Below are 144,179 nucleotides of genomic sequence, written 5' to 3'. Positions count from 1 at the left end.
CCGCGGCCCCGCGGCTTGTGGGCTCCCTGAGGCCCCTTTGCCCTAGGTTTTGCGCCTATATATTCCCTAAAAATCCCAAAAAATAAGGAGATCATCGAAAGTACTTTTTCGCCGCCACAAGCTTGTGTCTCCGCAAGATCCCATCTGGGGCACGTTCTGGTGCCCTGCCGGAGGGGGGATTCAGATATGGAGGGCTTCTTCATCAACACCATGACCTCTCCGATGATGCGTGAGTAGTTCACCATAGACCTACGGGTCCATAGCTAGTAACTAGATGGTTTCCTTTCTCTCTTGGATCTTCAATACAAAGTTCTCCATGATCTTCATGGAGATCTATCTGATGTAATCTTCTTTTGCAGTGTGTTTGTCGAGATCCGATGAATTGTGGATTTATGATCAGATTATCTATGAATCTTATTTGAGTTTATTTTGATCTCTCTTATGAATGATTTCATATCCTTGTAATTTTTTTCGAGTTTTGGGTTTTGTCTGGCCAACTAGATCTATGATTCTTGCAATGGGAGAACTGCTTGGTTTTGGGTTCATACCGTGCGGTGACCTCACCCAGTGACAGAAGGGGTAGCGAGGCACGCATCATGTTGTTGCCATCAAGGGTAAAAAGAAGGGGTTTTCATCATTGGTTTGAGATTATCCCTCTACATCATGTCATCTTGCTTAAGGCGTTACTCTGTTCGTCATGAACTCAATACACTAGATGCATGTTGGATAGCGGTCGTTGTGTGGAGTAATAGTTGTAGATGCAGAAAGTATCGGTCTACTTGTCTCGGACGTGATGCCTATATGTATGATCATTGCCTTAGATATCATCATGACTTTGCGCGGTTCTATCAATTGCTCGACAGTAATTTGTTCACCCACCGTAATACTTGCTATTTTGAGAGAAGCCTCTAGTGAACACTATGGCCCCCAGGGTCTACTCCACACCATATTTTCAGCCTTACACTTTTTACTTCCTTGCACTTTCCGCCTTCAAATCTCACTTTGCAATCAACCTTGAAGGGATTGACAACCCCTTTAAAGCGTTGGGTGCAAGCTCTTTTGTGTTTGCACAGGTACTCTGGACTTGACGAGATTCTCCTACTGGATTGATACCTTGGTTCTCAAACTGAGGGAAATACTTACTGCTCCTGTGCTACATCACCCTTTCCTCTTCAAGGGAAGAACCAACGCAAGCCCAAGAGACGACAGAAGGATCTATGGCACCACTGCCGGTGAAGAACTTTTGTTGCCGTAGCATCCAATAGCCTCATTAATGGCGAAAATAACGGAGGAACTCCTGCGTGTTCTTGGGTAGGCGGCAAGGGGGTGGCGATTCGACAACTATCGATCCATGCCGTCGTCTCGAATCTGCCGGCGTCAGTAGTTCTGAGCATGGAGTTCCCAGTAGACACCAATGTTTGCCAGCAGAATGATTCCAACGCGGACGAGAACGAGCTTCCGCATGTACGGACCATAATTTTGACTTGTTACATATGCTGGAGCGAATCGAAAGCACCCAGATAGCTGCGAGAGCACAACACGTGCAGATTTCCTCTGACATAAGGCTAGCAGAGGGCTTCCAGTCTTGCGAGAACGGCTGCATACTGCTCCTGCCACTTGTCAAAGCTACATTTTCCAACACAACACACAGTCGCACATCACACTCACCATTCCAATCGCAAAAAAATCCTTGTACCAAATGCAATTAGTTGATCCTGTCTGGGGCTATGTGCGCTGTTCAAACTTGATGATGCCGACGCCACAAGAGTCGAAGAAGATCTGATCAGCCACGGCGGGCAGGCCACCATGGACCATGACGCGACTTCGGCTGCTGCATAAGGGGAGGCCTGACTGCCAGCCCCAGTCATCAGCGTAGACATTTAGTTTTCAATGTTACCACAACAGATTGTATCCCCTAGTAGTTTTAGTAGTATATGTAGTTGGCTCCATTCCTGCTGCTCCATGAACGAGTATGGTTCCCTGCTAGCCTATGTAACCTGTGATGTTCTCCGTCGTCGGTGTTTAATGAAGGGTGTTCCATCCCAGTTTCCTCAACACTCGCATGTGCTCCTGAAGCGGCCTCAATCATCTCCTCGCGGGCATCGATCATATACCTCGTATGTGCTCCTCAATGGTTATACATGTGTCATGACCTTAGGTTTTTTACCTGCTACATGCAGCCTCGCCGCAGGAAGAATAACAGTTTCCAAATGATAGCTACAACGGTTAACTTCTTATGCTGGAATGTGAGAGGGTTGAATGACCCGGATAGACGCGCGACGGTGTGCGAGACGATCACCTCCACCTCATGCCACCTGGCCTATCTCTAAGAGACCAAGATGGAGAACATTTCCCAATATGTCGCCGCATACCTTGGCGGGAACAGATTTGGGGGTTTGCTCAACGGCCGACAGCTGGGTCAAGAGGGAGCATCCTAATGCTTTGGGATGACAATGTCGTTAGGATTTCCGATGTTCAGGCTAATGAGTTCTTCCTCTCAGCAACAGTAAAGGTCATCAACCTAGACTCCACTTTCAAAATCACCACAGTCTATGGTCCGACGGCCCCCATCAAAAAGGATGAATTCTTTAACGAGTTGATGTCTCAAAAGCCAAGCAGTGGTACCAAGTGGATTGCCATGGGAGATTTCAACCAAATTTATAGAGCTCGAGGTAAAAACAATAGGTCCATCAACCGCTCCCGCTTAAACCGCTTCCGTGCCACGCTCGACACTTGTGAGCTAAAGGAGATCCATCTGCAGAATAGGCGCTTCACCTTGAGCAATGAGCGCCAAAACCCAACTCTATGCAAGCTGGACTCGGTCTTCTGCAATGCCAAATAGGACATGCAGTTTGACTCTCACGTCCTGCACGCCGCCTCCTCTTCGCTCTCAGATCATTGCCCTCTCCTCCTAACTGATGCCAAGGGGCCAAAGCGACCGAGATGCTTCAAATTCGATAACTTCTGGCCCTGCCTCCCAGGATTCCTTGACACTGTATCGATGGCTTGGGAAGGACCATGCCCACACTTGAATCCCTGCCAGCGGCTATTCCATAAGTTGTGGGTGACGGGGTGGATGTTGTCTAAATGGAGTGAAAGGATCTTCTCTAAAGCAAAGCTACACCTCCATGTAGCCCTCCTAGTTATCCTTCGCCTTGACGTCGCCCAAGAGACGCACACCCTCTCCGTGGAGGAAAGGGACCTCCAAACTCGCCTTAAACGTCGGGTTATCAGCCTGGCCAGGATGGAGCGGGCGCGGAAGAAGCAATGCGCCAGCATTGCGAACATCAAGGAAGGTGACGCTAACACCAAATTCTTTCGCCTCAGAATCAATGCGAGGCGAAGAAAGAACCACATCCACACACTAAAAATGAGCTCTGGATGGACCATGGACCACCAACAAAAAGTAAACTCATCCATGAGCACTTTCAGAGCTCTCTGGGAGGGGGGCAGCCAAGACTGATAGACCTGAACTGGGATAATCTAAACTTGCGAATAGTTGATCTCACTGGTATTGATGGCAACATCACCGAAGATGAGGTTAAGGCTGCCATTGATCTTATGCCAGGTGACAAGGCCCCGAGGCCTGACGGATACACAGGAAGCTTCTTCAAGAAATGCTGGCATATTATCAAAGACATAATGAGACTTATTCACCAATTCAACTGCCTCCAAACGACGAACATACACTGGCTAAACTCGGCCCACATAGTGCTCATTCCGAAGAAGGATGGGGCGGAGGAGATCGGGGACTTTCGTCCCATTAGTCTCATTCATGCTATTGCTAAGATCATCTCCAAGGTGCTGACTAGCCGTCTTGGCCCCTACATGAACAACCTAGTCTCAAACGCGCAGAGAGCCTTCATCAAGACGCAGAGCATTCACGACAACTTTATGTATGTCAAAAGCCTAGCGAGACGCCTCCATAGGAACAAAACTCCGTCCCTCCTTTTCAAGTTGGACATTCGGAAGGCATTTGACTCCGTGCGATGGGAATACGTTCTCGACCTGCTAAGGAGGCTGAGCTTCCCGGATAGCTTTCGGGATTGGGTGGCTGCCCTACTCTGCACATCCTCTTTGCGTGTCGTCCTCAATGGCATTGCTGGGCCTACCATCTTCCACGGTCAAGGACTCAGACAAGGGGGTCCCATTTCCCCTCCTCTTTGTCATAGCTCACGCAATTGATCCCTTGCAACAACTCCTTGACGTGGCCACGAGTCAAAACCTCCTACACAAGATTCGAGGGCGCGGTTCTTCTGTCCGCACATCTCTGTATGCTGACGATGCGGCCATCTTCATCTCCCTGACGAAAGAAGATGTTACCAATCTGGCGACCATCCTGACTGCGTTTGGAGAGGTCACAGGGTTATCCACCAACTTCCAGAGAAGCTCAGTTGTCACAATTCGATGTGCTCACCTCAACCTTGATGACATCCTTCACAGCCTGCGTGCATCTCGTTCATATTTCTCATTGAAATACCTGGGACTTCCTCTTTCCATCTGGCAGTTGAAAAGGGCTGACTTCCAGCACCTTGAATATAAGGTCGCGGCGAAGCTCCCCCCATGGCAAGGGTAAGACATCACCATGGTTGGACGGGCAACCTTATCTAAATCGATCCTCACGTCGCAAATGGTTTACCACATCACTGCCCTCAATGTCCCCCCTGGAGTCCTGCACAACGTCAGAAAAATCGAGCATGCTTTCCTTTGGTCCGCTAAAAGCAGCACCTCGGGTGCCAAATGTAAAGTCAACTGGGAGACGGTATGCCGACCCACACAACTTGGTGGACTAGGAATCATGCACTTGGGAAAATTTGCAAGAGCCCTCAGGTTGCGATGGCCCTGGATGGAATGGAAGGATCCATCTAGATTGTGGGTGGGATTGGCAAATCCATGCTCAAAGGTGGATATGGATCTGTTCTACGCATCCACCCTCATCTCCATAGGGAATGGAGGGAAGACGCCCTTCTGGGAGGCGCCTTGGTTGAGGGGAAAAAACCAATGGATATCGCCCCCTAATCTTCGCGGCTTCAAAGCGGAAGAACTTGGTAGTTAGAGATGCTCTACGAGACAATGCATGGGTGCACAAGATCAACCATTCTGCAACCTCTCGATCAACCACATTGTGCAGTTTGTTGATCTTTGGGTTTGTCTCAAGCAAGTTCAACTTGTTCCGGACGTGGAGGACGATATCTCTTGGAAGTTCGAGGCCAAGGGGGAGTACTCTGCGGCATCCGCTTACAGGATACAATTCATGGGCTCCATGACAACCACCATGAACAAGACCATTTGGAAGGTTTGGGCACCTCCAAAGGTCAAGTTCTTCTCCTGGTTAGAGATCCAAAACAAGATTTGGACGGCAGATAGATTGGAGAAGCGAGGCTGGGACAACTGTGATCTATGCACCTTGTGTAGAAGGGAGCACGAAATGGCCGCACATCTATTCTATCGGTGTAGATTCATGCTGCGCATTTGGAGACTGGTAAAGAGTTGGCTTGGCCTTGTGCACTTGACACTCGCCAATGGTTGGCTGAGCGGAACATCAAGTACTGGTGGACAAGCATGTCGAAGCCAAACACGATGAACAGGAAGGCCATTGCCTCGCTGACTATGCTTGTCAGTTAGGGTACTCTTGAATGAGAGAAATGCTAGAGTCTTCAGGAAAAAATCAACGCCACCCATATACATCTTCAAGCTGATCCAAGATGAAGCAAAGCTTTGGGTCACGGCAGGAGCGAGGCACCAAAGCAACATCATGCCGTGAGAGTAGTTGACATTTTGCCGTGTGTTTTGGACGGGCTAGGATGTAAAGCCTTTTCCTACTCTGTAAAATGTTGGGTAACGTAGCATAAATTCAAAAAAATTCCTACGCATATTCAGATCTTCCTATGGAGAGACCAGCAACGAGAGAGGGGTGAGTGCATCTTCAAACCTTTGAAGATCGCTAAGCGGAGGTGTTACTAGAACGTGGTTGATCGAGTCGTACTCGCGGCGATTCAGATCGCGGTGTTATTCCGATCTAGTGTCGAACTACGGCACCTTCGCGTTCAACACACGTGCAGCCCGGTGACGTCTCTTGCACCTTGATCCAGCAAGGAGGAGGGAGAGGTTGGGGAATATATCCAGCAGCACAACAGCGTGATGTCGATGGAGAGACGAGGTCTCCCAGCAGGGCTTCGCCAAGCACCGACACAGAGGAGGAGAAAGAAGAGGAGGACTGCACCGAGGGAAAGGAAAAACTGTGTCTCCAAAAGCCCAAAAGTGCCCACTATATATAGGAGGAGGGGAGGGGGGTGCCACCCCTAGGGTTCCCACCCTAGGTGGTGCGGCAGCCCCCCCCAGATGGGAGGTGCGGAGGCCAGGGCAAGGGGGAGGGGTGGCGCATCCCTAGGTGGGCCTTAGGCCCACCAGCGCCTAGGGTTTCCCCCCTCTCCACCTCCTGCGCCTTGGGCTGAGTGTGGGGGGCGCACTAGCCCACCTAGGGGCTGGTTCCCTTCCGCACTTGGCCCATCTAGCCTCCCGGGGTCGTTGCCCCCTTCCGGTGAACCCCCGGGGCCACCTCTGGTGGTCCCGGTGGTCTCAGTACGTTACCGGTGATGCCCGAAACACTTCCGGTGTCCGAAACTATCCGTCCTATATATCAATCTTTACCTCCAGACCATTCCGGAGCTCCTCGTGACGTCCGGGAGCTCATCCGGGACTCCGAAAAACTTTCGATATCCTCGTATAACAATTCCCTATAACCCTAGCGTCATTGAACCTTAAGTGTGTAGACCCTACGGGTTCGGGAGACAGGTAGACATGACCGAGACACCTCTCCGGCCAATAACCATCAGCGGGCTCTAGATACCCATGGTGGCTCCCACTTGCTCCACGATGATCTCATCGGATGAACCACGATGTCAAGGATTCAATCAATCCCGTATACAATTCCCTTTGTCTGTCGGTATAGAACTTGCCCGAGATTCAATCATCGGTATACCTATACCTTGTTCAATCTCGTTACCGGTAAGTCTCTTTACTCGTTCCATAGCACGTCATCGTGTGACTAACTCCTTAGTCACATTGAGCTCATGATGATGTTCTACCGAGTGGGCCCAGAGATACCTCTCCGTCACACGGAGTGACAAATCCCGATCTCGATTCGTACCAACCCAACAGACACTTTCAGAGGTACCCGTAGTGCACCTTTATAGTCACCCAGTTACGTTGTGACATTTGATACACCCAAAGCACTCCTACGGTATCTGGGAGTTGCACAATCTCACGGTCGAAGGAAAAGACACTTGACATTAGAAAAGCTTTAGCATACGAACAATATGATCTAGTGCTACGCTTAGGATTGGGTCTTGTCCATCACATCATTCTCTCAATGATGTGATCCCGTTATCAATGACATCTAATGCCCATGACCAGGAAACCATGATCATCTATTGACTAACGAGCTAGCCAACTAGAGGCTTGCTAGGGACACATTGTGATCTATTTATTCACACATGTATTACTGTTTCCTGTTAATACAATTATAGCATGAACAATAGACGATTATCATGAACAAGGAAATATGATAATAACCATTTTATCATTGCCTCTAGGGCATATTTCCAACAGTCTCCCACTTGCACTAGAGTCAATAATCTAGTTACATTGTGATGTATCGAACACCCATAGCATTATGGTGTTGATCATGTTTTTCTCGTGGAAGAGGTTTAGTCAGCGGGTCTGCAACATTCAGATCTGTGTGTACTTTACAAATCTCTATTACTCCACTCTGGACATGGTCCTGGATGGAGTTGTAGCGGCATTTGATGTGCTTCGTCTTTCGGTGAAACCTGGGCTCCTTGGCTATGGCAGTGGCCCCAGTGTTATCACACAAGAGTGTCATTGGACCCGACGAGCTTGGAACCACTCCAAGGTCGGTGATGAGCTCCTTCATTCAAATTCCTTCATGAATTGCTTCTGAAGCAGCTATGTACTCCACTTCACATGTAGATGCTGCCACAACTTCTTGCTTGCTGCTGCACCAGCTCACTGCCCCACCATTCAAAACATATATGTATCCGGTCTGTGACTTAGAGTCATCCGGATCTGTCTCGAAGCTAGCGTCGACGTAACCCTTTACGACGAGCTCTTCATCACCTCCATAAACGAGAAACATTTCCTTAGTCCTTTTCAGGTACTTAAGGATATTCTTGATCGCTGTCCAGTGTTCCATACCGGGATCACTTTGGTACATCCCTACCAAACTTATGGCAATGTTTATATCAAGTCTGGTATACAGCATGGCATACATAAGAGAGCCTACGGCTGAAGCGTAGGGGACAGAACTCATCTTCTCTTTATCTGCTGCCGTGGTCGGCGACTAAGTCTTACTCAATCTCATACCTTCAATATCTTGTCAAGGTATGTACTTTGCGAAAGACCTACGAGACGTCTCGATCTATCTCTATAGATCTTGATGCCTAATATGTATGCAGCTTATCCAAGGTCCTTCATTGAAAAACTCTTGTTCAAATAGGCCTTTATGCTCTCCAACATCTCTATATTATTCCCCATGAATAATATGTCATCCACATACAGTATGAGGAAAGCTACAGAGCTCCCACTCGCTTTCTTTTACAGACAGGCTTCTCCGTAAACCTGTATGAACCTAAGCTTTAATCACCTCATTAAAACGAATGTTCCAACTCCGAGATGCTTGCACCACCCATAGATGGAGCGCTGGAGCTTGCACACTTTGTTAGCACCCTTAGGGTCGACAAAACCTTCTGGTTGCATCATATACAAATCTTCCTTAAGGTTCCCGTTAAGGAACACTGTTTTGACGTCCATTTGCCAAATTTCATAATCATAAAAGGCGACAATTGCTAACATGATTCAGACTGATTTCAGCTTCGCTACGGGAGAGAAAGTCTCTTCGTAGTCAATTCCTTGAATTTGTCGAAAACCCTTTGCGACAAGTCGAGCTTTATAAACGGTTACATTACCATTTGCATCAGTCTTCTTCTTGAAGATCCATTTATTTTCTATGGCTCGCCGGTCATCGGGCAAGTCCACCAAAGTCCATACTTTGTTCTCATACATGGATCCTATCTCGGATTTCATAGCTTCAAGCCATTTGTTGGAATCCGAGCCCGCCATCGCTTCTTCATAGTTCGAAGGTTCACCGTTGTCTAACAACATGATTTCCATTACAGGGTTGTCGTACCACTCTGGTGTGGAGCGTACCCTTGTGGACCTTCGAGGTTCAGTAGTAACTTGATCTGAAGCTTCATGATCATTATCATTAACTTCCTCTTCAGTTGGTGTAGGCTCCACAGGAACAACTTCTGACGCTGCGCTACTATCCTGTTCGAGAGGGGGTGTAATTACCTCATCAAGTTCTACCTTCCTCCCACTTACTTCTTTCGAGAGAAATCTTTCTCTAGAAAGGATCCGTTCTTGGCAACAAAGGTTTTACATTCGGATCTAAGATAGAAGGTATACCCAATAGTTTCCTTAGGGTATCCTATGAATATGCATTTCTCCGCTTTGGGTTCGAGCTTTTCTGGTCGAAGTTTCTTCACATAAGTGTCGCAGCCCCAAACTTTAAGAAACGACAACTTAGGTTTCTTGCCAAACCATAGTTCATACGGTGTCGTCTCAACGGATTTAGACGGTGCCGTATTTAAAGTGAATGATGCAGTTTCTAATGCGTATCCCCAAAATGACAGCGGTAAGTCGGTAAGAGACATCATAGATCGTACCATATCTAATAAAGTGCCATTACGACGTTCAGACACTCCGTTGCGTTGCGGTGTGCCAGGCGGCGTCAGTTGTGAAATGATTCCACACTTCCTTAGGTGTGTGCCAAACTCGTGACTCAAATATTCTCCTCCACGATCAGATCGTAGACATTTAATTTTTTGTCACGTTGATTCTCAACCTCACTCTAAAATTCCTTGAACTTTTCAAATGTCTCAGATTTGTGCTTCATCAAGTAGATATACCCATACCTACTCAAATCATCAGTGAGAGTGAGAACATAACGATAGCCACCGCGATCTTCAACGTTCATTGGACCACACACATCAGTATGTATTTTTTACAATAAGTCGGTTGCTCTCTCCATTATTCCTGAGAATGGAGTCTTAGTCATCTTGCCCATGAGGCATGGTTCGCATGTGTCAAATGATTCAAAGTCAAGAGACTCTAATAGTCCATCAATATGGAGCTTCTTCATGCGTTTAACACCGATATGACCAAGGCCGCAGTGCCACAAGTATGTGGGACTATCATTATCAACTTTACATATTTTGGTACTCACACTATGAATATGCGTAACATCACGATCGAGATTCATCAAGAATAAACCATTCACCAGCGGAGCATGACCATAAAACATATCACTCATATAAATAGAACAACCATTATTCTCTGACTTAAATGAGTAGCCGTCTCGCATTAAGAAAGACTCTGATACAATGTTCATGCTTAAAGCTGGTACTAAATAACAATTATTAAGGTTTAAAACTAATCCCGACGGTAGATGTAGAGGTAGCGTGCCGACAACGATCACATCGACCTTGGAGCCATTCCCGACGCGCATCGTCACCTCGTCCTTGGCCAGTCTCCGCTTATTCCGCAGCTCCTGCTTTGAGTTGCAAATGTGAGCAATAGCACCGGTATCAAATACCCAGGAGCTACTACGAGCGCTGGTAAGGTACACATCAATAACATGTATATCACATATACCTTTAACGTTGCCGGCCTTCTTGTCCGCTAAGTATTTGGGGCAGTTTCGCTTCCAGTGACCCTTTCCCTTGCAATAGAAGCACTCAGTCTCAGGCTTGGGTCCATTCTTTTTCTTCTTCCCGTCATCTGGCTTACCGAGCGTAGCAACGGCATTGCCGTCTTTCTTGAAGTTCTTCTTACCCTTGCCCTTCTTGAAACTAGTGGTCTTGTTGACCATCAACACTTGATGCTCTTTCTTGATTTCTACTTCTGTAGACTTGAGCATTGAGTACAACTCGGGAATGGTCTTCTCCATCCCTTGCATGTTGTAGTTCAGCACAAAACCCTTGTAGCTTGGTGGGAGAGACTGGAGGATTCTATCAATTATAGCATCATCCGGAAGTTCGACTCCAAGTGAAGTCACACGACCGTGTAACCCAGACATTTTGAGTATGTGCTCACTGACATAACTGTTCTCCTCCATCTTACAGCTAAAGAACTTGTCGGAGACTTCATATCTCTCGACACGGGCATGAGCTTGAAAAACTAGCTTCAGTTCTTGGAACATCTCATATGCACCGTGTTGCTCAAAATGCCTTTGGAGCCCCGTTTCTAAACTGTATAACATGCCACACCTAACCAGAGAGTAGTCATCACTCCGCGTTTGCCGGACGTTCAGAATGTCCTGGGCTGCTGCGGGAGCGGGAGGGTCACCTAGCGGCGCATCAAGGACATAAGCCTTTTTAGCTGCTTCAAGGATGAGCTTCAAGTTGCGAACCCAGTCCGCATAGTTGCTACCATCATCTTTCAGCTTGTTTTTCTCTAGGAATGCGTTGAAATTGAGGTTGACGTTGGCCATCTACAATATTTATAAAGACAACTTTTAGACTAAGTTCATGACAATTAAGTTCATTTAATCAAATCAAGTATGAACTCCCACTTAAATCGACATCCCTCTAGTCATCTAAGTGATACATGATCCATGTTGACTAACCCGTGTCCGATCATCACATGAGACGGACTAGTCACCATGGTGAGCAACTTCATGCTGATCGTATTCAACCATATGACTCATGTTCGACCTTTCGGTCTCTTGTATTCGAGGTCATGTCTGTACATGCTAAGCTCGTCGAGTCAACCTAGGTGTTTCGCGTGTGTAAATCTAGCTTACACCCGTTGTATGCGAACGTTAGAATCTATCAAACCCGATCATCACGTGGTGCTTCGAGACAACGATCCTTCGCAACGGTGCACACTTAGGGGAATACGTTCTCGAAATTTTAAGAGGGATCATCTTATTATGCTACCTCGTTCTAAGCAATAAGATGAAAAACATGATAAACATCACAATGCAATCATATAGCGACATGATATGGCCATTATCATCTTTGCTCTTTCGATCTCCATCTTCAGGCATCGCATGATCATCATCGTCACCTGCGTGACACCATGATCTCCATCATCGTGTCTCCGTGAAGTCGTCACGCCAACTACTACTATCACTACTACTATAGCTAACCGTTAGCAATGAAGTAAAAGTAGTAAGCACATGGCGTTGCATCTCATACAATAAATTAAGACAACTCCTATGGCTCCTGCCGGTTGTCATACTCATCGACATGCAAGTCGTGAAACCTATTACAATAACATGATCATCTCATACATCATACATGCAACATCACAACTTTGGCCATATCACATCACATGTCAAACCCTGCAGAAACAAGTTAGACGTCCTCTAATTGTTGTTGCAAGTTTTACGTGGCTGATTTGGGTTTCTAGCAAGAACGCCTTCTTACCTACGTGACAGCCACAACGATGATATGCCAAAGCTATTTACCCTATATAAGGACCCTTTTCATCAAATCCAATCCGACTAGAGTGGGAGAGACAGACACCCGCTAGCCACCTTTATGCACGGTGTGCATGTCTGTCAGTGGAACCAGTCTCACGTAAGCGTACATGTAAGGTCGGTCCGGGCCGCTTCATCCCACAATACCGCCGGAAAAGAATAAGACTAGTAGCGGCAAGCAATTGACAAATCATCGCCCATAACCTTTTGTGTTCTACTCGTGCATAGAATCTACGCATAGAAAACCTGGCTCGGATGCCACTGTTGGGTAACGTAGCATAAATTCAAAAAAAAATACTACACATATTCAGATCTTCCTATGGAGAGACCAGCAACGAGAGAGGGGTGAGTGCATCTTCATACCTTTGAAGATCGCTAAACGTAGGCGTTACTAGAACGTGGTTGATGGAGTCGTACTCGCGGCGATTCAGATTGCGGTGTGATTCTGATCTAGTGTCGAACTACGGCACCTCCGCGTTCAACACACGTGCAGCCCGGTGACGTCTCCTGCACCTTGATCCAGCAAGGAGGAGGGAGAGGTTGGGTAAGATCTCCAGCAGCACGACAACGTGGTGTCGATAGAGAGACGAGGTCTCCCAGCAGGGCTTCGCCAAGCACCGGCACAGAGGAGGAGAAAGAAGAGGAGGACTACACCGAGGGAGAGGGAAAACTGTGTCTCCAAAAGCCCAAAAGTGCCCACTATATATAGGAGGAGGGGAGGGGGTGCCACCCCTAGGGTTCCCACCCTAGGTGGTGCGGCAGCCCCCCCCCAGATGGGAGGTGCGGCGGCCAGGGCAAGGGGGAGGGGTGGCGCACCCCTAGGTGGGCCTTAGGCCCACCAGCGCCTAGGGTTTCCCCCCTCTCCACCTCCTACGCCTTGGGCTGAGTGTGGGGGGCGCACCAGCCCACCTAGGGGCTGGTTCCCTTCCGCACTTGGCCCATCTAGCCTCCCGGGGTCGTTGCCCCCTTCCGGTGGACCCCCGGGGCCACCTCCGGTGGTCCCGGTGGTCCCGGTACGTTACCGGTGATGCCCGAAACACTTCCGGTGTCCGAAACCATCCGTCCTATATATCAATCTTTACCTACGGACCATTCCGGAGCTCCTCATGACATCCGGGATCTCATCCGGGACTCCTAACAACTTTCGATATCCTCGTATAACAATTCCCTATAACCCTAGTGCCATCGAACCTTAAGTGTGTAGACCCTACGGGTTCGGGAGACAGGTAGACATGACCGAGACACCTCTCCGGCCAATAACCATCATCGGGGTCTGGATACCCATGGTGGTTCCCACTTGCTCCACGATGATCTCATCGGATGAACCACGATGTCAAGGATTCAATCAATCCCGTATACAATTCCCTTTGTCTGTCGGTATAGAACTTGTCCGAGATTCGATCGTCGGTATACCTATACCTTGTTCAATCTCGTTACCGGTAAGTCTCTTTACTTGTTCCGTAGCACGTCATCGTGTGACTAACTCCTTAGTCAAATTGAGCTCATGATGATGTTCTACCGAGTGGGCCCAGAGATACCTCTCCGTCACACGGAGTGACAAATCCCGATCTCGATTCGTACCAACCCAACAAACACTTTCAGAGGTACCCGTAGTGCACCTTTATAGTCACCCAGTTACGTTGTGACGTTTGATACACCCAAAGCACTCCTACGGTATCCGGGAGTTGCACAATCTCGCGGTCGAAGGAAAAGACACTTGACATTAGAAAATCTTTAGCATACGAACAATACGATCTAGTGCTACGCTTAGGATTGGGTCTTGTCCATCACATCATTCTCTCAATGATGTGATCCCGTTATCAATGACATCTAATGCCCATGACCAGGAAACCATGATCATCTATTGACTAACGAGCTAGCCAACTAGAGGCTTGCTAGGGATACATTGTGATCTATTTATTCACACATATATTACTGTTTCCTGTTAATACAATTATAGCATGAACAATAGACGATTATCATGAACAACGAAATATAATAATAACCATTTTATTATTACCTCTAGGTCATATTTTCAACATAAAACTCCCATCCTTTTTTAATATATGAGGCAAGTCTTTTGCCTATGTTCAAAAAAATAAAATACTTAACGCATGTACAATAATGGCATATGAATACAGATGCTTCATGTTAAAAGTAGCTTGAGGCATCTATATTGACTTTTTCTCTCCAATGTAAGCTACCATTAGGATGTCATATCGAAAAATAAAAAAAATAAAAACTCTAATGCACATGCATCTCTACTTTTCACTTTAACCTTTTTAGCTTTTTATATCGGACCACACTTCTTCTCTTCAAGCACCCGCCTTCTGCAAAGGATTTCGCTTCTTTACCCAAACCTACTTTTTATAACATTTGATCCTACATGACATACGGGACATCATCTTGAGTCTATGCATTGTACAGCGAAGGCGGCGCTTGTAGAATCGTTCTCCCGGCAGCGAACCACCATCACAACATACGAAACAGAGCATGGACATGGGATGAGAGGGAGGCACTCACTCATCCTTTAAGCATGAGTGGATGAGTCACCATTGTTGCCGAGCACTTCGAGCTTCTAGTGATGTATATCGCCACTTGAGCTGTTGGCTGGCGGGGGATTTATTGCCGGCCAGAACTGGCTTCCAAAGCAAGCCTCCACTGACGGGGTTTGGTTCACCTTTCCTCGCCTCCGTCTGCACAGACGGAAGTTTAACAACGGCGTTAGTTATAAATGCATCTGAAAGTGGGCCATTTCACCGTGCTGTCAATAGCTACTCTCTCAAAATACACCGAAATATACACCAGCACGTGCAAATCTCAGCGATTGTGTTCGGTCCTGATTTCAGGATCATCTGGCCCCTAGACCCGAAACGAATATCCGCATTCTACCAATCTTCAACAACTTGGTAAAAGCAAATCAGAATCACATGGTGAGGGAGGTCATGCAGTGGTCCAAACCTGTGAGTGATATGTTGAAATTAAATGTTGATGCGTCGCATCACGACGACGAAGGAGAGGGAGCTACAATGGCAGTCATCCCGGATGCAAATGGAAATTTCATTGCTGGTTAGGGAGCTACAACGGCAGTCATCCCGGATGCAAATGGAAATTTCATTGCTGGTTAGGGAGCTACAACGGCAGTCATCCCGGATGCAAATGGAAATTTCATTGCTGGTTTCGTTCTTTCATCTCTTGTGCATTAGACGCGACCATTAAGGAAGCTCTTGCTATTGCGACACGGAATTTTTCAGCTCGAGGTCAAATGAGCTTGAATGAACAGTAAAAAATATCAAACCAAATTTTAAAAATCCGACTTCTTTGTGACAAACATTTAAAAAAAATCTAAGAGCTTGAATTTTTTATCATGGAATTACATTCCTGAAAAGTGTGGCAAAATAATTAAATCGATACTCAGAAAATGCTATTTTCGGAAGCATTTTGGAGCACTTGTTTTGTTTCTTTTGCCACGATTTTCACAAATGTGATTTCATGATAAAATTTTGCAAGCTCTTAGAACATTTGTCAAAAAAAAAAACAATATTTTTCAAGATACTGTTCATTGCAAGCTCATTTGAGCTCGTGAGCAGAAGGTTACTTTCCTTGCTATTGGTCTTATTTTAGCAGCGAAGATCTTGCTATGAAACATGGTCTTATTTTAGCAGCATTGCATGGTATACATCAAATCATCGCAGAATCAGACTCTGTGGAAGTTGTTAATGCATGCACAGGAATACGCGGATTGTATGGATCTTGTTGCGGAGATTGGGGATGCCCATTTCAAGCATTGTTTACACGAAGAGAAGATTTAGTTTTGAGAGTAGATTTCTTGTAATTGGGTCGATGAGCCCCCTGATTTTCTCTCTATCGTAAACAATATACTTCCTCTATAAACTAATACTCCGTCCATCCGAAATTACTTATCGCAGAAATGGATAAAAAATAATTTATTTAAAACTATATACATCTAGATACATCTATTCCTTTAACAAATATTTCCGGACGAAGGAAATATAAGAGAAGTGATCTAAACAGTTTTATATTAGTTTACATAGGGAGTAAGTGTTATTTGAGTTCAATAAAGTAAGCCATGATGGTGTTCACCCCAAAAAGAACTTGAATACTTATGGTATCAATATAGTAAAATCACGGCTACCAGACGATACGCTAAAAATCTTTTGTGACAAGTAATTCCGGAGGGAGGGAGTACCAGTATGGTGTGCCGCACCTGTGTAGTACGTCAACAAAGCGGAGCATGAATGCCCTAGTGTCATACCAGCTCAATGCCTTGCATCGACATGCCAGTCATTTGCACTTACAAAAAAGATGCAGTGCATTTTCCATTCGAGGGGTTTGAAGCAAGGTTTATGTACATCAAAAGCAAATGCTGCAATCTAACACTACAACATAGCATCTGGTGCCGACCCAAGAGAAGTTAGATCTACATCTACAGTTCACTCACATGTAGCACTTGCAGCTGAGTAAGTCCGCATCATCAGAAAACCTGAACAAGTGGGAAGCCTTTATCAAGCCTCTGGGTGGCATAAGCTCCTCTCCACCTCCCATGTTGATCATCCAATACAGAAGAATACTCTGCTGAGCTACATGTTGCACATGCACAGCAGTGTTACAACTTCATGAGTGGAGACTCGACGAAAAAATATGAGCACGTCTTAGGTGGTACATGAGGAGGCTGCTGAAGCTTGGTATGCCATTACTGCAGTCAGCTAATCAGGTTATTAGGATGAGCATCTAGATGTAGCTGTCAACCCGTGTTACCACTGTTAACTCCAGCCCTCTATACCGATCAATCGGGCACCCGAGTGTAGTGTTCATGCCTCGGTATGTTTTAGCTTTTCCCTTCTCTTTCTAGCAGGCCCAAGGCACTCATAAGGATTTGCATAGAAGTAGTCTTCTTCCTTAGGCTGCCCAGCGATGACTTTTCTTCTCGTGGGCTGGCTCATTCGGCCCTCATGTAGCTCCTTGACAGCAGTACAGAATTCATTCCATGACAGCTCCTGGTCTTCAAAAAGATCTATAAGCTCAACCAGCTTCTTCCTATCAAGCTGTATGGTTCTGTGGAAGCCCATAAACCTGCATTGCAACATATACACCTCTCAGTTAACCTAGGGGCATTCATTTTGCTCTTGCCCACTATAGCCACGATTCTTCAAAGCAAACATCTGCATCGACACGATAGCTGTACACTAGACTTCCCACCCAGCTAATCATGTCATAATAACACATACACATGGTGGCAAGAAAAAGATATGCTCATATTAGGAAGGTCAGAAATAGACATGCCTGCGGTGTCCTTCGACAACTTTAGCCATGTTTCCATCATTACTGGGAATAAAAACATCACTAGCGACAGAAACAAGATAGTCCAGGGCTGCCATTTGAGTCGAGTGTTTTTGGAAGAGGTGTAGCTCATCTTCAGATAAAAGCATCTCCTTACGCACCTACAGTTTGAATATCAGATAAGCATCATTTTAATGTTAGCAAGAAATTCTGGGTGTTAAATTATGATCTGCTTACGATGTTAGGGAACTCTGCCTTCAATGCAGCTAATCTTTTTTCACCACCATAGATTTCACCTGAGGCAATATATATCCGGGTGTCCCTGGGGAAACCAAGAGCTTTGAGCACTAATGTTGTTTCCCCAGGTGTAAGCGGGCAGAGTCCCTCGAGCCTTTTCTTCTCAGAGTCTATTTCCTTTTCTTTCCACCAGGGATATGCATACCTGAGGTTCAAAGAACAGACAAAAACGAACATTCAATACAAAGGATGGGAGGAGAAAATATGGTTAACTGAAAAGCTGTATTGCCGAAGGAACCTCATTCTCGTGAGCTCTGCTGTTTCTTGACCAGAACATCCGTGTGTACAGCCAGAGAAGGCGAGCATATCCATCTCATATCTCAGATGAAGCACAACAAAATATCCAGTACTCCTGAGACTCGATATCATCTTGTTGCCTAGGGCCTCAATGGATGGTGTAAATCTTAATGCATTGTAGTTAACACGGCAGCGAAGCTTTTGGAGCTTTAGAGGAAGGCCATTGTTCGCAAGGCGAGAATCTGTCCTGCTAAAACGTATAACCTTGTGCTTTCGTACAAGAGGCAAGATCTGGAAGGAAGACAGCTCTGACAGTAAGAAACAAGCAGAGGATAGAACAGAAGTATAAATCTATCTCTTGAAGGAAGATTACTTCTAACCTGTCTCAAATAGTATTTCTCACTAGACCAGCTGACTGGTTGCATTGATAATGGAACTTTCCCATTAAACTTATGTGGGAGTTCTCTGATAACCTTCACCTCATCTCTTAAAGAATAGATGAAATGATTCACATCAAATATATCTCCAAAATCACTGCAAAGTACAAATACATCGAGTCAGCAATTGCAAGTTCTAACTGCATAATCAACCACTGAAAGGAAGTGTGAGAACCACATACCTAGGATCAGCCCAGAAGGATTGTTTATCAAGTTCAGGTACAACCATGGTCAGGTTCAAATAGCGTGCTACAGTTACCATGTCACATATCTGCACAGGAGAAGCTTTCATGGAGCATTAGCACAGGGTAGGTGGACGCTATAGCTGTACATGAAAGCTAACATTTCAGTAACACAAGACCAGAGAGTTCACATTCAGTACTAACCGCAGCTCGCATTTGGTTCAGGCCGCCATTGCATGAAATAAGAAGATAACCGTTACTTCTGTAAGATCCTACAGGAGAGAAAAGAAAGGTTTACTCCGCCTGAACTTATCCTTGTCCCAGCGTAGGTTCTGCTGTTATCAACATCACTACCAGTTGATGCTGCATATATGTCAAAATCAAACTACACAGCAGGCTCAGGTAAAGATGGGGAAACTGTATTCTTGAGCAATAAAATTTACTGCAAAGGGAGCTACAAACTGTTTCTGTTCGATGTATCACCAAGGCACCAGCATGGTGGTTAGAACCTCACTTTGCAAGAGGGAAAAACTTCCCCATTGCGGCATTGTCGAAACAGAAAGTTTTCCTTATAAAATACCAATCATCTCCATGTGTACAACAGATATTAGACCTAGCATTCCTATGCAAACGACACAAATGCACCTTGTCAATAAGCCAAAACACAAATTAAGACCCCACTTTTTGGCATAAAGACTCACATCACAGGACCAAAGCGACCCCAAGTCACCAACTAACTGGAAACAGCATAAGACAACACGAAAGAATCAATTATTCTCTAGCCAGTCTCCGTCACAAGAGGCCATCGAAATCCATTTTTGACTAATCCACCAAATCGGCATTTGAAAACTAAAAGAAGCAAGACATGCAGTAATTAAGAGAAATCATGCAACTATGAACTGACAAGTTCGGCAATCATGAATTTCCGAACATCCCAACGGGCACCAGATTTAACGATCTACACCAAGAATGGCTCAAATTGGCTGGTCTCGTTCGTTCAGTTCCCGGTAAACGATTCGATCCTATCTCACGAATGCTGTCAGCAACCACATTTGGACTGCCGCTACTGAGACAGCGAGCCCCTCAACGAAGGAGGACCAGATTCCAAGAACCCAACCCAGAACAAAGAATCGCCGAACGGCGAGATCAAGAAGACAAGAGCCACTTACTCCTGGTAGGTAGAGCTGGAGGCGCAAGGTCCCCTACATCGTCGGAGGCGACGGCGGTTACGGCGTAGGCGGTTGCAGAGATATTGCGGTTCCCTATGCAGGACGGCCGGGCGGCGCGGAGCGGCGGGAGGGGAAGACCGAAGAAGGTGGAGAGCTGGAGGACCGCCGTCCAGAGCAGTATGCTCGACGCGACCCGCACCGCCCAGCGCAACAACCCAACACCGCCTATGCGGCGGCGGATCACCGGAAGCGAGGCCTTTTGCTTGGCCATATGGGCTTCCGACTCCTATGGCCACTAACTAGTGGTCGTGGTCGTGTGTTGTGTGTACAAGCACAGGACGGCCAGGAGCTTTCCTTTCTGCCTCCGACTCGGCTTAACTGCAGGGTGGGTGAGGTACTAGTACTGTAGTAATTATCTTTTGTCGAGTAATCTCTACTGTTAAAGCAGGATCGAACGTCGTGATGGTTTAACCTAGCGATGGTTCAACCTCCCAGCTATCCCACCTCTCACGTAAAAAAAACCGGCTCGTTAGCTCCTCCCACCCACGTCCTCCGAGCGATTTTTTTTCAATCCTTCAATCCCTCCGAAAACCAGCCTCCTTCACGCAAAAAAACCATACAAAGAAACCGTCACATTCTCTGCCCCTCCACGACCGCTGCCTTCCGCCTCGATCGCTCCTTCTGGTGGCGCACACCCACGACCTCCGATCCATTCCTCCTCTGCACAGCCGCCCTCTTTCCTCTCCCCCACGCAAAGCTCCGCCCTCTCCCCCGCTGGCGCCGCCCTCCACTCACCTTCTTTCCTTAAAGCGGGGAGGCCCTAGATAGATTCGAGCAAGTCAGCAGGGCGGCGGCCATATCCGCCACGGCCACATCTCATTGAGATGGGCCACATCGGGAGAGGTAGATCGAGGGGTGGGCATCCGTGCAGGGTGGCCCAGGCCTGGCGTCACAGGTGGCGGTGTGATTCGATGGTCGGCAAGGCCTAGGACATGGCCGAGGCATCCGCTTGATCTCCATCTCCACTAGCCACCGCCGCCGTTTGAACCCACGGGCGTGAGAATATCCGATCCTACAATGTTTTTGGTGAGAATTGTTGTCTGTCTTCTTTTGATTATTTGGGAGCATTAAGGAGGGGGACAAACAGAGCCATCACTTGCGCTCTGTTTGGGGTTTGTGAGGAGGAGGAGAAAATTCATGCTGGGCCTTCGAGATTCTTCGTGGAACTGTAAGTTTTCTCTCCATCTATTGTTTTTATTCTATTTGATAGATTGCATCCGATCTATAATCAGTTTTTTGTCCAATTTCCTCATCTGATTTTTTTATCCATGGCTCTGTAAATATGAACGATCTAATTGCCTGCCACCACTGAAGATCGACGTTGCATCTGTGCCAACCATCGAGTCGTCAATATCTATGTCGGGAGGGTAACTGCCTCACCCTCGCTCTGTCCTTTCATCTACAATCCCCATGTAGCCATGCCAAAATACTATCGATCAACATACAGTATGCCAACCTTGGCCCTTGGTTCTTGGTTCTGTAGTTTGTTTTGATTTTTTTTTCTGCTTTGTCGAGTTAAACCAGAAGTGTCTCTATGTAATTAAGCACACACCATATTCTTCCCTAATATGTGTTTACTATCAATAAGTTTGCAGGTTGAAGCATGCTAATCACCCCACATGTACGCCCTATTGCCTTGATGTGATGGCCTATATAGCTTCACCTGGAGGTGTTCACGTCTCCACTTGCCCATTGGTAACCTTGATGAAGTGGTTAATTGGTTAGGAACCGAAATATTTGAATAATGTTGAGTCATCAGGCCATTTATTTATCCATTATTTGGTTTATAATTTTTCATTTGTACACATCGATGATTTTCTAGATTGAGACCAAGAATTAAGATTGATCCATATTTCTCTTTATTAGTTTGTTGCATTTATGAAGGCTGGTCGTCTTCCTAGAGGAATCAAACATTATGGGTTCCCATACAATTCTTACGTGTCATGCTGGTATATCCCCTCTCTTTTTACTTTTCGAGTTTACTTTTATTTCAGTTTCTAGGTGCACCTAAATTTTCTTCAAGGGTGACAAGCACATCCCTGGACATAACAGATAATTGTTTTTTAGCTATTGTAAACCTGAAGTGGTATCCCCATTATAATCTTTTGGATTATCTAACTGAATCTAGAATACATACCAAGTGCCATTGTTTGCTAATTATGATTTATAATTGCTGCTTTCTATGGAATAAATAAGATTATGTAGGTTTCATATCACACCCCCTTTGCAACTTTATTAAAGGTAAATAGCTTAGCCCTCTATTGATGATGTCTTTGGTTGTTCAAATCGTGTCATGTGGTTGCTCATGTCTCGCTGTCTTGATGACTAACTTTTTGATGTCTTTATCCTCTCATATAGTTTCTTATTATTAAATAATCATATGGACTATTGCTAGCACAAGAAAACATTTTCACGGTTTCTCTTAAATAAGCATTCATTCTTTTTAGGGGAAGTATGCACATTCATTTGTTGTTGTGAAAAAAGTGAGCTAAATGCCAAATAGCAGTGCTCCAGTTTACTTTCCATACCGCAAAATATGTGTTTCACTATAGTTTATTCTTGAACATAGTACTACATGTTTTATTTTTGCATTTTGAATTAGAAAACAACAACTCCAATTTCATATGGTCAATTTACTCTTTAATTTGCAGGGTTACAAGTGAATTTAAATGCCATTTCCTGGAAATCCGTGTAAGATAACATCACCCCTTATGAAGTTCAATTGTTTCAATGCTCTTAGAAGACAACCTGAGTACCAAGGACAGAAATACACGACTATGCCATGTTAGCGCCGAGTCCAAGTCGATACCATGTATCTATGTATCATTCAACATTTCAAAAGGAAATACCAACTTGGTTTCTTTTTGTTCCAATTACATCAATGTGTTTCTTTCAAGCTGGTTGCAAAAAAGTATAATTTAGAGGTCCCGCAGCAATGCGCCGCCGCCGATTGAACCCACGGGCGCGAGACTGGGAGACGTTTTTTACGGGCGTATGGGCCACCATCCTCGAGACAACGCCATGGACGGTACTGGCTGCAACAGCGGGACCTTACCCTGCTCTGGCCCATGGTCGGTGATGAGCTCTCTCTCTCTCTCTCTCTCTCTCTCTCTCTCTCCTTTGCCCTCACATTTTTTTGGTTTATCTTCCTGTTTATTCTCAGATCAAAGTCAATGGGACGTGATGTACCATAAGAATAAGATGTTTGCATGTTTTCAAATGATGAGTTGTTTCATAATTGTTAGAATAAGCTCGCCCTCGTTCTTTTCTGTTTGAATTAGATTTGCTTGTTCCGAATTTTGATCACATTGTCGTGTGATGTATTGATCTTGGTGTTGTTTTGTTTGCATAGACACCTAGCGATGTATCAAAATCTGTCCTGTGGAATAAAGGAGCGTTGAGGATGATGGTTTCCATGTTGGCTTGGATGTTGCTTGTTTGGTAGTGGCCTTTAATATGTCAGGTAAGATCTTGGGGTATCATATTCGCTGATTCTCCATTAGATTCCCCTGTTCATTGCATGATTTTTCCTGTTGTGTTCGGTTAGTTGTGATGCGTGTCGCCTGTAGGGATACGTTGTGGCCGCAAGCCATGCGTGTGCCGGTGACAAGCATGCTAGGTAATATTTGTGTTCATGAATGCAGGAGGAAAGTAACTTGATAGTTTGAAATAAAAATGGTTCCCAGAAGATTTGGTCATGGTGCAGTATTCTTAGGCTAACTTACTATTTCTTGTAGAAACTAGAAAGATATGTCTAGAGAATAAATGTACATGTAAATTTGGTATACATAGTTTCAATACATGTGCATTTCACTTTTAGTTATATGTAGGTTACTAGCATGATTTTATTCGAGGTATTTGCCAAGTGGTGTGTGGCTGAATTAAGTGGAAGTTCTTCCATCGGTTGTTGCTGGGCATATAGAGTTTACCTTTGATTTTATATATGGTGTACATGGGTCCAGTTTTCTTGAGAAAATTTGATGTAGTTTTCTGCAATAATTAGCCTGGTTTGTATCATTTGGTGACCTATGAAGTTGTATAGTCACATTCTATCTTGTAGAAGTAATCACTAATCTACCAAAAGTAGAGCCATGATAACTGCATTCAATCAAGACTATATTACAAGAATTTCCAGCCAATAATAAGACCATGGTTTTCAGTAGTGCTTGTACAATGAAAAGGGGCAGTCCCGAGATACAAATTTGTTCACCAGAGTGGCTTTTTGATTAGTTTTTGCTTTGTTTCAAGTGCCAATCGAGGAACCACGTCAAGTACAAGCTTTATGCTACCATGCTTTGATGCTTCACTTTGTCATCATGAGGGTAAATTCTGCATCACTTATTAAAATTTGCTATATATTGAAGATGCAAAAAATGGAATAGATGGTTCACAACATAGTAGTCGAGGGACCGTGAACAAAGGGTATATCTGCATGAAATGTATGGTACTTCCCTCCTGGAGGTGCTGTCTTGCCCCTGCAGACCTATCATCTTGCCTGGAGGTGCGGGTTGTGGAGACAAAATACCCAGTTCATTGTTTGTTTTGTGAAGTTTGTGATTTCTGCATCCCATCCATAATGATCTTTGTAGTTAGATGTTAGTCAGCGTTGCACTGATGCGTGAAAGGAAGGATATCTGATAATCAATTCATTTTTCACGTGTTAACAAAATCAGCTAAGCATATTTTTCATGTCTTAACAAAATATATATACGCATGTGTGTTTTCTCCTCCAGATTTTTATGGTCTGACTTCTTTTGTGAATAATAGTCTTGTTCAACCAGATTACCAGCTCCAAATATAGAAGCAGCTTGCTTTGGAATGGTTGAAGGAGGCATTGCTGCAGTGAAAACATTCAGTGGTCAACCAGAAAAGGAAACTATGGTCAAGAAAAAGGAGTTACACCCCCAGATACTCAAAGATGGGTTGAAACCGCAACAAGGATGTTTGGTTGCATGATACAATAATCGCAGGATAAAGAGCTTTATTATGGTATGTTTCCTCGTGCTCTGCACATTTTTAGTTAAGATGAGATGGTGTGTTGGAGATAAGAGATGGTCTCCTCCAGGCCACTATATCCTACGGCGACTTTGGAAAATGATGGCTTTGTTCTGAAAATTGTTAAGTTCTTCATTAGCCTAGAAATATTACGCGATAAGTGTTGGGCAACAAATGATGTGTTTATTTACATGCATGAACTACTGCATTGAGTTTTGAATTTTAACGGCGTTGTTGCCTAGATAAGACTTGCATGGAGTGTGTCTATAAAATAACATTTTTCCAGAGTCTTGAGTGGTATTTTTTACAATGAATCTTGTAATAAATCATTTGGGGATACTCTACTATGTTGTTGTTGACGTGTTCATATCATCTCAATTTGACTGAGCTTAATGGCTTTTGTGAATTTTGTTGTTGTGCACAAGCTCAAGTCTTACTTAGAGCCCTTTCTATAGGTCATCGCAATGATGTGCATGTCATTGTGTGCATCTCAGAAAGTGGCATAAAATGATTTTGATAGTTCGATCATGAGAAACAAGATCATAAAATGGCTAGCCTAGAGGACTTAAGTTAAGGTTATCCAGCATGATCGGTCAAATTAATTTGGTTTGTCGTTCCGTGGCAACACACGGGCATCGAGCTAGTTGCTTATTAAACCCGCACGCCGCAGCTGTGCTCTTTCATCGTCTCGAGCGCATGTTCTTGTTCCCTTTTCCCCCTCACGACGTCCCTAATGCATAGAAAAATTAAGATCAACCCAATCATGAGGCCTATAGAGAGAAATTAACGCGTAGGAAAAGCACACCGCGTCTAATTTGTGTTTTCAACTTTTCAAAAAGCAATAACTTTTAAACCAAGCATCAAAATCAAGATCTGTTTTCACCACTATATTCCCACCAACGAGCTTTTTAAAATAAGATCTCATATAAGTATGTTTCGGCTAACTTTTCTACGAGAAACTTTGGGTGCTATGAAAGCAACTTTAGTACTATAGACAAGCAACTTCTTGTTATTGTGCATAATATAACTACCTATCATCGCAACTACCTTCAAATTTGACTACCATGACTACCAAATTAACTAGCTTCACCTCTAATTTTTCCTATCATAACTAGCAAGTATTCTACCATAACTAGATTTGCCTCCAAGTTGATAATATTATAAGGAACTTAGTTTCAAGGTAGGCTTACATTATCATAAGTTGTCTCCTATGACTAGCGAGTAGCTTAAGATCATCTTTAGTTGCATACAATACTTCTCAGTATGGTAAACAAACTTAGTTTCATATATATGCAACTTAGCAACACCGATGTGCAACTTTTCAACGTATTGTAGGCACCTAGAATAGTAATGGCATGCAACTAAGCATCACTAGTAGGCAACATCAGAGTGTTATAGGCAACTTAGGAAAGCAGTGATAAGCAACTTTATAATATATGTAGGCAACTGATTTATAAAGTTAGGCAACTGAGCATCAATGGTAGGCAACTTCTTACCAATAGCACCCAACTAAACATCACCGATAGGCAACTTCATAGTGTTGTAGGCAACTTAGAAAAGCAATGATAAGAGCATCTGTAGTCGGACCCCTCAAATCCGGCCCCTCAAATGCCCGCGAACGTGCGCGGGCATGCCCGTCGGCGCATCCGGATGGTGTTGGGGAACGTTGCATGGGAAACAAAAAATTTCCTACGCACACGAAGACCTATCATGGTGATGTCCATCTACGAGAGGAGATTTGGATCTAAGTACCGTTGTAGATCGCACAGCAGGAAGCGTTAAGAAACGCGATTGATGTAGTGGAACGTCCTCACGTCCCTAAATCCGCCCCGCGAACCGTCCCACGAATCGTCCCGCGATCCGTCCCACGATCCGATCCGATCTAGTGCCGAACGGACGACACCTCCGCGTTCAGCACACGTACAGCTCGACGATGATCTCGGCCTTCTTGATCCAGCAAGCAAGACGGAGAAGTAGATGAGTTCTCCGGCAGCGTGACAGCGCTCCGACGGTGGTGACGATCTACTCCTGCAGGGCTCCGTCCAAGCTCCACAGAAATACGATCTAGAGGTAAAACTATGGTGTCTAGATCTGAGTTGCGTGTGATAAAAGTTGTCTCAAATCAGCCCTAAATCACCACTATATATAGGAGGGAGGGGGAGAAGGCTTGCCTTGAGGGCCAAGCCCTCAACGGTGCGCCGGCCAAGGGAGAGGAGGAGTCCTACTCCAATCCTACTCCAATTAGGATTGGAAAGTGGAGTCCTTCTCTTCCTTCGCATCTTTTTTTTCTTTGGTTTTCTTTCCTTGGCGCCAAGGCCCTCTTGGGCTGTCCCACCAGCCCACTAAGGGATGGTGCGCCACCCTAGGGCCATTGGGATTCTCCCGGGTGGGTTGCCCCCCTCCCGGTGAACTTCCGGAACCCATTCGTCACTCCCGGTACATTCCCGGTAATGCCCGAAAACCTTTCGGTAACCAAATGAAGCCATCCTATATATCAATCTTCGTTTCTGGACCATTCCGAAAACCCTCGTGACGTCCATGATCTCATCCGGGACTCCGAACAACATTCGGTAACCACACATATAACTCAACTATACTAAAACATCGTCGAACCTTAAGTGTCTAGACCCTGCGGGTTTGAGAACTATGTAGACATGCCCCGAGGTACTCCTTGGTCAATATCCAATAGTGGGACCTGGATGCCCATATTGGATCCTACATATTCTCCGAAGATCTTATCGGTTGAACCTCAGTGTCAAGGATTCATATAATCCTGTATGTTATTCCCTTTATGTGACGCCCTCGATTTAATCGTACGCTAATCATATACGCAAATGCGTACGATCAAACTCAAGGACTCACGGGAAGATATCACAACACAACTCTAGACACAAATAAAACAATACAAGCTTGATATTACAAGCCAGGGGCCTCGAGGGCTAGAATACAGAAGCTCGATAAACACACGAGTCAGTGGAAACAACAATATCTGAGTACATACATAAAACATGGGGTGCCTTAGAGAAGGCTAGCACAAAAGATACACGATCGAACGAGGCGAGGCCTCCTGCCTGGGAACCTCCTAACTACTCCTGGTCTTCAGCGACCTCCACGAAGAAGACACCATCGGGGGGCAGACGTCGGCAGGAAACTCCATCTCATGGGCTCCATCATCTGGTCGCAGCAACAGATCAAGGGAACAATGGGGGAGCAAAGAAACGGTGAGTAATCATCCAAAGTACTCGCAAGACTTACATCAGAACTATGCTAATTATGCAACAATATCAAAGAAGGGGGGTTTATATGTGGATTGACTGCAAGAATGCAAGAATAGAGAGAGAAGGCCTAGTCCTATCGAAGAGTAGCATCTTCAGGGTCTTGTACTAATAGACGAGAGTAGAACAGGTGTAACACAATTAATAGTCATATTGTTGCAGCAATATTAATATGAGGTCACGCCCAGAGATCCTCCCTCGACTCCCTGCGAGGAAGCAATCCCGGGGCAACTATATCCAGTTAAGTAACAGTTGTAGTTGTATAAGATCAGGGCACAACTCCAAGCGCCGTGTAACCGTGGACACGACTATTCGAATAGATAAGTTCTTCCCTCGAGGGGTGCACAACATATTCCCCAACGCGCTCGATAACACTCTAACCGGACACACTTTTCTGGGTCATGCCCGGCCTCGGAATATCGACACGTCACAGCCCCACCTAAGCTCAGCAGAGAGGCCAACCCGCCGGTCTAACTCCTAAGCACAGAGGGTTCGTGGGGCCACTTACCCTCCGCTCTCCTGCACGATGCGAGGGCGGCCGATGTTAGTCCTAGCACCCCTTAATCACAAGCGTGATGTATCTTGGGACCACTCGGGCGCGCGCCGCTACATCGCTGAGTCTGAAGAGCTTCGGCTGATACCGCGACGCCGAGTACCCATAATTCTTCCCACGCAGACGGTTAGTGCGTAATCAGGCCTTCCGACCAACCCAAATCAAATACCCAAATCCATTATCATTTTAATTAGGCCATCGACACAAACACGCGGGAATCCACCCGCCTAACAACTAAACACCAATGATCCCAGTAACATGGTCAAGTAATTGTGTGGTAGTAACAACGGGGGGAATCCGAGGTATCACCCTCGTTGGATTCCGAACGATGTAATCATCAAGGTGGACCTAGAGGAATCACCCTCGAGAGTCCCACGCTTGAGGGGTTGCACGATAGAGGTATCTTCGGGAATGGTGAAAGAGGAATCACCCTCGATAACCACGACCGACTAGTTGTACTATAGAGATATCATCAGGAGTACTTCGCGAGGTGTCACCCTCGGTACCCGATATTATCTCTGTAGCGTCGCACAACTAAGGGGGTGTAAGTGTTGTGACAGTTCTGGCTCGTCGATCATGGATCGAGATTTGAAAGCAAAGCGGGGCAACTGGACTAGGAGGTCAGAGGGGAAGACTGCTCCACCTATACTAAACAGTTTAAAGGTGCAGTACTGAAAGTAGCAGTTTATGAAAAACAGGCTATGCATCAGATATAGGAGCTAACTACAACAGTAGCAAAATACTAATGCAAGCATGAGGGAGAAAGACATATGCGATATAGGGATGATCAAGGGGGTTTGCTTGCCTTGCTGCTCTGCGGCAAAGGGTTGGTCGGCAGGGTCGTAGATGTACCCGACAACAGCGTCAGTCTCGGGGTCTACCGGAGAGAAGAGGGGGAAGAAACAATAAATAACAGCAACAAGTGCAACACTAAGCATGACATGGAAATATGCAGACTAGGCATGAGCTAGCGCAGCAACATATGTCGCAGACGGGGCGGAAGAATATCTGACGATATTTTCCGGGTCTCTCGCTACTACCGGTCAGATTGGAAACGATGGAAAAGTTCCACGTTTGCTATGCTAGGGACGCGTGACAAACGAATGCACCCTGTATCCGGATTCGTCTCGTTTTGCTGATCAACTTTCATGTTGAAAATATTTTGATCTGACTTACGGTTTATCTAATGTTATTTTTTAAAGCTTTATTCAATATTTAGGAATCAAAAACATATTTAATTAATTTGATTAAATGCAATTATGTTATCACATGATGTCATGCTGACATCAGCAGTTGACTGTCAACTAACTAGTGGGTCCCGTGCGTCATAGACACAATTTATTAACTACGGTTAAATATTAATTAATCAAATTAATTTAGTGGGGAACCGAGTGTCATACTCTAATAGGATAATTTAATTATCTAATTAACCGATTATCTAATTATCTATTTAATTAATTAACCGATTAATTAAATAATATATCTAATTATTTATTTATTTTATTAATAAAAACATATATATATATTTTTATTTATTTATTTAACAATGCGTGTGGGGCCTCCCAGTCATAGACAATGGGGGTGTTGGCCCCACCGGTAAGTGGCATTGGCCACAAACACACAAAACACACATACACATATTGTATTCTTTTTTACATACATGCATATATACCCAATACATACACACATACATACATGATACATACATACGTATAATACATTCATAATACATATTTCATTCTTTTATTTTCTTCTTTCTCTCATCTCCAACCTCTGTGCTAACACGGAACTCTCAACAAAGAGAGAGAGGAGGCAATCCCCACCTCCTCCTACCGGAGCCTAACGGTGCCAGAACGCGGCAGCGATCGACGGAATGGAACTAGGAGAGGGAGAGGGGCGTTCTCACCCACGTTGTAGGGGGGCGGGTTCGGCGAGGCTCGACGGAGCCGGCGGGACGAGGTGAGGAGTCCAGCGACGTCGACGGGGTGGCGGCGTGGTTCCAGCGAGGAGGAGCTCCCGGTGAAGGCGAGGCGCGACCGATCCGACGGGGGCTTCGGCCGGTGTGGGGAGGCGCCTTGGCCGGAGGGGCCCCGGGCCGGTGGTGGTGACCGGCGAGGGGGCCGGGGCCGGCCGGATCCGGCCCGCAGGAGGGTGTTGGGTAACGTAGCATAAATTCAAAAACAATCCTACGCATATTCAGATCTTCCTATGGAGAGACCAGCAACGAGAGAGGGGTGAGTGCGTCTTCATACCTTTGAAGATCGCTAAGCGGAAGCGTTACTAGAACGCGGTTGATGGAGTCGTACTCGCGGCGATTCAGATCGCGGTGTGATTCCGATCTAGTGCCGAACTACGGCACCTCCGCGTTCAACACACGTGCAGCCCGGTGATGTCTCCCGCACCTTGATCCAGCAAGGAGGAGGGAGAGGTTGGGGAAGATCTCCAGCAGCACGACGGCGTGGTGTCGATGGAGAGATGAGGTCTCCTGGCAGGGCTTCGCCAAGCACTGACACAGAGGAGGAGAAAGAAGAGCAGGGCTGCGCCGAGGGAGAGGGAAAATTGTGTCTCCAAAAGCCCAAAAGTGCCCACTATATATAGGAGGAGGGGAGGGGGTGCCACCCCTAGGGTTCCCACCCTAGGTGGTGCGGCAGCCCCCCATATGGGAGGTGCGGCGGTCAGGGCAAGGGGAAGGGGTGGCGCACCCCTAGGTGGGCCTTAGACCCACCTGCGCCTAGGGTTTCCCACCCTCTCCACCTCCTGCGCCTTGGACTGAGTGTGGGGGGCCCACCAGCCCACCTAGGGGCTGGTTCCCTCCCGCACATGGCCCATCTAGCCTCCCGGGGTCATTGCCCCCTTCCGGTGGACCCCCAGGGCCACCTCCGGTGGTCCCGGTACGTTACCGGTGATGCCCGAAACACTTCCGGTGTCCGAAACCATCCGTCCGATATATCAATCTTTACCTCCGGACCATTCTGGAGCTCCTCGTGACGTCCGGGATCTCATCCCGGACTCCGAACAACTTTCGATAACCTCGTATAACAATTCCCTATAACCCTAGCGTCATCGAACCTTAAGTGTGTAGACCCTACGGGTTCGGGAGACAGGTAGACATGACCGAGACACCTCTCTGGCCAATAACCATTAGCGGGGTCTGGATACCCATGGTGGCTCCCACTTGCTCCACGATGATCTCATCGGATGAACCACGATGTCAAGGATTCAATCAATCCCGTATACAATTCCCTTTGTCTGTCGGTATAGAACTTGCCCGAGATTCGATCGTCGGTATAACTATACCTTGTTCGATCTCGTTACCGGTAAGTCCCTTTACTCGTTCCGTAGCACGTCATCGTGTGACTAACTCCTTTAGTCACATTGAGCTCATGATGATGTTCTACCGAGTGGGCCCAGAGATACCTCTCCGTCACACGGAGTGAAAAATCCCGATCTCTATTCGTACCAACCCGACACACACTTTCAGAGGTACCCGTAGTGCACCTTTATAGTCACCCAGTTATGTTGTGACGTTTGATACACCCAAAGCACTCCTACTGTATCTGGGAGTTGCACAATGTCACGGTCGAAGGAAAAGACACTTGACCTTAGAAAAGCTTTAGCATACGAACAATACGATCTAGTGGTACGCTTAGGATTGGGTCTTGTCCATCACATCATTCTCCCAATGATGTGATCCCATTATCAATGACATCTAATGCCCATGACCAGGAAACCATGATCATCTATTGACTAACGAGCTAGCCAACTAGAGGCTTGCTAGGGACACATTGTGATCTATTTATTCACACATGTATTACTGTTTCCTGTTAACACAATTATAGCATGAACAATAGACGATTATCATGAACAAGGAAATATGATAATAAGCATTTTATTATTGCCTCTAGGGCATATTTCCAACAGTCTCCCACTTGCAGTAGAGTCAATAATCTAGTTACATTGTGATGTATCGAACACCCATAGCATGATGGTGTTGATCATGGTTTGCTCGTGGAAGAGGTTTAGTCAACGGGTCTGCAACATTCAGATCCGTGTGTACTTTACAAATCTCTATTACTCCACTCTGGACATGGTCCTGGATGGAGTTGTAGCGGCGTTTGAAGTGCTTCGTCTTCCGGTGAAACCTGTGCTCCTTGGCTATGGCAATGGCCCAGTGTTATCACAGAAGAGTGTCATTGGACCCGACGAGCTTGGAATCACTCCAAGGTCGATGATGAGCTCCTTCATCCAAATTCCTTCACGAGTTGCTTCTGAAGGAGCTATGTACTTTGCTTCACATGTAGATGCTGCCACGAGTTCTTGCTTGCTGCTGCACCAGCTCACAGCCCCACCATTCAAAACATATACGTATCCGGTCTGTGACTTAGAGTCATCCGGATCTGTGTCGAAGCTAGCGTCGACGTAACCCTTTACGACGAGCTCTTCGTCACCTCCATAAACGAGAAACATTTCCTTAGTCCTTTTCAGGTACTTAAGGATATTCTTGACCGCTGTCCAGTGTTCCATACCGGGATCACTTTGGTACCTCCCTACCAAACTTATGGCAAGGTTTATATCAGGTCTGGTACACAGCATGGCATACATAAGGGAGCCTACGGCTGAAGCGTAGGGGACATAACTCATCTTCTCTCTATCTGTTGCCGTGGTCGGTGACTGAGTCTTACTCAATCTCATACCTTGCAAAACTGGCAAGAACCCTTTCTTTGAGTTTTTCATATTGAACTTCTTCAATATCTTGTCAAGGTATGTACTTTGCGAAAGACCTATGAGGCGTCTCGATCTATCTCTATAGATCTTGATGCCTAATATGTATGCAGCTTCTCCAAGGTCCTTCATTGAAAAACTCTTGTTCAAATAGGCCTTTATGCTCTCCAACATCTCTATATTATTCCCCATCAATAATATGTCATCCACATACAGTATGAGGAAAGCTACAAAGCTCCCACTCGCTTTCTTGTACAGACAGGCTTCTCCGTAAACCTGTATGAACCCAAACGCTTTAATCACCTCATTAAAGCGAATGTTCCAACTCCGAGATGCTTGCACCAGCCCATAGATGGAGCGCTGGAGCTTGCACACTTTGTTAGCACCCTTAGGGTCGACAAAACCTTCTGGTTGCATCATATACAACTCTTCCTTAAGGTTCCCGTTAAGGAACGATGTTTTGACGTCCATTTGGCAAATTTCATAATCATAAAAGGCGGCAATTGCTAAGATGATTCAGACTGATTTCATCTTCGCTACGGGAGAGAAAGTCTCTTCGTAGTGAATCCCTTGAATTTATCGAAAACCCTTTGCGACAAGTCGAGCTTTATAAACGGTTACATTACCGTTTGCATCAGTCTTCTTCTTGAAGATCCATTTATTTTCTAGGGCTCGCCGGTCATCAGGCAAGTCCACCAAAGTCCATACTATGTTCTCATACATGGATCCTATCTCAGATTTCATAGCTTCAAGCCATTTGTTGGAATCCGGGCCCGCCATCTTTTCTTCATAGTTCGAACGTTCACCGTTGTCTAACAACATTATTTCCATTACAGGGTTGCCGTACCACTCTGGTGCGGAGCGTACCCTTGTGGACCTTCGAGGTTCAGTAGTAAATTGATCCGAAGCTTCATGATCATTATCATTAACTTTCTCTTCAGTTGGTGTAGGCGTCACAGGAACAACTTCCCGCGCTGCACTACTATCCTGTTCGAGAGGGGGTGTAATTACCTCATCAAGTTCTACCTTCCTCCCACTTACTTCTTTTGAGAGAAACTCTTTCTCTAGAAAGGATCCGTTCTTGGCAACAAAGGTTTTACCTTCGGATCTAAGATAGAAGGTATACCCAATAGTTTCCTTAGGGTATCCTATGAATACGCATTTCTCCGATTTAGGTTCGAGCTTTTCTGGTTGAAGTTTCTTCACATAAGCATCGCAGCCCCAAACTTTAAGAAACGAGAACTTAGGTTTCTTGCCAAACCATAGTTCATACGGTGTCGTCTCAACGGATTTAGATGGTGCCCTCTTTAAAGTCAATGCTGCAGTTTCTAATGCGTATCCCCAAAATGACAGCGGTAAGTCGGTAAGAGACATCATAGATCATACCATATCTAATAAAGTGCAATTACGATGTTCGGACACTCCGTTGCGTTGTGGTGTGCAGGCGGCGTCAGTTGTGAAACGATTCCACACTTCCTTAGGTGCGTGCCAAACTCGTGAATCAAATATTCTCCTCCACGATCAAATCGGAGACACTTAATTTTTCTGTCACGTTGATTCTCGACCTCACTCTGAAATTCCTTGAACTTTTCAAACGTCTCAGATTTGTGCTTCATCAAGTAGATATACCCATACCTACTCAAATCATCGGTGAGTGTGAGAACATAATGATAGCCACCGCGAGCTTCAACGTTCATTGGACCACACACATCAGTATGTATTATTTCCAATAAGTCGGTTGCTCTCTCCATTATTCCTGAGAATGGAGTCTTAGTCATCTTGCCCATGAGGCACGGTTCACATGTGTCAAATGATTCAAAATCAAGAGACTCTAATAGTCCATCAGTATGGAGCTTCTTCATGCGCTTAACGCCGATATGACCAAGGCGGAAGTGCCACAAGTACGTGTGACTATCATTATCAACTTTACATCTTTTGGTGCTCACACTATGAATATGCGTAACATCACGATCGAGATTCATCAAGAATAAACCATTCACCAGCGGAGCATGACCATAAAACATATCACTCATATAAATAGAACAACCATTATTCTCCGACTTAAATGAGTAGCTGTCTCGCATTAAGCAAGACCCTGATACAATATTCATGCTCAAAGCTGGTACTAAATAAAAATTATTAAGGTTTAAAACTAATCCCGATGGTAGATGTAGAGGTAGCGTGCCGACGGCGATCACATCGACCTTGGAGCCATTCCAGACGCGTATCGTCACCTCGTCCTTGGCCAGTCTCCGCTTATTCCGCAGTTCCTGCTTTGAGTTGCAAATGTGAGCAACAACACCGGTATCAAATACCCAGGAGCTACTACGAGCGCTGGTAAGGTACACATCAATACCATGTATATCACATATACCTTTAACGTTGCGGGGCTTCTTGTCCGCTAAGTATTTGGGGCAGTTCCGCTTCCAGTGACCCTTTCCCTTGCAATAGAAGCACTCAGTCTCAGGCTTGGGTCCATTCTTTTTCTTCTTCCAGGCATCTGGCTTACCGGGCGCGGCAACGGCTTTGCCGTCTTTCTTGAAGTTCTTCTTATCCTTGCCCTTCTTGAAACTAGTGGTCTTGTTGACCATCAACACTTGATGCTCTTTCTTGATTTCTACTTCTGCAGACTTGAGCATCGAGTACAACTCGGGAATGGTCTTCTCCATCCATTGCATGTTGTAATTCAGCACAAAACCTTTGTAGCTTGCTGGGAGAGACTGGAGGATTCTGTCAATTATAGCATCATCCGGAAGTTCGACTCCAAGTGAAGTCAGACGACCGTGTAACCGAGACATTTTGAGTATGTGCTCACTGACAGAACTGTTCTCCTCCATCTTATAGCTAAAGAACATGTCAGAGACTTCATATCTCTCGACACGGGCATGAGCTTGAAAAACTAGCTTCAGCTCTTGGAACATCTCATATGCACCGTGTTTCTCAAAATGCCTTTGGAGCCCCGTTTCTAAACTGTATAGCATGCCACACCTAACCAGAGAGTAGTCATCACTCCGTGTTTGCGAGACGTTCAGAATGTCCTGGGCTGCTGCGGGAGCGGGAGGGTCACCTAGCGGCGCATCAAGGACATAAGCCTTTTTAGCTGCTTCAAGGATGAGCTTCAAGTTGCGAACCAAGTCCGCATAGTTGCTACCATCATCTTTCAGCTTGTTTTTCTCTAGGAATGCGTTGAAATTGAGGTTGACGTTGGCCATCTACAATATTTATAAAGACAACTTTTAGACTAAGTTCATGACAATTAAGTTCATTTAATCAAATTAAGTATGAACTCCCACTTAAATCGACATCCCTCTAGTCATCTAAGCGATACATGATCCATGTTGACTAACCCGTGTCCGATCATCACGTGAGACGGACTAGTCACCATGGTGAGCAACTTCATGCTGATCGTATTCAACCATATGACTCATGTTTGACCTTTCGGTCTCTTGTATTCAGGTCATGTTTGTACATGCTAAGCTCGTCGAGTCAACCTAGGTGTTTCGCGTGTGTAAATCTGGCTTACACCCGTTGTATGCGAACGTTAGAATCTATCACACCCGATCATCACGTGGTGCTTCGAGACAACGATCCTTCGCAACGGTGCACACTTAGGGGAATACATTCTCGAAATTTTAAGAGGGATCATCTTATTATGCTACCATCGTTCTAAGCAATAAGATGAAAAACATGATAAACATCACAATGCAATCATATAGTGACATGATATGGCTATTATCATCTTTGCTCTTTTGATCTCCATCTTCAGGCATCGCATGATCATCATCGTCACCGGCGTGACACCATGATCTCCATCATCATGATCTCCATCAACGTGTCTCCGTGAAGTCGTCACGCCAACTACTACTATCACTACTACTATAGCTAACCGTTAGCAATGAAGTAAAAGTAGTAAGCACATGGCGTTGCATCTCATACAATAAATTAAGACAACTCCTATGGCTCCTGTCGGTTGTCATACTCATCGACATGCAAGTCGTGAAACCTATTACAATAACATGATCATATCATACATCATACATGCAACATCACAACTTTGGCCATATCACATCACATGTCAAACCCTACAAAAACAAGTTAGACGTACTCTAATTGTTGTTGCAAGTTTTATGTGGCTGATTTGGGTTTCTAGCAAGAACGCCTTCTTACCTACGTGACAGCCACAACGATGATATGCCAAAGCTATTTACCCTTCATAAGGACCCTTTTCATCAAATCCAATCCGACTAGAGTAGGAGAGACAGACACCCGCTAGCCACCTTTATGCACGGTGTGCATGTCTGTCGGTGGAACCAGTCTCACATAAGCGTACGTGTAAGGTCGGTCCGGGCCGTTTCATCCCACAATACCGCCAGAAAAGAATAAGACTAGTAGAGGCAAGCAATTGACAAATCATCACCCACAACCTTTTGTGTTCTACTCGTGCATAGCATCTACGCATAGAAAACCTGGCTCGAATGGCACTGTTGGGTAACGTAGCATAAATTCAAAAAAATTCCTACGCATATTCAGATATTCCTATGGAGAGACCAGCAACGAGAGAGGAGTGAGTTCATCTTCATACCTTTGAAGATCGCTAAGCGGAAGCGTTACTAGAACGCGGTTGATGGAGTCGTACTCGCGGCGATTCAGATTGCGGTGTGATTCCGATCTAGTGCCGAACTACGGCACCTCCGCGTTCAACACACGTGCATCTCGGTGACGTCTCCCGCACCTTGATCCAGAAAGGAGGAGGGAGAGGTTGGGGAAGATCTCCAGCAGCACAACGGTGCGGTGTCGATGGAGAGATGAGGTCTCCCGGCAGGGCTTCGCCAAGCACCCGCACAGAGGAGGAGAAAGAAGAGCAGGGCTGCGCCGAGGGAGAGCGAAAACCGTGTCTCCAAAAGCCCAAAAGTGCCCACTATATATAGGAGGAGGGGAGGGGGTGCCACCCCTAGGGTTCCCACCCTAGGTGGTGCGGCAGCCCTCCAGATGGGAGGTGCGGCGGCCAGGGCAAGGGGGAGGGGTGGCGCACCCCTAGGTGGGCCTTAGGCCCACCTGCGCCTAGGCTTTCCCCCCCTCTCCACCTCCCGCGCCTTGGGCTGAGTGTGGGGGGCGCACCAGCCCACCTAGGGGCTGGTTCCCTTCCGCACTTGGCCCATCTAGCCTCCCGGGGTCGTTGCCCCCTTCCGGTGGTCCCGGTGGTCCCGGTACGTTACCGGTGACGCCCGAAACACTACCGGTGTCCGAAACCATCCGTCCTATATATCAATCTTTACATCCGGACCATTCCGGAGCTCCTCGTGACGCCGGGATCTCATCCGGGACTCCGAACAACTTTCTATAACCACGTATAACAATTCCCTATAACCCTAGCGTCATCGAACCTTAAGTGTGTAGACCCTACGGGTTCGAGTGACAGGTAGACATGACCGAGACAACTCTCTGGCCAATAACCATCAGCGGGGTCTGGATACCCATGGTGGCTCCCACTTGCTCCACGATGATCTCATCGGATGAACCACGATGTCAAGGATTCAATCAATCCCGTATACAATTCCCTTTGTGTTTCGGTATAGGACTTGCCCGAGATTCGATCGTCGGTATACCTATACCTTGTTCAATCTCGTTACCGGTAAGTCTCTTTACTCGTTCCGTAGCACGTCATCGTGTGACTAACTCCTTTAGTCACATTGAGCTCATGATGATGTTCTACCGAGTGGGCCCAGAGATACCTCTCCGTCAGAGGGAGGGACAAATCCCGATCTCGATTCGTACCAACCCAACAGACACTTTCAGATGTACCCTTAGTGCACCTTTATAGTCACCCAGTTATGTTGTGACGTTTGATACACCCAAAGCACTCCTACGGTATCCGGGAGTTGCAAAATCTCACGGTCAAAGGAAAAGACACTTGACATTATAAAAGCTTTAGCATACGAACAATACGATCTAGTGGTATGCTTAGGATTGGGTCTTGTCCATCACATCATTCTCCCAATGATGCGATCCCATTATCAATGACATCTAATACCCATGACCAGGAAACCATGATCATCTATTGACTAACGAGCTAGCCAACTAGAGGCTTGGTAGGGACACATTGTGATCTATTTATTCACACATGTATTACTGTTTCCTGTTAACACAATTATAGCATGAACAATAGACGATTATCATGAACAAGGAAATATGATAATAACCATTTTATTATTGCCTCTAGGGCATATTTCCAACAGAGGGGCGGCTCCCAGATGGGGCCGCCGGAGGGGCGAGGCGACGACACGTGGGGGGGGGGTGAGGCCACTAGGAGAGGAGGGGTCGCGAGCGGTGGGGGTTATGCGCCGGAGGGAGGAGGCGCAGTGGTGACGGAGGCCGCCGGGAGAGGGCCGACGCTGGGTGAGGGAGATCCAGGGAGGGGAGGGGCGATCTGGAAGGAGGTGGTAGCGAGCAGGGGCGACGGGGGAGGGCCTGATCCCCTCGTGGGATCAGGGGGGCGATGGGGCAGTAGGTGGGAGGGAGCGGGCGTGGGGCGGTAGGTGGGGTGAGTGGGGCGTGGGGCGGTTCGGTCTCGTGGGGGAGAACGATGAGGGGAGGGTTAGGTGGGGGCTCGCGCTAGGGGGAGCTGACGAGGTGGGCGGGGAACGTGACGAGCGGGAGGCTCGGTCCCCTCGCGGGGCGGGGGAGGACTGGGGAGCGGGGCCGCTAGGGTTTGGGATTAGAGGGGGGTTTTATACCTGCCCAACTTAGGTGGGATGGTTGGGTCATTTTAGCCCAGTTGGCCCGCGGTTTTTTTAAATATTATTATTATTAATTCTTTTTAAATTTCTGTTTTTAGTTTATTTTATTTTAGCGCAATAAACCCTCTCAAAATTAATAATTCCTAAAGGGTAATTCTTCTAGGTAATATCTGACACACCCGAACATTATTATTCCGACATTTGAATTTTTTTATCGCTTGACTTAAATATTAAATCTAATTTCGAACCGTTTTGAACTAACGCGAGATTAACGATAGAAAAACACGGTGACGTGGCATCCTTTGTATAGGTTTATGTAGCAACAGTTGAGGATGTCACACTTTTTCCTTCGGTATGTTACTTGCCCGAGATTCGATCGTCGGTATCCGCATACCTACTTCAATCTCGTTACCGGCTAGTCTCTTTACTCGTTTCGTAATACAAAATCCCGTGACTTACATTTAGTCACACTGCTTGCAAGGCTTGTGTGTGATGTCGTATTACCGAGTGGTCCCCGAGATACCTCTCCGTCACACAGAGTGGAAATTCCCAGTCTTGATCCATACTAACTCAACGGACACCTTCAGAGATACCTGTAGAGCACCTTTATAGTCACCCAGTTACGTTGTGACGTTTGATGCACACAAGGTATTCCTCCGGTGCTAGCGAGTTATATGATCTCATGGTCATAGGAACAAATACTTGACACACAAAAAACAATAGCAATACAGTGACACAATCAATATACTACGTTCATAGTTTGGGTCTAGTCCATCACATGATTCTCCTAATGATGTGATCGAGTTATCAAGCAACAACACTTTGCACATAGTCAGAAAACTTTGACTATCCTTGATCAACTGGCTAGCCAACTAGGGGCTTGCTAGGGACATTGTTTTGTCTATGTATCCACACATGTATCTATGTTTTCATTGAATACAATTATAGCATGGATAATAAACGATTATCTTTAAACAGGAAATATAATAATAACTATTTATCATTGCCTCTAGGGCATATTTCCAACAGTCTCCCACTTGCACTAGAGTCAATAATCTAGTCCTCACATCGCCATGCGATTTACATTGTAATAAATCGAACACCCATACAGTTCTGGTGTTGATCATGTTTTGCCTGTGGAAGAGGTTTAGTCAGCGGGTCTGCTACATTCAGATCCGTGTGCACTTTGCAAATATTCACGTCCTCTCCTTCGACATAGTCACGGATGAGGTTGAAGCGTCGTTTGATGTGTCCGGTCTTCTTGTGAAACCTTGGTTCCTTTGCTAAGGCAATGGCACCAGTGTTGTCACATAACAGAGTTAATGGATCTAGTCCGCTCGGCACAACTCCAAGATCTGTCATGAACTGCTTCATCGAGACACCCTCCTTTGCTACCTCCGAGGCAGCCATGTACTCCGCTTCACATGTAGAATCTGCTACGACGCTCTGCTTGGAACTGCACCAGCTTACTACACCCCCATTAAGAATAAATACGTATCCGGTTTGCAATTTAGAGTCATCCGGATCGGTGTCAAAACTTGCATCGACGTAACCCTTTACTACGAGCTCTTTGTCACCTCCATAAACGAGAAACCTTTCCTTAGTCCTTTTCAGGTACTTCCGAGTATTCTTGACCGCCGTCCAGTGATCCACTTCTGGATTACTCTGAAACCTGCCAGCCATACTTATGGCCAAGCTGACGTCTGGTCTAGTGCACAACATTGCATACATGATAGAACCTACGGCGGAAGCGTAGGGGACGTAACTCATTTGTTCTCTATCTTCCGCATTTGCTGGGCACTGAGTCTTACTCAATTTTATACCTTGTAATACTGGCAAGAACCCTTTATTGGATTGATCCATTTTGAACTTCTTCAAAACTTTATCAAGATATGTGCTTTGTGAAAGTCCTATCAGGCGTTTCGATCTATCCCTATAGATCTTAATGCCTAGAATGTAAGAAGCTTCTCCTAGGTCCTTCATGGAGAAACTTTTATTCAAGTAATCCTTTATTCTCTCCAAAAACTCCACGTTGTTTCCAATCAGCAATATGTCATCCACATATAATATTAGAAACGCCACAGAGCTCCCACTCACTTTCTTGTAAATACAAGATTCTCCAACCACTTGTATAAACCCAAATGCTTTGATCACCTCATCAAAACGCTTATTCCAACTCCGAGATGCTTGCACCAGTCCATAAATGGATCACTGGAGCTTGCATACTTTGTTAGCATTCATCGGATCGACAAAACCTTCGGGTTGCATCATATACAACTCTTCCTTAAGAAAACCGTTAAGGAACGCCGTTTTGACATCCATCTACCAGATTTCATAATCTTAAAAGGCAGCTATTGCTAACATGATTCGGACGGACTTAAGCATCGCTACCGGTGAGAAAGTCTCATCGTAGTCAACTCCTTGAACTTGTGAAAAACCCTTTGCCACAAGTCTAGCTTTATAAATGGTCACATTACCGTCTGCGTCCGTCTTCTTCTTAAAGATCCATTTGTTCTGAATAGCCTTGTGGCCTTCGGGTAGTACTTCCAAAGTCCACACTTAGTTCTCGTACATGGATCCTATCTCGGACTTCATGGCCTCCAGCCATTTGTTGGAATTCGGGCCCACCATTGCTTCTTCATGATTCACAGGTTCATTGTTGTCCAACAACATAATTGATAAGATAGGATTACCGTACCACTTAGGAGCAGTACGGGATCTTGTCGACCTGCGAGGTCCGATAGAAACTTGATCCGAAGTTTCATGATCATCATCATCAACTTGCTCCTCAACCGGCGCCGCAGCAACAGGAGTTTCCCCTTGCCCTGGGCCACCATCTAGAGGGATTAGAGGTTCGACTACCTCATCAAGTTCTATCTTCCTCCCACTCAATTCTTTCGAGAGAAACTCCTTCTCAAGAAAAGATCCGTTTTTAGCAACAAACACTTTGCCCTCGGATTTGAGATAGAAGGTATACCCAGCTGTCTCTTTTGGGTAACCTATGAAGACGCACTTTTCCTCTTTGGGTTCCAGCTTTTCAGGCTGAAGCTTTTTGACATAAGCATCACATCCCCAAACTTTAAGAAACGACAATTTTGTTTTTTTGCCATACCACAGTTCGTATGGTGTCGTCTCAATGGATTTTGATGGTGCCCTATTTAAAGTGAACGCAGTTGTCTCTAATGCATAACCCCAAAACGATAACGGCAAATCGGTAAGAGACATCATAGATCACACCATCTCTAATAAAGTACGATTACGACGTTCGGACACACCATTACGCTGTGGTGTTCCAGGCGGTGTCAACTGTGAAACAATTCCACATTGTCTTAAGTGAGCACCAAACTCGAAACTCATATATTCACCCCCACGATCAGAACGTAGGAACTTGATCTTCTTGTTACGATGATTTTCAACTTCACTCTGAAATTGCTTGAACTTCTCAAACGTTTCAGACTTGTGCTTCATCAAGTAGACATAACCATATCTACTCAAATCGTCAGTGAAGGTGAGAAAATAACAATATCCGCCGCACGCCTCCACACTCATCGGACCGCACACATCGGTATGTATGATTTCCAACAAGTCACTTGCACGCTCCATTGTTCTGGAGAACGTAGTCTTAGTCATCTTGCCCATGAGGCATGGTTCGCACGTGTCAAGTGAATCAAAGTCAAGTGACTCCAAAAGTCCATCAGAATGGAGTTTCTTCATGCGCTTTACACCAATATGACCTAAGCGACAGTGCCACAAAAACATGGCCCTATAATTGTTGACTCTAACTCTTTTGGTCTCGATGTTATGTATATGTGTATCATTGCTATCAAGATTCAATATGAACAATCCTCTCACATTGGGTGCATGACCATAAAAGATATTACTCATAGAAATAGAACAACCATTATTCTCTGACTTCAACAAGTAACCGTCTCGCAATAAACAAGATCCAGATATAATGTTCATGCTTAACGCAGGCACTAAATAACAATTATTTAAGTTCATAACTAATCCTGATGGTAACTGAAGTGAAACTGTGCCGACGGCGGTTGCATCAACCTTGGAACCATTTCCCACGCGCATCATCACTTCATCCTTCGCCAGCCTCTTGCGGGAGTTCAATCCCCAGCTCAGTTAGACGGTTTGAGTACCCAGACATTTTGAGCACATGTTCATTGACACACGAATTCTCCTCCATCTTGCAAGCATAGAATTTATCGGAGGTATCATACCTCTTGATCCGGGCGTTCTTCTGAAAGATAAACTTCAACTCCTGGAACATCTCAAATGCTCCATGATGCTCAAAGCGACGTTGAAGTCCCGACTCTAAGCCATACAAGACTGCACATTGAACTACTGAGTAGTCCTCCTTACGTGTTAACCAAGTGTTCTTAACATCTTGATCAGCCATAGCGGGTGGTTCATCTCCTAGCGCAGCATTAAGGACATAATCCTTCTTCCCAGCTTGCAGGAGCAACTTAAGATTACGAGCCCAATCTACAAAGTTGCTTCCATCATCTTTCAACTTACCTTTCTCTAGGAACGTATTAAAATTCAGGGTGACTGTCGCGTGAGCCATTGATCTACAACACAAATATTTCAAAGTGGACTTAGACTATGTTCAAGATAATCAGAGTTTAACTTAATAAAAATACTTGCTAAACTCCCACTCAAAAAGTACATCTCTCTAGCCATTTGAGTGGTACATGATCCAAATTCACTAACTCAAGTCCGATCATCACGTGAGTTGAGAATAGTTTCCGTGGTAAGAATCTCTATGCTAATCATATCAACTATATGATTCATGCTCGACCTTTCGGTCTCATGTGTTCCGAGGCCATGTCTGCACATGCTAGGCTCGTCAAGCTTAACCCGAGTTTTCCGTGTGTGCAACTGTTTTGCACCCGTTGTATGTGCACGTTGAGTCTATCACACCCGATCATCACATGCTGCCTCGAAACGATGAACTGTAGCAACGGTGCACAGTCGGAGAGAACACAATTTCGTCTTGAAATTTTTGTGAGAGATCACCTTATAATGCTACCATCGTTCTAAGCAAAATAAGGTGCATAAAAGGATTAACATCACATGCAATTCATAAGTGACGTGATATGGCTATTGCTGCGGCAACAAAAGTCCTTCCTTGGCGTTAGGAATTCTTCTTGTTACTTCTCTGGTCTGCGTCGGTTTTTCCCTTGAAGAGGAAAGGGTGATGCAGCACAAGAGCAGTAAGTATTTCCCTCAGTTTGAGAACCAAGGTATCGATCCAGAAGGAGGGCCTCGTCAAGTCCAGAGTACCTGCGCAAACACAAACAAGCTTGCACCCAACGCTTCAAAGGGGTTGTCAATCCCTTCAAGATTGTTTGCAAAGTGAGATCTGAAGGCGGAAAGTGCAACGAAGTAAAAAGTGTAAGGCTGAAAATATGGTGTGGAGTAGACCCTGGGGGCCATAGTGTTCACTAGAGGCTTCTCTCGTAATAGCAAATATCACGGTGGGTGAACAAATTACTGTCGACCAATTGATAGAACTGCGCAAAGTCATGACGATATCTAAGGCAATGATCATACATATAGGCATCATGTCCGAGACAAGAAGACCGATACTTTCTGCATCTACTACTATTACTCCACACATCGACCGCTATCCAGCATGCATCTAGTGTATTGAGTTCATGACGAACAGAGTAACGCCTTAAGCAAGATGACATGATGTAGAGGGATAATCTCAAACCAATGATGAAAACCCCATCTTTTTACCCTTGATGGCAACAACACGATGCGTGCCTCGCTACCCCTTCTGTCACTGGGTGAGGTCACCGCACGGTATGAACCCAAAACCAAGCACTTCTCCCATTGCAAGAATCATAGATCTAGTTGGCTAGACAAAACCCACAACTCGAAGAGAATTACAAGGATATGACATCATGCATAAGAGAGATCAGAAGAAACTCAAATAAGATTCATAGATAATCTGATCATAAATCCACAATTCATCGGATCTCGACAAACACACTGCAAAAGAAGATTACATCGGATAGATCTCCATGAAGATCATGGAGAACTTTGTATTGAAGATCCAAGATAGAGAAGAAGCCATCTAGCTACTAGCTATGGACCCGTAGGTCTATGGTGAACTACTCATGCATCATCAGAGAGGTCATGGTGTTGATGAAGAAGCCCTCGGTATCCGAATCCCCCCTCCGGGAGGGCACCAGAACGTGCCCCGGATGGGATCTTGCGGAGACAGAAGCTTGGGGCGGCGAAAAAGTACTTTCGATGATCTCTTGATTTTTTTGGGATTTTTTGGGAATTTATAGGCGCAACCACTAGGTCAGGGTGCGCTCAGGGGGCCCACAAGCATGTGGGTCACGGCCTACCCCCCTGGCCGTGGGGTGGGGGCTTGTGGGGCCCCTAAGGCTCCCCTGCCTTGGCTCTCAAGCTTCCCGATCTTCTTCCGTTCCAGAAAAAATCTTTTCTGGGATTTTCTTTCGTTTGGACTCCGTTTCAAAATCTCCTCTGAAAGGGGTCAAAAACATGGAAAAATAGGAACTGGCACTTGGCACTGAGTTAATAAGTTAGTCCCAAAAAATATATAAAAGGCATGCAAAACATCCAAAGTTTGACAAGATAATAGCATGAAACCATAAAAAATTATAGATATGTTGGAGACGTATCAAGCATCCCCAAGCTTAACTCGTGCTCGTCCTCGAGTAGGGAAGTGATAAAGAATGAATTTTTCATGTGGAATGCTACCTAGCATAGTTGTCCTTTGCAACTTCTTTCACGTGGCATGAATGTTCAGATCCGTAAGATTCAAAACAATAGTTTGCTATTGACATGAAAACAATAATACTTCAAGCAAACTAGCAAAGTAATCATGAACTTTGAAAATAACAAGGCCAAAGAAATTTATCCCTACAAAATCATATAGTCTGGCTATGCTCTATCATCCTCCCACAACTAATGTAAATCATGCACAACCCCGGTATTGGCCAAGTAATTGTTTTCGCACTCTTACTTCCTCAAACTTTTTATAACTATCACGCAATACATGAGAGCGAGCCATGGATATAGCACTATAGGTGGAATAGAGTGTGGTGGTGGTTGTGTGACAAAAAGGAGGAGATGGTCACATTGAATCGGCGTATCAAAAGGCTATGGAGATGCTCATTAATAGATATCAATGTGAATGAGTAGGGATTGCCATACAAGAGATGCACTGGAGCTATAAGTATGTGAAAGCTCAAAAGGAAAACTAGTGGGTGTGCATCCAACTTGCTTGCTCACGAAGACCTAGGGCAATTTTGAGGAAGCCCATCATTAGAATATACAAGCCAAGTTATATAACGAAGATTCCCACTAGCATATGGTAGTGAGAAAGCAAGAAGCTCTCAATCATGAAGAACATGGTGCTATTATGAAGCACAAGTGTTGAAAAAGATAGTAGCATTGTCCCTTCTCTCTTTTTCTCTCTTTTCTCATTTTTTTTTCATTTGGGCTCTTAGGCCTCTTTTTTTGGGCTCTTCGGCCTTTTTTTTATTTCCTCACATGGGACAATGCTCTAATAATGATGATCGTCACACTTTTATTTACTCACAGCTCAAAGATCACAATGATGATGACTCCATAGGAAATGCCTCCGGCACTGTACCAGGATGTGCAACGATCTAGCATGGCGTATGACGTTGAAACATCTCGCTAGCTATCTTAAGATCATGCAATGGCAATATGAGAGTGATGGCACAAGTCATGAGACGGAACGGTGGGAGTTGCATGGCAATATATCTCGGAATGGCTATGAAAATGCCATAGTAGGTAGATATGGTGGCTGTTTTGAGGAAGGAATTTGGTGGGTTTGTGCACCGGCGAGAATTGCGCGGCACTAGAGAGGCTAGCAATGGTGGAAGGTGAAGGTGCATCTATACCATGGGCTCACATTAGTAATGAAGAACTCACATACTTGTTGCGAAAGTTTTTGTTAGTAATCGAAACAAAGTGCTAAACGCATACTCCGAGGGGAAGGATTGGTAGGTGTAAACCATCGCGCTATCCCGACCTCAACACAAAGGATGACAATCAATAGATCAATTATGCTCCGACTTCCTAACATAGCGGTTCACCATACGTGCGTGCTACGGGAATCACTAACTCCAACACAAGTATTTCTAGATTCACAACACCCTACTAACATAACTCTTAATATTATCAAATCCGTGTCTCAAAACTATTTGAGAGGAATCAAAACTTCTCTTTCTAGTCAATGCACATGAAGATGGAGGTTTTTGCATCCTCTTTGGGTATCTATCACTTTTGGGACTACTTTCATAGCATAAGCCAACTACCAAATCACGCACCGCCGTGCTCTAAAAGATATAAGTGAAGTACATAGAGCAAAAGTATCTAGCTCAAAAGATATAAGTGAAGCACTATGAGCATTCTAGCAAAAATCACGATGAGTGCATGTCTCTATCTCTCAAAAAGGTGTGCAGCAAGGATGACTGTGACACAACAAAAGGAAAAGACTCCTACGATACAAGCCGCTCCAAGAAAAAACACATATCATGTGGTGAATAGAAATATAGCTCCAAGTAATGTTACCGATGGATTGAAGACGAAAGAGGGGATGCCTTCCCGGGGCATCCCCAAGCTTAGGCTTTTTGGTGTCCTTGAATTTGCCTTGGGATGCCTTGGGCATCCCCAAGCTTGAGCTCTTTCCACTCCTTATCTCTTTGTCCATGAGAACATCACCCAAAACTTGAAAACTTCACAACACAAAACTTAAACACAAACTCGTGATAACATTAGCACAAGAAAACAAACTACCACTTCTTTTAGTACCGTAGCAAACTTGAATTCCATCTATATTGATGTTGTGCTACTGTATTCTCACTTCTCCATGGCTAGTACCTCCCGATACTAACCATAGTTTCATCAAAACAAGCAACCAACTCAACAAAAACAGAATCTGTCAAAAACAGACCAGTCTGTAGCAATCTGTATACTTCGTATACTTCTGTTACCTCACAAACTCTGAAAATTTACGATGGCCTGGGAAAAAAGCATATCAATCAGCCGCAAAAAGAATCAACTCAAAATATCTTTCTGAATAAAAATTAAAAATCATCTCATGAGCGAAAAGTTTCTGTCTTTTTCCAGCAGGATCAAACAACCATTACCAAGACTAGTCATAAAGGTTTTGCTTGGCTCAAACACAAAAAGAAACATAAAAGACACAATCATAACAGAATTATGATGGTGTGGATGCAACAAAACAGAAAGAAAAAGATAAATTCATTGGGTTGCCTCCCAAAAAGCGCTATTGTTTAACGCCCTTAGCTAGGCATTGATAATTCAATGATGCTCACACAAAAGACAAGAATTGAAGCACAACGAGAGCATCATAAACATGTGAAAAACACATCTAAGTCTAACATACTTCTTATGCATAGGCATTTTATAGGAAAACAGATTGTCAAGAGAACCAATAGTTGCCATATGCAAGGAAGAAGAAAGAGACAATAGCAATCTCCACATAACGAGAGGTGATTTAGTGATATGAAAGTTTCTACCACCATATTTTCCTCTCTCATCATAATTACATGCGGGATCATATTCGAATTCAACAATGTAACTATCACATAGGATATTCTTTTCATGATCCACATGCATGCAAAGTTGACGCTCTTCAAGAATAGTGGGATTATCATCAACTAAAGTCATGACTTCTCCAAACCCACTTTTAATAATATTGCAAATATCATATTCATCATGAGGCTTAAACAAATTTTCAAGATCATAAGAAAAATCATAGCCCCACTCATGATCATTGCAACAAGTAGTGGACAAAGCAAAACTAGCATCCCCAAGCTTAGGGTTTTGCATATTCTTAGCATGATTGTCACTAATAGAATTTATAGTGAAACCATTGCAATCATGCTTTTCATCCAAAGGATCCCTCGTGAATCTCTTCATAAATTTCTTCCTCACAGTTTTCAGATTCACGCATCTCAAGCAAAACTCCATAAAGATAGTCAAGTGCACTCAACTCACTAGCAATTGGATCAACATAATTGGATCTCTTAAAGAGATTAGCAAGCGGATGAGGATCCATATCACTAGATTTTGAGCAAGCGAAGATGCAAGCTTATTGAAGGCACAAGGCACACAAGCGAACAGAAAACAAGCGAGAAAAAGGGCGAATGAAAAGGCAAACGAAAAAGGCAAAGGAAAAAAGGAAAATTGTGAAGTGGGGGAGAGGAAAACGAGAGGCAACTAGCAAACAAAGTAAATGCAAGAGATGAGTTTGCGACACCTACTTGGATGAGTTCTTGACTTGATCCTCCCCGGAAACGACGCCAGAAATTCTTCTCCTGCGGCAACAAAAGTCCTTCCTTGGCGCTAGGAATTCTTCTTGTTACTTCTCTGGTTTGCGTTAGTTTTTCCCTTGAAGAGGAAAGGGTGATGCAGCACAGGAGCAGTAAGTATTTCCCTCAGTTTGAGAACCAAGGTATCGATCCAGAAGGAGGGCCTCGTCAAGTCCAGAGTACCTGCGCAAACACAAACAAGCTTGCACCCAACGCTTCAAAGGGGTTGTCAATCCCTTCAAGATTGTTTGCAAAGTGAGATCTGAAGGCGGAATGTGCAACGAAGTAAAAAGTGTAAGGCTGAAAATATGGTGTGGAGTAGACTCTGGGGGCCATAGTGTTCACTAGAGGCTTCTCTCATAATAGCAAATATCACGGTGGGTGAACAAATTACTGTCGAGCAATTATTATAACCGCGCAAAGTCATGACGATATCTAAGGCAATGATCATACATATAGGCATCATGTCCGATACAAGTAGACCGATACTTTCTGCATCTACTACTATTACTCCACACATCGACCGCTATCCAGCATGCATCTAGTGTATTGAGTTCATGACGAACAGAGTAAGGCCTTAAGCAAGATGACATGATGTAGAGGGATAATCTCAAACCAATGATGAAAACCCCATCTTTTTACCCTTGATGGCAACAACACGATGCGTGCCTCGCTACCCCTTCTGTCACTGGGTGAGGTCACCGCACGGTATGACAAAACCCACAACTCCCATTGCAAGAATCATAGATCTAGTTGGCTAGACAAAACCCACAACTCGAAGAGAATTACAAGGATATGACATCATGCATAAGAGAGATTAGAAGAAACTCAAATAAGATTCATAGATAATCGGATCATAAATCCACAATTCATCGGATCTCGACAAACACATCGCAAAATAAGATTACATCGGATAGATCTCCATGAAGATCATGGAGAATTTTGTATTGAAGATCCAAGAGAGAGAAGAAGCCATCTAGCTACTAGCTATGGACCCGTAGGTCTATGGTGAACTACTCATGCTTTCGTTTGGACTCCGTTTCAAAATCTCCTCTGAAAGGGGTCAAAAACATGGAAAAAATAGGAACTGACACTTGACACTGAGTTAATAAGTTAGTCCCAAAAAATATATAAAAGGCATGCAAAACATCCAAAGTTTGACAAGATAATAGCATGAAACCATAAAAAATTATAGATACGTTGGAGACGTATCAGCCATCATCTTGTGCTTCTGGATCTCGATCACCAAATCACCGACACAATCTTCTTGTTACCGGCGCAACACCATGATCTCCATCAACGTGTCGCTATCGGGGTTGTCGTGCTACTTATGCTATTACTACTAAAGCCACGTCCTAGCAATATAGTGAATGCATATACAAACACAAACGTTAGTTTAAAGACAACCCTATGGCTCCTGCCGGTTGTCGTACCATCGATGTGCAAGTCGATATTAATTATTACAACATGATCATCTCATACATCCAATGTATCACATCATGTCATCGGCCATATCATATCACAAGCATACCCTGCCAAAAGAAGTTAGACGTCCTCTAATTTGTTGTTGCATGTTTTACGTGGCTGCTATGGGTATCTAGTATGATCGCATCTTACTTACGCAAAACCCACAACGGAGATGTGCAAATTTCTATTTAACCGCTCCAAGGACCGCCTCGGTCAAAACCAATTCAACTAAAGTTGGAGAAACCGACACCCGCCAGTCATCTTTATGCAATGAGGTTGCATGTCAATCGATGAAACTAGTCTTTTGTAAGCGTACGAATAATGTCGGTCCGTCCGCTTCAATCCAACAATATCGCTGAATTAAGAAAAGACTAAGGAGGGCAGCAAATTGAACATCACCGTCCACAAAACCCTTTGTGTTATACTCGAGATAACATCTACGCATGAACCTAGCTCATGATGCCACTGTTGGGGAACGTTGCATGGGAAACAAAATATTTCCTACGCACACGAAGACCTATCATCGTGATGTCCATCTACGAGAGGACATTTGGATCTACGTACCCTTGTAGATCGCACAGTAGGAAGCGTTAAGAAACGCGGTTGATGTAGTGGAACGTCCTCACGTCCCTCGATCCGCCCCGCGAACCGTCCCACGAACCGTCCCGCGATTTGTCCCACGATCCATCCCGCGATCCGATCCGAACTAGTGCCGAACGGACGGCGCCTCCGCGTTAATCACACGTACAACTCGACGATTATCTCGCCCTTCTTGATCCAGCAAGCAAGACAGAGAAGTAGATGAGTTCTCCGGCAGCGTGACGGTGCTCCGGTGGTGGTGATGATCTACTCCTGCAGGGCTCCGCCCGAGCTCCGCAAAAATACGATCTAGAGGTAAAACTATGGTGTCTAGATCTGAGTTGCACGTGGCAAAAGTTGTCTCAAATCAGCCCTAAATCACCACTATATATAGGAGGGAGGGGGAGGAGGCTTGCCTTGAGGGCCAAGCCCTCAAGGGTGCGCCGACCAAGGGAGAGGATGAGTCCTACTCCTATCCTACTCCAATTAGGATTGGAAAGTGGAGTCCTTCTCTTCCTTCCCACCTTTTTTATTTTTATTTTTCTTTGGTTTTCTTTCCTTGGCGCCAAGGCCCTCTTGGGCTGTCCCACTGATAACCCAGAAGTATAGGGGATCGCAACAGTTTTCGAGGGTAGAGTATTCAACCCAAATTTATTGATTCGGCACAAGGGGAAGCCAAAGAATATTCTCAAGTATTAGCAGTTGAGTTGTCAATTCAACCACACCTGAAAGATTTAGTATCTGCAACAAAGTATCAGTAGCAAGGTAGTGTGATAGCAACAGTAGCAACGGTAACCAGTAGCAGCAAAGTAACAACAGTAGCAACATAGTAACATTAGGAGCAGTGATAACAGTAGCGACAAAGTAACCAAGCGAGGACCAGTAGGAAAAGACTCGTAGGAAGTGGATTGGTGATGGATGAGTATGCCGGATGTGATTCATCATGTAACAGCTATAACACGGAGAGATAAGTAACTAGCTCCCGTTCGTTAATCTAATGTAGGCATGTATTCCGTATGTAGTCATACGTGCTTAAGGAAAAGAACTTGCATGACATCTATTGTCCATCCCTCCCGTGGCAGCGGGGTCCTAATGGAAACTACGAGATATTAAGGTTCTCCTTTTAATAAAGAACCGGACCAACGCATTAACACTTGGTGAATACATGAACTCCTCATACTATGGTCATCTCCGGGAGTGGTTCCGGCTATTGTCACTCCGGGGTTGCCGGGTCATAACACATAGTAGGTGACTACAACTTGCAAGATAGGATCTAAAACACACATATATTGGCGAGAACATAATAGGTTCAGATCTGAAATCATGGCACTCGGGCCCTAGTGACAAGCATTAAGCATGGCAAAGTAGTAGCAACATCAATCTCAGAACATAGTGGATACTAGGGATCAATCCCCGTCAAAACTAACTCGATTACATGATAGATCTCATCCAACTCATCACCGTCCAGCAAGCCTACGATGAGTTTACTCACGAACGATGAAGAGCATCATGGAATTGTCGATGGAGGAAGGTTGATGATGACGATGGCGACGATTTTCCCTCTCCGGGGCCCAAAACGGACTCCAGATCTGCCCTCCAGATGAAGAACACGGGGTGGCGGCGCCTTCGTATCGTAAAACGTGATGAATCCTTCTCTCTATTTTTTTCCGGGCGAGACGGAAGATATAGAGCTACGTTTGGGGGCAGTGGTGCCACGTGGGCCCCACAAGCCCTCACGGCGCGACCAGGGGAGTGGTCGCAGCCCAGGGGCTTGTGATTCACTGGCACACCTCCTCTGGTGGATCTTTGCGCAAGTATTTTTCATATATTCCAGAAAAATTCTCCGTAAATTTTTAGGACATTCCGAGAACTTTTATTTCTACACAAAAACAACACCATGGCAATTGTGCTGAAAACATCGCCAGTCCGGGTTAGTTCCATTCAAATCATGCAAATTAGAGTCCAAAACAAGGGCAAAAGAGTTCGGAAAAGTAGATACGACGGAGACGTATCAACTCCCCCAATCTTAAAGTCTTGCTTGTCCTCAAGCAATTCAGTTGACAAACTGAAAGAGACAAGAGAAAAACTTTGACAAACTCTGTTTGATCATGTTGTTGCAACTATGTCTAACTCATATCCAGAGTTTCAACAAGATCACAAGCAAACCACATAAGCAAATGACATCTAGGTCTCACGGTAAACTCATATCAATGGCATAATCAACTAGCGAGCAAATAATAATAAGCCTCAAATGTCAACACTTCAATCAAAACAACATGATGGAATATGAATAGATGGTATCTCGCTAGCTCTTTTTGAGACCGCAAAACATAAATGCAGAGCACCTTCAAAGACCAAGGGCTGACTAAACATTGTAAGTCAAGGCAATGAAGATCCAGTCATAGTCATACTCAATACAGTTAAAAGCAAAGCATAAAAATGACAGAGGTGCTCTCTAATTGGTGCTCTTGTAAGAGGGGGATGACTCAACAGGAACATAAATAGACAGCCCCTTCGCAAAGGGAAGCATTGATTTGCAGAGGTGCCAGAGCTCGAGCTTTGAAAACATAATGGGTGGCATGCTTTCATTGTCAACGCAATGACTAAGAGTTCTCAACATCTTCCACGCTACACATGCTATAGGCGGTTCCCAAACAGAAAAGTGAAGTTTTGGCTCCCCCACCACCAATCAATCACACTCCACGGCTAGCCGAATCCTCGGGTACCGTCCATACGAACATCAATCCTGGGGGAGTTTTGTTTGCAATTATCTTTTTGATTTGAGCATGGAACTGGGAATTCCAATTACCGGCCCCTTTCTCGTGAATGATAGTGAATAAACACATATCGAGGATAACACGCCTAGCATGGAAGATACTAATAGCCCCCTGTCACCACATGAGCGGTTCGGGCATGGAAAACAGATTATTTCTTGAAGGTTTAGAGAATGGCACATGCAAATTCGCTTGGAACGGCAGGTAGACACCGCACATAGGTAGGTATGTTGGACTCATATGGAACAACTTTGGGTTTATGGGGGTGGATGCACATGCAGTATTCCCTCTTAGTACAAGTGAAGGCTACAAAAGACTGGGAAGCGACCAACTAGAGAGCGACAACAGTCATCAAAATGCATTGAGATTAACAAACATAGAGTGCAAGCATGAATAGGACATAAATCACCATGAACATGAATATCATAGAGTCTATGTTGATTTTGTTTCAACTACATGCATAAACATGCGCCAAGTCAAGCCACTTGAAACATTCAAAGGAGGATATCATCCTATCATACTACATCATAGTCATCTCAACATTCATGTTGGCAACCAAGACAAACCATTATAAGCTCCTAGCTAAGTAAGCATGGCATAGGCAACTATGATCTCTAAGTTTTCATTGCAAACATGTTTATCTCACAACAAAGATGAATCAGGCATGATGAGCTAGTCATATTTACAAAAACAAAATAGATCGAGTTCATACCAGCTTTTCCAGGCTCAGTCACTTCATCATATATCGCCATTATTGCCTTTCACTTGCACGACCGAATGATGTGAACAATAATAAGAGTGCTCGTGCATTGGACTACGCTGGAATCTGCAAGCAAACGCAAAGGAGAAGACAAAGTAATATGGCTCTTTGAAAGCTAAACAGGTATGCATGCAAGAGCCACTAAACATTGTAACCAATATCTTCTACCTTGACCCAAAGGAAAAGAAAACTATTTACACGAGAAAGCTCCCAACAAGCAAAAGAAGAAAAGAAAATCTTTTTGGTTTTTCTCGAACTAGACAGACACACGAAAAGAAAACGAGAAAAACAAAATAAACTAGCATGGATGATACAGTGGCAAAGTGTGAACATCGGCTAACAAAGTGAAAGCATAAGCAAGAATGTAAAGTCGGTGAGAACACGTACTCCCCCAAGCTTAGGCTTTTGGCCTAAGTTGGTCTACTCCCAAGGATGGTCCTGACAAAACCCAAAATCATAATGGGGGTTATACGGGAGCGCTGCAGCCACTGCCTGAATAGGTGCCTCATGGAGACGAGCAACCTTTGACTCCCTCTCATACTCCTCTGCCTCTCCTCTGGTTATGTAATATCTCTGTTTTACCTGAATGTCAAAGAAGGCAGGGGCAGGAAGGGTAATATGGAAAACACGCTGCCAGTTAAATATCAAACGGTATAGGAGGGATTCGTCATCCCTCTCAAGGAACTGGTAGCGTGTCAAAGCGACGCGGTCAAGGAAAGCTGTATGGAGCGGGGGATCTCCTTCGCGGATGGGTACTCCAAGAAAGTTTGCTATGCGAGTGGCATAGATCCCACCAAAGAAATCCCCTTCATTAGCATTCTTATTCAGCCTCCTTGCTATTATAGCTCCCATGTTGAAGCTTTTGTCACCCGTCACTGCGCTCTTAAGGATACTAAGGTCGGGTGCGCAGAGGTGACAATGCTCAATCTTGCCATTAATGCATCTGCCTATGAAGAGGGCAAAGTAATGCAAGGCAGGAAAATGAATACTCCCCATGGTAGCTTGCGTAATGTCTCTAGTTTCTCCAACAGTAATACCAGAGCAAAAATCTCTAACCGAAGATTTAGGAGGATCATTGAGGCTACCCCAAATAGGTATTTTGCAAATTCTATTGAAATCCTCTAAATCCATGGTATACGATTTATCATAGAGATCAAACAGTACCGATGTCTCACGGCCAGCTGAAAAATTGAATCTACGAACAAAAGAGGTAGTGAGAGCAACATACTGTTCACATTTATTGGAGATGAATTCTTCGAGTCCGACGTTGTGAACAAGTGCATCAAACTCATCTTTGAAACCTGCCTCAATCATAAATTCATAAGAAGGCCATTCACATGGTTGTACCTGCGCGTCCCTTGGTTGGCAAGGATCAGGCTCCCGAATCGCAAGACGGGGACCTCTCTTGCTTGAGGAACCACCATGAAAGTTTCTCCTGAACATCTTCCTTTTCTGAAATTTTCAGTGACCCAAAGGAAAAGTGAACAAGGCTCAACTAAACTAGTAGCAACTACTCCCACAAGTGCCTAGAGTCCATATTACGCATCAAAACTACTTGGGACCAACTAGAATCAGCATGCAAAGCTCAAGAACATGGTCACCAAGGCAGCAAAAATACGCGGAGTATAAGGCACTAGAGCAAAAACTAATTGGACCTATGAGGAGTCACTTACCAAGGAGTAATTTCCCCAAAACAGTTTGGAGAATGGTGATTTGAGCAAAGAGATCGAAAATCCCAGCAAGAGGAGCAAGAACATGGGTTTGAGCCGCGAAACGATTTTTTTTCTGGAGGTAGGAAACCAGATGAGAGCAAGAATGAGTGGAGGGGGTGCCTGTGGGCCTCACAAGCCTGGGTGGCGCGACCAGGGGGTGCCCGCGCCGTTAGGTCTTGTGGCCCACTCGTACAGCCCCTAGACAAGCTCTTTGTCTTAGAATTTTTCAAAAAATCCAGAAAAAACCATACTTGATTTTCAGGACGTTCGGAGAACTTTTATTTTCGAGGTACTTTTCTACCGGACGCTAAAACAGAAAACAGGGAAAACTAAACTAAGCCTATCATTTTTCTTCTAAGCAACCTAAAGTGAAAGCTTAGAATAGAGGTTTGTGACTCCTCGATTCATCCATCTCATGGTCATCGAAAGAAAATCCGTCAATGGGGTTGATCAACTCCCCTCGACAAAACTTCTCGAATCGCAAAAGAAAACGGAGAATTTTCGAATAGTCACTAGGTCACCTAAATGGGGATGTGTATTTCCCCAACAAGCAAATCATACTTCATCTTGACACGAGGAATAGGGCATTCAAAGCTCCCAATAATAATCGATGAAGTTTTTTTGATAGCATTGATGCAATGTACTCGATATTGTTTCTTCGGAAAGTGCACCGTATGCTCATTACCGTTGACATGGAAAGTGACATTGCCTTTGTTGCAATCTATAATAGCCCCTGCAGTGTTTAAAAAGGGTCTTCCGAGGATGACCGCCATGGCATCGTCCTCGGGAATATCCAAGATAACAAAGCCTGTTAAGATAGTGACGTTAGCAACCACAATAGGCACATCCTTGCAAATGCTGATAGGGAAAGGAGTTGATTTGTTGGCCATTTGTAGAGAGATTTCAGTGGGTGTCAACTTATCCAGTTCAAGCCTATGATAAAGAGAGAGAGAGAGGCATAACACTAACACCGGCTCCAAGGTCGCATAAAGCAGTTCTAACGTAGTTGCCTTTAATGGAGCAAGGTATAGTGGGCACACCGGGATCACCTAGTTTCTTAGGAGTTCCACCCTTGAAGGTATAATTAGCAATCATGGTGGAAATCTCAACCTCAGGTATCCTCCTCTTATTAGTCACAATATCTTTCATGTACTTAGCATAAGGAGACATTTTGAGCATATCTGTCAAACGCATTTGCAGAAAGACAGGTCTGATGATCTCAACGAATCGCTCAAAATCCTCATCATCCTTTTTCTTGGATGGTTTGGGAGGAAAGGGCATGGGTTTCTGAACCCATGGTTCCCTTTCTTTACCATGCTTCCTAGCAGCGAAGTCATTATTATCGTATCTTCTATTCTTAGGCTGTGGGTTATCGAGATCAACAGGTTCAATCTCCACATCCTTATCATTGCTAGGTTGAGCATCATCATGAACATCACTATTGGTATTATCATTAGGCTCATGTTCATCACCAGATTGTATTTCGGCATCAGAGACAGAGGCATCGTTTGGCCTCTCAGGTGTAGCAGCAACAGGGTTGCTAGCGTGCAGGTTCCTATCATCTTTCTTCTTCTTTCTAGGATGATTAGGTGCATCAGTGCTAACTCCTTGAGAATCTTGTTCAATTCTCTTTGGATGACCCTCAGGATAAAAAGGTTCCTGGGTCATTCTACCGCCTCTAGTGACGACTCTGACATAATTGTCATTCAACTCATTGACCAAGTCATTCTGAGCTTTAAGTACTTGTTCTACCTGAGTAGTAACCATGGAGGCATGTTTACTCAGAAACTTAAGATCGTTGACGTTTCTGTCCACACAAGCATTTAAATGACTAAGCATACGGGCATTCTATTCCAATTGTTTGCTAACATAATCAATGCAACTCTGTTGTTTGGCGACAAAGTTATCAAATTCATCCATGCATAGGCCAGCAGGTTTGTCAAAAGGAATATCACTCTCACCAAACCTACGCAGAGAATTTACTTCGACTACCTGTATCGGGTTATCGAGACCATGGATCTCTTCGATAGGTGGTAGATTATTGACATCTTCAGATTTAATGCCTTTCGCATAGATTTCTTAGCTTCTTGCATATCTTCAGGACTGAGGAATAGAATACCTCTTTTCTTCGGAGTTGGCTTAGGAGGTGGTTCGGGAATAGTCCAAGCATTCTCATTGCACAATATGTTATTCAATAGAATCTCAGCTTGTTCTACGGTTCGTTCCCTAAAAACACAACCAGCACAACTATCTAGGTGGTATTTGGAAGCATTAGTAAGTCCATTATAGAAGATATCAAGTATTTCATTCTTCTCAAGAGGGTGATCAGGCAAAGCATTCAGTAGCTGGATGAGCCTCCCCCAAGCTTGTGGGAGACTCTCTTCTTCAGCTTGAGCAAAGTTGTATATTTCCCGCAAGCAGCTTGCTTCTTATGGGCAGGGAAATATTTTTTAGAGAAGTAGTAGACCATATCCTGGGGGCTACACACACAACCAGGAGCAAGAGAAGTGAACCAGGTTTTAGCATCATCCTTTAGCGAGAAAGGAAACAGCTTGAGCATGTAGTAGTGGCGGATCTTTTCCTCACTAGTGAATAGGGTGGCTATATCGTGCAGTTTGGTAAGATGGGCTACAACCGTTTCAGACTCATAACCATGAAAACGATCAGATTTGACTAGTGTGATTAACTCAGGGTCGACAGAGAATTCATAATCCTTATCGGTCACAAAGATAGGTGAAGTGGCAAACTTCGGGTCGTATTTATTTTTCTTTCCACTTGTGCAGTAATTTCTCAACATCATAGCTATCCTTACATGCAAGAAAATCCTCAGCTATCTCTCCCTCCATAACATAGCGCGTATCAGGCATAACAAGCAATTCAGGCATAATAGCAGGTTCTACTTCAATAGTATCAGCAGTTTCAGAAGTATCATCACATTTAGCAGCAACTCTAGCAATTTGTGCATCAAGGAATGCACCTAGTGGCAAAGCAGTATCAGGCATAGCATCATCAAGCATAGTATCAATCATAGCATCATCAGGCATAGTATCAAGCATACCATCATCAGGCATATTATCAAGCATAGCATCATCAGGCATAGTATCAAGCATAGCATCATCAGGCATAGTATCAAGCATAGCATCATGGGCAGCAGAAGTAGCATCATCAAGCACAAGCGACATATCAAGATTTCTAGCAGGAGGTGATGTCGCAAACTTACTCATAACTGAAGGCGAATCAAGTGCAGAGCTAGATGGCAGTTCCTTACCTCTCCTCATAGTGGAAGGCAAGATTTTAGTTCTTGGATCTTTCGGATTCCTCATAGTGACCAGCAGACGTAAATCCCAAGTGACTCAGAGAATATAGCTATACCTCCCCGGCAAAGGCGCCAGAAAATAGTCTTGATAACCCACAAGTGTAGGGGATCACAACAGTTTTCGTGGGTAGAGTATTCAACCCAAATTTATTGATTCTACACAAGGGGAAGCGAAAGAATATTCTCAAGTATTAGCAGCTGAGTTTGTCAGATTCAACCACACCTGAAAGATTAGTGTCTGCAAGCAAAGTATCAGTAGCAAAGTGGTATGATAGCAACGGTGCCAGAAACAGATCTATTGACGGCAGACTATTCCTAACTTGTTGTATCAATGGCGCTAGTAAATAGCACGTGGATGGGGAACTATTCTTCCCTGGCAACGGCTACAGAAAAGTCTTGCAACAAGTAACAGCAAAATAACATGAGTAGTGACAGCAGCAACAAGTAACAGCAGTAGCAAGGAACAACAGTAGCAACAGTAGCAACGACAAAGTAACATAGCAAGGACTAGTAGTAAAAGACTCATAGGCAGTGGATCGGTGATGGATGAGTATGCCAGATGTGATTCATCATGTAACAACTATAACACGAAGAGATAAGTAACTAGCTCCCGTTCGTCAATCTAATGTAGGCATGTATTCTGTATGTAGTCGTGCTTATGGAAAAGAACTTGCATGCCATCTATTGTCCATCCCTCCCGTAGCAGCGGGATCCTAATGGAAACTACGGGATATTAAGGTTCTCCTTTTAATAAAAACCAGACCAACGCATTAACACTTGGTGAATACATGAACTCCTCATACTATGGTCATCTCCGGGAGTGGTTCCGGCTATTGTCACTCCGGGGTTGCCGGGTCATAACACATAGTAGGTGACTACAACTTGCAAGATAGGATCTAAAACACACATATATTGGCGAGAACATAATAGGTTCAGATCTGAAATCATGGCACTCGGGCCCTAGTGACAAGCATTAAGCATGACAAAGTAGTAGCAACATCAATCTCAGAACATAGTGGATACTAGGGATCAATCCCCGTCAAAACTAACTCGATTACATGATAGATCTCATCCAACTCATCACCGTCCAGCAAGCCTACGATGAGATTACTCATGAACGATGAAGAGCATCATGGAATTGTCGATGGAGGAAGGTTGATGATGACGATGGCAACGATTTCCCCTCTCCTGAGCCCAAAACGGACTCTAGATCTGCCCTACAGATGAAGAACAGGGGGTGGCGGCGCCTCCGTATCGTAAAACACAATGAATCCTTCTCTCTGATTTTTTCCGGGCGAGACGGAAGATATAGAGCTTAGTTTGGGGGCGGAGGTGCCACGTGGGCCCCACAAGCCCTCACGACGCGGCCAGGGGGGTGGCCGCGACCCAGGGGCTTGTGGCCCACTAGCACACCTCCTCCGGTGGATCTTTGCGCAGGTATTTTTCATTTATTCCAGAAAAATTCTCCGTAAATTTTCAGGAGATTCCGAGAACTTTTATTTGTGCACAAAAACAACACCATGACAATTCTGCTGAAAACAACGACAGTCCGGGTTAGTTCCATTCAAATCATGCAAATTAGAGTCCAAAACAAGGGGAAAAGAGTTCAGAAAAGTAGATACGATGGAGACGTATTAGAGTGGTATAGATCCCACCAAAGAAATCCCCTTCATTAGCATTATTATCCAGCCTCCTTGCTATTATAGCTCCCATGTTGAAACTTCTATCACCCGTTACTGTGCTCTTAAGAATACTAAGGTCAGGTGCGCAGAGGTGACAATGCTCAATCTTGCCGTTAATGCATCTACCTATGAAGAGGGCAAAGTAATGCAAGGCAGGAAAATGAATGCTCCCCATGGTAGCCTCGTAATATATCTAGTTTCTCCGACAGTTATACTAGAGAAAAAATCTCTAACCGAAGATTTAGGAGGATCATTGAGACTACCCCAAACAGGCATCTTGCAAATTCTATTAAAATCCTCTAAATCCATGGTATACGATTTGTCATAGAGATCAAACAGTACAGATGTGTCACGGCGAGCTGAAAATTTGAATCTACGAACAAAAGAGGCAGTGAGAGTAGTATACTGTTCAATTTATCGAAGATGAATTCTTCAAGTCCAACATTGTGAACAAGTGTATCAAACTCGTCTTTGAAACCTGCATCAATCATGAATTCATCAGAAGGCCATTCAAATGGTTGTACCCGTGCGTTCCTTGGTTGGTAAGGATCGGGTTCCCGAATCGCGAGACGGGGACCCCTCTTGCTTGAGGAACCACAATGATAGTTTCTCCTGAACATCTTCCTTTTTTGAAATTTTTATTAACTCAAAGGAAAAGTGAACAAGGCCCAACAAAACTCGTAGCAACTACTCCTACAAGTGCCTAGAGGCCATATCATGCATCAAAACTACTTGGGACCAGCTAAAATTAGCATGCAAAGCTCAAGAACAGGGTCACCAAGGCAGCAAATATACGCGATGTATAAGGCACTAGAGCAAAAACTAATTGGACCAATGGAGGAGTCACTTACCAAGGAGCAATTTCCCCAAAACAATTTGGTGAATGGTGCTTTGCACAAGGAGATCGACAATCCCAGCAAGAAGAGCAAGAACACGGGTTTGACCTGCGAAACGATTTTTTTCTGGATGTAGGAGAAGAAGATGGGAGCTAGAATAAGTGGAGGGGGTACATGTGGGCCCCACAAGCCTGGTAGGCGCGGCCAGGGGGGGTGCCCGCGCCTCCAGGGCTTGTGGCCCACTGGTGCAGCCCCCTGACTAGCTCTCCGTCTCAGTATTTTTCAAAAATTCCAGAAAAAATCATACGTGATTTTCACGACATTCGGAGAACTTTTATTTTCGGGGTACTTTTCTACGGGACGCTAAAAAGCAGAAAACAGGGAAAACTAAACTAAATCTATCATTTTTCTTGTAAGCAACCGAGGGTGAAAGCTTGGAACACCGGTTTGTGACTCCTCGATTCAACCATCCCATGGTCATCAAAATAAATCCATCAATGAGGTTGATCAAGTCTCCCAAACAAACTTTTTCGAACCGCAAAAGGAAACAGAGAATTTTTGAATAGTCACTAGGTTACCTCAATGGGGATGTGCATCTCCCCAACAAGCAAATCATACTTCATCTTGACAGTAGGTATAGGGCATTCAAAGCTCCCAATAAGAATCGATGAAGTTTTTTCGATAGCATTGATGCAATATACTCGACATTGTTTCTTCGGAAAGAGCACCGTATGCTCAATACCGTTGACATGAAAGTGACATTGCCTTTGTTGCAATCAATAACAGCCCCTGCAGTGTTTAAAAAGGGTCTTCCAAGGATGACCGCCATGGCATCATCCTCGGGAATATCCAGAATAACAAAGTCTGTTAAGATAGTGACATTAGCAAACACAACTGTAAGTGCATCTAGTGCCCCTTAGTGATTTTGGTGGTTTGAAGACTTATAGGTTAAGTATCTAATGTGTTAACGAGTGTACACAGGATCTATAAGTCACTGAGGAGTTTGAGATATTTGATGAATATCGACCCCTAAAAATGTATATCTTCGGTTGAAGAAATTGGTTTGAAGCTGAAGAATTGAATCACGAAGAATCTGCGATGAAATTGATATTCGTCATGAAGATATTGAAATTGAGGAATTCGGTGTGTCCTGAAGAAAATCATTCTGAAGACTTTGAAGCATGAAGATTTACTCTTTCTGTTTTATTTTCTTCACACTTGAGTAATAGGAACACCGTACTGTTAAAGGGGGTCAAAGTTACACTTTGGAATGAATTTCCTCATGATGCTCAACCCAAGCCTAATCCTACCAAAAGCCTCAAGTGAGGAATACGAGTGACATGAGGACTCTCATAGTTGAGGGTTTCGACCGTTTTGATAGCCACGCCGCATCATTGGTCTTATCCACACCAACGGTCATATTATTTAAGGGCATTAGTGTCAAATCATGTCGGGATGCTCCCAGGCTATAAATAGCCGCCCCCACAACCATTAGCTGGTTGGCTTCTCCGTTAGAAACTGACACTTGTCATAAGAGCAACCCAATTCCTCAGAGTCTTCAAGAGTAATTCATCAGTGAGGAAATACCCCATACACCAAAACCACAAACCTAGAACCAAGTGATTGAGCATCACTGAAGAATTTGTTCCTGTGTGGGACTGAAGCCTTTTACCTTTGAGGACTGTGCATCCTCCAGACGGTTAGGCGTCATGGTCTAGTGCTTTCCAGCAGTCTATTGTGGATCGCCGGGTGACCAAGTGTGTGAGGATTTGGAAGTCTGCCCTGAAGACTTACCACGAGTGTTGGGCGAGGACTGTGTGTTCTTAGCCCAAGGAGAACGCGGTAGGGACTGTGTGTCCCGGGACTGTGTGTGTCGTGGGTATAAGTCTGACAGTAGATGTATAGGGTACGAAAGGATGGGCAGAGCCTTAGCTACGGCGAGGTTGTATGAGTTCATGCCCCTCTACGGTGGAGGTAAAAGCCCTACGTCTCAGTGCTCTTGGGAGCTTTAGTGTCGAGTGGAATATGGGATTACAGTGAATGCCAACCCTTGCACCAGTGGGGAAGGGCGGCTTATATAGAGTGCGCTGCCCTTCACAACAGTCCGGTGGATAGGGGTAGAGTAGTGGCGAATAAATGCCTACGTTACAAGTAACGTATGTCTTAAATGCTAATAATGGTGTATGAAAACGTACGACCGTTGCCCTCCTGGGAGGTTACGATGTACAGAGTGGAATTCAGTCGGTACGATAAATACGCTCTGAATGCTCGTCACCGACTGGATGATGGGGGGTCTTTAGTTCAGTCGGAACTGTCTAAGGGCCTTGCCCTCTGTGAAGGGTAGTCCTTGGGTAGGACCTGTAGGGCAGGCCTATGACCCTACCCTGGGACTATAACCCCATCATTAGTCCCCGAGTGGGTCGGGGTTGGAACGACGAAGTGGTACCTGGAGTACGGATCCGATTGGTATGGATGTGACTTTGGCGTTGTTAGCCTCGGTCCATTTTACCCTTCCGACCAGTGATCCGAGTGAATATACCAGTGAAACGAACCATCAGGGACCGAGTGCTTCCGCGGAATCTTTTGATGTGACCGGTCAAACTGACAGCGGCGGATTTTCTGGGATCTTCAAATTTCGGTTGCCGCGCGCTCAGCGGGGATGTCGACATCGTCATCGAGTAGTTTCTGCCGCCTCGATTACCATGCCTTTATCTTCTCCACTAATATCGCAGCAGCCGGTCGAGGGATAAGATTTCGGGGCCACCTGTTAGTGACCCAGTCGGAACCTTATTTAAGCCTCACCGGCGGGGGTTTCTTGTTGCGCTGCCCTTGTTACTCGCACTCGCCCTGCTTCTCCCGTATCTCACTGCGCATCCCAAGCCTCCTCCTTCCTCTCCTCCTCAGCGGATCTGCTGCCTCCACCATGACGAAGGGGCAGACGAGCAAGCTCGAGTCGCAGATGAAGAAGAAGAAGGCGGCGGCTCCTGCTCAGCGGCGACAGCGAGCACTACCGGCGGGTTGGATCCAGGGGGATTTCCTCCCCTCCTCGGTGACGACGAACGACCTGCTGGAGCTGGTGGAGCAAGGCATGATTGCCAACAAGTCGTGGAGGTTGCCGGCGGAGGGCGAGACGGAGCCGGCGCTGTAGGAGGGAGAGCGCGCCTTGCTGCTCAGCCACGTGTACACGGGCTTCTCCTTGCTTCCCCACCCCTTCTTTAGAAGTATTATGAATCACTTCGGGGCGCAACTCCATCATTTTCCTCCCAACGCGATAGCCCATCTCGCCGCATTCGTCACTCTGTGCGAGTGCTTTATTGGATGCCCCCCCATTGGGGGCTCTTTAAGTATATTTTCTCCGCTAGGTCTCACACTGTCAAAAAGCTTAGCCAGTCGAACGACAAAACCCATCTCCTCCAGCTCTGCGGGGGCCTAGGCTTCCAAAAGAAAACGAAGAGTAGCTACCCCCCTCTCCAGTTGTCCGAGTCAGTTAGGAACTGGCAGTCGACCTGGTTCTACTGCCAGGACATAGCTTGTCCGAATGCTGCGACTGGGTTGCCGCCCTTTAGCCTAGACCGTCCGGCTCCTCCCAGGCAACTTGCACTTTCCAAGTTGGAAAAGATTCAGATCCAGCCTCTGGTCGACGCGCTGATAACCGTTGTCCGCAAGGGAGTCACCGACACGGATTTGCTGGAGACCTTTCTGGGTCGGCGCATCCAGCCGCTACAAGCCCGACACCACGCCATGTGGCACTATGTGGGGCCTGAGGATTCCAGTCGGACTCACCCAGAGTGCGTGACCGGGGAGACGGTGACAGCGTGGGTCCCCGGCATCACAGGCGCATGCGACAACCCCCAAGGAGCCCGGCGAGTGAGGCCCTTCCACGCCGACAACCCTCCTCCGAACGAGGTGAGCGCATCTTGTCGAGTCTTTCAATCTTCTTAGATTTATCGCTTTTCTTGTGTCACCGCTTGGTGTCTGACGTTGTCGACTGTATTTTGTGCAGGAGTGGACCAACTTGTATTCTCCCGTCTCGAACGGGCATCCCGCTGAGGAAGAGGAGGGCAGCCAGGAGGGCAGTGTGGATAGCGCCGAGTACGTCTCTGACAGTGGGGAGACGGAGGAAGAGTGTGAAGAGGAGGAGGGGGAGGCTGGGGAGCAGAGCTCGCCACCTCCACCATCAGAGCCTCGAACTAAGCGCCGTCACGAACCCGCGGCTCCTCCGGCTCCTCCAGCAGCTCCTAGTGCTGCACCTGCTTCTCCCGAGGCTCCGAGTGCTCCGCCAGCTCCTCCCGTGGCTCCGAGTGCTCGGAGCGTGAAGAGGACCAGGGACGCTGCTGTCGAGCCTACGGACCAACCGTCCAAGTTGGCCAAACCGAGTGGGCCCAAGCCTCGGAAAGCTTTGCCTCGGATGAGGATTGCTGTTCCAGTTGCCTCAACGTAAGTGTCTTGTTCTCCCATCTTCTTTCGATATTTGACTGAACTCATGCTTATCAGACGAGTGGATTTTACTCAACAGAGCTGCCACCTCCGCCACCTCTCGGTCGCGCCAGGACGATGATCCCATGGATGCGGATAACGTTGCCACATCTCAGTAAGGTACGTTGTGATGACTCCGAGAGTTTGCATTATTGTTTCGCGAGTGCTGTCTTTAATCTTGCCCTTTTTCTGCAACCTCATGTTGTTCAGTCGGGCTTCCTTCGAAGGTGATTCATCTGGAGGAGGACGACCAAAGGGGATCAGGGCCAACTTTGGCGCCTATCCTTGAGGTTGTTCCATCTGCTGCTGCTCCCACCATGGATGCGCCGCCGACCAAGCCGATGCCGTTGACTGAGGCGGTGTCCCTCGCGGCGGAACCGACTGGAGCGGGACTTAGGATGCCCAAGGAGTCTTCTGTCGTGCCAGGTCCATCGATCGTCCAGTACGATGCTCGACACCTCCCGGAAGACCAAGTGGGGGTCCAAGTGATATACTCGGATATAGTAGGATTATTTTGTAGTGGGTTCACTCAGAGTGAACCCAGTGGGTGTAGTCCCCGAGACTTCTGTCGAGTGCTTGCACCGGCAGTTGTCTTTATATGTATTTCCCGTTATCTGAGCAGATCAGAGCTGGTCTGCCCGAATATTACCAGTGGGGGCACTCGGAGTGCATCCACTGGATGTAGTCCCCGAGAGTAGTGTTACTCAGGTCGGGCGATAGCATTCTCGTAGATTTGTCTGTTTGTCATGGAGCTCAATAGGGTCGACCTGTTCGAGCTTCATGCCAGTGGGGTCACTCTTAGTGAACCCACTGGGTGTAGTCTCCGAGACGGCTGTCGAGTGCTTGCATCGGCAGGGGTCCGAAGAACTTTGGTTGTTTTGTTTGTTTTCCTTGTTGAATGTGTCTGATCCTCCCTTTGCGCTGATTTGGCAGAAGACTTGCAAAATGGGATCCACGTACAATGCTCTGAAGGCTGAAAAGATTTAGCTTGCTGCGGAATTGGAGGCGGCTATGAATGACTTGGCTGGTGTGAAGGGGGCTCTTGCTGACCAAGAGAAGTCTTTGGAGGAGTCCCGGGAGACCAACAAGGCATTGGTGGCCGAAATTGAGAAAATGGGCAAGCAAAGAACCGAATTGATGGGTCAGATGAAGGTGATGAACCGTCGATGCATTTCGCAGGAGAAGTATGTCACCGACTGGGCAAGGAAGATGATTGCACTGCTTGGTGGTAAGCTTCTTGTCGAGTGCTTCTTGACTTTGTAATTCATTCTGCGCTTACTTTCTGCTCGTCTTTTCTTTGCAGATTTTTGTCTGGAAGCTGAGGCTGAAGCGGCCGACATTGAACGATCGGTTGTTCCGAACGTTCCACTCGGCGACGAAGCCAATCGGGACATGCTCCGAGCACATATTTGCCTTGGCAAAGTGGGGCCTTCATCGGCCATCTGAGAGAAGTCATCGGCCGGATCGACGAGGAGCTGTGGCCCGAAGACGATTCCCGACAGGAAATAGAAGGGTTGATGACTCGGTTGGAGGACGTCCCGAACAGAGTGCAGGCATGGAAGAAGTCTGCTGCGTGTTGTGGTGCGGACGTGGCTCTATCGCTGGTCCGAGTGCAATGCAAGGAAGCTCGCGAAGAAAAGCTGAAGGCGTTGCAGGTCGCCAACACCAAGAAGCTTCGATTCGAAGATTTCATGGAGACCTTCCTCGAGACAACCACTCGTATTGCGGACGGGATCGATCTTGAGACCTTTGTGGAGCCTGCCAGTCCTGGTGCCAGTCCTGATGACGCTTGAAAAACTTTACCTCGGTATGCCAAGTGGTATCTGTATCAAACTTGGGCCACTGCTGTTGGCCGTCACATTTGTGGTTCAGTGTGGGTAAGCTTGATCCACACCGAGCCGACTATCGTAGATCCAACTTTGAATTCGAATCGAATATTTTGCTGTTCTTTCGCCAAGTTTATTTTCTGACACAATTTTGGCTCGTGGTTTTTGTTTGGCGTTTCTTGGTGAAGCCAATGGCAAACATGCGGAGCATGTTGTCAGTTGTCTTGACATCCACATGAGCCTCAATGAGGGTCTGCTAAGCCTCCGAGTGGATCTCGAGGATACACTCGAAGGCAACTTTTTACTTAGGCGATTCTGGATCGCAGCTAAGTCCCCGAGTGCGGCATCTCGTGCGCACTCGGGGTGAGTTGATACTCATGTAGTTGTCAGTTGTCTTGACATCCACATGAGCCTCAATGAGCGTCTGCTAAGCCTCCGAGTGGATCTCGAGGATACACTCGAAGGAAGCTTTTTACTTAGACGATTCTGGATCTCAGCTAAGTCCCCGAGTCCGGCATCTCGTGCGTACTCGGAGCGAGTTGATACTCATGTAGTTTTCAGTTGTCTTGACATCCACATGAGCCTCAATGAGGGTCTGCTAAGCCTCCGAGTGGATCTCGAGGATACACTCGAAGGAAGCTTTTTACTTAGGTGATTCTGGATCGCAGCTAAGTACCCGAGTGCGGCTTTTAGGGCGCACTCGGAGAGAGGTTTTTACTTAGGCGACTCTGGGTCGCAGCTAAGTCCCCGAGTGCGGATGTTAGCGCACACTCGGAGAGAATTTTTGACTTAGGCGATTCTGGATCGCAGCTAAGTCCTCGAGTGCGGCTGTTAGCGCACACTCAGAGAGAATCTTTTTACTTAGGCGATTCTGGATCGCAGCTAAGTCCCCGAGTGCGGCTGTTAGCGCACACTCAGAGAGAATTTTTTACTTAGGCGATTCTAGATCGCAGCTAAGTCCCCGAGTGCGGATGTTAGCGCACACTCGGAGAGAATTTGTTGACTTAGGCGATTCTGGATCACAGCTAAGTCCCCGAGTGCGGCTGTTAGCGCACAATCGGAGAGAATTTTTACTTAGGCGATTCTGGATCGCAGCTAAGTCCCCGAGTGCAGCTGTTAGCGCACACTCGGAGAGAATTTGTTGACTTAGGCGACTCTGGATCGCAGCTAAGTCCCCGAGTGCGGCTGTTAGCGCACACTCGGAGAGATTTTTTACTTAGGCGGTTCTGGATCGCAGCTAAGTCTCCGAGTGCGGCTGTTAGCGCACACTTGGAGAGAATTTTTACTTAGGCGATTCTGGATCGCAGCTAAGTCCCCGAGAGCGGCTGTTAGCGCACACTCGGAGAGATTTTTACTTAGGCGACTCTGGGTCGCAGCTAAGTCCCCGAGTGCGGCTGTTAGCGCACACTCGGAGATAATTTTTGGCTTAGGCGATTCTGGATTGCAGCTAAGTCCCCGAGTGTGGCTGTTAGCGCACACTCAGAGAGAATTTTTTACTTAGGCGATTCTGGATCGCAGCTAAGTCCCCGAGTGCGGCTGTTAGCGCACACTCGGAGAGAATTTGTTGACTTAGGCGATTCTTGATCGCAGCTAAGTCCCTGAGTGCGGTTGTTAGCGCACACTCGGAGAGAATTTTTACTTAGGCGATTCTGGATCGCAGCTAAGTCCCCGAGAGCGGCTGTTAGCGCACACTCGGAGAGATTTTTTTAGACCGGAGTCTGCAAATACGGAAGAATTTTGGACCTGCAAAAAACCAGTCTGCTTTGTATTACTTCAATGATACTTGTTCTTTACATTGCCTCCGTCGGCGGTCACGTGTAGAAGCGCTTCAGGAGATCTCCGTTCCATGCTCGCGGCTCGTCCATTTCTCTGTCGAGGTTGTAGAGTCGATATGCTCCGTTGTTGAGCACCTTAGAGATGATGAAGGGTCCTTCCCAGGCGGGAGCCAACTTGTGAGGCCTCTGCTGGTCCACTCGGAGCACCAGGTCACCTGCTTGGAATGTGCGACTCCTGACATGCCGCGTGAAAGCGCTGCAGATCTTGTTGATAAATTGTTGAGCAAGTCAGTGCCATCTTGCGCTCTTCTTCTAGTAGATCCACTCGGTCTTGCCTGGTCTGCTCCGCTTCGGCTTCGGAGAAGAGTTCGACTCGTGGAGAGTTGTGAAGCAAGTCACTCGGAAGGACTGCCTCTGCTCCATAAACGAGGAATAACGGGGATCGCCCTGTAGATCTATTCGGAGTTGTGCGGAGGCCCAACAACACCGAAGGCAGCTCGGTGACCCATGCGCCGGCGGCATGTCCAACTTCTCGCAGGAGTCGAGGCTTCAACCCTTGAAGAATAAGTCCATTCGCCCGCTCTGCTTGCCTGTTGGTTTGAGGGTGCGCCACAGATGCAAAATCCACTCGAATACCTTGGCCTGTGCAAAAACCTTTGAATCTGTCCGAGTCAAAGTTGGTGCCAATGTCAGTGATAATGCTGTGCGGGACTCCGAATCTGGAGATGATGTCTCTGACAAATTTGATGGCCGTAAGGGCGTCGAGCTTGTTGATGGGCTTGGCTTCAATCCACTTGGTGAACTTGTCGACTGCCACCAATAGATGAGTGAATCCCCCTTGTCCTGTTCTGAATGGACCGACTGTATCTATTCCCCACACTGCGAACGGCCAAACAAGAGGGATTGTCTTCAACGCAGATGTTGGCTTGTGGGACTTGTTCGAATAGAACTGACAGCCTTCGCATCGGTCGACCATATCCTTTGCCATTTCATTCGCCTGCAACCAGAAGAAGCCAGCTCTGAATGCTTTGGCGATGATTGCTCTTGAGGAGGCATGATGGCCGCAAGTTCCCGAGTGAATTTCTTCCAGGATTAACTGTCCCTCCTCAGGGGAGATGCATCGCTGAAGGACTCCTGAAACACTTTCCTTGTACAACTGGCCATCAATGACGGTGAAGGACTTCGACCTGCGGACGATCTGCCTCGCTTGGACTTCGTCCTCTGGTAATTCTTGCCTCAGGATGTATGCAATGAATGGCACAGTCCAATCGGGGATGATAGCAAGAATCTCCATGATCAAATCAAGCACAACGGGGACCTCGACTTCAGTCGGATCTGTTGAGCTCTTCGGTTGTACCGGTTCCTCTGTAAAGGGGTCTTCTTTCACCGAAGGGAGATGTAGGTGCTCGAGGCAGACATCACTCGGGACTGGTCTCCGAGTGGATCCGAGTTTTGCCAACTCATCAGCTGCTTGGTTCTTCAGTCGCGGAGCATGGTGAAGTACCAGACCTTCAAACTTCTTCTCGAGCTTCCTTACCACGTTGCAGTATGCAGTCATGGTGGGGTTCCTGACATCCCACTCCTTCATCACTTGATTAACCACCAAATCTGAATCGCCATAGACCATCAGGCGACGGACGCCGAGAGTGATGGCCATGCGCAATCCGTAAAGGTGAGCTTCATACTCTGCCTCATTGTTGGAAGAATCGAAATGTATCTGCAACACATACTTAAGCTTATCACCTTTCGGCGATATGATCACTACGCCAGCGCCGGAGCCATTCAGCATCTTGGACCCATCGAAGAACATAGTCCAATGAGCCGAGTACATGTGAGTCGGTTGCTGTTGTTCTACCCATTCTGCTATGAAGTCAGCCAAAGCTTGAGACTTTATAGCCTTCTTGGCTTCAAACTTGATGTCGCAGTATAACATCTCCATAGCCCACTTCGCCACTGGGCCTGATGCGTCTCGATTATGGAGGATTTCCGACAACGGAGCATCAGAAACGATAGACACCGAGTGGTCTTGGAAATAGTGAGCCACCTTCTTTGTAGTCATGTAGATCCCATAAATAAGCTTTTGATAATGGGGATACCTCTGCTTGGAAGGAGTCAGGACTTCGGAGAGATAATATACTGGCCGCTGAACCTTGTACGCTTTGCCTTCTTCTTCACGTTCGACTGTGAGAACAGTGCTGACAACTTGATTTTTAGCCGCGATGTACAGAAGAAGGGGTTCTTTACTGAGCGGGGCAGTAAGAACTGTCTGGGTGGAAAGCAGGGCTTTGAGGTCGTCGAATGCAATCTGGGCTTCGTCTGTCCACTCGAAAGTATCTGATTTCTTCATGAGTCGGTACAGAGGTAACGCCTTCTCGCCGAGTCGAGCGATAAACCTGCTCAAAGCCGCTAGGCAACCTGTGAGCCTTTGAACATCATGTATTCTGACCGCCCGCTCCATTCGGACGATGGTCCCGATATTTTCGGGGTTAACATCGATTCCTCGTTCGGAAACGAAGAAACCGAGTAACTTTCCGCTGGGAACACCGAATGAACACTTGGCAGGGTTGAGCTTGATAGCGTACCTACGAAGGTTGGCGAATGTTTCTGCCAAGTCAGTCAGCAGGTCGGACCTTTGCGTGACTTGACTACGATATCGTCCATATATGCCTCCACATTTCGACCGATCTGGTCAAGGAGGCATTTCTGGATCATGCGCATAAAAGTTGCTCCTGCATTCTTCAAACCAAATGGCATAGTGATGTAGCAGAAACACCCGAATGGGGTGATGAAGGCTGTTTTTAATTCATCCGGACCATACAGACGGATCTGATGATAGCCCGAATAGGCATCAAGGAATGATAAACGCTCGCAACCCGCAGTCGAATCGACAATTTGATCAATGCGGGGGAGCGGGAAATGATCTTTTGGGCAGACCTTATTGAGATGCTTGAAGTCGATGCACATACGGAGGGACTTGTCCTTCTTGGGCACCATGACAACATTGGCGAGCCACTCGGAGTGGTGTACCTCGCGAATGAAGTTGGCTCCCAAAAGTTTGGCCACCTCCTCACCGATTGCTTTCCTTTTGTGCGCGGCGGACCGACGTAGGCGTTCTCGGACGGGCCGAGCGGTAGGATCCACATGCAGTCGGTGCTGAGCCAACTCCCTGGGTACACCTGGCATGTCAGCGGGCTTCCATGCGAAAATGTCCCAGTTCTCACGGAGGAATTGGATGAGCTCGGATTCCTATTTTGGATCAAGGGTGGTGGAGATGTTCGTCGGGGCGGCGGTGTCGTCCGTCGGGTGGATGCTGACTTTCTTCGGGTCGCCCGCCGACTGGAATGCGGACTCCGGAGCTGGCTTCTTCGAACACATCAAGTCAGTGGGGTCGGCCGTCTTCTTGTACTCATCCAGCTCGAGGATAGCCATCTGCTGATCGACAATCCGCGACCCCTGCTGCAGACACTCTTCGGCCCGCTGCCGATTGCCTGTGATGGTGATCACACCTTTGGGACCCGACATCTTCAGCTTCAAATACACGTAACATGGACGGGCCATGAAACGTGCATACGCCGGACGGCCCAGAATTGCATGGTATGCACTCTGGAAGTCCACCACCTCGAATGTCAGCTTTTCCTTGCGGAAGTTCTTGTCGGAGCCGAAAACGACGTCCAACGCGATCTGACCGAGTGACTTGGCCTTTCGTCTTGGGACGACTCCGTGGAACTGCATGCTGCTCTCGCTAAGTTTGGACATCGGAATGCCCATCCCCTTGAGAGTGTCAGCATACATGATGTTCAAGCCGCTACCGCCATCCGTGAGGACTTTGCGCAGTTGGACTCCTTCCACCACCGGGTCGACAACCAGAGCCTGCTTCCCCGGGGTGGGTACGTGTGCTGGATGATCCGACTGATCAAAGGTGATCGCAGTCTGAGACCATTTGAGGAACGTGGGGTTGGTCGGGGTGGCCATGTTCACCTCCCTGTTCACCAGCTTCAGTCAACTCTTGCTTTCCACGTCAGCAAAAATCATTAATGTTGCGTGGACTTGGGGGAACGGATCCTCCTTGTCCTCATCATCCTGCTCGTTGTCCTTTTCACTCGGCTTCCCTTCGCCGAACCCTTGGATCAGGAGGCGACATTGCCGAGTGGTGTGCTTCGGGAATATGGCGTTGCCTTCTTCATCCATCTTCGTGTGGATTGGACATGGCTGATCCAGGATGGAGTTCCTGAACTGCTTCTTCTTGGGGGTATATTGAGCTTTCCCCTTGCCCTCGAACTTGGCATTCGTAACGGCAACTGCCTATGCCTGCGGAGTGGATGGAGCTTTCTGATTTTGCTTCCGATTGCTGTTCCCATCTCCGTCGGCGACTGCCTTGTGCTTGCCGCTACGTATGCGGTCCTCTTCTTCGCCATTTGCATAGCGTGTGGCTATCTCCATCATCTTGCTCATGGAGATGTCGCCTGTCTGACCGAACTTCAGGTACAGGTCTCTATACCGCACGCGTGCCTTGAATGCGCAGACTGCTTGATGCTCAGTGACGTTCTCCACCGTGTGGTAGAGGGTCGTCCATCGCTGGATGAAATCGCGCAGGGGCTCATTCCACTTCTGGACGCAGTGCTGGAGCTCCAAGAGACCAGGAGGGCGTTTGCACGTGCCCTTGAAGGTCCTGATGAACACTCGGGATAGATCTGCCCAGCTGTAGATGCTTGATGGAGCCAACTGATTCAGCCACGCTCGTGCCGAGCCGTCGAGCATCAGGGGGAGATGTTTCATGGCGACCTGGTCATCTCCGCCACCGATCTGGACCGCCACTCGGTAGTCGTCCAGCCACATTTCTGGCTTGGATTCTCCTGTGAACTTGCTGATCCCCGTCGCCAATCGGAAGTTGGGAGGGATGTCAGCTGAACGGATGGCCCGACTGAAGCACTCGGGGCCAGAGACGATGGTCCTGCTTCCACTCGGACGGTCTCTATCGTGACCATCACGGTGGGCTCGACTCCTGTCGACCTTCCTCTGGGCGATGTGCCCTCTTGCGTTGGGCCTTGGATCATACGTGTCACCGACTGAACGCCGATCATCATGATGTCGGGGCCCGTAATGCCCACCCTTCGGAGGGGTGCGTTAACGGCGACGATCTTCGGGATTCGTGGAACGGTTGCCCCCTCCGCGTCGCTGATGAGAGTGGGGGCTGTAAACCGATCGATGCATGTTCGCGTGAACATAACTGTTGTGGATCCTGTTGTGCGACTGGGAGACCGCCGAATTTTGCTGCTGCGCTGTGTGCAACAGGGCACGGATCTGCTCGATTCCTCTACCAGCCTCCGAATCAGTCGGTTGGAGGGAATCGGCTATCTTGGCAGCGGGAGCTAGGTTGAGGATGGGTGTACGGAACACCTCGACGTTGCTCTGACGAGTGCGTCGACTGGCAGAACGGTGGTGTTGACAGCGAGCGCCGGACGATTCGCCGACCTCGTGCTCGTTCCGTCCAGTCCGGTGGGGACTTTCATGGGAATTTGTCATGAGGACTTCGGCTGCAGGCCCGGGACCCAAGTACTCAGAAGGTAACTCAGTCGGAACTGAGTCCAAGCACTGGGACGATGGCGCGACGACAACCGACTTGAGGACCGCCACTTGAGAGGACGCGTTTTGGCGCGCCTGGGCGTGTCGCACCCAACGCTGGAGCCACGGACGGTGAGACCGCTTGTTGCGGCGCGTGACGGGGGCGAAGGTCGACACCGGGGCCGACTGCTGGAGAAGAAGGACGCCGCGGGCACCGACACGGAAGTGCGTAGCCCCGCGACTGGGGAGCGCCTTGACGTCGAGGGACGCATCCCGAAGCCATGCCGAATCGTCGACGATGAAGGAGAGTGCGCCGAAGAGGATCTCCCGACCCACGCATAAATCTCCGCCGGATGACATGATGAAAAGATGAAGCTGCAAACTTGCTAGAAGTCGCTTAGACGCCTGCCCCACGGTGGGCGCAAACTGTCGTGGGTATAAGTCTGACAGTAGATGTATAGGGTACGAAAGGATGGGAAGAGCCTTAGCTACGGCGAGGTTGTATGAGTTCAGGCCCCTCTGCGGTGGAGGTAAAAGCCCTACGTCTCAGTGCTCTTGGGAGCTTTAGTGTCGAGTGGAATATGGGATTACAGTGAATGCCAACCCCTGCACCAGTGGGGAAGGGCGGCTTATATAGAGTGTGGTGCCCTTCACAACGGTCCAGTGGACAGGGGTAGAGTAGTGGCGTAACGTATGTCTTAAATGCTAATAATGGTGTATGAAAACGTACGACCGTTGCCCTCCTGGGAGGTTACGATGTACAGAGTGGAATTCAGTCGATACGATAAATACGCTCCGAATGCTTGTCACCGACTGGATGATGGGGGGTCTTTAGTTCAGTCAGAACTGTCTAAGGGCCTTGCCCTCTGTGAAGGGTAGTCCTTGGGTAGGACCTGTAGGGCAGGCCTATGACCCTACCCTGGGACTATAACCCCATCAGTTTGTCCTTTGGTTTCAATACCAAGCCGCTCCAAACCAGATGTACAACTGTCACAGCAGTTGGAACTGGGTCATCAACTACTGTCTTCACTGTGAAACGGGTTCTAATTCCTCAACTCCTTACTTTCCTCAAATTATGTGTTGATGACTTTCACTGTTACTGTTTGAAGAATTTGCTGAAGACTTTCTCTGAAATGCCTCAACCCCAAATTCTTCACGCTAGTTAATCCTCATCTGTTTTCTGCGTGCCTGCTCATTGTGCAATCTGTTTTCACATTCCTCACACTGAAAAACTGTTGTTGTGAAACTTTGCATTTCTGATCCTTTACTGTTTCCGCTGTAAGTTAGTCATCAGTGAGGAATTTCCTCAAAAGGATTTTCCTCAGTGATGAAATGCTAAAAATCTCCTATTCACCCCCCTCTAGTCGATATAACGCACTTTTAATTGGTATCAGAGCAAGGTACTCCCTTGTTCTGTGTGATTTTGGTTTAACCACCTGGAGTTTGAGTTATGTCGACTTCAGGCATGTTTAAGGTGACTGCAGCATGTCCTACTTTCGAAGGAAAGAACTTTCCCTTCTAGAAGAACAAGATGCAAATGCATCTACAAGCTATTGATAATGATCTCTGGTATATTGTGGAACATGGCGTCCCCATCATCTCTGCTAGTGTCTCTGCTGCGGATGTGAAGAAATTCAAACAACTGGATTCTCAAGCGAAGAATATCATCTGTGGCCATCTGAGCCCAGGCCAGTTTGGAAGAGTGAGTGCTTTGGGCTCTGCAACACTTATCTGGGAGAGACTGTGCAAAGTAAATGAAGGAGTATCAACCCAGCGTGACTCTCGTGTTGATATTCTTCGCAATCTCTTCAATCGCTTCAAGAGGCATGACAATGAAAGCTGCCAAGATACCTTTGATCGCCTCACTCACATATCAAATGAACTGCAAGCACTGGGAGCTCGAGACATTACTGATCACGAAGTTGTGAAGAAACTGCTAAGATCTTTGGATTCTTCATTTGATACTTTAGTACTGATGATTCAAGAAAGACCAGACTACAAGATGCTTGATCCAGCTGATATACTTGAAAGACTCAATACTCATGAATTCCAACTAGAAGAAAAGAAAGATTTATATGGACCAAGCTATTCTAGACCACGTGCACTGAAGGCTAGAGCAACTTCCTCATCTGAAGAAGAAGATTCGGATGATAGCATTGGTGACCCTGAAGAATCTGGACAGGAGCTTGCAATGCTCGTGAGGAGATTCCAGAGGTTTACCCGATGTGGCTAGTTCAGTAAATCTTCAAGAAGAGACATGAGGAAATTAGAATCTTCATCTGAGGACTACAAGAAAAGAACCTGTCACAAATGCAAGAAATCAGGTCATTACATTGCTGACTGTCCCCGTTGGGGAAAGGAATCAAAGAAGAAGAAATACAAGGATGACAGTTCTGATGATTCGAAGAAGAAGAAGAAATCTTCAAAATCCTCATCTTCAAAGCCCTCATCGCACAAGAAGACTAGTTTTAGAAAGGCTCGGGCACTTATTGGCAAGGAAATGGATTCCGAGGCAGAATCAGAGGAATGTGATGAAGAAGAGGGTTCTGATGAAGACTCAGAATCCGGACAGGCTAGTCTTGCACTGGCAACCACCTTTGTCAGCAAGTCAATCTTCAATCTTGAAGAAGATGATCACACCATCCACACTGATGACTATGCTGATGACTTTGCTCCAAGCTATTGCTTCATGGCAAAAGGTTAAAAGGTACCGAATGATGCTTCCTCCTCTGATTCAAGTGACTGTGAACCTGATGATTATAAAAAACCCAGTAAACTTGCTATCATTGCCACTAAACAACAAACTGCTCTGGAAAAGCTTCAGAAACTGCTAGATAGAAGTGATGATCTGTTGAATGATGAAATGAATCTTACCCAAATCCTCACTGAAGATGTGAAAAGTCTTCAGTCTAGATTCGATAATCTTCAAGATCGTTATGATACACTCCTCGCTGATCATTAGAAACTTTCCTATGAATTTCTTCAAAGGAATCTTGATCTAGAGAAGCTGAGGATTTCTCATGATGATCTTCGTATGGAAAATGATTCATTACTAGCTCAACAGATCAGCGCTGCTCATGCTGAATTCATTCCTCCATGTCTTAAATGCGTTGATCGCGAAACTGCAAATTCTTCACCAGAATCATCAAATGCTTCTATTGCTACAAATTCTTCAACTGCACCTGTAGTGTCTATTTCCTCACTTGAGGAAAACACAAATGTTACTGATGAAAATGCAGGGTTGAAGGAATTGTATGTGACACGCATATACAAAAGCCTCAAAGGACATCAAACCCTTTGTGATGTGCTCAAAAAGCAGATCTTGAACAGGAACCCGAGGAAAGAAGGAATTGCCTTTGAGAGGAAATTAAATGCTGATGGATCTTATTGGAAACCTGAGCAGTATCCCAAAACCTCATGGGTTGCTGCTACTGGGCCTCCTTTTGAGCCATCCAATCTAACTGGCTTTTCATGTGAAGTATCCTATTCCTCAGATGAGTCATTTGACTCCAACTATAAACTGTTCAAAAATCAATCTGGTGAAGTATTTTCTCGATATGTTGGAACTAACTGCAGGAATGGTTCTCCTTTGAGGAAAATCTGGGTTTCCAAAAGCTATCTTGAAAATCTCCAGGTGAATGTCCTCATGACACCACCTATGAAGAATCTGAACCCCAGATCAAATTCCTCAGGAGGACCAAAGTCTTCAAGAGGATAAAAATCCTCAATTGGTCAAAATTATGCTCGTACCCGTGCTAATGCGTCTAACATGCAGGGAAACTACAAGGAATATGAATATGAGCGCTACTCTTCAAATCATTATGTTCATAAATCCTCAAACCAGTTCTCTGCATATTCATATGAGTACTTTAACCCCCCTACTGTTAAGAGAAGTGCATTAGCTTCAATGCCACCTTTCTCATATGGTGCTCGCAGGATGATGAATGCTTTACCACCCCTTCAGATGTGGGTGGTGAAGAAATCGAACTAATCACTTCTGCAGGTCAGGTCTCCAGATGAAAATCATCATCTGAAGAATTTGCTGGAGACCTGAGGAAATGCTTGATAGGACGCAAGCTAATATTGATGAAATAGAAATATTTCACACGTCCTTATAATTCTGTTGTGATGAAATTCTTATCTGATGAAATTGATATCATATTCTTCAACTCTGAAGCATATGAGATGGTAAGTTGTACTAATTCATCTGTAGGATGATAAATTCTAGAATACTGAGTGGGTTCTTGATAGTGGCTGCACACATCACATGACTGGTGATAAAAGCTTGCTGATGAATATGTCATTAACTCCATCACCACTGAAGCAAATCACATATGCCGACAAAGGTAAAAGCAAGGTATTGGGACTTGGCAAAGTGGCTATTTCCAAGGATAGGCATATGGACAAAGTGATGCTTGTTGAACCCATTGGGTTTAACCTCATGTCAGCCTCTATGCTTTGTGATCTTGATATGATTGTTATCTTTGGTAGATATAGATGTGTAGTCATCATGGAGTCTGACAAATCCAAAGTCTTCGAAGGTGTAAGAAGAGGGGATTTGTACATTTTGATTTCTCTACAGGTCCTCAACCAGCCACCTGCTTACTAGCAAAAACCTCAGAAGGATGGCTGTGGCACCGAAGACTAGGTCATGCAGGCATGAGGAATTTGCACATGCTCACGAAGAAGAAGCATGTCATCGGCATCAAATCAGTCAAATTCCTCAAGGATCATCTCTGCGGTGCATGTGAATCTGGGAAAATGACCAGATCCAAGCATCCCTCGAAGACTATCATGACCACTACACGCCCATTCGAATTACTTCATATGGATCTATTTGGACCTACTCACTATGCCACACTAACCAATGCAGCATCTTTATATGGCTTCGTCATAGTTGATGATTATTCCAGATATACATGGGTGCATATCATAGTATATAAAACTAAAGTGCAGGAAATCTTCAAACGATTTTCTTCAAGGGCCTCGACGAACTTTGGCATCAAGATCAAACATATCAGGAGTGATAATGGAACGGAGTTCAAAAACACTGGTCTTGATGATTATCTTGATGAACTTGGTATTACTCACGAATTATCTGCTCCTTATACTCCTCAGCAGAACGGTGTCGTCGAAAGGAAGAACAGGACTCTGGTTGAAATGGCAAAAACTATGCTTGAAGAATATCAGACTCCTCGTCGCTTTTGGCCTGAAGCAATCAACATTGCATGCCATATCATCAACAGGGTATATCTTCACAAATTCCTCAAGAAAACCTCATATGAACTCCTCACTGATAAGAAACCCAATGTAAGTTATTTCAAAGTCTTCGGTGCAAAATGTTGGATTAGAGATCCTCACCATAGCTCAAAATTTGCACCTAAGGTACATGAGGGTTTTGTGCTCGGTTATGGAAAGGACTTGCACACCTACAGAGTCTTGAACAACTATCACAACAAAGTTGTTGAGACTGTAGATGTGCGGTTCGATGAAACTAATGGCTGGCAAAGAGAGCAATTGCCTTCTGATCCAGATAAGCTGTCTCCTGAGGAAGCAATAAAGCTCAAACCTACTAAAGACATTGTTCCCACTGAGGTAATTGATGAAGAAACCATCCCCGTCACTGATGAAAATCAAGAAGGTGCTCCTGAGGAAATTGCTCCAGAACCACTTCGTCAGCCCAGACGAAATCCTCAACCAGCTCATCCAAGGATTGCAAATGAAGTAGAACTTGACAAAATCCTCAACGACATCAACGCGCCAGGTCCTCTCACTCTCTCAAAAGCATCACACTTAGTTAACTTTTGTGGGCATTTTTTCCTTTATATCTATCACAAAACCCTCAAAAATTGCTGAGGCTTTCCTGGAACCGGTGTGGATCCAAGCTATGCAAGACGAACTTCTTCAATTCAAGCTGAATGACGTATGGGAGCTCGTCAAACGACCAGATCCTCGCAAGCACAACATCATCGGTACCAAGTGGATTTTCCGAAACAAGCAAGATGAGGACGGTCAAGTGGTGAGGAACAAGGCACGACTTGTAGCCCAAGGCTACACCCAGGTTGAAGGAATAGATTTCGATGAAACTTTTGCACCTGTTGCTAGACTTGAAGCTATTCGAATACTACTTGCTTATGCTAATCATCATAACATCATCTTATATCAAATGGATGTGAAAAGTGCATTCCTCAATGGTAAGCTTGAGGAAGAAGTATATGTTACTCAGCCCCCAGGTTTTGAGGATCCAAAGAATCCAGACAAAGTCTTCAGACTCAAAAAGGCGCTCTATGGTCTCAAGCAAGCCCCTTGGGCATGGTATGATACATTGAAGGAATTCCTCATGAAGAAAGGCTTCAAACCTGGTTCACTCGATCCAACTCTTTTCACTAAATCCTATGATAATGAGCTATTTGTGTGCCAAATATATGTTGATGATATCATATTTGGCTGTACTGACAAACGATACAGTGATGAATTTGCTTACATGATGAGTGAAGAATATCAGATGTCTATGATGGGGGAGCTGAAATTCTTCTTAGGTATTCAAATTCGTCAACAACACAATGGAATCTTCATATCACAGGATAAATACCTCAAGGATGTTTTGAGGAAATTCGACATGCATGAATGCAAAGGTGCCAAGACTCCTGTGCCTACCAACGGCCATCTCGGCACTGATGAAAATGGTAAAGAATTTGATCAGCAGGTATATCGCTCTATGATTGGCTCTTTATTGTATCTATGTGCATCTAGGCCAGATATAATGCTTAGTGTTTGCATGTGTGAACGTTTTCAAGCAAAACCGAAGGAATCACACCATAAGGCTGTGAAGCATATTCTTCGATACTTAGCTCACACACCAACACTAGGAATATGGTATCCCAAGGGCTCCAATCTTCATCTAGTAGGATATTCTGATTCTGACTATGCTGGTGATCGTGTGGATCGCAAGTCAACTTCTGGTACATGTCATTTCCTCGGAAGATCACTAGTTTGCTGGTCCTCAAAGAAGCAGAACTGCGTATCACTCTCCACTGCTGAAGCCGAGTACATTGCTGCTGGTTCATGCTGTGCTCAATTACTATGGATGAAGCAAACCCTCAAGGACTACGGCATCAACATGAAGAATGTGGCTCTCTACTGCAACAATGAGAGTGCAATCAAGATTGCATACAACCCAGTACAACACTCGAAGACTAAGCACATCCAGATTCGTCATCATTTTCTTCGGGACCATGTCCTCAAGGGCAATATCCTCATCGACCATGTGAAGACTGATGATCAACTGGCAGATATCTTCACTAAGCCCTTGGATGAGAAAAGGTTCTGCAAGTTGCGATGTGAGCTAAATATCTTAGAATCTTCAAATGTTTTGTAAAAACATGCACACATCCTAACACTTATGCAAAATTGATGACTTAGATGTGCAACACATGATGAATCGATTTTCTTCAACTGATGAAGAATGTCAATCTAAATGTGAAGAAATCAACGAAGAAATAGATTCTTAGGGCCCTACGACAATTGTACGCGGCGTCTGTAATCAACATTCTTATATGGTGGGTCACGCCACCGCCCAACGTGAAATTCCTCAAGTTGATTTTCTTCAATGTTCCATTTCCTCAAAATGTGTTTTTCTTCAAAATAGTTGTTCTTCATTGTGACGATTTATCACAAAATCCTCAAGTTACTCAAATCTTCAAAAACACTTGATGACTTTCGTTTGACTAGATAGACTGTGATTTCAAGTCCTCAACAACATTCACTTATAGCTATTTCTTCAAGTTGATATTTCATCTAAGTGAATGTGATCGGACCCTACTTTCCCGCTATGCTATTCTCATCCAGTCTATTGGATTCTTCATATGCTTTCTACTTGAAACTTTGTTCAAAATCCTCACTGCGTCCTTGTCAACGGATGATTATGTAACAAAATCCTCAACTCTTCAAAAATGTTTCTTTAATGCACAATAACTGAACTCCACGTCCCACGTTCGGATAACCACGATCTCCACTATCTCCACCGCCTTGCTCGGGAGCTACACGTGTCCTGCGGAGACGTAGAGGCAGGTGCTGTTTGGCCCGAATTCTTCGCGCCAACAGTAACTGCCTGGCTATAAATATGTCCTTATCCCCCTCGGCAAACACTTCTTCGCCCCATCGCTCTCCTGCTACAGAAAAAGCACCTAACCCTAGCACCACCGCTGGAAGTCTCGTCGCCGGCGAAGAAGAGCTTCACTGCCTCGACTTCTCCGTCACTAGAACCACGCCGGAGTGGGACCATCTTCGTCCACCGCTGTCGTAGACATCCTCTGCTGCCAGGTTAGGGCGCATTGGACACGCACCGAAGAGCTTCTCTCTACAACTTTTCTGTGTTCTTCGTGCGCGCCTTCAAGGGTAAATAAAAACCCCATTTTTACAGCAAGTTAGATCTACTATTTTACATCTCCGATGCGAAATCTGTTCTTCCTCAAGAATCGATATGCACTTGGTTCCTCAAACACTGCCTATCACCACACCATTGATGAACTTCACTAAGCATCTAATATTTTCACGAGATTCCTCAATTGTGCGAATTTTTGGATCTGTAGAACTCTGGAACCCAAGAACAGTATGCTTAGGCAAATTCCTCAACCACTGGTTAAATTACTCAACTGTCAAACTTTTTCATTTTCTTCAAATCTAAGAACGCATATGACCTCTCCAAATTCTTCACAACTATACTCTGTTCACAGGTACACACATGTCAGCTGATGAATCTCTCGGTTCTCATCACATTAACTCATTTGCAGCGTTTCTTGAAGAAAATCTTCAAGTCTCATCAGAATCCTCAAGAGTTCAATCTCATTAGAAAAATCCTCAGCTAAAGAAAATGGAGGATGACAGGAAACAGAAGGGAGGGAAGAAACTTGAGCAGAACACAACTTTGGATATCCCTGAGGATATTTACTTGGACTATTGCACACCTGATGAAAATGAAACAATGGCCATGAGAAAGATTCGGCTTCAGAAGATCGAACACCGATGGGCTAAGGAATGTAAAGAATACAGGTTTGTAACTGCCAAGTATGCGAAGAAATTCGCTGTGAAGCCTCCTGGCAAACGGGCCCCACTTGAGGCTCATCAAGTAGCACACCCCTCAAGCCTCAAGACCCTTGATGACTATCCTGATGAAAAGGACAAGCATTTGGCTAAGCTCAAGAAGCAGGCAGATGCTGCGGTGAGGAAATTCGATGAATCCTGAGCTGCTGCTTCAACTGCGGCCACTTCCTCTGCCGCCGAGACCTCTGGTTCAGCAATTCCTCAACCACAGTCTGTGCCGTCAAAAACAAGGGCTCCAAAGCCTCAAGAGAAACCAGCTCAGGCATCAGTTACAAAACCCTCAGCGCCAAAATCCTCAGCGCAAAAATCCTCAGCACCTCCACCAAAGCCTCAAGAGAAACGATCACTGAAGCCGGTCATGAAGCCAATGCCCGCTACCTCCAGCTCCTCACTCCCAGCTGCAACCAGCTCGGAGACAAAGTCTTCACCACCTCCTGTGAAGACTTAGGTGTCTGCTGAAAGAGCAACATAACCAAGCCCGAGCAAAATCATCACAGTCCCGTCTGCATCAGAAGGTAGTGTTGAATATGATGATCAAACCCTCCAAGCTATAATCAGAAACAAGCAGGAGAGGGTAGCTCAAGCGTCTGGTAGCGCCATTCCTCTGGCCATGGACCCCAAGGTCCTCCTAGACTACATAAACATCTGGTATGAGAACCCAAACACTCCGCTTGATGATTTGAAACTTCCCCCTGGCATCAGCCACATGGTGGCCACATTCATCAACGAAGCCAAGTGGAAAGAACAGCAAGCCAAGCAGGTCAAGGTTGCTAAGCTTAAAAAGGAGAAATTCCTCAATCAGAATCTCCTCAACTTGACGCCTGATGCACTGGTGTCAACACAGGCTGAGTTGAAGACTTTGACAGATAAGTACTCCAAGCTATCTGATCGTCAGAGTCTCAAAAGCAGTTTCATCAAATTTGCCACTAAAGCTATTGATGACTACAACAAGACGGCTGTCCCTCCAGTATCAACTCCTCAGCCTCTGATTGAAGAGCCAGCCGATGAATCTCCTCAAGCTGATGCAACTCCTCAAGCTGAGGAAATACCCCAAGAAAGCCGTGTGGATGTACCGGCTATTGAAGAAATCACCATGGACAATCCAGCTGATGAATCTGCTACAACTGGTGTGACTGCCCCTGACCCAGCTGCTTCATCAAAGCAAGCTTATGACTCTGCTCCAGCTGGTTCCTCAAAGCTAGTTGATGAATCTGTCGAGAGAACCTCTTCACCAAAAGCTTCAAAGGTGAAGAAGATGACTCCGTCTGCATCAGACGTGAAGAAAACCAGGGCTGCTGAGAAGGAAGCCAAAAAGAGAAAGGCCTCCTCAGCAGAAGAAGAAACTGAGGCCAAGCGCCTCAAAGCGCTTGAAGATAATGCTCCACTGGACCCTGTACCCCTCAACGTCGCTCCGTCTTATGAAATGGTCATCCTTGCAGACCAAGAGAAAGGGACAGATGAGGAAATGAAGGATGCCGCATCTGAGGAACACACTGACGAAGAAATTCGTATTAACGACAGTCCTCAGCCCTCCATTCCTCAGGAAGACACTGCACAAAGATCAGCTGCACCAGCTGATGAAACTACCCCTGTCACCAAGCAAGCTGAGGAAGAGCAAAGTGAAATTCCTCAAGCTGATGAAATTCAAAGTCCTGAGAAAAATCCTCAAGATGAGGAATAGGCTGACCCAACTCCTCCACCTGAGCAAGATTTTCACACTGAGGCTCAAAATGAACCTATTCCTCAGCCTGATGCCCAGCCAGATCCCATTCGTCAACATGAAGCACAACATGAGCAAGCTCCTCAGCCTGAAGCCTAAGCTGATGAAATTCCTCACCCTGAGGACAATGCAGAAGAAAATGCACTTGATCAAGATAATGCCTTCATCATGCTCAACCCCGAGACTGCAATTATTGTCTCCCCTCCTGTTCCTCAGCGAAATCTTTAGCCAATGCAGCGTCAGCCATTCTCCAAGCGTCCAAAGTTTCAAAAGGAGAACTTCTTTGAAGAACGCATGTACTTCATTGGAGAAAATCCCTATGACAAGCCTCAAATCAGACATCTGAAGTTTTGGACGAGGACACAGCTGAATTACTATGCCTCTGTGTTGTGTGGAAGAAATAAGATATTCCAGCACAGGCATATTCCTCATGTTGAACTTGAAGCAATTCCATGCCTGGTCCCAGTCCTCAATGTTCTTCATGAAGCTGGACTGCTACCAATGTGCTCAGACATCTCTGATTGGAACAGTGAGCTCATTCTTTAGTTTTATGCCACTCTTCACATATCTGGCGATCCTGAAGACATTAACACCTGGGTGTTTGACTGGATGACACAAAACACTCACTACAAGGCCCCTGCTACTGAGCTGCTGCATGAATTGCCAGTATCAATTCCCTCAGAGGACGCTGTGAAGCTTTATGGTGAGCGTGAGCTGCCCAACGGGATGATGGAAGTCCTCATGAAGCCTTTGGCTAAAGGGCAACCACCGAGAAAAACCTTCCTCGTCCACGAGCTCAAGTATGAACCAAGATCTATTTACAGAATCCTCTGCAGCATCCTTGCACCGATCAAGGGACACGATGATGAAGAAGATGTCGTAGGCATCATGAAGAATATCCTCTTCAACATCATCCATGGTATTCCTATCAACATACATGACTTCTTCTTGAGGACTTTGGCTGACAATGCTATGTGTCCATTTGATCACAAGATATATGCCCAATGGATCATGAGATTCATCAGGACAAGGACATGCATCAACTTCCACGCTGATTTCAACAACCATGTTGGTTATATGCCTCCTATTAGGGTCAACAAGAAGACTTTCGAGCCAGTTGAAGGAAAAGGCAAGTCAGTGATTGATGAAGGCTGTGGGCCCCTTGATGGACAATTCAGAGAGCCGGAAGCATATTCTTCATGGGATGATACTGAGACTCACCCGGCAAGCCCTGTTGCTCCTCGTGTGCTGAATACCAGAGAGCTTCTTCTCAGTCTTCACCAGAAGGTGGATCGAAATCACAAGTGGGTCAAACGCTAGTTCGGCGCCATTGTGAAAACCCTCACTGAAACACAGAACTCTGTGAAGCTTAACCATCACTATCTGCATGAGGTTTTTGATCGCATCTGGGCTACACTTGCTCATTTGAAGACTGAGACAGAACTTGAAGAATTGGACTTTGAGCGAGACTTTGACTAGTCGTGGCCTCCCAAGAAGAAGTTTAGGCCAATTCCAGTTCTAGACCTTGAAGACAATTCCTTTTCTTCATTCTGCACTGCTGAATCTGATGAAGAACAGCTCGACACTGCCACTGGTCCAAGGAAGAAGACTACTCCCAAGAAGCATCATGCCTCTTCATCAACCGCCAAGAAGTGAAGTCTTCACGGGCAATAGTCCTCAGTTTGTCCCTTTTTGTCACTTGATGACAAAGGGGGAGAAACTTGAGAGTTAGTCTTCAAGCGGGATATTTTGGGGCTTATAAACTATATTTAAGTTACAAACTCTTGGCTCTTCTGAAGTTTTTATGTAATGAGTTGTAACTTAAGCCCGATCGTACTCTGACGCTTTTGGACGTTTTTCTTCGCATGCTTATTCCTCAAGTTTTAATGCACGCATGCTGGAATTCGTCAGATACCATTTTTCATCATGCATCTTCATTTTCTTCATAATATATGTTACATGTATGCATGATTTACAAGACTCAGGGGGAGATCTCCATGATATAAATCATCAATGTGCATTTGCTGTGAAAAGCAAAATCCTCAAGATATGCACATCTTCAGGGGGAGTCTCTCTGAATCTTGATTTCAAATTCCTCAAATTAGTATTTACACTTCATATTGTTATCCCTGTTGAAGACTTAACCTAATTGTCATCAACCACCAAAAAGGGGGAGATTGTAAGTGCATCTAGTGCCCCTTAGTGATTTTGGTGGTTTGAAGACTTATAGGTTAAGTATCTAATGTGTTTACGAGTGTACACATGATCTATAAGTCACTGAGGAGTTTGAGATATTTGATGAATATCGACCCCTAAAAATGTATATCTTCGGTTGAAGAAATTGGTTTGAAGCTGAAGAACTGAATCGCGAAGAATCTGCGATGAAATTGATATTCCTCATGAAGATATTGAAATTGAGGAATTCGGTGTGTCCTGAAGAAAATTATTCTGAAGACTTTGAAGCATGAAGATTTACTCTTTCTGTTTTATTTTCTTCACACTGGAGTAATAGGAACACCGTACTGTTAAAGGGGGTCAAAGTTACACTTTGGAATGAATTTTCTCATGATGCTCAACCCAAGCCTAATCCTACCAAAAGCCTCAAGTGTGGAATACGAGTGACATGAGGACTCTCACAGTTGAGGGTTCCGACCATTTCGATAGCCACGCCACATCATTGGTCTTATCCACACCAACGGTCATATTATTTAAGGGAATTAGTGTCAAATCATGTCGGGATGCTCCCAGGCTATAAATGGCCGCCCCCACAACCATTAGCTGGTTGGCTTCTCCGTTAGAAATTGACACTTGTCATAAGAGAAACCGAATTCCTCAGAGTCTTCGAGAGTAATCCATCAGTGAGTAAATACCCCATACACCGAAACCACAAACCTAGAACCAAGTGATTGAGCATCACTTAAGAATTTGTTCCTGCGTGGGACTGAAGCCTTTTACCTTTGAGGACTGTGCATCCTCCAGACGGTTAGGCGTCATGGTCTAGAGCTTTCCAGCAGTCTATTGTGGATCGTCGGGTGACCAAGTTTGTGAGGGTTTGGAAGTCTGCCCTAAAGACTTACCACGAGTGTTGGGCGAGGACTGTGTGTTCTTAGCCCAAGGAGAACACGGTAGGGACTGTGTGTCCCGGGACTGTGTGTCCTTTGGTTTCAATACCAAGCCGCTCCAAACCAGATGTACAACTGTCACAATAGTTGGAACTGGGTCATCAACTACTGTCTTCACTGTGAAACGGGTTCTAATTCCTCAACTCCTTACTTTCCTCAAATTATGTGTTGATGACTTTCACTGTGACTGTTTGAAGAATTTGCTGAAGACTTTCTCTAAAATTCCTCAGCCCCAAATTCTTCACGCTAGTTAATCCTCATCTATTTTCTACGCGCCTGCTCACTGTGCAATCTGTTTTCACATTCCTCACACTGAAAATCTACTGTTGTGAAACTTTGCACTTCTGATCCTTTACTGTTTCCGTTGTAAGTTAGTCCTCAGTGAGGAATTTCCTCAGTGATGAAATGCTAAAAATCTCCTATTCACACCCCCTCTAGTTGATATAACGCACTTTCAACAACAGGCACAACCTCGCAAATGCCGATAGGGAAAGCAGTTGATTTGTCGGCCATTTGCAGAGAGATTTCAGTGGGTGTCAACTTATCCAGTTCAAGTCTACGATAAAGAGAGAGAGGCATAACACTAACACCGGCTCCGAGGTCGCATAAAGCAGTTCTAACGTAGTTGCCTTTAATGGAGCAAGGTATAGTGGGCACTCTCGGATCACCTAGTTTCTTAGGAGTTCCACCCTTGAAGGTATAATTAGCGAGCATGGTGGAAATCTCAACCTCAGGTATCCTCCTCTTATTAGTCACAATATCTTTCATGTACTTAACATACAGAGACATTTTGAGCATATCTGTCAAACGCATTTGCAGAAAGACAGGTCTAATCATTTCAACAAATCGCTCAAAATCCTCATCATCCTTTTTCTTGGATGGTTTGGGTGGAAAGGGCATGGGTTTCTGAACCCATGGTTCCCTTTCTTTACCATGCTTCCTAGCAGTGAAGTCATTCTTATCGTATCTCTTATTCTTAGGCTGTGGGTTATGAAGATCAGCTGGTTCAATCTCCACATCCTTATCATTGCTAGGTTGAGCATCAACATGAGCATCACTATCGATATTATCATTAGGCTCATGTTCATCACCAGATTGTGTTTCGACATCAGAAACAGAGACATGGTTTGGATTCTCAGGTGTAACAGCAACAGGGTTGCTAGTGTGCAAGTTCCTATCATCTTTCTTCTTCTTCGTTGGATGACAAGGTGCATTAGTGCTAACTCCTTGAGAATCTTGTTCAATTCTCTTAGGATGATCCTCAAGATACAAAGGTTCCTGGGTCATTCTACCGCCTCTAGTGACGACTCTGACAGAATTGTCATTCACCTCATTGAGCAAGTCATTCTGAGCCTTAAGTACTTGTTCTACCTGAGTAGTAACCATAGAGGCATGTTGACTCAAGAGCTTAAGATCATTGACATTTCTGTCCACACAAGCACTTAAATGACTAAGCATACGAGTTTCTGTTCCAATTGTCTGCTAACATAATCATTGAAACTCTGTTGTTTGGCAACAAAGTTATCAAATTCACCCAGGTATAAGCTAGCAGGTTTATCAAGAGGAATATCACTCTCATCGAACCTACGAAGAGAATTTACCTCTACTAGCTGTATCGGGTTATCAAGACCATGGATCTCTTCGATAGGTGGTAGATTTTTGACATCTTCAGATTTAATGCCTTTCTCTTTCATAGATTTCTTAGCTTCTTGCATATCTTCAGGACTGAGGAATAGAATACCTCTTTTCTTCAAAGTTGGCTTAGGAGGTGGTTTGGGAATAGTCCAAGCATTCTCATTGCACATGATATTATTCAATAGGATCTCACCTTGTTCTATAGTTCGTTCCCTAAAAACACAACTAGCACAACTATCTAGGTGGTCTCTAGAAGCATCGGTTAGTCCATTATAGAAGATATCAAGTATTTCATTCTTCTCAAGAGGGTGATCAGGAAAAGCATTCAGTAGGTGGACGAGCCTCCCCAAGCTTGTGGGAGACTCTCTTCTTCAACTTGCGCAAAGTTGTATATTTCCTGCATGGCAGCTTGCTTCTTATGGGCAGAGAAATATTTTTCAGAGAAGTAGTAGATCATATCCTGGGGGCTACGCACATAACCAGGAGCAAGAGAAGTGAACCAGGTCTTAGCATCATGCTTTAGTGAGAAACGAAACAACTTAAGGATATAGTAGTGGCGGATGTTTTCCTCACTCATGAATAGGGTGGCTATATCGTGTAGTTTGGTAACATGGGCTACAACCGTTTCAGACTCATAACCATGAAAAGGATCAGATTCGACCAGAGTGATTAGCTCACGATCGATAGAGAATTCATAATCTTTATCGGTCACAAAGATAGGCGAAGTACCAAACTTCAGATCGTATTTCATCCTAGCGTTCAAAGATTTTTCTTTCCACTTGAGCAGTAATTTCTCAACATCATGGCTATCCTTACAAGCAACAAAGTCCTCAGCTATCTCTCCCTCCATAACATAACCCTCAGGCATATCAGGCAATTCATATCTAGGAGAGCTAGTTCTAACAGGCAAAATAGCAGGTTCTATCTCAATAGTATCAGCAGTTTCAGAAGTATCATCACATCTAGCAGCAACTCTAGCAATTTGTGCATCAAGGAATGCACCTAGTGGCAAAGCAGTATCAAGCATCATCACAAGTATCATGGACAGCAGAAGTAGCATCATCAAGCACAACGACATATCAAGATTTCTAGCAGGAGGTGGTGTCGCAAACTTACTCATAACTGAAGGTGAATCAAGTGCAGAGCTAGATGGTAGTTCCTTACCTGTCCTTGTAGTTGAGGGCAAGACTTTAGTTCTTGGATCTTTCGGATTCCTCATAGTGACCAGCAGACGTAAATCCCAAGTGACTCATAGAATATAGCTATGCCTCCCTGATACGTCTCCATCGTATCTACTTTTCCAAACTCTTTTGCCCTTGTTTTGGACTCTAATTTGCATGATGAATGGAACTAACCCGGACTAATGCTGTTTTCAGCATAATTGCCATGGTGTTGTATATGCGCACAAATAAAAGTTCTCAGAATGACCTGAAAATTTACGGAGAATTTTTATGGAATATATAAAAAATACTGGCGCAAGAATCAGCGGAGAAAGTGGAGCGTGGAGCCCACAAGCCCACCAGGCGCGCCCCCCTGGCCGCACGTGGCAGGCTTGTGGGGCCCACAGAACTCCATCGCCTCCAAATCAGCCTCTATTTAGTCCATTTCGCCCGGAAAAAAATCAAGTAGAAGAGTTCATCGCGTTTTACGATACGGAGGCGCCGCCACCTCCTGTTCTTCATCTGGAGGGCAGATCTGGAGTCCGTTCAGGGCTCCGGAGAGGGGAGATCGTCGCCATCGTCATCACCAACCTTCCTTCATTGCCAATTCCATGATGCTCTTCACCGTTCGTGAGTAATCTCATCGTAGGCTTGCTGGACGGTGATGGGTTGGATGAGATCTATCATGTAATCGAGTTAGTTTTGACGGGGATTGATCCCTAGTATCCACTATGTTCTAAGATTGATGTTGCTACTACTTTGCCATGCTTAATGCTTGTCACTAGGGCTCGAGTGCCATGATTTCCGATCTGAACCTATTATGTTGTCGCCAATATATGTGTGTTCTTGATCCTATCTTGCAAGTTGTAGTCACCTACTATGTGTTATGACCCGGCAACCCCGGATTGACAATAGCCGGAACCACTCCCGGAGATGACCATAGTGTGAGGAGTTCATGTATTGACCAAGTGTTAATGCGTTGGCCCGGTTCTTTATTAAAAGGAGAACCTTAATATCCCGTAGTTTCCATTAGGACCCCGCTGCCATGGGAGGGATGTACAATAGATATCATGCAAGTTCTTTTCCATAAGCACGTATGACTACATACGGAATACATGCCTACATTACATTGACGAACTGGAGCTAGTTACATATCTCTCCGTGTGATAACTGTTGCATGATGAATAACATCCGGCATAATCATCCACTGATCCAATGCCTACGAGTCTTTTCCTACTGGTCCTTGCTACGTTACTTTGCTGCTACTGCTGTCACTGCTGCTACTGTTACTCTGTTGCTACTGCTGTTACTTTTCTGCTACTGCTGTCACTTTGCTACTACTGGTTATTGTTGCTACTGCTGCTATCATACTACCTTGCTACTGATACTTTGCTGCAGATACTAAATCTTTCAGGTGTGGTTGAATTGACAACTCAACTGCTAATACTTGAGAATATTCTTTGGCTTCCCGTTGAGTCGAATCAATAAATTTGGGTTGAATACTCTACCCTCGAAAACTGTTGCGATCCCCTATACTTGTGGGTTATCAAGAATATTTTCTGGCGCCGTTGCCGGGGAAGCCAAGTCAAGAATATTCTCCCGTCAACGTGCTATTTTTTGGCGCTGTTGCCGGGGACGCACAATAATATTCTCTGAGTCACTTGGGATTTACGTCTACTTGTCACTATGAGGAATCCAAAAGATCCAAGAACTAAAGTCTTGCCCTCAACTACGAGGACATGTAAGGAACTGCCATCTAGGTCTGCACTTGATTCACCTTCAGTTATGAGTAAGTTTGTGACACCACCTCCTACTAGAAATCTTGATATGTCGCATGTGCTTGATGATGCTACTTTTGCTGCCCATGATGCTTATGATGATGCTATGCTTGATACTGCTTTGCCACTAGGTGCATTCGTTGATGCACAAATTGCTAGAGTTGCTACTAGATGTGATGATACTTCTGAAACTGCTGATACTATTGAAGTAGAACCTGCTATTTTGCCTGCTAGAGCTAGCTCTCCTAGACATGAATTGCCTGATATGCCTGAGTGTTATGTTATGGAGGGAGAGATAGCTGAGGACTTTCTTGCTTGTAAGGATAGCTATGATGTTGAGAAATTACTACTCAAGTCGAAAGAAAAATCTTTGAACGCTAGGATGAAATACGACCCGAAGTTTGCTACTTCGCCTATCTTTGTGACCGATAAGGATTATGAATTCTCTGTCGACCCTGAGTTAATTACTCTGGTCAAATCTGATCCTTTTCACGGTTATGAGTCTGAAATGGTTGTAGCCCATCTTACCAAACTGCACGATATAGCCACCCTATTCACGAGTGAGGAAAAGATCCGCCACTACTATATCCTCAAGCTTTTTTCCTTTCTCGCTAAAGGATGATGCTAAGACCTGGTTCACTTCTCTTGCTCCTGGTTGTGTGCGTAGCCCCCAGGATATGGTCTACTACTTCTCTGAAAAATATTTCCTTGCCCATAAGAAGCAAGCTACCTTGCAGGAAATATACAACTTTGCACAAGTTGAAGAAGAGAGTCTCCCACAAGCTTGGGGGAGGCTCATCCAGCTGGTGAATGCTTTGCCTCATCGCCCTCTTGAGAAGAATGAAATACTTTATATCTTCTATAATGGACTTCCCGATGCTTTTAGAGACCACCTAGATAGTTGTGCTGGTTGTGATTTTAGGGAATGAACTGTAGAACAAGCTGAGATCCTATTGAACAATATCTTGTGCAATGAGAATGCTTGGTCTATTCCCAAACCACCTCCAAAGCCAACTACCAAGAAAAGAGGTATTCTATTCCTCAGTCCTGAAGATATGCAAGAAGCTAAGAAATCTATGAAAGAGAAAGGCATTAAATCTGAAGATGTCAAAAATCTACCACCTATCGAAGAGATCCATGGTCTTGATAACCCGATACAGGTAGTAGAAGTAAATTCTGTGCGTAGATTCGATGAGAGTGATATTCCTTTTGATTAACCTGCTAGCTTATGCGTGGATGAATTTGATAACTTCGTTACCAAACAACAAAGTTTTAATGATTATGTTAGCAGACAATTGGAATAGAATGCTCGTATGCTTAGTCATTTCAGTGCTTATGTGGACAGAAATGTCAATGATCTTAAGCTTCTGAGTAAACATGCCTCTATGGTTACCACTCAAGTAGAACAAGCACTTAAGGCTCAGAATGACTTGCTCAATGAGCTGAATGACAATTCTGTTAGAGTCGTCACTAGAGGCGGTAGAATGACTCACGAACCTTTGTATCCTGAGGGTCATCCTAAGAGAATTGAACAAGATTCTCAAGGAGTTAGCACTGATGCACCTAGTCATCCTAGGAATAAGAAGAAAGATGATAGGGATTTGCACGCTAGCAACCATGTTGCTGCTACACCTGAGAGTCCAAACGATGTCTCTGTCTCTGATGCTGAAACGCAATCTGGTGATGAACATGAGCCAAATGATGATATCAATAGTGATGTTCATGATGATGCTCAACCTAGCAATGATAAGGATGTGGAGATTGAACCTGTTGATCTTGATAACCTACAACCAAAGAATAGAAGATAGGATAATAATGACTTCGCTACTAGGAAGCATGGTAAAGAAAGGGAACCATGGGTTCAGAAACCCATGCCCTTTCCTCCCAAACCATCCAATAATAAGGATGATGAGGATTTTGAGCGATTTGTTGAAATAATTAGACCTGTCTTCTTGCAAATGCGTTTGATAGATTTGCTCAAAATGTCTCCGTATGCTAAGTACATGAAGGATATTGTGACTAATAAGAGGAGGATACCTGAGGTTCAGATTTCCACCAGGCTCGCTAATTATACCTTCAAGGGTGGAACTCCTAAGAAACTAGATGATCTCGGAGTGCCCACTATACTTTGCTCCATTAAAGGGAACTATGTTAGAACTGCTTTATGCGATCTTGGAGCCGGTGTTAGTGTTATGCCTCTCTCTCTTTATCGTAGGCTTGAACTGGATAAGTTGACACCCACTGAAATCTCTCTGCAAATGGCCGACAAATCAACTGCTTTCCCTATTGGCATTTGCGAGGATGTGCTAGTTGTGGTTGCGAATGTCACTATCTTAATAGACTTTGTTATTCTAGATATCCCCGAGGATGATGCCATGGCGGTCATCCTTGGAAGACCCTTTTTAAACATTGCAGGGGCTGTTATTGATTTCAACAAAGGCAATGTCACTTTCAATGTCAATGGTAATGAGCATACAGTGCACTTTCCGAAGAAACAATATCGAGTACATTGCATCAATGCTATCGAAAAAACTTCATCGATTCTTATTGGGAGCTTTGAATGCCCTATACCTCGTGTCAAGATAAAGTATGATTTGATTGTTGGGGAGATACACATCCCCATTGAGGTAACCTAGTGACTATTCGAAAATTCTCCGTTTCCTTTTGCGATTCGAAAAAGTTTGTCAAGGATACTTGATCAACCTCATTGATGGATTTCTTTCGATGACCATGAGATGGATGAATCGAGGAGTCACAAACCTCTGTTCCAAGCTTTCACCTTCGGTTGCTTAGAAGAAAAATGATAGATTAGCTTTAGTTTTCCCTGTTTTCTGTTTTAGCATCCCGTGGAAAAGTACCCCGAAAATAAAAGTTCTCCGAATGCCGTGAAAATCAAGTATGATTTTTTGGAATTTTTGAAAAATAGTGAGACGAAGAGCTAGTCTGGGGGCTGCACCAGTGGGCCACAAGCCCTGGAGGCGCGGGCACCCCCCTGGCCGCGCCACCCAGGCTTGTGGGGCCCACGTGCACCCCCTCCACTCATTCTAGCTCCCATCTGCTTCTCCTACCTCCATAAAAAATCGTTTCGCAGCTCAAACCCGTGTTCTTGCTCTTCTTGCTGGGATTTTAGATCTCCTTGTGCAAAGCACCATTCACCAAACTGTTTTGGGGAAATTGCTCCTTGGTAAGTGACTCCTTCATTGGTCCAATTAGTGTTTGCTCTAGTGCCTTATACATTGCGTATTTTTTCTGCCTTGGTGACCCTGGTTTTGAGCTTTGCATGCTAATTCTAGCTGGTCCCAAGTAGTTTTGATGCGTAATATGGCCTCTAGGCACTTGTGTGAGTAGTTGCTACGAGTTTCGTTGGACCTTGTTCACTTTTCCTTAGAGTCACTGAAAAATTCAGAAAAGGAAGATGTTCAGGAGGAACTATCATGGTGGTTCCTCAAGCAAAAGAGGTCCCCGTCTCGCGATTCGGGAGCCCGATCCTTATCAACCAAGGAACGCGCAGGTACAACCATGTGAATGGCCTTCTGATGAATTCATGATTGAGGCAGGTTTCAAAGACGAGTTTGATACACTTGTTCACAACGTCGGACTCGAAGAATTCATCTCCTATAAATGTGAACAATATGTTACTCTCACTGCCTCTTTTGTTCGTAGATTCAAATTTTCAGTTGGTCGTGACACATCCGTACTTTTTGATCTCTATGACAAATCGTATACCATGGATTTAGAGGATTTCAATAGAATTTGCAAGATACCTGTTTGGGGTAGTCTCAATGATCCTGCTAAATCTTCGGTTAGAGATTTTTTTTCTCTGGTATAACTCTCGGAGAAACTAGAGATATTACACAGGACACCATGGGGAGCATTCATTTTCCTGCCTTGCATTACTTTGCCCTCTTCATAGGTAGATGCATTAATGGCAAGATTGAGCATTGTCACCTCTGCGCACCCGACCTTAGTATTCTTAAGAGCGCAGTAACGGGTGATAGAAGTTTCAACATGGGAGCTATAATAGCAAGGACGTTAAATAATAATGTTGATGAAGGGGATTTCTTTGGTGGGATCTATGCCACTCGCATAGCAAATTTTCTTGGAGTACCCATCCGCAAAGGAGATCCCCCGCTCCATACAGCTTTCCTTGATCATGCCGCTTTGACACGCTATCAGTTCCTAGAGAGGGGTGATGAATCCCTCCTATACCGTTTAATATTTAACCGGCAGCGTGTTTTCCATATTACCCTTCCTGCTCCTGCCTTCTTTGACTTTCAGGTAAAACAAAGATATTACATAACCAGAGGAGAGGCAGAGGAGTATGAGAGGGAGATAAAGGCTGCTCGTCTCCGTGAGGCAGCTATTCAGGCAGTGGCTGCAGCGCTCCCATACAACCCTCATTATGATTTTGGGTATCGCCCGGACCATCCATGGGAGTATACCAACTTAGGCGAAAAGCCTAAGCTTGGGGGAGTATGTGTTTCTCACCGACTTTACATTCTTGCTTATGCTTTCACTTTGTTTGTCGGTGTTCACACTTTGCCACTGTATCATCCATGCCAGTTTATTTTCTTTTTCTCATTTTCTTTTCGTGTGTCTGTGTGGTTTGATAAAACCCAAAAAGATTTTCCTTTTCTTCTTTTGCTTTTTGGGAGCTTTCCCGTGTAAATAGTTTTCTTTTTCTTTGGGTCAAGGTAGAAGACCATGGTTACAATGTTTAGTGGCTCTCGCATGCATATTTGTTTATCTATCAAAGAGCCATATTACTTTGTCTTCTCCTTTGTGTTTGCCTGCAGATTCCAACTTAGTCCAATGCACGAGCACTCTTATTATTGTTCACATCATTCGGTCGTGCAAGTGAAAGGCAATAATGACGATATATAATGAAGTGACTGAGCCTGGAAAAGCTGGTATGAACTCGATCTATTTTGTTTTTGTAAATATGACTAGGTCATCGTTCCTGATTCAGCTTTGTTGTGAGAGAAACATGTTTGCAATGACAACTTAGAGATCATAGTTTCTGATGCCATGCTTAATTATCTAGGAGCTTATAATGGTTTGTCTTGGATGCCAACATGAATTTTGAGATGACTATGATGTAGTATGATAGGATGGTATCCTCCTTTGAATGATTCAAGTGGCTTGACTTGGCGCATGTTTACGCATGTAGTTGAAACAAAATCAACATAGCCTCTATGATATTCATGTTCATGGTGATTTATGTCCTACTCATGCTTGCACTCAATGTTGGTTAATCTCAATGCATTTTGATGACTGTTGTCGCTCTCTAGTTGGTCGCTTCCCAGTCTTTTGCTAGCCTTCACTTGTACTAAGCGGGAATACTGCTTGTGCATCCACTTCCACAAACCCAAAGTTGTTCCATATGAGTCCACCATACCTACCTATATGCGGTGTCTACCCGCCGTTCCAAGTAAATTTGCATGTGCCACTCTCTAAATCTTCAAGAAATAATTTGTTTTGCATGCCCAAACCGCTCATGTGGTGACAATGGGCTATCAGTATCTTCCATGCTAGGCGTGTTATCCTTGAAATGTGTTTATTCACTATCATTCACGAGAAAGGGGCCGGTAATTGGAATGCCCAGTTCCATGCTCAAATCGAAAAGATAATTGCAAACAAAACTCCCCTTGTATTGATTTTGGTATGGACGGCACCCGAGTATTCGGCTAGTCGTGGAGTGTGATTGATAGGTGGTGGGGGAGTCAAAACTTTACTTTTCTGTTTGGGAACCGCCTATAGCATGTGTAGCATGGAAGATGGTGAAAACTCTTAGTCATTGCGTTGACAATGAAAGCATGCCACCCAAAATTATTTGTCTCTGTTTTAAAAGCTTGAGCTCTGGCACCTCTGCAAATCAATGCTTCCCTTTGCGAAGGGCTTGTCTATTTATGTTCCTGTTGAGTCATCCTCTTCTTATAAAAGCACCAATTAGAGAGCACCTCTGTCATTTTTATGCTTTGCTTTTAACTGTGATTGAGTATGACTGTGACTGAATCTACTTTGCCATGAATTACAATGTTTAGTCAGCCCTTGGTCCTTGAAGGTGCTCTGCATTTATGTTTTGCAGTCTCAGAAAGAGCTAGCGAGATACCATCTGTTCATACTGCTTCATGATTGTTTTGATTGAAGTGTTGATGTTTGAGACTCATTATTATTTGCTCACTAGTTGATTATGCCATTGATATAAGTTTACCGTGAGACCTAAATGTCATTTTCTTATGTGGTTAGCTTGTGATCTTGCTTAAATTCTGGTTATGAGTTAGACATAGTTGCAACAACAAGATCAAACAGAGTTCGTACAAGTTTTTCTTTTGTCTCTTTCATTTTGTCAACTGAATTGCTTGAGAACAAGCAAGGTTTTAAGCTTGGGGGAGTTGATACGTCTCCATCGTATCTACTTTTCCAAACTCTTTTGCCCTTCTTTTGGACTCTAATTTGCATGATTTGAATGGAACTAACCCGGACTAACGCTGTTTTCAGTAGAATTGCCATGGTGTTGTTTTTGCGCAGAAATAGAAGTTTTCGGAATGACCTGAAAATTTACGGAGTGTTTTTGTGGAATATATAAAAATACTGGCGCAAAATCGGCGGAAGAAGTGGAGCGTGGATCCCACAAGCCCACCAGGCGCGGCCCCCCTGGCCACGCCTGGTAGGCTTGTGGGGCCCACAAAACTCCACCACCTCCAAATCCAGCTCAATTTAGTCCGTTTCGCCCGGAAAAAAATCGAGGAGAAGAGTTCATCGCGTTTTACGATACGGAGGCACCACCTCCTCCTGTTCTTCATCTGGAGGGCAGATCTGGAGTCCGTTCTGGGCTCCGGAGAGGGGAGATCGTCGCCATCGTCATCACCAACCTTCCTTCATTGCCAATTCCATGATGCTCTTCACCGTTCGTGAGTAATCTCATCGTAGGCTTGTTGGACGGTGATGGGTTGGATGAGATCTATCATGTAATCGAGTTAGTTTTGATGGGGATTGGTCCCTAGTATCCACTATGTTCTGAGATTGATGTTGCTACTACTTTTCCATGCTTAATGCTTGTCACTAGGGCCCGAGTGCCATGATTTCAGATCTGAACCTATTATGTTGTCGCCAATATATGTGTGTTCTTGATCCTATCTTGCAAGTTGTAGTCACCTACAATGTGTTATGACCCGGCAACCCCGGAGTGACAATAGCCGGAACCACTCCCGGAGATGACCATAGTATGAGGAGTTCATGTATTCACCAAGTGTTAATGCGTTGGTCTGGTTCTTTATTAAAAGGAGAACCTTAATAGCCCGTAGTTTCCATTAGGACCCCTCTACCACAGGAGGGATGGACAATAGATGTCATGCAAGTTCTTTTCCCTAAGCACGCATGACTACATACGGAATACATGCCTACATTACATTGTCGAACTGGAGCTAGTTACATATCTCTCTGTGTTATAACTGTTGCATGATGAATAATATCCGGCATAATCATCCACCGATCCAATGCCTACGAGTCTTTTCCTACTGGTCCTTGCTACGTTACTTTGCTGCTACTGCTGTCACTGCTGCTACTATTACTCTGTTGCTACTGCTGTTACTTTGCTGCTACTGTTGTCACTTTGCTGCTATTGGTTACTGTTGCTACTAGTGGAATCATACTACCTTGCTACTGATACTTTGCTGCAGATACTAAATCTTTCAGGTGTGGTTGAAATGACAACTCAACTGCTAATACTTGAGAATATTCTTTGGCTTCCCCTTGAGTCGAATCAATAAATTTGGGTTGAATACTCTACCCTCGAAAACTGTTGCGATCTCCTATACTTGTGGGTTATCACTCCCCGGCAACGACGCCAGAAAATAGTCTTGATAACCCACAAGTATTGGGGATCGCAACAGTTTTCGAGGCTAGAGTATTCAACCCAAATTTATTGATTCGACACAAGGGGAAGCCAAAGAATATTCTCAACTATTAGCAGTTGAGTTGTCAATGCAACCACACCTGAAAGTTTTAGTATCTGCAGCAAAGTATCAGTAGCAAGGTAGTGTGATAGCAACAGTAGCAACGATAACCAGTAGCAGGAAAGTAACAGCAGTAGCAACAGAGTAACAGTAGCACCAGTGACAGCAGTAGCGACAAAGTAACGAAGTGAGGACCAGTAGGAAAAACTCGTAGGCATTGGATCGGTGATGGATGATTATGCCGGATATTATTCATCATGCAACAGTTATAACACGGAGAGATATGTAACTAGCTCCAGTTCTTCAATGTAATGTAGGCATGTATTCCGTATGTAGTCATACATGCTTAGGGAAAAGAACTTGCATGACATCTATTGTCCATCCCTCCCGTGGCAGCGGGGTCCTAATGGAAACTACGGGATATTAAGGTTCTCCTTTTAATAAAGAACCGAACCAACGCATTAACACTTAGTGAATACATGAACTCCTCATACTATGGTCATCTCCGGGAGTGGTTCCCGCTATAGTCACTCCGGGGTTGCCGGGTCATGACACATAGTAGGTGACTACAACTTGCAAGATTGGATCAAGAACACACATATATTAGCGACAACATAATAAGTTTAGATCTGAAATCAAGGCACTCGGGCCCTAGTGACAAGCATTAAGCAAGGCAAAGTAGTAGCAACACATAGTAGGTGACTACAACTTGCAAGATTGGATCAAGAACACACATATATTAGCGACAACATAATAAGTTTAGATCTGAAATCAAGGCACTCGGGCCCTAGTGACAAGCATTAAGCAAGGCAAAGTAGTAGCAACATCAATCTTAGAACATAGTGGATACTAGGGATCAATCCCCGTCATAACTAACTCGATTACATGATAGATCTCATCCAACCCATCACCGTCCAGCAAGCCTACGATGAGATTACTCACGAACAGTGAAGAGCATCATGGAATTGGCGATGAAGGAGGGTTGGTGATGACGATGGCGACGATCTCCCCTCTCCAGAGCCCAGAACAGACTCTAGATCTGCCCTCCAGAGGAAGAACAGGAGGTGGCGGCGCCTCCGTATCGTAAAACGTGATGAACTCTTCTCCTTAAAAAATTTCCTGACGAAAGGGACTAAATAGAGCTAAGATTGGAGGCGGTGGAGCTTCATGGGCCCCACAAGCCTGCCACGCGCGGCCACGGGGGGGGGGGGGGGGGCTGGTGGGCTTGTGGGCTCTCAGCTCCACCCCTTCGGTTGATTCTTGCGCCAGTATTTTTTATATATTCCACAAAAATTCCCTGTAAATTTCTAGGTTATTCCGAGAACTTTTATTTCTCCGCAAAAACAACACCATGGCAATTCTGGTGGAAACAACGTTAGCCCGGGTTAGTTCCTTTCAAATCATGCAAATTAGAATCCAAAACAAGTGCAAAATAGTTTGGTAAAGTAGATACGATGGAGACGTATCACCCACCAGCCCACTAAGGGCTGGTGCACCACCCCTAGGGCCATTGGGATTCCCCCGGGTGGGTTGCCCCCCTCCCGGTGAACTTCCGAAACCCATTCGTCACTCCCGGTGCATTCCCGGTAATGCCCGAAAACCTTCCGGTAACCAAATGAAGCCATCCTATATATCAATCTACGTTTCCAGACCATTCCGGAAACCCTCGTGACGTCCGTGATCTCATACGGGACTCCGAACAACATTCGGTAACCACACATATAACTCAACTATACTAAAACATCGCCGAACCTTAAGTGTCCAGACCCTGCGGGTTCGAGAACTATGTAGACATGCCCCGAGGTACTCCTCGATCAATATCCAATAGCGGGACCTAGATGCCCATATTGGATCCTACATATTCGCCGAAGATCTTATTGGTTGAACCTCAGTGTCAATGATTCATATAATCACGTATGTCATTCCCTTTGTCCTTCGGTATGTTACTTGTCCGAGATTCGATCATCGGTATCCGCATATCTATTTCAATATCGTTACTGGCTAGTCTCTTTACTCGTTCCGTAATACAAGATCCCGTGACTTACACTTAGTCACATTTCTTGCAAGGCTTGTATGCGATGTTGTATTACTGAGTGGGCCCCGAGATACCTCTCCGTCACACGGAGTGACAAATCCCAGTCTTGATCCATACTAAATCGACGGACACCTTCGGAGATACCTGTAGAGCACCTTTATAGTCACCCAGTTACGTTGTGACGTTTGATGCACACAAGGTATTCCTCCGATGCGAGTGAGTTATATGATCTCATGGTCATAGGAACAAATACTTGACACACAGAAAACAATAGCAATAAAACGACACGATCATTATGCTACGTTCATAGTTTGGGTCTAGTCCATCACATGATTCTCCTAATTATGTGATCCAGTTATCAAGCAACAACACTTTGCACATAGTCAGAAAACCTTGACTATCCTTGATCAACTGGTAGCCAACTAGAGGCTTGCTAGGGACATAGTTTTGTCTATATATCCACACATGTATCTATGTTTTCATTCAATACAATTATAGCATGGATAATAAACGATTATATTTAAACAGGAAATATAATAATAACTATTTATCATTGCCTCTAGGGAATATTTCCAACAGATGGCCCCTCATATTTTACTCCGTGCATCCACATACCTCATATCCGGATTCTCAAATCCATACAAAGCCATGTACGTCGATCATTCGATAATCAACGTCGCACGTAAAATAAATGTTGGTCTCGAACATAAAAAGGGTTTACATGAGTTCTATTTGATGTGCACAATCAATCATCTGCTCTTTGATTTTCATTGTGGTTCCACATATGGTCCACTATATCATTGAGTAGTTGCATGTGCATGTGATGATCTCGGAGATTCTGATGCATCTGCAGATTTTTCTAGCTACATTGCATCTTGATCTTCAGGGATTTCAACTTGTACTCCAGGTGTTTCAAAATCGTTGGTGTGGGCTACACCATCACCCTAATCCTCGACGATCATATTGTGCAAAATAACACAACATGTCATCACTTGCCACAAAGTTTCTTGTTCCCACATCATTGCAGTCTCGCGAACAATTTCCCAACGCGCTTGCAACACTCCAAAAGCCCTCCAAATGTTCTCTCCCCCATCATGACCATCTCACCAATGGCATCAGCCGCAGTACTAAGTGCAAGCATCCTTATAGAAGCTGTGCACATCTGCTTGGTAGAGAAAGAGAGTTGACCGCAACAATCCCTTGTGAGCTTGAAGTAGTCATCGTGTGCCTCCACTGCCTCCACAATGCGCAAGAACAATGGTTTTCGCATGCGAAAACGACGACGAAAAAATGTATCAGCCGAGAAAGTTGAATCCGGATCAAAGCAATCCTTTTGTAGTATCTTTGCCCCGGATACCTATCCTGATTGATGACTCTTCTCCCTTTGATTGAGCCCTTGAAATTGAGAATCTCCTCCACTTCCCGGTCCGTTTCCTCTTGCATGCTCATGAGCATCATCATGTCCACTTCTTCGTCTAAATCCGATGAATGAAAGAACTCATCTTGAATCTGTTGATCAAGCTTTGTTGGTCCATACCCCTCGCCGGACAAAGCATCAGAATCCATCATTTCCCTACAAAAATTGACAAACAAATCCGGGCAGACATTCTGTCGAATACATCCGATGCAAGGCACAACCAAAGAGTTGTCGGACGTACCGCAGTGTCTTCTGGACCGGCGATGACATCTTGCATGGAGAGGTCGGGAGAGATGATCCCTTTCACTAAGTGGCTGGGGTGGCAGAGGCTACTAGGCGATGGAGCATGTGTGACGGCGGAGCTGCGAGACGGACGACGTGCAGAGGAAGTGTTGGAAATATTCCCTAGCGGCAATAATAAAATAGTTATTATTATATTTCTTGTTTGAAGATAATCGTTTATTATCCATGCTATAATTGTATTGAATGGAAACACAAATGCATGTGTGGGTATATAGACAAAACAATGTCCCTAGTTAGCCTCTAGTTGACTAGCTTGTTAGTCAAAGATGGTTAAGGCTTCCTAGCCATAGAAATGTGTTGTCAGTTGATAACGGGATCACATCATTAGGGGAATGATGTGATGGACATGACCCAAACTATATACGTAGAATGTGATCGTGTCATTTTGTTGCTATTGTTTTCTGCATGTCAAGTATACGTTCCTATGACCATGATATCATGTAACTCAATGACACTGGAGGAATGCCTTGTGTGTATCAAACGTCGCAACGTTAATGGGTGACTATAAAGGTGCTCTACATGTATCTCCAAATTGTGTTCGTTGAGTTAGCATGGATGAAGACTGGGATTTGTCACTCCGTATGACGAAGTGGAATCTCGGGGTCCACTCGGTAATACAACATCACAAACAAGCCTTGCAAGTAATGTGGCTAAAGAATTAACCACGAGATCTTGTATTACGGAACGAGTAAAGAGACTTGCCGGTAACGAGATTGAAATAGGTATAGAGATACCGACGATCGAATCTCAGGCAAGTAACATACTGATTTACAAAGGGAACATTATACGGGATTAACTGAATCATTGACATAGAGATTCAACCGATAAGATCTTCGTAGAATATGTAGGTTCCAATATGGGAATCTAGGTCCCGCTATTGGATATTGACCCGATAGTGTCTCGGTCATGTCTACATAGTTCTCGAACCCACAGAGTTTGCACACTTAAGGTTCGGTGATGTTTCGGTATAGTTGAATTACTGATGTTGGTAACCGAGTGTTGTTTAGAGTCCCGGATGAGATCCGGGACATCACGAGGGTCTCCGTATAGGTCCGGAAACGAAGATTGATATAGAGGATTGTTGCATTTGGCTTTCGGAAAGATTTCAGGCATTACCCGTAAAGTACCGGGAGTGACGAATGGGTTCCAGGGTTTTACTGGGAGGGGCCACATACCCGGGAGAGGACCTAATAGGCCCATGGGTAGCGCACCAGCCCTTAGTGAGCTGATGAGGCCAGCCCAATAAGCCTATTTCGGCTAAAAGCAAAAAAAAAGGAAAAAAGAAAAAAAAAGGAAGGAGGTGGACAAGATGGGAAGGAGTCCCCCACCAAACCGAATTGGAGGAGGACACCTTCCTCTTGGGCTCGGACGAACCCTCCTACTTGGAGTAGGAGGCAAGCCACCCTCCCTCTTGTTCGTCCTATATATAGTGGAGGTTTGATAGGATTTTTCACCCCCAAGCCTTGTGCAACCCTCTCTCCCTCCACTACTTCGTGACACCCCGTAGCTAGTTAGGTACGACACGATAAAGACTTGCCGGAGTAGCTCCACCACCATCACCGCGACGCCATCGTGCTGTCGGAGAATTCTACTACCTCTTCGTCTCTCTTGCTGGATCAAGAAGGCGGAGATCATCATCGAGCTGTACGTGTGCTGAAAGCGGAGGTGCCGTCCGTTTGATACTAGATCGGGACAGAGTTCGTGGGACGGATCGTGATTGGATCATGAAGACGTTCGACTACATCAACCACGTTTCTTAACGCTTCCTGCTTAGCGATCTACAAGGATATGTGGATCCGCCCCCCTCTTGTAAATGATCATCACCATGATAGGTCTTTCATGTGCGTAGGAAATGTTTTGTTTCCCATGCAACGGTCCCCAACAGTGGCTTCATGAGCTAGGTTCATGCATAGATGATATCTCGAGTAGAACACAAAAGAGTTTGTGGTGTTTGATGCTCAATTTGCTGCCTTTCTTAGTATTTTCTTGATTCTTTGGTATTGTTGGATTGAAGCGGCTCGAACCAACATTACTCGTACGCTTACGAGAGACCGGTTTCATCGACTAACATGCAACTTGTTGCATAAAGATGACTGGCGGGTGTCTGTTTCTTCAACTTTAGTTGAATCGGATTTAACCGAGGCGGTCCTTGGAGAAGGTTAAATAGAAATTTGTATATCACCGTTGTGGCTATGCGTAAGTAAGATGCGATCATACTAGATACCCATAGCAGCCACGTAAAATTTGCAACAACAAATTAGAGGACGCCCAACTTGTTTTTGCAGGGTATGCATGTGATGTGATATGGCCAAAGACACGATATGATATATTGGATGTATGAGATGATCATGTTGTAATAGTTAAATATTGACTTGCACATCGATGCTACGACAACCGGCAGGAGCCATAGAGTTGTATTTAATTATTTTGCGCTTGGAGATGCTTTGCTTTACCGCTAGTAGTAGCTTTAGTACTAACAACATAGTTAGCGCGACAAACTCGATGGCAGCATGATGATGGAGATCATGTGTGCCGCCGGTGACGATGGAGATCATGCCGGTGCTTTGGTGATGGATATCAAGAAGCACAAGTTCATGGCCATATCATGTCACTTATGATTTGCATGTGATGTTAATACTTTTATCCACCTTATTTTTCTTAGAGCGATGGTAGCATTATAAGGTGATCTATCACTAAAATTTCAAGATAAGATTGTGTTCTCCCTGACTGTGCACTGTTGTGACATTTCGTCGTTTCGAGATACCACATGATGATCGGGTGTGATAGACTCAACGTTCACATACAACGAGTGCAAAACAGTTGCACACGCGGAACACTCGGGTTAAACTTGACGAGCCTAGCATGTATAGACATGGCCTCGGAACACAAGAGACCAAAAGGTCGAGCATGAATCATATAGTTGATATGATCAACATGGAGATGTTCAACATTGAAACTATACTCAACTCACGTGATGATCGGACTTGAGATAGTGAATTTGGATCATTTGACACTTGAATGACTAGATGGATGTCAATTTGAGTGGGAGTTTATTAGTAATATGATTAACTAAACTCAATTGTCTTGAACATAGTCTAAGTAATCTTTGCAAAATTTTATGTTGTAGATCAATGGTTCGCGCAGTAGCAATCCTGAATTTTAATACCTTTCGAGAGAAAGATAAGCTGAAAGATGATGGAAGCAACTTCGTTGACTGGGCTCATAAGCTGAGGCTTATCCTCACGGCTGTCCAAAAGCAATATGTCCTTGATGCAGCGCTAGCTGATGCACCACCCGATACAGCGACCCAAGACGTTTTGAACGCTTGACAGTCGCATAAGGATGACTACTCATTAGTTCAATGCGCAATTTTGTAGGGCTTAGAACCGGGACTTCAAAGATGTTTTGAACGTCATGGGGCATATGAGATGTTGATGATGAGTTGATGGATATAGTTCTCGCCCCTCGTTGGTTACCCCAAGTGGAAGGTGGAGATGTAGTCAGCAGCAGATTTCCCTTACACGGGGAGTGTAAGGTTTACTCCGAGGATCAACAAGTAGGTGTCCGCTGCTCTAGCGCTAGCAGAAGACGTGGACCTGCACACACAACAAATAACTTTGCTACCAACGAGTACAGAGAGGTTGTCAATTTCTTCGGCGTTGTAGTTTGCAAAGGATCAAAACACAAGCGGGAGTAGTGATAGTGATTGCAATAGAAAAGTAAATAAAAGTAGTAAATGGTGGAGGTGTAAGCGATGGTGGTAATATGGACCCGAGTCACATGATGTTCACTAGTGATGTCTCTCTCCCAAAAGACGATAAACAACTATGCATGGGTAAACAAATTACAGCTGGGCAATTGACAGAATTATAAACGCACCACAATGCTATTTATGCTACTTGAAAGTTAGAGGCTCAATAGTAATGGGCAATACGCCAAGACAAGTAGATCGTTTATTCATGAGCATCTACTTACTAATCATCCACCTTGAGATATCTATCCAAAACATCTCACTGGTATTAAGTTGCGAGCCCCACCCAAAGTGTAAAGACAAAGCAACAGACAACTCGAACTTTGCGTAAGGTAAACAATCCTTGCAACTGCGGTCACAGGCACCATTGTTTTCTCCCTGGTGGCAACAACACATCCCCTTGTCTCATGTTTCTGTCACTCAAGCTAGACATCAGGGGGCATGAAACCACAATCATGCATAACGCTCCCTCTTGGAGTTACAATCTACTACTCGGCCAAAGTAATAAAGAGCAACGAAGAACATGCATGAATCACTATAAAACATAATATAAAAGGATAATCAAATATATAACTCATCACAATCTGAACATAATCTCATAATCCATTGGATCCCAGCAAACCGAGCATAGCAATAGCAGGAAAATTACATAGATGCCTTGATCATGTAGGGCAGCTCACAAGGGCTAATCATTGAAGCACAAGATTGGAGAGAAGACATCACATAACTACTGGTCATGGACTCATGGTCCAAGGAGGACTACTCACGGAACATCCGGGAAGCGTACATGGCGGTGGAGAAGCTCCCGGAGGTCAATCCTCCCTCCGACAGGGTGCTGGGAAGAGGTCTCCCGACGCTCCCGATCTTGGAAGCGCTGCGGCAGCGGAACGATGGAGAAATTCACGATTCTGGATATGATGGAAGGTTTTCCGATCAGAGGGGTAAATATAGGCCAAAGGAGGGTGTAAGAGGATGTGGGACCCACCCATGCGACCTGTGGGCGCGGCGAGGGGCCATGCCGCGTAGGGAGGCTGCCTAGGCAGCCCCTCGCTCCCCTCTGGCCCATCTTCGATGCTCCGGAAGCTTCCGTCACGCTGATTTTTATATATTTTTCTCGGGATTTTTGGGACTCGGTAAATTTGGGTAAAAGTCCCTGCAAAAAATACATCAGCACACAGAAACTGGCACTGGGTGCACTCAGTTAGTAGGTGATACGTCCCCAACGTATCTATAACTTTTGATGGTTTCATGCTATTATCTTGTCAAACATTGGATGTTTTGTCTGCCTTTTATATCTTTTTTGGGACTAACTTATTAACTCAGTGCCAAGTGCTAGTTCCAATTTTTCCGTGTTTTTGACCCTTTTCAGAGGAGGATTTTAAACGGAGTCCAAACGGAATAAAACCTGCGGAATGATTTTTTCCATAACAGAAGACACACAGGAGACTTGGGAACCAAGGCAGGGGACCTCGGAGGAGGTCACAAGCCCACCAGGCCTGGGCTGGGGGGGGCTAGCAGGCTTGTGAGCTCCCCGTGGCTCTCCTGCCCTAATTCTTCCGCCTATAAATTCCCTAAAAATCTGAAACCACGGGAGAGACGATCGAAAGTACTTTTCTGCCGCCGTAAACTTTTGTCTCTGCAAGATCCCATCTGGGGCACGTTCTGGTGCCCTACCGAAGGGGGGATTCGGATACAGAGGGCTTCTTCATCAACACCATGACCTCTCCGATGATGCGTGAGTAGTTCACCATAGACCTACGGGTCCATAGCTAGTAGCTAGATGGCTTCTTCTCTCCCTTGGATCTTCAATACAAAGTTCTCCATGATCTTCATGGAGATCTATCCGATGTAATCTTCTTTTGCGGTGTGTTTGTCGAGATCCGATGAATTGTGGATTTATGATCAGATTATCTATGAATCTTATTTGAGTTTCTTCTGATCTCTTTTATGCATGATTTCATATCCTTGTAATTCTCTTCGAGTTGTGGGTTTTGTTTGGCCAGCTTGATCTATGATTCTTGCAATGGGAGAAGTGCTTGGTTTTGGGTTCATACCGTGCGGTGACCTCACCCAGTGACAGAAGGGGTAGCGAGGCACGCATCGTGTTGTTTCCATCAAGGGTAAAAAGATGGGGTTTTCATCATTGGTTTGAGTTTATCCCTCTACATCATGTCATCTTGCTTAAGGCGTTACTCTGTTCGTCATGAACTCAATACACTAGATGCATGCTGGATAGCGGTCGATGTGTGGAGTAATAGTAGTAGATGCAGAAAGTATCGGTCTACTTGTCTCGGACGTGATGCCTATATGTATGATCATTGCCTTAGATATCGTCATGACTTTGCGCGGTTCTATCAATTGGTCGACAGTAATTTGTTCACCCACCATAATATTTGCTATTTTGAGAGAAGCCTCTAGTGAACACTATAGCCCCCGGGTCTACTTCACAACATATTTTCAGCCTTACTCTTTTTCTTTGTTGCACTTTCCGCCTTCATATCTCACTTTGCAATCAATCTTGAAGGGATTGACAACCCCTTTATAGCGTTGGGTGCAAGCTCGTTTGTGTTTGCGCAGGTACTCTGGACTTGACGAGATTCTCCTACTGGATTGATACCTTGGTTCTCAAAGTGAGGGAAATACTTACTCCTCCTGTGCTGCATCAACCTTTCCTCTTCAAGGGAAAAACCAACGCAAGCAAGTCTCCGTCAACGTGTCAATTTCTGGCGCTGTTGTTTGAGAAGTAGTAGAAGGATTTCTGGCGCCGTTGCCGGGGAGGATCAAGTCAATAACTCATCCAAGTAAGTGTCGCAAACTCATCTCTTGAATTTACTTTTTTGCCTCTCGTTTTCCTCTCCCCCACTTCTGAAAAAAAAAATTTACAAAAAAATATTTGCCTTTTTCATTTGCTTTTTCGTTCGCCCTTTTCTCTTGATTACTTTCTGTCCCCTTGTGTGCCTGCTAAGACCTGTATGGCTCAACCAAGGGATTTTGATGCTCACTATGCAAGGTTGGAAGAGATTGAAACTAGCGTTAAAGGCTTCATGTCTACACAGTTTGAATACAACAGTTACTTCCGAAGAGAATTGAAGGAGCAAAATTATTTTTTGGCTTTTATGAATAAAGAAGTTGATGATATGGACAAAGAATTCCTTGCATTAGATTCTCAGTTTGCTCATGTTGAAAATTTGGTAGGCCAGATTTCTGATAAACAGGCTACTTTAGTCAATAAAATAGCTGCTAAGCTTGAATTTGTGATAAGAATCATGAAGATCTTAAAGTGCTTGGTGTGACTCCCATTGAATCTTTGTTTTCTTGTTTCAAACCTAATGATGATGGGGCTGGATATGAATCCACTTTAGTTGAAAAAAGCCTCAATGATTCGGAGTCCATCTATCTTGATGCTAAAAGCATTGAAAGTGGAGTAGTAGATATTAAAACTTTGAGTAGTAATGAAATTACTACTTTGGATTTCAAGGAATTCAATTATGATAGTTGCTCCTTGATTTAATGCATTTCCTTGATGCAATCCATGCTAAACTCTCCACACGCTTATAGCCAAAACAAGGCCTTTACCGATCATATCGTCGAAGCTATGATAAAATCTCTTGAAGAGAAACTTGAATTGGAAGTATCTATCCCAAGAAAGCTTCATGATGAGTGGGAACCTACTATCAAAATAAAAATCAAAAACTATGAATGCAATGCTTTGTGTGATTTGGGTGCTAGTGTTTCTGTGATTCCAAAGTCTTTATGTGATGTTCTGGGTTTTAATGAGATTGAAGAGTGTTCTCTTAATTTGCATGTTGCGGATTCTACTGTCAAGAAACCCATGGGAAGGATCAATGATGTTCTTATTATTGCAATAGGAACTATGTACCCGTGGATTTCATTGTGCTTGACATTGATTGCAATCCTACATGCCCTATTATTCTTGGTAGACCTTTCCTAAGGACTATCGGTGCTATCATCGATACGAAGGAAGGGAATATTAGAAAGAAGGGCATGGAGCATTTTCCTAGAAAGAAAATAAGAATGCCTTATGAATCAATGATGAGGGCTACTTAAGGTTTGAGCACCAAAGACGACGATACGTGATTCTATCGCTTTATGCCTAGCTAAGGGCGTTAAACAATAGCGCTTGTTGGGAGGCAACCCAATGAATTTATCTTTTTCTTTTCTATTTTGTTGCGTCCACACCATCATAATTCTGTTATGATTGTGTCTTTTGTGTTTCCTTTTGTGTTTGAGCCAAGCAAAACCTTTATGACTAGTCTTGGTGATGGTTGTTTGATCCTGTCGGAAAAAGACAGAAACTTTTCGCTCACGAAATGATTTTTATTTTTTATTCAGAAAGAGCTTTTGAGTTGATTCTTTTTGCTTCTGGTTAATATGCCTTTTTCCCACACAGTCGTAATGTGTCAGAATTTTTGAGGTACCCGAAGTATACGAAGTATACAGATTGCTACAAACTGGGCTGTTTTTGAAAAAATCTGTTTTTGTTGAGTTCGTTGCTTGTTTTGATGAAACTATGGATAGTATCGGGGGGTACTAGCCATGGAGAAGTGAGAATACAGTAATCTAACACCAATATAAATAGAAATCAAGATTGCTACAGTACCTAAAGAGTTGGTAGTTTGTTTTCCTATACTAATGATGTCACGAGTTTCTGTTTAAGTTTTGTGTTATGAAGTTTTCAAGTCTTGGGTGATGTTCTCATGGACAAAGAGATAAGGAGTGGAAAGAGCTCAAGCTTTGGAATGCCCAAGGCATCCCAAGACAAATTCAAGGACACCAAAAAGCCTAAGCTTGGGGATGCCCCGGGAAGGCATCCCCTCTTTCGTCTTCAATCCATTGGTAACATTACTTGGAGCTATATTTTTATTCACCACATGATATGTGTTTTGCTTGGAGCGTCTTGTATCATAGGAGTCTTTTCTTTTTGTTGTGTCACAATCATCCTTGCTGCATACCTTTTTGATAGAGACACGCACTCATCATGAATTTGCTAGAATGCTCATTATGCTTCAGTTATATCTTTTGAGCTAGATAATTTTGCTCTGTGTGCTTCACTTAGATCTTTTAGAGCACAGGGGTGCGTGACTTGGTAGCTGGCTTATGCTATGAAAGTAGTCCCAAAGGTGATAGGTACCAAAAGAGGATATAAAAACCTCCATCTTCATGTGCATTGAGTATAAAGAGAAGTCTTGATTCCTCTCAATTAGTTTTGAGACATGGATTTGGTAATATTAAGAGTTATGTTAGTAGGGTGTTGTGAATCAAGAAATACTTGTGTTGAAGTTAGTGATTCCCGTAGCATGCACGTATGGTGAACCGCTATGTTAGGAAGTCGGAGCATAATTGATCTATTGATTGTCATCCTTTGTGTTGAGGTCGGGATCGCGCGCTGGTTAACGCTTACCAACCCTTCCCCTAGGAGTATGCGTTTAGCACTTTGTTTTGATTACTAATAAAAACTTTCGCAACAAGTATGTGAGTTCTTCATGACTAATTTGAGTCCATGGTATAGGTGCACTTTCACCTTCCACCATTGCTAGCCTCTCTAGTGCCGCGCAATTTTCGCCGGTACACAACCCACCATATGCCTTCCTCAAAACAGCCACCATACCTACCTACTATGGCATTTTCATAGCCATTCCAAGATATATTGCCATTCAACTCCCACTGTTCCGTCTCATGAATTATGCCGTCACTCTCATATTGCCATTGCATGATCGTAAGATAGCTCTTGAGATGTTTCAATGTCATACAACAAGCTAGATCGTTGCACATCCTGGTACACTGCCGGAGGCATTTCCTATAGAGTCATCATCGTTCTGAGCTTTGAGCTGTGAGTAAATAAAAGTGTGATGATCATCATTATTAGAGCATTGTACCGTCTGAGGAAATAAAAAAAAGAGGCCAAAGAGCCCAAATAAAAAAAATAGAAAAAAAGAGGTGGCCCAATAGCCCAAATGAAAAAAAGAGAAGGAGAGAAAAAGAGAGAAGGGACAATGCTACTATCTTTTTCCACACTTGTGCTTCATAATAGCACCATGTTCTTCATGATTGAGAGCCTCTCATTTCGTCACCACCATATGCTCGTGGGAATCTTTATTATATAACTTGGCTTGTATATTCCAATGATGGGCTTCCTCAAAATTGCCCTAGGTCTTCGTGAGCAAGCAAGTTGGATGCACACCCACTACTTATCCTTTTGAGCTTTCACATACTTATAGCTCTAGTGCATCCTTTGTATGGCAATCCCTACTCATTCACATTGATATCTATTATTGGGAATCTGCATAGCCCTTTGATACGCCGAGTCAATGTGACCATCTCCTCCTTTTTTGTCTCACAACCACCACCACACTCTATTCCACCTATAGTGCTATATCCATGGCTCACGCTCATGTATTGCGTGATAGTTGTAAAAAGTTTGAGAAAGTAAGAGTGCGAAAAAAAATACTTGGCCAATACCGGGGTTGTGCATGATCTAAATTAGTTATGTGAGGATGATGGAGCATAGTCAGACTATATGATTTTGTATGGATAACTTTCTTTGGCCTTGTTATTTTGAAAGTTCATGATTACCTTGCTAGTTTGCTTGAAGTATTATTGTTTTCATGTCAATAGCAAACTATTGTTTTGAATCTTACGGATCTGAACATTCATGTCACATGAAAGAAGTTACAAAGGACAACTATGCTAGGTAGCATTCCACATCAAAAATTCAGTCTTTATCATTTCCCTACTCGAGGACGAGAAGGAGTTAAGCTTGGGGATGCTTGATGCGTCTCCAACGTATCTATAATTTTTTATGGTTTCATGCTATTATCTTGTCAAACTTTGGATGTTTTGTATGCCTTTTATATCTTTTTTGGGACTAACTTATTAACTCAGTCCCAAGTGCCAGTTCCTATTTTTTCCATGTTTTTGACCCTTTTCAGAGGAGGATTTTAAACGGAGTCGCAGAATGATTTTTTCCATAACACAAGACAGGCAAGAGACTTGGGAACCAAGGCAGGGGACCTCGGAGGAGGTCACAAGCACACCAGGCCCGACCTGGGGGGGGGGCTAGCAGGCTTGTGAGCTCCCCGTGGCTCCCCTGCCCTAATTCTTCAGTCTATAAATTCCCTAAAAATCTGAAACCACGGGAGAGACGATCGAAAGTACTTTTCAATCACGGCAAGCTTCTGTCTCCGCAAGATCCCATCTGGGGCATGTTCTGGTGCCCTGGTGGAGGGGGATTCAGATACATAGGGCTTCTTCATCAACACCACGACCTCTCCGTTGATGCGTGAGTAGTTCACCATAGACCTACGGGTCCATAGCTAGTAGCTAGATGGCTTCTTCTCTCTCTTGGATCTTCAATACAAAGTTCTCCATGATCTTCATGGAGATCTATCCGATGTAATCTTGTTTTGCGGTGTGTTCATCGAGATCCGATGAATTGTGGATTTATGACCAGATTATCTATGAATCTTATTTGAGTTTCTTCTGATCCCTTTTATGCATGATTTCATATCCTTGTATTTCTCTTTGAGTTGTGGGTTTTGTTTGGCCAGCTTGATCTATGATTCTTGCAATGGGAGAAGTGCTTGGTTTTGGGTTCATACCGTGCGGTGACCTCACCCAGTGACAAAGGGGGTAGCGAGGCACGCATCATGTTGTTGTCATCAAGGGTAAAAAGGCGGGGTTTTCATCATTGGTTTGAGTTTATCCATCTACATCATGTCATCTTGCTTAAGGCGTTACTCTGTTCCACATGAACTCAATACACTAGATGCATGCTGGATAGCGGTCGATGTGTGGAGTAATAGTAGTAGATGCAGAAAGTATCGGTCTACTTGTCTCGGACGTGATGCCTATATGTATGATCATTGCCTTAGATATCATCATGACTTTGCGCGGTTCTATCAATTGGTCGACCGTAATTTTTTCACCCACCATAATATTTGCTATTTTGAGAGAAGCCTCTAGTGAACACTATGGCCCCCCGGGTCTACTTCACACCATATTTTCAGCCTTACTCTTTTTCTTTGTTGCACTTTCCGCCTTCAGATCGCACTTTGCAATCAATCTTGAAGGGACTGACAACCCCTTTATAGCGTTGGGTGCAAGCTCGTTTGTGTTTGCGCAGGTACTCTGGACTTTACGAGATTCTCCTACTTGATTGATACCTTGGTTCTCAAACTGAGGGAAATACTTACTGCTCCTGTGCTACATGACCCTTTCCTCTTCAAGGAAAAAACCAAGGCAAGCAAGTCTCCATCAACGTGTCAATTTCTGGCGCTATTGTTTGAGAAGTAGCAGTAGGTTAGTCCAAATATGTGTAAAAAGATATGGAAGTGTAGCAAAACATATAACAATGTCACCCAAAAGATCATGGAACAATCAGAAATTATAGATACGTTTGGGACGTATCAGATGTTCCAGGAGTTGAAGTTTATCTTGGAGAAAAATGCCCGGATCGAGAGGTATGAAACCTATGATATGTTCTATGCTTGCAAAATAGAGGAGAAGGCGTTTGTCGGTGAACACATACTCAGAATGTCTGGGTACTCTAACCGTCTCGCTGAACTGGGGATTAATCTCCCGCAAGAGGCTAGCACTGACAAAGTTCTTCAGTCCCTGCCACCTAGCTATAAGAGCTTCGTGTTGAACTATAACATGCAAGGGATGAATAAGTCACTCGCCGAGCTGTTTGTGATGTTGAAAGTCGCTGAGTCAGAAATCTAGAAAGAGCATCAAGTGTTGATGGTCAATAAGGCGAGCAGCTTCAAGAAAAACGGGAAAGGAAAGAAGGGTAATGATGACCCACAAGTATAGAGGATCTATCGTAGTCCTTTCGATAAGTAAGAGTGTCAAACCCAACGAGGAGCAGAAGGATCTGACAAGTGGTTTTCAGCAAGGTAATATCAGCAAGCACTGAAATTATCGGTAACAAGTGGTTGTGTGGTGAGATGATTCGTAGCAAGCAACAAGTAACAAAAGTAGCAACGGTGCAACAAACTGGCCCAATCCCTTTTGTAGCAAGGGACAAGCCTGGACAAAGTCTTACAGGAGGAAAAATGCTCCCGAGGACACACGGGAATTTCTGTCATGCTAGTTTTCATCATGTTTGTATGATTCACGTTCGTTACTTTGATAGTTTTATATGTGGGTGGACGACACTTGGGTACTGCCCTTAATTGGACAAGCAACCCACTTATGATTAACCCCTCTCGCAAGCATCCACAACTACGAAAGAAGAATTAAGACAAAGTCTAATCATAGCATTAAACTAGTGGATCCAAATCAGCCCCTTACGAAGCAACGCATAAACTAGGGTTTAAGCTTCTGTCACTCTAGCAACCCATCATCTACTTACTACTTCCCAATGCTTTCCTCTAGGCCCAAATAATGGTGAAGTGTTATGTAGTCGACCTTCCCATAACACCACTAGAGGAAAAATAACATACAACACATAAATATCGAACGTATACCAAATTCACATGACTAATATTAGCATGACTTATCCCATGTCCTCAGGAACAAAAGTAACTACTCACAAAGCATAATCATATTCATGACCAGAGAGGTAATGAGTAGCATCAAGGATCTAAACATAAACTCTTCCACCAAGTAATCCAACTAGCATCAACTACAAGGAGTAATTAAGACTACTAGCAACCTTACAAGTACCAATCGGAGTCGCGAGATGGAGATTGGTTACAAGAGATCAACTAGGGTTTGGAGATGAGATGGTGCTGATGAAGATGTTGATGGTGATGGGTCCCCTCCGATGAGAGGAGTGTTGGTGATGACGATGGCGACGATTTCCCCCTCCAGGAGGGAAGTTTCCCCGGCAGGATCGTCCTGCCGGAGCTCTAGATTGGTTCTGCTCAAGTTCCGCCTCGTGGCGGCGGCGAATCCTCCGAAAATCCTCCTCCTGATTTTTTTTCGGAACGAAGCCCTTCATATAGAAGAAGAGGGGGCCAGTGGGCCAGCAGGGAGCCCAGAAGCCCCCTAGGCACGGCCAGGGGGGTGGCCGTACCTACCAGGCTTGTGCCCCCCTAGTTGCGCTCCTCCGGCACTTCTTCGGCCCAGTATTTTTTATATATTCCCAAAAAAATCCACGTTGATTTTCTTTTGGAGTTGCGCAGAATAGGCATCTCAAACTTGCTCCTTTTTCAGGCCAGAATTCCTGCTGCCGGCATTCTCCCTCTTCATGTAAACCTTGCAAAATAAGAGAGAAAAGGCATAAGTATTGTACCGTGAAGTGAAATAACAGCCCAAAAAGCGATAAATATCAACATGAAAGCATGATGCAAAATGGACGTATCAACTCCCCCAAGCTTAGACCTCGCTTGTCCTCAAGCGAAAGCCGAGCTCAATAAATATCCCCACATGTTTAGGGAGAGAGGTGTCGACAAAACAATATACGAACATGCATGCATCATGTTCATGAGCAGAACAACAATACCAACATATAATCTCTCATGCTAAAGTGACAATTCCTTCACAGAGTAAAGTATGGATCAAGAACCTTACCTAGAATTAGCAACCGATAGCCTTTAGTCATTCAAACAATTGCAATTTATCACAACATCAGAAAGAGTCAAGTAAGAGCTTGTAAAGCAAATGCACATACTCAATCATCTTTTCGTTCTCTACAATTGCTACAACTCACGTGGTACTCATGAGATCAAAGTTTCAGCTGGACACAGAGAAATATAGGGGCTTATAGTTTCGCCTCCCAACCATTTACCTCAAGGGTAATGTCAACAATAATAATTCATGAATGCTTAACTCCAAGTTGACATATGAATATAGATCTTTCCCTAGCATATGACGTTAGCCAAGATAAAGGCGAAACAAGGAATTGGTGAAGATCACCATGACTCTTTCAAGGGCAAAAAGTAAAGGTACAAGATAGGCCCTTCACAGAGGGAAGCAGAGGTTGTCATGCGCTTTTGAGGTTTGGATGCGTGTCCTCTTAGTGCGGAGGAACGTCACTTTATGTTGCCTCCTGTGATAAAGAACTTTATTATGCAGTCTGTCGCTTTTATGTCTTCCTCATCACAGGTTTGTACAAAGCTTATTTTGCACACACTAATAGATCATACATATTAGGGAGCAATTTCTATTGCTTGCACCGATGACAACTTACTTGAGGGATCTTATTCAATCCATAGGTAGGTATGGTGGACTCTCATGGCAAAACTGAGTTGAAGGTTTATGGATGCACAAGTAGTATCTCTACTTGGTGCGGGAGTTTTGGCTAATATGAGGTGGAAGCAATCGTGACATGCTAAGGTATCTCTAGTCATATAACATTGTTCGGAACCAAGCAAACACAATTCATTATGTTGTCTTCCTTGTCCAACATCTACTTCTAGGCATGCAATAGTTTAGTGAGTGTTCACAATCATAGATGGTGTCAAAGATGATATATTTATATGTGAACCTCTCCTTCTTTATCACTTCCTATTAATTGCAAAAATGACCAAGGTCTACGTTTGTCTACCCTCAACAAGTTTCAATCAACATTCTTTTTATATGTGAAGCTATCACTTCCCATAAGATCACTACATGATCTTTCATGCTTTTGTTCTTTTCTCACTCTTTTAATCATGGCAAGAGGCAAAGCCCTCAACTAAGACACTCTTTATTATATGGATCACGAGCTTGAATACATCGGGGGTGACACAAAGCAAAACTCAAGACTTAAGATTTTTAATCTACTAGAGAAAAAGAAAACTGAAAAGGAACAAGCTAAAACAAAGGTAAAGGCAAAAGATGTGATGGTGATACGATACCGGGGCAACTCCCCCAAGCTTGGCACAAGCCAAGGGGATTGCCCATACCCATGCTCAGTTGTCTTCCTTTGGAGGTGATGGTGGTGGGGTTGCTTTGTCCTTTGATTCCAAGAGGGCCATCAATCTTTGATTTATACCTTGGAGATCTGTGATATGTTTCTCCAGCAAAACAACTTCATGAGTGAGATAAGTATTGCGAGCACGAGTTGTTTTACAAAACCTCAAGTGTTCAATCAATGATGGAGACAGTAGGTGGAGGTAGGGTTGGAGGAAATCCACTTCTTCAACTTCTTCCTTGTTGAACATAGATTGTCCTTCGTCCCACGCCTGATTCTCCTTCTTAGTTTTGCCCTTGGCTTCTTTAGGTAGCCTTTCCCTGGCCTCCATGACCTCCATTCTTTTCAGATCAGCATTTACTTCTCCATAGACTTGAGGGAGGTTGTTCTCCCCCACACATTCCTGGGACGACATCTTGACCAAAATCTGCGGCAGAAAAGAGGCTCGAAATGAAAACAGAGGAAATTTGTGTGATACGAGGGTTAGACCTTTCGGGAGAATATATAATGATTTTTTCTAGACCAGAAGGAGTACTCCGCACGAAAATAGAGTCCGGGAGGCACACGAGGTGGCCACAAGCCCCCCAGGCGCGACCAGGCGGTGGGCCCGCGCCTGGCAGGCTTGTCGCCTCCACGCGCGCTTTCCGGACTACTGCCAATTTTTTGATTTTTTCAAATATTCCAAAACGGAGGAAAAATCCTACTGGAAAAGTTTTGGAGTCTGTTTACTTACCGAATCACAGACCTCTTTGTTTTCGGAGTCTGAAGTAGGGTGATAAATATCCCTTAGGTATTCTCCCGGAGTTATGGTACTGATGATATTGCTTTCAACATTTATGGGAGTACCTGAGATATAATGCTTGATTCTCTGCCCATTTACAACTCTCGAACAATTACCTTCCGTGTTGTTGATCTTGATAGCACCGGAACGATATACTTCCTCAACAATATAGGGACCTTCCCATTTAGGGAGAAGCTTGCCTGCAAAAAATCTCAAACGAGAATTATATAGCAAGACATAATCACCTACATTGAACTCACACTTTTGTATCCTCTTATCATGCCACCTCTTAACCCTTTCTTTGAAAAACTTGGCATTTTCATATGCCTGAGCTCTCCATTAATCAAGCGAGCTAATGTCAAATAACCTCTTCTCACCAATAAGTTTGAAATCAAAGTTGAGCTCTTTGATTGCCCAAAACGCTTTATGTTTTAGCTCAAGAGGTAAATGACATTCTTTACCGTACACCATTTTTACAGAGACATGCCCGTGGGATTCTTATAGGCAGTTCTATAAGCCCACCGTGCATCATCGAGCTTCTTAGACCAATTCTTTCTAGACCTGTTGATAGTCTTTTGCAGAATTAGTTTAATTTCTCCATTTCTTAGCTCTACTTGACCACTGGACTGAGGGTGATAGGTGGACGCAATCCTATGGTTGACATCGTACTTAGCAAGCGTTTTACAGAAAGCACCATGAATGAAATGTGAACCACCGTCGGTCATTAGATATCTAGGGACTCCAAATCTAGGGAAGATAACTTCTTTAAGCATCCTAATAGATGTGTTGTGATCAGCACTACTAGTGGGGATAGCTTCTACCCACTTAGTGACGTATTCAACAGCAACTAGGACATGAGTTTACCCGTTGGATTTTGGAAAAGGTCCCATATAATCAAAGCCCCAAACATCAAATGGTTCAATGACAAGTGAATAGTTCATAGGCATTTCCTGACGTTTACCGATATTACCTATTCTTTGACATTTGTCACAAGACAAGACAAACTTACGGGCATCCTTGAAGAGAGTTGGCCAATAGAAACCTGATTGCAATACCTTGTGTGCAGTTCTATCTCCCGCATGGTGTCCTCCGTAGGCCTCGGAGTGACACTTCTGTAGGATCTGTCCCTGTTCATGTTCAGGTACACAACGTCTAATAACACCATCTACTCCTTCCTTATAAAGGTGAGGATCATCCCAAAAGTAATGTCTCAAGTCAAAGAAGAATTTCTTCTTCTGCTGGTATGTGAAACTAGCTGGTATATATTTGGCAACGATATAGTTTGCATAATCAGCATACCACAGTGCACTACGTGAAGTATTGATGACATTCAATTGCTCATCGGGAAAGCTATCATCAATAGGTTGTGGGTCATCAAGAACGTTCTTTAACCTAGACAAGTTATCTGCTATGGGGTTATCAGCACCCTTCCTGTCGACAACGTGCAAATCAAATTCTTGTAGCAAGAGAACCCATCTGATAAGTCTAGGTTTAGCGTCCTTCTTCTCCATGAGGTACTTAATAGCAGCGTGGTCAGTGTGAATAGTGACTTTGGAATCAACTACGTAAGACCTGAACTTTTCACATGCAAACACGACTGCTAAAAACTCCTTTTCCGTAGTAGCATAGTTTCTTTGGGCGTTGTCTAGAGTTTTACTAGCATAGTGAATAACATTCAACTTCTTATCAACTCTTTGCCCTAGGACAGCTCCAACAGCATAATCACTAGCATCACACATGATTTCAAATGGTAAGTTCCAATCAGGTGGTTGAACAATAGGTGCAGTTATCAAGGCCTTCTTAAGTATTTCGAAGACTTCCTCACAATCATCGTCAAATACAAAAGGAATATCCTTTTGCAAGAGATTGGTAAGAGGCCTAGAAATCTTAGAGAAGTCTTTAATGAACCTTCTATAGAAACCAGCATGACCAAGGAAACTTCTTATACCTTTGATATCTGTGGGGTATGGCATTTTCTCGATCGCATCAACCTTATTCTTATCGACTTCAATACCTCTTTCAGAAATTTTATGTCCTAAGACGATGCCTTCATTAACCATAAAGTGGCACTTCTCCCAATTCAAGACAAGGTTGGTGTCTTTATATCTCTACAAGACTCGATCAAGGTTGTTGAGGCAATCATCAAAAGAAGACACGTAAACAAAGAAGTCATCCATGAAAACCTCAACAATATTTTCACAAAAGTCAGAGAATATAGCCATCATACATCTTTGAAAGGTGGCAGGTGCATTACATAAGCCAAACGACATACGTCTATAAGCAAAGGTACCGAAAGGGCAGGTGAAAGTGATTTTCTCCTGATCAGATTGTGCAAGTGGTATTTGGGAGAAACCAGAATAACCGTCTAGAAAGCAGAAGTGTGTGTGTTTAGAGAGTCTTTCTAGCATTTGGTCTATAAAAGGCAAAGGGTAATGATCTTTCCTAGTTGCCTTATTCAATTTCCTAAAGTCGATCACCATCCTATAGCCAGTAATAATCCTCTTGGGATCAATTCATCCTTATCATTAGGGACAACGGTAATGCCTCCCTTCTTAGGGACACAATGCACCAGACCTACCCAATCACTATGAGGAACAAGATAGATAATACCTGCTTCCAGGAGCTTTAGTATTTCTTTTCTTACTACCTCTTTCATCTTAGGATTTAATCTCCTTTGATGATCAACAACTGGTTTGGAATCAGGATCGGTTTTAATCTTGTGCTCTCATAGAGTGGGACTAATGCCCTTAAGATCATCAGGAGTATATCCAATAGCAGCACGATGCTTTCTCAGAGTTTTTAATAACTTATTTTCTTCATGCTCTGAGAGGCTAGCACTAATTATAACAGGATATATCTCTTTTTCATCAAGATAAGCATACTTAAGAGTATCTGGCAACTGTTTAAGCTCGAACACAGGATCACCCTTTGGTGGGGGTGGATCACCAAGTAGTTCAACAGGCAAATTATTCTTAAGGATAGGATATTGTTCTAAGACAGCCCTATCTATCTCATCCCTTTCATCCATATGCATATCATTTTCATGCTCAAGCAAGTATTGCTCTAAGGGATCAGTAGGAGGCACGGCAATAGAAGCCAAGGCAATAGTTTCATACTTACTGGGAAACTCTTTTTCATGAGGTTGTCTACCAAACTTGGAGAAATTAAACTCATGTGACACACCTTCAAAGCCAACAGTGACAGTTTGCTTCTCACAGTCAATATGAGCATTGACAGTATTGAGGAAAGGTCTGCAAAATATGATGGGACAAAAGCTATCTTGAGTGGTAGCAAGAACGAGGAAATCAGCAGGATACTTCGTTTTACCACACAAGACTTCAACATACCTAACAATTCCCACAGGGCAGATAGTATCTCTATTGGCAAGCTAAATAGTGACATCAATAGGTTCTATCTCAACATGTGCAATCTCGTCTTTAATTTCATCAGATAAGGATTGAGGTATTGCACTAACACTAGCACCCACGTCACATAAGCCATGATAGCAATGATCTCCTATCTTAATAGAAACAACAAGCGTGCCAACAACAGGCCTATGTTTGTCTCTAGCGTGTGGTTTAGCAATTCTGGCAGCATCTTCACAGAAGTGAATATTATGGCCATCAACATTGTCGGACAGGAGATCTTTGATAATAGCAATGCTAGGTTCAACTCTAATTTTCTCAGGGGGTGTAGGTGTTCTAATGTAGCCTCTAGGTATCACAGTTGAAGCTGTAGAATGATCCTTTATCCTAACAGGGAAAGGTGGTTTCTCAATGTAAGCACTGGGAACAATAGGATCATTATAGGCAATGACTCTCTCTTCAACTGTATTGGGTTTAACTACATTTACTTCTAAGGGAGGATGATATTTAAACCACATATCTTTGGGGAGATCAATATGAGCAGCAAAAGATTCACACAATGAAGCTACTATCTCAGAGTCAAGTCCATACTTAGCACTAAAATCACAAAAGGATTTGTTTCAACAAAGGATTTAACGCAATCAAACTTGAAATTCATACCTGACTCCTTACCTTCATCAAGCTCCCAATCTTCAGAGTTGCTTTAATTCTCTCCAATAAATTCCATCTGAAGTCAATATCTCTCTTCATAAAAGAACCGGTACAAGAAGTGTCAAGCATGGTGCGATCATCATGAGAAAGCCGAGCATAGAAGTTCTGAATGATAATTTCTCTCGAGAGCTCATGGTTGGGGCATGAATATAAAATTGATTTAAGCCTCCCCCAAGCTTGAGAGATGCTTTCTCTGTCACGAGGCCAAAAATTATAAATATAATTCCGATCATGATGTACTAGATGCATAGGATAAAACTTTTGATGAAATTCCAATTTCAACGGATTGTAGTTCCATGATCTAGTATCATCACATAGCCTATACCATGTCAACGCCTTATCCCTCAAAGATAAGGGAAATACCTTCTTCTTGACCTCATCCTCGGGCAAACCTGCAAGCTTAAATAAACCACAAACTTCATTTACATAGATTAGACGCAAGTCTGGATGTGATGTTCCATCTCTTGTAAAAGGATTAGCCAGCAGTTTCTCAAGCATACCCGAAGGAAAATCAAAGAAAATATTTTCACTAGGTGCAGCAGGTTGAGGAGAAACTATTTGTGCTTCCGTTCGAGGTGAAGATACCCCGAACAAGCCCCTCAAAGGATTAGTTTCCATAGTGACAAATGACAATAAATTTCAGCACACTATATGAATGTTTCCTTACCAAGTTCCACTTATGAAAGGCGCTTCACTCCCCGGCAATGGCGACAGAAAAGAGTCTTGATGACCCACAAGTATAGGGGATCTATCATAGTCCTTTCGATAAGTAAGAGTGTCGAACCCAACGAGGAGCAGAAGGACCTGACAAGTGGTTTTCAGCACGGTAATATCTGCAGGTACTGAAATTATCGATAACAAGTGGTTGTGTGGTGAGATGATTCGTAGCAAGCAACAAGTAACAAAATAGCAATGATGCAGAAAAGTGGCCCAATCCCTTTTGTAGCAAGGGACAAGCCTGGACAAAGTCTTATAGGAGAAAAAATGCTCCCGAGGACACACGGGAATTTCTGTCATGCTAGTTTTCATCATGTTCATACCTTACTTGGACCGGCGCTTGGGTACTTACCTTACTTGGACAAACATCCCACTTATGATTAACCCCTCTCACAAGAATCCGAAACTACGAAAGAAGAATTAAGACAAAGTATAATCATAGCATTAAATTAGTGGATCCAAATCAGCCCCTTACGAAGCAACGCATAAACTAGGGTTTAAGCTTCTGTCACTCTAGCAACCCATCATCTACTTACTACTTCCCAATGCCTTCCTCTAGGGCCAAATAATGGTGAAGTGTTATCTAGTCGACGTTCACATAAAACCACTAGAGGAAAAACAACATACAACACATCAAAATATCGAACGAATACCAAATTCACATGACTACTATTAGCATGAATTATCCCATGTCCTCAGGAACAAAAGTAACTACTCACAAAGCATAATCATATTTATGACCAGACATGTAATGAGTAGCATCAAGGATCTGAACATAAACTCTTCCACCAAGTAATCCAACTAGCATCAACTACAAGGAGTAATTAACACTACTAGCAACCTTACAAGTACCAATCGGAGTCGCGAGACGGAGATTGGTTACAAGAGATGAACTAGGGTTTGGAGATGAGATGGTGGTGATGAAGATGTTGATGGTGATGAGTCCCCTCCAATGAGAGGAGTGTTGGTGATGACGATGGCGACGATTTCCCCCTCCAGGAGGGAAGTTTCCCCGACAGGACCGTCCTGCCGGAGCTCTAGATTGGTTCTGCTCAAGTTCCGCCTCATGGCGGCGGCGAATCCTCCGAAAAGCCTCCTCCTGATTTTTTTCGGAACAAAACCCTTCATATAGCAGAAGAGGGGGCCAGTGGGCCAGCAGGGAGCCCACAAGCCCCCTAGGCGCGGCCAGGGGGGTGGCCGCGCCTACCAGGCTTGTGGCCCCCTGGTTGTGCTCCTGTGGCACTTCTTCGGCCCAGTATTTTTATATATTCCCAAGGAAATCCACGTTGATTTTCACGGCTTTTGGAGTTGCGCAGAATAGGCATCTCAAACTTGCTCCTTTTTCAGGCCAGAATTCCTGCTGCCGGCATTCTCCGTCTTCATGTAAACCTTGCAAAATAAGAGAGAAAACGCATAAGTATTGTACCGTGAAGTGAAATAACATCCCAAAAAGCGATAAATATCAACATGAAAGCATGATGCAAAATGGACGTATGAGGTAACTCCAAGAAGAGTGGCAAATCTGTTGCCCCTCCGACGAAGAAACCCAAGGCTGGACCTAAGCTGGAAACTGAGTGTTATTATTGCAAGAGAACTGGTCACTCGAGCCCCAGGTATCTGGCCAATAAGAAGGTGGCCAACGCCAAACAAGGTATATTTGATATACATGTTATTGATGTGTACCTCACCAACTCTCGTAGTAGTGTGTGGGTATTTGATACCGGTTCTGTTGCTCACATTTGCAACTCGAAACAAGAACTGCGAAATAAACGAAGGTTGGAGAAGGATGAAGTGACGATGCGCGTGGGAAATGGTTCCAAGGTTGATGTGATCACCGTCGGCTCAATCTCAGTTCTGTTACAATCAGGATTACTGGTGAACTTAAATAATTGTTGTTTAGTGCTTGCGTTGAGCATGAACATTATATCTGGATCTTGTTTATTGTGAGACGATTACTCATTTAAGTCACAGAATAATGGTTGTTTTATTTATATGAGAAATATCTTTTATGGTCATGGACCCATTGTGAGGAGTTTGTTCATATTGAATCTCGATAGTGATGACACTCATGTCCATAACATTGAGACCAAAAGATGTAGAGTTAATATGATAGTGCCACTTTCTTGTGGCACTGCTGCTTGGGTCATATTGGTGTAAAATGCATGAAGAAACTCCATGCTGATGGACTTCTGGACTCACTTGACACATGTGAACCATGTCTCATGGGCAAGATGACTAAGACTCCGTTCTCCGGAACAACGGAGCGTGCAAGTGACTTGTTGGAGATCATACATAGTGATGTGTGCAGGCCGATGAGCATAGAGGCGCGCGGTGGATATCGTTATTTTCTCACCTTCATTGATGATTTGAGTAGGTATGGTTATATTTACTTGATGGAACACAAGTCTGAAACGTTTAAAAAGTTTAAGCACTTTCAGAGTGAAGTCGAAAACCATCGTAACGACAAGATCAAATTCCTATGATCTGACCGAGGAGGTGAGTATCTGAGTTACGAGTTTGGTGCCCACTTAAGACAATGTGGAATTGTTTCACAGTTGACACCACGTGGAACACCACAGCGCAACGGTGTGTCCGAATGTCGTAATCGTACTTTATTAGATATGGTGCGTTCTATGATGTCTCTTACCAATTTGTCGTTATCGTTTTGGGGCTATGCATTGGAGATAGCTATATTCACTTTAAATAGGGCACGATAAAATCCTTTGAGACTACACCATATGAGCTGTGGTATGGCAAGAAGGCAAAGTTGCCATTTCTTAAAGTTTGGGGATGTGATGCTTATGTCAAAAAGCTTCAGCCTGAAAAGCTAGAACCCAAAGCGGAAAAGTGCGTCTTCATAGGTTACCCAAAAGAGACAGTTGGGTATACCTTCTATCTCAGATCTGAGGGCAAAGTGTTTGTCGCTAAGAAGGGAGCTTTTCTTGAGAAATAGGTTCTCTCAAAAGAATTGAGTGGGAGGAAGATAGAACTTGATGAGGTTGTAGAACCTTTGCTTCAACCAGATGGTGGCGCAGGACAAGAAGAAGTTTTTGCCGAAGCTACACCAGTTGAAGAGGAAGCTAATGATGATGATCATGAATATGTATGTCAATTTTCTATCGGACCTCATAGGTCGACAAGGGCACGTACTTCTCTAGAGTGATACGGGAATCCTATCTTATCGATCTTGTTGTTAGACAACAATGAGACTACAAGCTATGGAGAAGTAATGGTGGGCCTGGATTCCAACAAATGGTTAGAGGCCATGAAGTCCGAGATAGGATCTATGTATGAAAACAAAGTATGGACTTTGGAAGTATTACCTGAAGGCCGAAAGGCTATTCAGAACAAATGGATCTTTAAGAAGAAGACGGACGCCGACGGTAATGTGACCGTCTATAAAGCTCGACTTGTGGCAAAGGTTTTTTCACAAGTTCAAGGAGTTGACTACGACGAGACTTTCTCACCCATATGCTTAAATCCATCAGAATCATGTTAGCAATAGATGCATTTTTCGATTATGAAATTTGGCAGATGGATGTCAAAACAGTGTCCCTTAACAGGTTTCTTATGGAAGATTTGTATATGATACAACTGGACGGTTTTGTCGATCCAGAGAATGCTGACAAAGTATGCAAGCTCCAGCGATCCATTTATGGACTGGTGCAAGCATCTCGGAGTTGGAATCAACGCTTTGATGAGGTGATCAAGGCATTCGGGTTTATACAAGTTTTTGGAGAAGCTTGTATTTACAAGAAAGTGAGTGGGAGCTCTATAGTGTTTCTAATATTATATGTGGATGACATATTGCTGATTGGCAACAATGTAGAGTTTTTGGAAAGCGTAAAGGATTAATTGAATAAAATCTTTTCAATGAAGGACGTGGGAGAAGTTGCTTACATATTGGGCATTAAGCTATAGAGATAGATCAAGGCGCTTGATAGGACTTTCACAAAGCACATACCTTGATAAGATATTGAAGAAGTTCAAAATGGAACAATACAAGTAGGGGTTCTTGCCTGGGTTACAAGGTACAAAGTTGAGTAAGACTCAGTGCCTAGTAAATGCAGAAGATAGAGAAACGATGAGTGTCTTCCCCTATGTTTCAGCCATAGGGTCTATCATGTATGCAGTGTTGTGCACAAGACCGGATGTCAACCTTGCCATAAGTATGGCAGGAAGGTTTCAAAATAATCCAGGAGTGGAGCACTGGACAACGGTAAAGAATATTCTGAAGTACCTGAAAAAAACTAAGGAAATGTTTCTCGTTTATGGAGGTGACGAAGAGCTCGTCGTAAAGGGTTACGTCGATGCAAGCTTCAACACTGATCCGGATGACTCTAAGTCACAAACCGGATACGTATTTATTCTTAATGGGGGTGCGTAAGTGTTAGAAATATGCCATAGAGGCAATAATAAATTGGTTATTATTATATTTCCTTGTTCATGATAATCGTTTATTATCCATGCTAGAATTGTATTGATTGGAAACTCAAATACATGTGTGGATACATAGACAACACACTGTCCCTAGTGAGCCTCTAGTTGACTAGCTCGTTAATCAAAGATGGTCAAGGTTTCCTAGCCATAGACAAGTGTTGTCACTTGATAACGGGATCACATCATTAGGAGAATGATGTGATGGACAAGACCAAAACTATAAACATAGCATATGATCGTGTTAGTTTATTACTACTATTTTCTGCATGTCAATGTATCTGTCCCTATGACCATGATATCATGCAAGTCCCGGACACAAGAGGAATACCTCGTGTGTATCAAACGTCACAACATTACTGGGTAACTATAAAGGTGCTCTACAGGTATCTCCAAAGGTGTCTGTTGGGTTGGCGTGGATCAAGATTGGGATTTGTCACTTCGTGTGACGGAGAGGTATCTCGGGACCCACTCGGTAAGACAACATCACAACAAGCCTTGCAAGCAATGTGACTAAGGAGTTAGTCACGGGATCTTGTATTAGGAAGAAGTAAAGAGACTTGTCGGTAACGAGATTGAACTAGGTATGGAGATACCAACGATCGAATCTCGGACAAGTAACATACCGAAGGACAAAGGGAATAGAATACATGATTAACTGAATCCTTGACATAGAGGTTCAACCGATAGAGATCTTCATAGAAAATGTAGGAGCCAATATGGGCATCCAGGTCCCGCTATTGGTTATTGGTCAGGGAGTGTCTCGGGTCATGTCTGCATAGTTCTCGAACCGGCCGGTAGGGTCTGCACACTTAAGGTTTGGTGACGTTTTGCTTGAATAAATACCTTCAATGTTTTATTGAATCTCGATCATGGTGATACACATGTTCATAATATTGATGCCAAAAGATACAAAGTAGTAATGATAGTACCACTTGTGGCACTACCGCTTGAGTCATATTGGTATAGAACGCATGAAGAAGCTCCATACTGATGGATCTTTGGGCTCACTCGTTTTTGAAATGTTTGAGACATGCGAACCATGTATATTGGTGTAAACGCATGAAGAAACTCCATGCAGATGGATCGTTTGTAATCAATTGATTTTGAATCACTTGAGACATGCAAATCATGCCACATGGGCAAGATGACTGAAGGCCTCGTATTCAGTGAGATGGAACAAGATAGTAACTTATTGGAAGTAATACATTTTGATATATGCAGTCCAATGAGTGCTGAGGCACACAGTAGATATCGTTATGTTCTTACTTCACAGATGATTTGAGTAGATACTGGTATATTTACTTGATGAAACACAAGTCTGAATTATTGAAAGGTTCAAATAATTTCAGAGTGAAGTTGAAGATCGTCGTGACAAGAGGATAAAATATCTATGATATGACCGTAGAGATGAATATCTGAGTTGCGAGTTTAGTACACATTTAAGACAATGTGGAAATTGTTTCACAACTAATGCCACCTGGAACACCATGGTGTGATGGTGTGTCCGAACGTCATAGCCGCGCCCTATTGGATATGGTGCATACTATGATGTCTCTTATCGAATTACCACTCTCGTTTTGGGCTAGGCATTAGAGACAACCACATTCACTTTAAATAGGGCACCACGTAATTCCGTTGAGATGACACCGTATGAACTATGGTTTGGAGAAATCTAAGATGTCGTTTCTTAAAAGTTTGGGGCTGCGACGCTTATGTGAACAAGTTTCAGCGTGATAAGCTCGAACCCAAAACGGATAAATGCATCTTCATAGGACACCCAAAACAGTTGGGTACACCTTCTATCTCAGATCTGGAATCCAAGTGTTTGTTTCTATAAACGAGTCCTTTCTTGAGAAAAAGTTTATCTCTAAAGAATTGAGTGGGAGGATGGTGGAACTTGATGGGGTTATTGAACCGTCACTTCAACCAGTGTGTAGCAGAGCGCAGGAAGTTGTTCCTGTGGCGTCTACACCAATTGAAGTGGAAGCTGATGATAGTGATCATGAAGCTTCATGATCAAGTTACTACAAACCTCGTAGGTTGACAAGGTCACATACTGCTACAGATTGGTATGGTAACCCTGTCTTGGAGATCATGTTGTTAGACAATGATGAACCTACGAGCTATACAGAAGCGATGGTAGGCCCGGATTCTGATGAATGGCTGGAGGCCATGAAATCTGAGGTAGGATCCATGTATGAAAACAAAGTGTAGACTTTGGAAGAACTACTTGATGTTTGTAAGGCTGTTAGGTACAGATGGATTTTTAAAAGGAAAACAGACGACGATGTTAAGTGTCACCATTAAGAAAGCTCGACTTGTCGCAAAGAAGTTTCCGACATGTTAAAGGAGTTGACTATGATGAGACTTTGCCACTCGTAGCGATGGTAAGAGTCTGTTGGAATTATGCTACCAGCTGCTGCATTATTTACGAAATCTTGCAAATAGGATGTCAAAACATTGTTTCCTCGACGGTTTCCTTGAGGAAAGGTTGTATGTTATACAGTCAGGAGGTTTTTTTGATCCTAAAGGATGCTAACAAGTATGCAAGCTCCAGCGATCCTTTTATGGACTCGAGCAAGCATCACGGAGTTGGAGTATCCACTTTGATGAGATGATCAGAGTTTTTCGTTTAATACAAAGTTTATGAGAAACTTGTATTTCGAAAGAAGTGAGTGGGAGCACTATAGAATTTCTGATAAACATATGTGGTTGACATATTTTGATCAAAAATAATGTAGAATTTCTGGAAAGCATAAAGGGTTGTTTGAAAGGATTTTTTCAAAGAAAAACCTGGATTAAGCTACTTGAACATTGAACATAAAAATCTATGGAGATAGATCAAAGCGCTTAATAGAAATTTCAACGAAATGCATGCCTTACCAAGTTTTTGAAGGAGTTCAAAATAGATCGGCAAAGAAGGAGTTCTTGGCTCTGTTGTAAGGTGTAAATCTGAGTAAGACTCAAAGACCGACCACGGCAGAAGAAAGAGAAAAGATGAAGGTTGTCCCCCTTGCCTTAGACGTAGGCTCTAAAGTATGCCATGTTGTGTACCACACCTGATGTGTGCCTTGCCATGAGTCTGTCAAGGGGCACGGCTAAATAGTGATCTAGGATTGAATCATTGAACATCGGTCAAAGTTATCCTTAGTAACTAGTGGACTAAGGAATTTTTCTCGATTATGGAGGTGATTAAAGAGTTCGCTGTAAAGAATAACTCTGAGTAGTAAACCAGATTCGTATAGTGGAGCAGTCATTTGGAATAATTCCAAATGGCGCGTGGTAGCAACATCTATAGGATGACATAGAGATTTGTAAAGCACACACGGAACTGAAAGGTTCAGACTTGTTGACTAAAACCTCTCTCACAAGAAAGACATGATCAAGCCCCAGAACTGTATGGGTGTTAGATTCATTACAATCACATAGTGATATGAACTAGATTATTGACTCTAGTGCAAGTGGGAGACTGTTGGAAATAAGCCCTCGAGGCAATAATAAATTGGTTATTATTATATTTACTTGTTCATGATAATCGTTTATTATCCATGCTAGAATTGTATTGATTGGAAACTCAAATACATGTGTGGATACATAGACAACACACTATCCCTAGTGAGCCTCTAGTTGACTAGCTCGTTGATCAAAGATGGTTAAGGTTTCCTGGCCATAGACAAGTGTTGTCACTTGATAAAGGGATCACATCATTAGGAGAATGACATTATGGACAAGACCCGATGTAGCGACCCGACTCAAAACGAGTCAAGCCTCTGTGTTTCTGTGCCATCCCTGGATCGATATGCTGGCACACACAGTACATCAATGCATATATCAAAGTGCAATCACATGTAAATAGCGTAAAACTGATATATACCTTAATTATCTCAGCGGAAGCAGTCAAGGGAGTGGAGTCCCAATAAACACCAACGGCAAGTTGAGTGTAGACCGTAACCCTGAATCGTACTCTTACTCGTCGAAGAAAAATATCTGCAACATAAGACGTTGCAGCCATGTAGGTCAGCATATTGAATATGCCGGCAAATCACATAAGAGAGGGGTGAAAAGTAATCATCTATACTATATGCATATATGGCAGGTGGGGCTATAAGTTTTTAGCGAAAAGCAAGTTTTCTCCTACATCAAGAGAGGGCTAAAAGCAAAATGTTACTACAAAAGTTGGTTGTTAACGAGATGGTTCCGCCAACCAGTTCTCGTACCCATGTTGTCGATAATTCCCACATCAATATATTTAATGGTGTTGAGAAATCTAGATAACTTCAGTTCCTTTGGCTCAAGTTGTCCATGACCGTGGACACGGCTAATCGATTAGGTTTGAGTACTCTGCAGAGTTTTGCACACATTCCCCACAAGATTTGATCGCCTCCGTGTATGTCCTCGCACTTCAGGGTGTTTGAAGACCGGATGATCAAAACATGGTCTTTCAACGGGTCCCTCTGAATCCTTGTCGGTGCCCATCCATTCCTACCGTTCGTCTACATCTGCTAGCACCGCCTGTCTAGAGTCGCCGCGTTGTCCAACCAAGCCAGAGCCCATAATGACTTGTGGCTGTGCAGGTAAGCCTTGGGTCTTGAAAATATCCGTCCGTCTCTTTGAGCCTGGGTGAAGCTTTCCGCAGGATGACATGGCCTCTCCAGCATCCCGGGCATCCACTGGGTTTTCCAGGGAGCCGATCAACCGTCCTTCACCCAGTGTTGCATTGCGTCCGAGGTCTTGAAAATCTTGTCTTTGTCCGATCTTGATTATTATATCAACCTCCCATCACTCGTGGTATACACTCAACTGATAGCCCGTCTACTCAAGCATAGCATTAAGAAATTGTCGTCCCGGGGCCAAGTATCGGGGTTGTTGTGTTCCTACCACATGATACTACAACTTACACTAAAGTTTCCAAGTACCTAGGCAGCATGCAATTGGGCATAGGATGGTAGAAGTACGATGCATAAAACATAGGCGATAGTATGATCAAAGTGACTTGCCTGTGATGTTGAGAAGAAGAATTTCTCGAGAAAATAACTTGATAGACTACTCGTCACTCTCCGATGAAATCTATATAACAAACATATCATTTACATAAGCACTCATACTAGCAATCATTCTAGCAATCAAAACAAAAGAGAGAGAGCGAATAAGAAACCGAAAGAAACTTCAAATAAGACTAGGGAGTCTTCTACTACGTCAACACTAAATAGTTTTTTTGTCTAACAGAAAATAATAACAAGGAACTAAGATAAAAGTTTAACTAAGATAGAATAAAATATTTTTCACAAAACTATTTGAAAGTATTTCCGAACGGGATTTGAAACACTGGAGAAACCAATTGCAAGTTACTAAGGAACTAGAATTGATTTCATGAAAAAAAATAAAAAATAAAATAAAAACTTGTTGCAAAACTACTGAAAAACAATAATTTTTCTGAAATAATAAAGAAAATATTTTAAAACAAAGATAGAAAAGGAATTTGCCGAAATTCTAAAAGAGGTGAAACAAAAATTGTTTCAGAAGAAACAGTGAGCTAAAATACTCAAACAAATCTGAAATATTTACCACTGATAAATAAGATCACTAGTGATCAGTACCAAAAGGAATCAAATTAAAAGCTATTTTTAAACTCCTGGAATAGGCAAAACAAGGTTTAAACTAAATCTGATCTAACTTGTATTTTCAAATTTCAAACATAGACAAATTATACTTTTTAAAAAACTACAGGAAATTTTTGAGGTACTGGAAAAAGAATCAATGTCATTGGACTTCGGGATCAAAAGTTGTGGCCAAAACAAAACAGAAAGTTTCTGTTTTTGCAAACAAGCAGAAAATTACAAAACTACTAGTGCTAAAAAGAGGGGTACACGTGGCCTGAGGCTATTGGCTGTGGAGGCTGTTTGTTTCATGACTTTGAGCAAACGTCCTAGGCTAAGCAAGTTCACTGGTTAATTCATAAGTGAAAATAAAACCCACTGGTTTTCTAAGATGAACCGAACAGGTATCTAGTGATCTAATCTAGACCATACGCCTGAGATCTAACGGCTAAGAAGCAACAAAAGAACAACAGAGAGGGGAGGGAAGAAATACCGTGGGTGAGAGGGTGCAGCTCCGGCGAGGGATGGTTGCCGGCGAGGTTGAGGGAGCTCCGGGGCGGTGGAGTGTCGGGGTGGCGGCGGCGGGGCTCCTCCTCCGTGGGGTGGGGCTCGGGGGCGGAGAGGGGCTCGGGGGCGGGCGCTCCTGTGGGGTAGACGTGGTGCAGCAGCTACTCCGGCGGGGTGGCTCGGGCGGCGAGGGAGAGCTCCGGGGGCGGTGAAAAATGGGGAGGCGGCGGCGGGGCAGTACTGCTCCTCCTCGGGGGGGGGGAGGCGCTCGGGGGGAGAGGGGGCGACGGGGGCTGCTCCCAGGGGCGGGCCGAGGAGAGGCAGTAGCTTGCTGCTGCTGCTCCGGCGGCAGCTCGTGGCGGCGGCGGCTAGGGGATGGGGCGGCGGCGGCTAGGGTTGGGAAGGGGTCGGCTGAGGTGGGGGGGTATATATAGGCCTTGGGGAGGGGGTAGAAAGGAAAGGAGAGGGAGCTTCGGGGAAGAAATCGCGAGGGAGGAGGGGCTCCGTTTGGTGCAGCAGAAAAGAAGGAAAGGGAGGGAGGTAGAAGAAAGGAAGGTGACGGGGAGGGAGAAAGCTTCGGGCGGCGGGGCCCTTGGGCAGTGAGAGGAGGGAGGGAGAGTTAAGGGAGGAGAGGGAGTACTGTAGGGAAGGAAATCGCTGGTTCCCTGGGGCTCGGTTTCGGTGCAGAGAAAGAAGGAAGGAGAGGAGAGGAAGGAAAGGAAAGGAGAAGGAAGGGTGACGTGGGGGAGGTGGCTCGGGCAGGGCCCGCGGGTCAGAGAGAAGGGGGGTAGAGGAGGGGGTCGGTTGGGGCATGGGATTTGATCCCAGGTAAGTGGGGTTCGGGCTGGCTAAGATGCGCCCAGGGTGGCGGCTAGGTTAGAAAAATAAAATAATAACCCTTCCAAAACAGAAAATATAAAAGCTAAAAAAAGAAAATAAATCAAAATATCTATATATGGTATTATATATAAAAAAACAGAAAAAGAATCTCTACCCGAATAACATTTTTTTAAAGCCAAAATAAAAACTTGAAAAAAATGTTTTTTCAGAAATTCCCAAATTTTCTTTATTTCTTTTTGCAATTATATTTGCAAAAGAACTTTGGGTTTTCTTGGCTTCCAACATTTGAAAAACTGCCCGCACTTTTGGAGTGTCATTTTCCTCCTCTCTCTCTCTCTCTTGCGTGCAAGAGAGTATTTTTCTCTGGGCTTTTCTCGCGCGAGGAAATGCAAAAGAAATCAATGCAAATATCTCCGTTCAAATTCTTTATAACCGAAGAAGTCATGTCATCTTCTCTCGTTGCTTTTAAAAGCTTGAATTTGAATTCACCGAAGAAAGGAAAGTCATTTTATTCCCTCTCATTCAAAAGTTTCGAAAAGTTTCAAATTTCACACAAGTTTCAGTCACTCAGCAAACAAACAAACAATCAATCTAATAATTATATTAACATTCCAAAATTTATAATTTTGGGATGTTACACCCGAATTATAAATGTAGCATATGATCATGTCAGTTTATTGCTACTGTTTTCTGCATGTCAATGTATCTATTCCTATGACCATGAGATCATGCAACTCCCAGACACCGGAGGAATACCTTGTGTGTATCAAACGTCACAACATTACTGGGTGACTATAAAGGTGCTCTACAGGTACCTCCGAAGGTGTCTGTTGGGTTGGCGTGGATCAAGATTGAGATTTGTCACTCCGTGTGACGGAGAGGTATCTCGGGGCCCACTTGGTAATACAACATCACAACAAGCCTTGCAAGCAATGTGAATAAGGGGTTAGTCACGAGAGCTTGTATTACGGAACGAGTAAAGAGACTTGCCAGTAACGAGATTGAAGTAGGTATGGAGATACCGACGATCGAATCTCGGGCAAGTAACATACCGAAGGACAACGGGAATAGCATACGAGATTAACTGAATCCTTCACATAAAGGTTCAACCGATAGAGATCTTCGTAGAATATGTAGGAAGCAATATGGGCATCCAGGTCCCGTTATTGGTTATTGACCAGGGAGTGTCTCAGGTGATGTCTGCATAGTTCTTGAACCCGCAAGATCTGCACACTTAAGGTTCGGTGACGTTTCGGTATAGTTGAGTTATATGTGTTGGTTACTGAAGGTTGTTTGGAGTCCCGGATGAGATCCTGGACTTCATGATGAGCTCCGGAATGGTCCGGAGGTAAAGATTGATATATAGGAAGTCCTGTTTTGGTCATCGGAAAGATTTCGGGCTCATCGGTAGTGTACCGGGAGTGCCGGGAGGATATCGGGGGACCACCGGGAGGGGTGTGACGACCCAAGGGCTTCATGGGCTGTGAGAGGTGGCAAACTAGCCCCTAGTGGGCTGGAGAAAGCCTCCCCTAAGGGCCCATGCGGCTAGAGTGGGAGGATAAGGCAAAAAGCCAAAGGTGGAAAGAGTTTCCAAGTGGGAAAGAAGGAATCCTAATCCTACTAGGATTGGAGGAGGACTCCTCCTCTCCTCCTCACTTCGGATGAACCAAAGGGGAAACCCTAGGGCGCCAGCCTCCCTCCTCTCCTCCTATATATACTTGAGGTATTTAGGGTATTTTGAGACACAGAAATCTGCCACGGGTGCCTCTCTCTCCCTCAAGATCTGTTTCTCCTCTAGTCTAGTAAGGCGGTGCTTAGGCGAAGCCCTGCTGGATTAGTTCATCACCACCACCACGCCGCCATGCTGGAGAAGTCATGTACGTATCCTCCCCTCTTGCTTGATCAAGAAGGTGGTGATGGTCATCGAGTTGTACGTGTGGTGAACGCGGAGGTACCGTCCGTTTGGTACTAGATTGGGATGGATCGTGATGGGATCGCGGATGGATCGTGATGAGATCGCGGGACGGACTGCGATTTGGATCGTGAAGATGTTCCACTACATCAACCGCGTTATATACGCTTCCGCCTAGCGATCTACAAGGGTATGTAGATTCACTCTCCCCTCTCGTAGATGATCATCACCATGGATAGGTATTGCATGTGCGTAGGCTTTTTTTTGTTTCCCCTGCAACGTTCCCCAACAGTAAGCTGGTGCAGTTCCAAGCAAAGCGCTGTAGCTGATTCTACATGCGAAGCGAACTACATAGCTGCCTGAGAGGCGGCTAAGGAGGGTGTCTGGATGAAGCAGTTCTTGTCAGGTCTTCGAGTTGTGCCAAGTGCACTGGATCCAATTAATATGTTCTGTGACAACACTGGTGCCATTGCTCTAGCCAAGGAACCAAGGTTTCACAAGAGGACCTGATACATAACGCTTCAATGCCATCTACGAGTACATCAAGGAGGAGGACATAAATATTTGCAAAGTGCACACGCATCTGAATGTTGCAGATCCGCTGACTAAGCCTCTTCCATGAGCAAGGCATGATCAACACCAGAACGATATGGGTGTTAGATTCCTTACATTGTAAATCACACAGAGATGTGAAGCTAGATTATTGACTCTAGTACAAGTGGGAGACTGTTGGAAATATGCCCTAGAGGCAATAATAAAACAGTTATTATAATATTTCCTGTTTCAAGATAATCGTTTATTATCCATGCTATAATTGTATTGAATGGAAACACAAATGCATGTGTGGATATATAGACAAACCAATGTCCCTAGTGAGCCTCTAGTTGACTAGCTCATTAATCAAAGATGGTTAAGGTTTCGTAGCCATAGAAAGTGTTGTAAGTTGATAACGGGATCACATCATTAGGGGATGATGTGATGGACAAAACCCAAACTATAAATGTAGCATGTGATCATGTCATTTTGTTGCTATTGTTTTCTGCATGTCAAGTATACGTCCCTATGACCATGAGATCATGTAACTCACTGACACCGGAGGAATGCCTTGTGTGTATCGAATGTAGCAATGTTACTGGGTGACTATAAAGGTGCTCTACAGGTATCTCCGAAGGTATCCGCTGAGTTAGCTTGGATCAAGACTAGGATTTGTCACTCCGTATGACGGAGAGGTATCTCGGGTCCCACTCGACAATACAACATCAAAAACAAGCCTTGCAAGTAATGTGGCTAAAGATTTAACCACGGGATCTTGTACTACGGAATGAGTAAATAGACTTGCTGGTAACGAGATTGAAATAGGTATAGAGATACCGACGATCGAATCTCGAGCAAGTAACATACCGAAGGACAAAGGGAACATTATACGGGATTAACTGAATCCTTGACATAGGGGTTCAACCGATAAGATCTTCGTAGAATATGTAGGATCCAATATGGGAATCTAGGTCCCGCTATTGGATATTGACCTGATAGTGTCTCGGTCATGTCTACATAGTTCTCGAACCCGCAGGGTCTGCACACTTAAGATTCAGTGACGTTTCTGTATAGTTGAATTATTGATGTTGGTAACCGAATGTTGTTCAGAGTCCCGGATGAGATCCTGGACATCACGAGGGTCTCCGGATAGGTCCGAAAATGAAGATTGATATATACGATTGTTGCATTTGGCTTCCGGAAAGGTTCGGGCATTACCGATAAAGTACCGGGAGTGACGAATGGGTTTCGGGGTTTTACCGGGAGGGGCCACACACC

General features: G+C 44.6%; 1 protein-coding gene across 1 annotated transcript; it reads right to left on the bottom strand.

Annotated features, from left to right (window-relative positions):
• Window positions 1–16,880: 16,880 nt before the first annotated feature.
• Window positions 16,881–20,554, bottom strand: LOC123448742 (rhamnogalacturonan I rhamnosyltransferase 4-like). Its single transcript, XM_045125735.1, has 8 exons — window positions 20,189–20,554; window positions 19,224–19,291; window positions 19,020–19,108; window positions 18,781–18,934; window positions 18,402–18,691; window positions 18,104–18,308; window positions 17,870–18,027; window positions 16,881–17,659 (listed from the first exon to the last, which is right to left on the bottom strand). The coding sequence occupies exons 1-8, from the start codon at window positions 20,457–20,459 to the stop codon at window positions 17,398–17,400; spliced, it is 1,497 nt and encodes a 498-aa protein (XP_044981670.1). The 5' UTR covers window positions 20,460–20,554; the 3' UTR covers window positions 16,881–17,397.
• Between the last annotated feature and the right edge of the window lie 123,625 nt (window positions 20,555–144,179).

The sequence above is a fragment of the Hordeum vulgare genome, chromosome 4H, assembly GCF_904849725.1.
Source record: "Hordeum vulgare subsp. vulgare chromosome 4H, MorexV3_pseudomolecules_assembly, whole genome shotgun sequence".
NCBI classification, from domain to species: domain Eukaryota; kingdom Viridiplantae; phylum Streptophyta; class Magnoliopsida; order Poales; family Poaceae; genus Hordeum; species Hordeum vulgare.
The sequence above is the reverse complement of the archived record's forward strand: the minus strand, read 5'-3'. Positions and strand labels throughout refer to the sequence as shown.

Excerpts from the sequence above, each read along its gene's own strand:
- LOC123448742 (XM_045125735.1), bottom strand. The coding sequence starts at position 20,459 with ATGGCCAAGCAAAAGGCCTCGCTTCCGGTGATCCGCCGCCGCATAGGC. Across the intron at positions 19,109-19,223 it reads TGAACCAAATGCGAGCTGCG|ATATGTGACATGGTAACTGT; the intron begins GTTAGTACTGAA and ends TCTCCTGTGCAG. Across the intron at positions 18,309-18,401 it reads GCAGAGCTCACGAGAATGAG|GTATGCATATCCCTGGTGGA; the intron begins GTTCCTTCGGCA and ends TTTGAACCTCAG.